Consider the following 144,179-nt stretch of genomic DNA (forward strand, 5'->3'; position numbering starts at 1 on the left):
TCTCGCGCCTCTCTATCAGAATCCAGAGTTTTGAGAAGATTGGAGAAACTTGATTTTTCGCCCGAAAATGAAAAAAAAAACGTAAGGGGTAACACTGTCGTTTTTTTTTCGGGTGGAAATTTTGAGTTTCGATATCTCAGCTCTGGAAGGGTCTAGAGCCTCCATTTTTGCGCTCAGGTCAAAGTCTCGCGGCCCTCTATCATAATCCAGAGTTTTGAGAAGATTGGAGAAACTTGATTTTATTCGCCCGAAAACGAAAAAAAAACGTAAAGGGTAACACTGTCGTTTTTTTTTCGGGTCGAAATTTTGAGTTTCGATATCTCAGCTCTGGAAGGGTCTAGAGCCTCCATTTTTGCGCTCAGGTCAAAGTCTCGCGGCCCTCTATCATAATCCAGAGTTTTGAGAAGATTGGAGAAACTTGATTTTTCGCCCGAAAACGAAAAAAAACGTAAGGGGTAACACTGTCGTTTTTTTTTCGGGTCGAAATTTTGAGTTTCCATATCTCAGCTCTGGAAGGGTCTAGAGCCTCCATTTTTGCGCTCAGGTCAAAGTCTCGCGGCCCTCTATCATAATCCAGCGTTTTGAGAAGATTGGAGAAACTTGATTTTTCGCCCGAAAACGAAAAAAAACGTAAGGGGTAACACTGTCGTTTTTTTTTCGGGTCGAATTTTTGAGTTTCGATATCTCAGCTCTGGAAGGGTCTAGAGCCTCCATTTTTGCGCTCAGGTCAAAGTCTCGCGGCCCTCTATCATAATCCAGAGTTTTGAGAAGATTGGAGAAACTTGATTTTTCGCCCGAAAACGAAAAAAAACGTAAGGGGTAACACTGTCGGTTTTTTTTCGGGTGGAAATTTTGAGTTTCGATATCTCAGCTCTGGAAGGGTCTAGAGCCTCCATTTTTGCGCTCAGGTCAAAGTCTCGCGGCCCTCTATCATAATCCAGAGTTTTGAGAAGATTGGAGAAACTTGATTTTTCGCCGGAAAACGAAAAAAAACGTAAGGGGTAACACTGTCGTTTTTTTTTTCGGGTCGAAATTTTGAGTTTCGATATCTCAGCTCTGGAAGGGTCTAGAGCCTCCATTTTTGCGCTCAGGTCAAAGTCTCGCGGCCCTCTATCATAATCCAGAGTTTTGAGAAGATTGGAGAAACTTGATTTTTCGCCCGAAAACCAAAAAAAACGTAAGGGGTAACACTGTCGTTTTTTTTTTCAGGTCGAAATTTTGAGTTTCGATATCTCAGCTCTGGAAGGGTCTAGAGCCTCCATTTTTGCGCTCAGGTCAAAGTCTCGCGGCCCTCTATCATAATCCAGAGTTTTGAGACGATTGGAGAAACTTGATTTTTCGCCCGAAAACGAAAAAAAAACGTAAGGGGTAACACTGTCGGGTTTTTTTCGGGTGGAAATTTTGAGTTTCGATATCTCAGCTCTGGAAGGGTCTAGAGCCTCCATTTTTGCACTCAGGTCAAAGTCTCGCGGCCCTCTATCATAATCCAGAGTTTTGAGAAGATTGGAGAAACTTGATTTTTCGCCCGAAAACGAAAAAAAACGTAAGGGGTAAGTAACACTGTCGTTTTTTTTTTCGGGTCGAAATTTTGAGTCGAAATTTTGAGTTTCGATATCTCAGCTCTGGAAGGGTCTAGAGCCTCGATTTTTGCGCTCAGGTCAAAGTCTCGCGGCCCTCTATCATAATCCAGAGTTTTGAGACGATTGGAGAAACTTGATTTTTCGCCCGAAAACGAAAAAAAAACGTAAGGGGTAACACTGTCGGTTTTTTTTCGGGTCGAACTTTTGAGTTTCGATATCTCAGCTCTGGAAGGGTCTAGAGCCTCCATTTTTGAGCTCAGGTCAAAGTCTCACGGCCCTCTATCATAATCCAGAGTTTTGAGAAGATTGGAGAAACTTGATTTTTCGCCCGAAAACGAAAAAAAACGAAAGGGGTAACACTGTCGTTTTTTTTTTCGGGTCGAAAATTTGAGTTTCGATATCTCAGCTCTGGAAGGGTCTAGAGCCTCCATTTTTGCGCTCAGGTCAAAGTCTCGCGGCCCTCTATCATAATCCAGAGTTTTGAGAAGATTGGAGAAACTTGATTTTTCGCCCGAAAACGAAAAAAAACGTAAGGGGTAACACTGTCGGTTTTTTTTCGGGTGGAAATTTTGAGTTTCGATATCTCAGCTCTGGAAGGGTCTAGAGCCTCCATTTTTGCGCTCAGGTCAAAGTCTTGCGGCCCTCTATCATAATCCAGAGTTTTGAGAAGATTGGAGAAACTTGATTTTTCGCCGGAAAACGAAAAAAAACGTAAGGGGTAACACTGTCGTTTTTTTTTCGGGTCGAAATTTTGAGTTTCGATATCTCAGCTCTGGAAGGGTCTAGAGCCTCCATTTTTGCGCTCAGGTCAAAGTCTCGCGGCCCTCTATCATAATCCAGAGTTTTGAGAAGATTGGAGAAACTTGATTTTTCGCCCGAAAATGAAAAAAAAACGTAAGGGGTAACACTGTCGTTTTTTTTTCGGGTCGAAATTTTGAATTTCGATATCTCAGCTCTGGAAGGGTCTAGAGCCTCCATTTTTGCACTCAGGTCAAAGTCTCGCGCCCCTCTATCAGAATCCAGAGTTTTGAGAAGATTGGAGAAATTGATATTTTTCGCCCAAAAATGAAAAAAAAAAACCAAAGGGGTAACACTGTCGTTTTTTTTTCGGGTCGAAATTTTGAATTTCGATATCTCAGCTCTTGAAGGGTCTAGAGCCTCCATTTTTGCACTCAGGTCAAAGTCTCGCGGCCCTCTATCATAATCCAGAGTTTTGAGAAGATTGGAGAAACTTGATTTTTCGCCCGAAAACGAAAAAAAACGTAAGGGGTAACACTGTCGTTTTTTTTTCGGGTCGAAATTTTGAATTTCGATATCTCAGCGCTGGAAGGGTCTAGAGCCTCCATTTTTGCACTCAGGTCAAAGTCTCGCGCCCCTCTATCAGAATCCAGAGTTTTGAGAAGATTGGAGAAACTTCATTTTTCGCCCGAAAATGAAAAAAAACGAAAGGGGTAACACTGTCGTTTTTTTTTTCGGGTCGAAATTTTGAATTTCGATATCTCAGCGCTGGAAGGGTCTAGAGCCTCCATTTTTGCACTCAGGTCAAAGTCTCACGCCCCTCTATCAGAATCCAGAGTTCTGAGAAGATTGGAGAAATTTCATTTTTCGCCCAAAAATGAAAAAAAACGAAAGGGGTAATACTGTCGTTTTTTTTTCGGGTCGAAATTTTGAATTTCGATATCTCAGCTCTGGAAGGGTCTAGAGCCTCCATTTTTGCACTCAGGTCAAAGTCTCGCGCCCCTCTATCAGAATCCAGAGTTTTGAGAAGATTGGAGAAACTTCATTTTTCGCCCAAAAATGAAAAAAAACGAAAGGGGTAACACTGTCGTTTTTTTTTCGGGTCGAAATTTTGAATTTCGATATCTCAGCTCTGGAAGGGTCTAGAGCCTCCATTTTTGCACTCAGGTCAAAGTCTCGCGCCCCTCTATCAGAATCCAGAGTTTTGAGAAGATTGGAGAAATTGATATTTTTCGCCCAAAAATGAAAAAAAAAACCGAAAGGGGTAACACTGTCGTTTTTTTTTCGGGTCGAAATTTTGAATTTCGATATCTCAGCTCTGGAAGGGTCTAGAGCCTCCATTTTTGCACTCAGGTCAAAGTCTCGCGCCCCTCTATCAGAATCCAGAGTTTTGAGAAGATTGGAGAAACTTCATTTTTCGCCCAAAAATGAAAAAAACGAAAGGGGTAACACTGTCGTTTTTTTTTCGGGTCGAAATTTTGAATTTCGATATCTCAGCTCTGGAAGGGTCTAGAGCCTCCATTTTTGCACTCAGGTCAAAGTCTCGCGCCCCTCTATCAGAATCCAGAGTTTTGAGAAGATTGGAGAAACTTCATTTTTCGCCCAAAAATGAAAAAAAACGAAAGGGGTAACACTGTCGTTTTTTTTTCGGGTCGAAATTTTGAATTTCGATATCTCAGCTCTGGAAGGGTCTAGAGCCTCCATTTTTGCACTCAGGTCAAAGTCTCGCGCCCCTCTATCAGAATCCAGAGTTTTGAGAAGATTGGAGAAATTGATATTTTTCGCCCAAAAATGAAAAAAAAAAACGAAAGGGGTAACACTGTCGTTTTTTTTTCGGGTCGAAATTTTGAATTTCGATATCTCAGCTCTTGAAGGGTCTAGAGCCTCCATTTTTGCACTCAGGTCAAAGTCTCGCGGCCCTCTATCATAATCCAGAGTTTTGAGAAGATTGGAGAAACTTGATTTTTCGCCCGAAAACGAAAAAAAACGTAAGGGGTAACACTGTCGTTTTTTTTTCGGGTCGAAATTTTGAGTTTCGATATCTCAGCTCTGGAAGGGTCTAGAGCCTCCATTTTTGCGCTCAGGTCAAAGTCTCGCGGCCCTCTATCATAATCCAGAGTTTTGAGAAAATTGGAGAAACTTGATTTTTCGCCCGAAAACGAAAAAAAAAAACGTAAGGGGTAACACTGTCGTTTTTTTTTCGGGTCGAAATTTTGAGTTTCGATATCTCAGCTCTGGAAGGGTCTAGAGCCTCCATTTTTGCGCTCAGGTCAAAGTCTCGCGGCCCTCTATCATAATCCAGAGTTTTGAGAAGATTGGAGAAACTTGATTTTATTCGCCCGAAAACGAAAAAAAAACGTAAGGGGTAACACTGTTGTTTTTTTTTCGGGTCGAAATTTTGAGTTTCGATATCTCAGCTCTGGAAGGGTCTAGAGCCTCCATTTTTGCGCTCAGGTCAAAGTCTCGCGGCCCTCTATCATAATCCAGAGTTTTGAGAAGATTGGAGAAACTTGATTTTTCGCCCGAAAACGAAAAAAAAAACGTAAGGGGTAACACTGACGTTTTTTTTTCGGGTCGAAATTTTGAGTTTCGATATCTCAGCTCTGGAAGGGTCTAGAGCCTCCATTTTTGCGCTCAGGTCAAAGTCTCGCGCCTCTCTATCAGAATCCAGAGTTTTGAGAAGATTGGAGAAACTTGATTTTTCGCCCGAAAATGAAAAAAAAAACGTAAGGGGTAACACTGTCGTTTTTTTTTCGGGTGGAAATTTTGAGTTTCGATATCTCAGCTCTGGAAGGGTCTAGAGCCTCCATTTTTGCGCTCAGGTCAAAGTCTCGCGGCCCTCTATCATAATCCAGAGTTTTGAGAAGATTGGAGAAACTTGATTTTATTCGCCCGAAAACGAAAAAAAAACGTAAAGGGTAACACTGTCGTTTTTTTTTCGGGTCGAAATTTTGAGTTTCGATATCTCAGCTCTGGAAGGGTCTAGAGCCTCCATTTTTGCGCTCAGGTCAAAGTCTCGCGGCCCTCTATCATAATCCAGAGTTTTGAGAAGATTGGAGAAACTTGATTTTTCGCCCGAAAACGAAAAAAAACGTAAGGGGTAACACTGTCGTTTTTTTTTCGGGTCGAAATTTTGAGTTTCCATATCTCAGCTCTGGAAGGGTCTAGAGCCTCCATTTTTGCGCTCAGGTCAAAGTCTCGCGGCCCTCTATCATAATCCAGCGTTTTGAGAAGATTGGAGAAACTTGATTTTTCGCCCGAAAACGAAAAAAAACGTAAGGGGTAACACTGTCGTTTTTTTTTCGGGTCGAATTTTTGAGTTTCGATATCTCAGCTCTGGAAGGGTCTAGAGCCTCCATTTTTGCGCTCAGGTCAAAGTCTCGCGGCCCTCTATCATAATCCAGAGTTTTGAGAAGATTGGAGAAACTTGATTTTTCGCCCGAAAACGAAAAAAAACGTAAGGGGTAACACTGTCGGTTTTTTTTCGGGTGGAAATTTTGAGTTTCGATATCTCAGCTCTGGAAGGGTCTAGAGCCTCCATTTTTGCGCTCAGGTCAAAGTCTCGCGGCCCTCTATCATAATCCAGAGTTTTGAGAAGATTGGAGAAACTTGATTTTTCGCCGGAAAACGAAAAAAAACGTAAGGGGTAACACTGTCGTTTTTTTTTTCGGGTCGAAATTTTGAGTTTCGATATCTCAGCTCTGGAAGGGTCTAGAGCCTCCATTTTTGCGCTCAGGTCAAAGTCTCGCGGCCCTCTATCATAATCCAGAGTTTTGAGAAGATTGGAGAAACTTGATTTTTCGCCCGAAAACCAAAAAAAACGTAAGGGGTAACACTGTCGTTTTTTTTTTCAGGTCGAAATTTTGAGTTTCGATATCTCAGCTCTGGAAGGGTCTAGAGCCTCCATTTTTGCGCTCAGGTCAAAGTCTCGCGGCCCTCTATCATAATCCAGAGTTTTGAGACGATTGGAGAAACTTGATTTTTCGCCCGAAAACGAAAAAAAAACGTAAGGGGTAACACTGTCGGGTTTTTTTCGGGTGGAAATTTTGAGTTTCGATATCTCAGCTCTGGAAGGGTCTAGAGCCTCCATTTTTGCACTCAGGTCAAAGTCTCGCGGCCCTCTATCATAATCCAGAGTTTTGAGAAGATTGGAGAAACTTGATTTTTCGCCCGAAAACGAAAAAAAACGTAAGGGGTAAGTAACACTGTCGTTTTTTTTTTCGGGTCGAAATTTTGAGTCGAAATTTTGAGTTTCGATATCTCAGCTCTGGAAGGGTCTAGAGCCTCGATTTTTGCGCTCAGGTCAAAGTCTCGCGGCCCTCTATCATAATCCAGAGTTTTGAGACGATTGGAGAAACTTGATTTTTCGCCCGAAAACGAAAAAAAAACGTAAGGGGTAACACTGTCGGTTTTTTTTCGGGTCGAACTTTTGAGTTTCGATATCTCAGCTCTGGAAGGGTCTAGAGCCTCCATTTTTGAGCTCAGGTCAAAGTCTCACGGCCCTCTATCATAATCCAGAGTTTTGAGAAGATTGGAGAAACTTGATTTTTCGCCCGAAAACGAAAAAAAACGAAAGGGGTAACACTGTCGTTTTTTTTTTCGGGTCGAAAATTTGAGTTTCGATATCTCAGCTCTGGAAGGGTCTAGAGCCTCCATTTTTGCGCTCAGGTCAAAGTCTCGCGGCCCTCTATCATAATCCAGAGTTTTGAGAAGATTGGAGAAACTTGATTTTTCGCCCGAAAACGAAAAAAAACGTAAGGGGTAACACTGTCGTTTTTTTTTCGGGTCGAAATTTTGAGTTTCGATATCTCAGCTCTGGAAGGGTCTAGAGCCTCCATTTTTGCGCTCAGGTCAAAGTCTCGCGGCCCTCTATCATAATCCAGAGTTTTGAGAAGATTGGAGAAACTTGATTTTTCGCCCGAAAACGAAAAAAACGTAAGGGGTAACACTGTCGTTTTTTTTCGGGTGGAAATTTTGAGTTTCGATATCTCAGCTCTGGAAGGGTCTAGAGCCTCCATTTTTGCGCTCAGGTCAAAGTCTCGCGGCCCTCTATCATAATCCAGAGTTTTGAGAAGATTGGAGAAACTTGATTTTTCGCCCGAAAACGAAAAAAAACGAAAGGGGTAACACTGTCGAAAGGGGTAACACTGTCGTTTTTTTGGGGGGGGGTCGAAATTTTGAATTTCGATATCTCAGCTCTGGAAGGGTCTAGAGCCTCCATTTTTGCACTCAGGTCAAAGTCTCGTGGCCCTCTATCAGAATCCAGAGTTTTGAGAAGATTGGAGAAACTTAATTTTTCGCCCGAAAACGAAAAAAAACGAAAGGGGTAACACTGTCGTTTTTTTGGGGGGGGGGGGTCGAAATTTTGAATTTCGATATCTCCGCTCTGGAAGGGTCTAGAGCCTCCATTTTTGCACTCAGGTCAAAGTCTCGTGGCCCTCTATCAGAATCCAGAGTTTTGAGAAGATTGGAGAAACTTAATTTTTCGCCCGAAAACGAAAAAAACGAAAGGGGTAACACTGTCGTTTTTTTTTCGGGTCGAAATTTTGAATTTCGATATCTCAGCTCTGGAAGGGTCTAGAGCCTCCATTTTTGCGCTCAGGTCAAAGTCTCGTGGCCCTCTATCAGAATCCAGAGTTTTGAGAAGATTGGAGAAACTTAATTTTTCGCCCGAAAATGAAAAAAAACGAAAGGGGTAACACTGTCGTTTTTTTTTTTGGGTCGAAATTTTGAATTTCGTTATCTCAGCTCTGGAAGGGTCTAGAGCCTCCATTTTTGCACTCAGGTCAAAGTCTCGTGGCCCTCTATCAGAATCCAGAGATTTGAGAAGATTGGAGAAACTTAATTTTTCGCCTGAAAAAGAAAAAAAACGAAAGGGGTAACATTGTCGTTTTTTTTTTTGGGGTCGAAATTTTGAATTTCGATATCTCAGCTCTGGAAGGGTCTAGAGCCTCCATTTTTGCACTCAGGTCAAAGTCTCGTGGCCCTCTATCAGAATCCAGAGTTTTGAGAAGATTGGAGAAACTTAATTTTTCGCACGAAAACGAAAAAAACGAAAGGGGTAACACTGTCGTTTTTTTTTCTGGTCGAAATTTTGAGTTTCGATATCTCAGCTCTGGAAGGGTCTAGAGCCTCCATTTTTGCATTCAGGTCTAAGTCTCATGGCCCTCTATCAGAACCCAGAGTTTTGAGAAGATTGGAGATACTTAATTTTTCACTCGAAAAAAAAAACGTAAGGGGTAACACTGTCGGTTTTTTTTCTGGTCGAAATTTTGAGTTTCGATATCTCAGCTCTGGAAGGGTCTAGAGCCTCCATTTTTGCACTCAGGACTAAGTCTCATGGCCCTCTTTCAGAATCCAGAGTTTTGAGAAGATTGGAGATACTTAATTTTTCACCCGAAAAAAAAAAACGTAAGGGGTAACACTGTCGTTTTTTTTTTCTGGTCGAAATTTGAGTTTCGATATCTCAGCTCTGTAAGGGTCTAGAGCCTCCATTGTTGCACTCAGGTCTAAGTCTCATGGCCCTCTATCAGAATCCAGAGTTTTAAGAAGATTGGAGAAACTTAATTTTTCGCCCGAAAACGAAAATAACGAAAGGGCTAACACTGTCTTTTTTTTTTTCGGGTCGAAATTTTGAATTTCGATATCTCAGCTCTGGAAGAGTCTAGAGCCTCCATTTTTGCACTCAGGTCAAAGTCTCGTGGCCCTCTATCAGAATCCAGTTTTTTTTTTTGATTCAAAATTTCAACTAGCTTTATTGGTTAACATTACATTAAACTGTCAGGTGTTGGTTTTGACATTGGCTGTCATGAAGCCATTCTAACTTTTTAATTACAAATTCAATTAGTACCACTGTAGTTGAGGTCACGAAAAATATTCATGACAGTTATAATGGTCTCCTGACAGCCAATATCAAAACCAACCACATGACAGATTAACTTCATTTAATGTAAAGTTGTCATGACAAAGACACTGACAGGTTATGATGTTATGGTTTATATCAAGATGTCATATTTGCATATAAAATGTAATTATTGAGCGAAAGACACATAATGACAGTTTTCATAAACCCTATTTCATATGTCCTGGATATGAAGGTGTGATGTCAGTCGTATGGACACCCCTTCAATTAAAGTGTTACCCACGTTTTCAAGTCAAGTACTGACTATGACCAATTTACCTTCATTTAAATGAGATTTTCTGATAAAGAAACTGCTTAAGGAAAAATAAGCACTTTTTGACAATGGTGTTTATACACATGGCAAGTAATTTCATCCAAAACAAAGAAGCAAACATCATACAATGGTGGAGACTCAATCCAGAACCATTTTTGTTAAAGACAAAAGCATGGCATCCTAGCTGTGGTAAAGTGTGTAAAACACATTAACAATGAGATCGGGAGTTTTTTACATCACACAGAGCCAGAAGACGGGCGATTCTGCGGTACTGTGACTTTAATTACATCATCAATCGAGACTCAAGTACCAAACATGTGGAGTACAAAATATCAACAAGGTGAGCGAGAGCTTTTCTAATGCCATGGACTGGAGAATACACTGCGAATAACATCATAAAATAATCAGAACCCAACAGACGGTCAAATACGGCAGCGCACAAGGTAAAACGCAATCTGGAAACAAAGAGTTGAAGGAAAAGAGTGTGTGTGTGAGAGAGAGGATGATGATGTGGCTGTGCGGCCCACGAGAAGAGCTCCAGTCTATTTGACCAGTGGTCTGGTCTTATCATCGTCTCCACACTGATGCGCTTTATACTTTTTCACTTCTGCCATGTATTTAGTCCAGGCGTCTCCTTTCCCAGCCTCCGCCTGCGGTAAACACACACACACACACAGATCAGTGAACACATGAACCTATCACACACACACCATTCATACACTACCACTTAAATGTTTGGGGTATGGAAAGAATGAAAAATAACAGAAAAATTATATTTGGTACTCAGATGCCATGTCTGCAATTTATAGCAAAAAAATCTAGCATTATTTCCATCTCAAACCTATGGAAGCTTGTTTCCGCCACAGAATGAAAAAAAAAAATTAACTTCGACTTTATCTCACAATTTTGACACTTTTTTCCCCTCACAATTGCAAGTTTACATCTTGAAATTCTGACATCTTTTCTCAGAATCGCGAGATAGAAAGTCAGAATTGCAGAATAAAGTCTAAATTCAGTCTTTTTTTCTAGCAATTGCGAACTTTCTCATAATTGCAACTTTATATATATATATATATATCTCGCAATTGTGAGATAAAAAGTCGCAATTATTTTTTAACAATTTTTATTCAGTGGCCAACATGACATCATGACTTTTGCGTAAACATACACGCCACTTTCGAGTCAAGTGGCGTGTTATCTCTACGCATTTTGAGCTATCCGCGTGTATGCGTACACCATTAACGTCCGCGTCATTCCGCGCGTCTGTACACGCAGTCAAATCTCCAGTCAAAAATGCCATTAACCCCAGTGACGGTTAAGGCCTGTTCACACCGGGACGAATTTCGCGCGCGTTATTCGTCGACGTTTAACGCCTCGTGGAGCATAAAGAGCTATAAGATAATATTTATATTAGTATTTCTGTAATAATAGTATAGTATAGGGTGACCAACAGTCCTGTTTTCACGCGACATGTGTAAAACGGTCACTTTGTGCTTTATAGAAATCTGAGTTGAGATGAGAACTGCACATAGTGTGCATAATGTCAGTTAGATTTTGACAAGTGAGGAGAGGAAATAACCGCTCTGCCGACTCTGTATTCTTTCTTTTATTTTATTTTTCTATTGTGACCAGATGTTTGTTTGTGTTTTTTTTCTCGCTCGATCCCCATGTATGAGGAGGACGAGTGTGACGTTTGAGTGGTTTTATTAAACGTGGGGAAATACGACAACTCTCGTCTCTTGTGCATCTGTTCACCGACAACTGCTATGTTTTTATCTCTGGGCAACTTTGCGTTACACATGTCCTGTTTCCACGTCCTGTCCTGACTGTTTTTAAGTGATTAAAATGTCCTGGTTTTCAAACAAAAACTGCTGGGAAAGATCAGTTCTACAGCAAAATATAGATGGGCAAACAAGGAGGACGAGGAAGAAAAACAAGATAAAGAGGATGAAAACTAAAGATATAAATAGATTTTGTTAGTTCGTTTTTGTAAGTTTGTGAGAGCTATTTTTTGTTACATTTGGAGGCATTTCTTTTAGTTATTTATTATTTATATATTTATTTTTCTAATACAGAAGACATTATTTCTATCATTATTTCATCATCTGTCATAATAAAACATTGAGACATGAATATGATCACCCTAGTATATTCTATCATTATTTCTGTTTTACATTAAGCGCCATCTAATGTCAGGGAATGAATTTGCATGTTCACTCGGCTCATCATCAGCGAAAAACACTTGGGTGTGAACACAAAAAACGCGTTGAAAAACGCTGACGAATAACGCGCGCTGATATTCGGTGTGTACGGGCCTTTAAGTTTAGGGATGGGGTTGAGGTAAGTCATATCTTTTTCATTCCTAGGATGCTAGGGGAACAGTCATAAATGCCATTAACTCCAGTGACGGTTAGGTTTAGGGATGGGGTTGAGGTAAGTCATATATTTATATATACAGTAATAACGTTAAGTTAACGGCGTTCATAAACACGCTGAAAAGCGATTATGCGTCTTGATAGCACGCCAAAAATGGAAATACGAATTGGCGTGTCATACACACGCTACTTCATGAGATCAGTCTGCAGTGGCAGAAACAAGCTTCGATACAAACGAAAAGAAGTTATTACATCAATAACCAGACATCAATAACACACATTTGCGATATGATCGTTGTTGTATGAGAAACGCAGCCACAGAGAAAGTGGAAAATTCTGTTTTAACCTTAAAACCGTATTCTCGACAAATGTGGGCAAAATAGTTTTGATTTATTTTTTAAAAAAAATATTTCCCTTGATCTGAGCGGTACAAGACTTGGCTACTTTTCCTAAGTTTGCCTCCTGAACACACACATTTTTTTTACTCAATTCTACAATGTTAAGTGGGTGAAAAAAACCTCCTTAATCTTGTATTTGGGTCAAAAATTGACACCCATAGAAATGAATGGGAAAAACTGTAATTTAGAGCATTCTAAAATAAGCAACAGCAAAGTCACTTCATCTTTAGGTTTTAGCTCTAAGAACTTATTGGAATGATATTTTAATGTAGTTAAATTTTAAAAAATAAAACTACATAGTAATTCATTTACATAGAAATAATTTACATAGATAATATGGTACTTTTTGAAGCAAATAAATTCAAAAATACCCCCAAAATAAAAAAAATACCATAAATGGATAGACAAAACTTTATCGAAGACAGTGATATAACATTTATAATAAATAAAAATTAGGATCACACCTGCGTCCTCTGTGCCCACATTTGTCCACAATTACAGGATTAAGGGCTATAAAGTGAACACGGTTTTAGAGTTAAAAAGCTATTGTGTTATTGACACAACTGTTGCTAGATAAACATGTAGGAATTAAATCATGTGCTTTACAAACATTTCAATCAAATAAAGCAACAGACTGAAAAAGTGATACACGAGAGATAAGTGATATTTCAAAGCATGCTTAGCAAGTCTATGAGATGAAAATTATGAGGAAAAAAGCCCAAATTATAACAGAAAAGTCTAAATTATAACATTGAAAAGCTAAAATTACAACATGAATTGCCGAGATGAAGTTGAAATTATGACGTACTTTATTGAAACTATGAGTCTAAATTGACCAAAAAAAGTTAAATGACGACAAATATTTTCAAATTATGACAAAAAAACTAAATTGCCATTAAAGTCTTAATTGACATAATTGATTATGATGAGTCATAATTATAATATAAAAAGCCAACATTTTGCCATTAAAGTAAAAAACGTCCCAAAAGAATCTAATTATGACGTAAAAAAAAAAAATAAATAACTATATTATGCCATGCTACATTTGCATTAGTCAAAATTGACGATCAAACCTGAGTCTATATTATGACATAACTTCTTTTTTTACAGCAAAATTTGGGCTTTTTAAATTTAATTATTAACCAAATTATGACAGTCTACATAGTCAAAACTGAGTGTCATAATTTAGTCTACATTTACATAAAATTAATTGACAAGTCAAAATCGTGAGTTTAAAATACGATGTTAAAATTGAAAATTCAAATGACAAAAAGTAAAACATTTTAGTTAAAATTATGACAGTCAATGAAAGTTAAAATTATGATAGATTAAAATTATGCCTAAATCAAAATTATGACAGGCTAAATGAAGACAAAAAGTCAAAATATTGGTACAACAATGTCTTAATTAGGAGTTTAACAAAAAGTCAAAATTATGACAGCAAAATAGCGGACATAAATGCACAAGCGATTTTGTCAATGTCTCGATTTTTGTGCACCCTCAGATTCCAGATTTTTAAATAGTCGTATCTCTGGCCAAATATTGTCCTATCCTAACAAACTACATCAATGGAAAGCTTATTTATTCAGCTTTCAGATTATGTCTACAACTCAGTTTAAAAAATGTGACCCACGTTTGATATTGGTTCGGTTGAAGACCCTATATTTGGTGAGTCATTAATGACATCATCTTCATTTTTGGGTGAACTAACCCTTTAAAGGAGAACTCCGGTGCAAAATGGACCTTTGGTCCAATAACACATTGGTACCAAGTCGATCTCTGAGATTGGTTTTCATGATAATTTAATGTAAAGAGTTTTATCTCTAAAAACTGTTTAGCGTATAACACTAGTATATGGGGCATAGAGTAATGAAAATATAAAAATCGCTAGTTTATACCACTAACAAGGCTCAAAATAGCCCCACACTAACACAGTAACATAATGAGGGTCCTCACATGCAAAACGAAGCATTGTGAACTTTGTAAGTGTACAGACCGTTTAATAAGAAGATACTTTATGAAGACAGTTCACTTCGCGCCATCTTGAAAAACAGTCCTGATAAGTCAAACCACAAACGCCGTGCCAAGTCAGCTGAACTGTGTGAACGGCGTTCGTGTTTCGACTCCGAATTCGGCTCTAATTGTCCCAAAAATTATACTATAGCAAAATCTTGAGTAGTTATTGTCTGATAAAATACTAAACTGTCCGTGGAGGTTGAGTCGGCCCCCGCCGGCGGCTCATTGGCTGCAGCATCTTTTCCGTTTCTATTTTTTCATTCATTCGTTTCGTTGACATGGCTGGTGTACCGGAACAACAACACACTGTTTTTTTAGTGGCAGACAAGATCTGTCCCTTAACATAACATCTTCAGAGTATCAGGCCGTGAGTGCAGAGACGCTCTGAGTGAGTGGTATTTACGAGAGTAACGTTAAATACAAGTACTCTAGGGGGCGCTGTTTGACAAAAACGGAATTCCTGCATAGTGTGCCTTTAACTTATCTATCCATTATGCAGCCCATAGTAATGAGACCTGGTAAAGGTTAAGCTGGGGGATTGGTAGTTGGAGAGTTGATTTCATTCATATTTTCATGTTCTCATTTTAACTTGTTTATTGTGAAGAAAAATAAAATATATTAATAATTTTAAAAAACGTTTAAAAAAAAAATCACAAGTTATTCGCTGCGTCACATGACCATAAAGAAAAAATTATTTCCTTGAAATGACCACGGAATGTCGCCTTTCGCTAACGGCCTTGTGGAAGAGCCCTTCGTGAAGAGACCAGTTCTTCATTTTCATTTCGAAACACTTCTACACAGAGATGTATAAAGTACTAGAAACCCGGACTTGAGTAAAAGTACAAGTGCTCTATCAAAAAAGTGACTTGAGTAGAAGTTGAAGTGCTCTTTAAGCACCACACTTAAGTAGAAGTACAAAAGTATTCAACATTTTTTGTACTTAAGTATTGCAAGTTGTTTATTTTAAAATTCACTACTTAAGTACTAAAAGTAAAAGTACAAGTATTGTGTCATGTAATTATTAAAGAAAGCAGTCAATAGTTTGAACTAGCAATCAAATAAGGTGCTTTGGCAGGATACAAATTTGCTTTGGCGGCCGCCAAAAAAAATGTCATTGCAGGACAACCCCTGCATTAGTTGTCAATGTGTGTGTCAATCAATACAATTACCCTATACAACTGGCGTGTGATTTAGGCAGCATGAAAGCAAACTTGCAACGAATGATTCATAAAATTTTAACGTATAATTGTAGCGAGTAACTAGCAGAACATTAAAAAAAATATCTAAGTAAAAGTATTAAATTCATCGAAAATATCTACTGAAGTAAAAGTAGAAGTATGAGAAAAAAAAACAATACTCTAGTAAAGTACAGATACAGCATTTTAGTACTTAAGTAGTTCTATTTCGTTACTATACATCTCTGCTTCTACAAATAGCGCCCTCTTCCCGAAGGGCCCTTCAACGGAGCAACAATGCCGTTTGGGATTTGCCCTTAATGTCAATGTCACAAGGTCATAAATTTGACCTTTTAATCACAATTACAACATAGTATATTGTAATTAAGTTTGACTTAAGCATTTTATTTATCGGGAAGAAATTCTATACACAACTTTCGCAAACCAGTGAAAAACTTTTTCACACTTCAGAATCTCGCCGTAAGTAGTTGTTCATCCGGGGACTTTGAGTACTCCGTATTCAGACACACTGCTCTGTTGGCGGCGTACTGTTTTACACACACTTTTAAGTAGGAAAGTTTTCAAAAGTTTATTGCTGCGTTCACGCGATGTGGTAATTACGAGATGACGACAGCACTTGACGTTCTATGGCAAAATACAGCAGTCACGTCACGTGGTACAAGTCGGAGCTGTCACCAAATTCCCAGTTTACACTTCGCAATTTACGAGTTCAACAAAGAACGCTATTTACAAGTCGTAATCTATTGCGTGTACGCACCTTATGATAGATACTGAATGAACCTCTTACATAGCTTCATAAAGAAAAGGTTTGTACTAAAAAAACAATGATTTCATAGGATATTTAGTCTCTTCTCACCTCTGAGTCCAGTTTCTGTTTCTTGGCCACCATCCCTGTCTTGAGGGCCAGACGCGCGCCTCCCCTCCGCTTGCCCACCTGGGTTAATAAGGGAACAGACTCAGAGCGTTACACGGGCTTTAGGAAGCGACCAGGACCCGAACAGAGCCAGAATCTACTGCTGTATGAGTGTGTGTGAATGTGTGTGTGTGTGTGTGTGTTACACTAAAGTAAAGCGCTTCCACTGCCTCTCTTACAATGCTGCTCACGCTACAAGGCTTCTTGTCCTGAGCCGCTTGCCCTGGCGGATCAGAACTCTTCGTCTTCTCCTCCTCCTCAGTCTCTCTCTTCCTCTTCTCCTCCTCCTCCATCTTCTTCTTGAACATCTCCATGAAGCTGCCGTCGTTAGCGAAGGCGTTGGCCGCTTTGGGCGCCCCGTGGGCCGGGCTGCTGCCGCCGGACTCCCCGCTGCTGCTGCTGGAGGACTGATGATGATGGTGGCGGTGAAGATGTCGGCGATGATGTTTGTCTGATTTATGCTGCCTTTTCTCCATCGTTTTAATGTTTAATAAAACAATAAACAATCTTTTACATTCACGCCTGTGATTTCACAGGGCCGTTTTGATGTCTGCACTCAAGTAAAGACGAACACTGTTGCTTAATAAAGAAAGAATCGTAATTTAAACGCCGCAAACGCAACAACGTGAAATAAAAATAATAATATGTGTGTTTATCTTATATTGTGATCATTAAGTATCGCGGCATCTCCCGATAAGCAATAACACCTTTGACGACAAACGCAAATAGTGCGATTTATCGAGCCGCGACTCCTTGTGTGATTATAATCGCAGATTGGGCGGATGTGGGATGAATTAGCAGGATTTCGGGGTTTAATCCTGATGTTTTTCCGCACAGTTTTGTTTTACTTCAGAGTCGCTCCGCCATGATGCATTTCATCTGCAGTCAGTGTTCGCTCGTGAGAATGACGCACTGCCGCCCCTGCAGGCCGGAAGAGGAACTGCAATGACTTATTTTCTTCTTCTTCTAGGGTTTTTTTTTCCCACTTATTTATTTTTCCATTAAATGTATAATACAATACTACTTGTAACAGTTACAGGGGGCAGCAATAGAGATGTTAATTTTATATATATATATATATATACAAAAAATTACATATTCTTAGTTGTTACATTAGCAGACAATTATGGCACGAGGTAATCACTGAAGTGCGTAAATATTTGTCACTGTGGGATAATTATAGTGAAACTATACATGAAGTTTGACATAGTTTGAACCGTTTATTCTGTTTCTGCCCACGAGAGGGCGTTGTTGGGGTGTTGATTAAATGCATGTGTGTGTGTAGTAGCAGTAGTAGTAGTATTTACTAATTTAATAAACTATAGAATACGATAATTCATATAGACTTTTTTTTTTTTTTGAAAAATAATACAAAGACAAGTAAAAAAAAAAGTCAAAACTAATTACAACTGCAGGATGGCCCATCCAGAGGCACTGAGAGGTTCTGGGGAAAGGCACACACAAATTGTGAATTGAGTAATTACCAGGCAATTTCTGTTTAATAAGCAAAGTTAAGGGGGCAGATAATTTAGCTTTGTAAATCAACAAATACCAGTGCATTTTTCTGCTAATATTCAACGAAGGCCAACTAAACATTTTGTATAGATCACAATGTTGTGTTGCAAATCGACAGTCAGTTATGAATCTCAGAGCACCGGTACAAAGCATCCAGACTCACACTGTAAATGATTTCTGTTGTTTTCACAGGATTATACTGTTTTTCTCAACAGTTTCTTACTGTATAATTTTAACATTCTGACATTTTAATATAATATGATAGGCTACTCTTCAATGTAGCCATTTGGGATGTTACTGTAAATTCCAATACATTAGTACGAAATGACCGCGAAAAATAAGAGATGGTCCTCACTGCGGAACATGAAATCCATGGGGAGGAGTCGGATCCAGATCCAACTCCTCCCACCTTACATACACCTAAACCTAACCAACTCCGCCCCCTGATCCCTAAACCCACCCCTAATCCCTAAACCCAACCCTAATCTTACCCATCTCCACCCCTTGGATCGTGATCCGACTCCTCCCCGTGGATCTCATGTTCTGCATTGAGGTGCTACTGAAAAATAACCACAACAAGCTGCCATTTTATGAAGAACTCTTCAGTTCCCTTCCCTCTGTAAGAACACGCAGGCCGTGCATCGCGTCGCTGTCGGTCGGCAACGTTTTCGCCATACATCTGGTTAGTAATTCATATTTTTATGCAAACCATATGAGTTAACAGATTACCGTTAGAAAGAAGTGGCCGCGGAATGTTCGATAACGTCTGTATAAGTCAGACGCGGATTTCTTTTATGTTGATAGCCTTACTTGATTAAATGTGATTTTATTAACATATATTTCATATGTAACCTCTTATACGGTCAAAATGGTCTAATCATTTTGTTATTTACCACGTTAAGTCGGTGGAAGCGCCTGCACGTTCATTATTTTATGACTTACAGGGGTTAGGAATTGCTAATCGATAATGTATCCTATTCCTGAAATCGGACATCCAAGGTTAGGATTCGGATTTATTGTTATAAAATTAAAGTGCCGATTCCTCTTATTGATTTTTTCACGCTTATTTTCGTGTAAATCCTGACCTGGCGTTCTGCCATTATAACGTTACCTCAGTGATAAAGTTGGACCGCGGAAAGCGCCCAAGGTGTATTTTTGTCCAAAATACAAAGCTATGTGTGACATTTACAGTATTTGTTGTGGTCTTTGTTAATCTTTGGTTATCATTAACGACACATACACGAGGGAGTTAGCCTGGTGTTGAACACTTTACTAGCGAACTTAGAATCAACAACAACAAAAAAAACCCGGGTCATACCAACTACACAAACTGCCTGGGGGTGTTCCGGTAGGAACCATTCACTGCATATACTACAGTATTGTCGGCTATAATATCATTTTTTTTTTATTTTTTTTTTTTTACTATGTGTAAACTGACATGTACTCATTTGAAGGGAACGATGCCTTGTCAATCTTTTTTTAAGTCATGTAACTAGTATCACACAAGCAAGATTTAGCCTACGTTTTCACGTGATCGTAAATGAATTGATTTTAAACAACAGTCCAACAAACAAGATTTTAGTATTAAGTGAATTACACTTTAGACATCATTTTGTCTGTTTTTGCTGTTTAGCCAAAACAACAACAAAAACGTACTATATTTTAACTGTCTTGTCTGTTCTCCTTTTCCACAGGTGTGAGCTGTGCATGTTAAGAAGACCCCTATCCATCTTGACGACCGATGAATTGTAAATCTAATCTAATTTAATTATTCTATTTATCTAACTACTACTACTATACCTTGGTCCAGTACTGACCCACTGAGAATATTTTAAACGGATTTATATCCATCTGTGAATTTTGTCTATCTGCAAGTTGTTTAGAATTGTTGTGTGAAAATAAACGTTACAGTACAGTTTAAGGTTTAATTGCATAAAAGCTTGGATAGAAAACTTCCTGCATGCAAAAGTTAGAACATAAGTCTGCATATAAATAATTATTGATACCGTAATGCAAGTTTTTCATGGCACATGTGCATGATGAGGTTGTTTTGTGTTTATTTTTTATTTTTTTAAAGGACACTGGATAACTTGTCATTTTGTTATACTCATCTGGATTGGTGGTTTACTCGTCAAAGCTTTTATAGTTTATTAGTTTATATGTGTCTCCCAGCCCTGCAAATCTTGTCCCTTAGATAGAAAGCAGCCAAAAACCCTTTAAAATCAGCAACTGTGACCAGTTAGACAGTCTATCTCAAACCAATAGACAATCTTAGACTAGTTTAAGCTGTTTTACCCCAGCAGGGAGTGGGTGGATGAGTTGTTATGAACTATCTTTCTAATAGATTGATCAGATAGCACCCCTTTAATCTTTTCTATTTTACCTGTTCATGATAATTTTTGCATGTATTTATGCATAATTGTTCATGATTGTCATGCATGATTTTTATTGTATTATATTACATTTTTATTATTAATGTATTTAATTGTATTCATGTATTTAAATGTATATTATGTAAATGTACTAATGTGTTTGAAAATACACAATAAACCTTGTGCAGTTAAAGCTTCAATTGTTCTTTTTTCTATTTCCCATTAACAGTTAAAATAATATTTCTACGGATTTTCTACAGGTTACACAGTAGCACTATAAAATAAATACAATAACATTTCATACTATACAGTATTATTAAAAATTAACAGTGTAATTCTGTACTTTAATATGGTAAGAAATTACAGTAAAATAATGTTATTTAATTTGCAGTATGCTTAACAGTACTGTAGTTAGTGTTACGGTAATTTTACTGTTAAATGAAATACAGCAAGTACTGGATAATTGTTGCCAGTAAGTTACTGTTAATTTGACAAGAAATTTTTTACAGTGCAGAGAAACAAGAATATTAGAGGGCGCGTTGATACACACATCCCCATAGTCAAAAACTGGTAAAAAGTGGCACACACTTTCTGCCTCGCATTAAAAGAAAAGCATGACTTGTTTTTAAAATAAAATATTTTCTTGAGTTTGAACCATGAAATGTAATGCGTTATGGATAATAATACAGTAAGCTATTTGTACTCTGATTCTGTAATCAGACTACCCTGAGAAACCTGAAGAGAGATTGAATTTCAGTAGAAATTTTAGAGTTAGAAAAGAACATACTTTTAGTTTTAGTTTTTTCTCGTTTAAAACCAGGTTCAAGGCACAAAACCTATTTTGAATTATATCGAAAGCAGATTGTAAGAAAGCCACAAATTGTTGCTTAGAGGAAGCGGAACAATTATATAATAGTATCATCTGCTTAAAAATAAAACATTGTATTATCAATATTAAAATACAGACAATTTATATATATATATACCGAATAATAGCGGCCCTAGCACAGATCGTGGGACTCCCTTAACCTCCAATGGATCTGACTGAATAACTTCCACCTGAACACATTGGATTCTTCCATTTAAATAAGAAGTGAACCATAGTTACCACTCGTCGAAGATGAAGATGCGGCAGAGACGAAACTGAAAGTAAACTAAACTCAGAATGTGCGTGAATGCGCTCTACGTGCACTACAACTTAATATACATTAAAGGGCTACTACCTATTACCATATAAGTATAAGGAATTTAGTACACAGCCTATAACACAATACTTTTGAACATTTGAACCTCTGAGCTGAGGGGTGGAGCAAAGGAAATTAAGAAACAGAGAATACACATACAGGAGAAAGGAGAATACACATAGGCTAGGCCTAATATATAGACATTTCTGGGATGTTATGTCACAACATGGTTAAAGTGGGCCGGAACGGTCAGGAACTGCGTTCCGGCACCTCAGATAAATTAATAAATAAATAGATTCATTAATCTCAACGAATCTCGCTGGTCCCGATATGGGCCGACCGACCGACCAATCTCCAGATAGAAACTGGGGAACTGATCTGCCACGGAGGTGAGAACAAGGTCCGGTGTTCTGCCAATTTTTGCTGCCTTGTCGAAAAATGCTACCATAGCGCGAATTGATCACATGAATGCCGATTAAAGTCGTATGAAATACAATTATAATACAATTCTAAGTTATGAGTAGCTACTTTATACTGTAGACTACTGTTTTTATTTTTAAAACGGTATGAAAAGTAAAAATTATCATAAAATATTCATCTTTGACTTGTCAAAGCACCTTTCCTCATAGTAACTGAAACTTTCAGTTATTCCTTTTCAGCTGGCTGACCATACAAATATTCATATGATAGTAAGCATTTTTTAAAGGGAAATTATACATTATAACAGGAAAATGTACCTTTTATAAAAAAAAAAAAGAGTCTGCACATGCGCATAACCGGTAAGTAGTGATAAGTAAAGTGATCAAATAAGTGATCATTTTAATGGTACTGGTCCAAATAACTAATTCCACAAGATAGGTGGTTATAAACGGCAGATATAAAGACAAAAGTTTAATCACAACATTAAATGCTCACTTTGTGATTTTGTCATCATCAACAAGGAGCTGATGACAACCGATCTTACTTTTCTTGGCTTTTTCTGTCACAACAATGGTGTTATACAAACACACAGTTACAACAGCTAAAGAAAAGTTAAAGTAAGAAGAATTGGGACCAAGAGCCCAACTAAAGCAAACACTGATCACCACAATGGTGACTTAAAATGAAACATATCAACATCTAAACCTCATCTAAACAATGTAAGGAAATGACATTGATATAAACATGAGTTTTAATTGAATGCTGATACATTTGAACTAGTTTTTAACCTTGTACGAAGGTTCGACGTCTATATTGGACGTGCAGAACACGTAAAAAACGTCATAAAAACTTTAATTCTGGCTCCTCAGTGGACGTCTTTTCAACATCCGACTTTTGGACATCATTGTTAGTCTATCTAATGTTGGTCCACCAATAGATTTGAAATATTTTTGTAGTTTTGGCCAGATTACTAGTTTTGAATGAGTGATCTGAAAGGTTTTCAGACCGGAATGAACGGGTCCAGATCGGATCCGGATAGGGTCTGCCGCGGATCTAGTCTGGATCCGCAATCCTTAACTGTTCCGGATCCGTTGCGCTGTGCAAGTGGACTCCGTTCCGAACCTTGTTCTCACCTCCGCGGCAGATCCGTTCCGGAGTCAGTTGCTATCTGGGCCTCCCCTCTGAACGCGAGCGATTGCAAATGCGTGAAATGCATGGAGGGAGGATTATCACTGATCCAGGACATCAGTAAATTCTTTCTGGCAGCCAAAGTTAACAGACCAAAAAGCCATCTTTTATGTTTGCTAGAAATTAGCTCACAGCCCACATAACAACATTGTGCAAGCCAGAACTGGACCACAACCAGGCCATAGCAATGCCACATGTCAGCCAAGAGCAAAGAAATAAACCAGAAATGGACCTTATATGAGCCACAAAATCTGTGTATATTAAATATGGAGTCATCTCAGCCATAATAAGCCTGTTAGCAAGCAGAATCACTGAAGGAAAGAAGAGAACAGAAAAAGAGATGAACAGAAACACGGAAACTGACTTGAAACCACATCCTTAACTCAACTGAAAAGAAAGAAGACATTACATTTCAGCAGAGGAGGATTAAACAACTCCACAAACAGCATTACCAGCTTCACTTATTACTAACCAGACTGACTTTATTTCTGTCAGACTCTGTCTGGGGGCCAAAATGTATTGAGAATTAATAAGCGTTTAACTCTGTTTCTCTGTAACAGGGTTTATTTGCAGTCACCATAACAGAGATTAGTGTTTCCACTACTATATTTATTGTTTATTTTTGCTGATGTGACAGTGTGTTTGTAAAACATATTTGCAGTAGAAAAGGAAGATACTGAGATCAGGTGATTGTTTTGAAATCTTCATAAAATAACCTCACGATTACGAACCCGGTGTTTTTGCAGTATTACAAGAAAATCTGCTAAAAGATTCTAACAAACATAAGCACAAAAACTTAATTTGATGGCACACACAAATATCAGTGTATGAATCTCAATAATGGTGACAATCAAAAGTATCTGGCTGCAATGCATGCTGAGTACCAACATAGTACAAAACTCCCAGCATGCATTGCAGTGTGAATAAACTATGCACTGAATTGTCCTATTATTTTGTTTAATATTGTGTAAATATTTTGTAAATATGTGTTTTTGTTTTTTTTGCTGTTGTTGTTTTCGTTGTAACATTTAGTATATTTTTTGTAATGTTCAGAGTTTATTTGATTATCTGAATATTTTGTTGATTGTCACCATTGTTGAGATTCATACGCTAATTGTTGATATCTGTGTGTCACCATAGATTAACTATTTTACTCATGTTTGTTAAAATCCTCTAAATGACTGATACAGTAACACAGGGTTAATAATGTGAACGTATTAACGGAACAACGTAAATAATTGTGATATTCAAATGACATCAGTGTATCAGTCTATTTCATGATGATTATAAAACCATCAACAGGAAACTGTCATCACTGGATTTCATTTCACTTAAACTTTCTTTGCTGCTGAAAAGGTGTTTAACACACACACTGTCAGAAGCACAAAAAGACAGTATTATTACAAACATAATTATTATGTTTTTTTTGTTGTTTTTTTTGGTGTGTTTTTTTGTTGAGTCAAAAAGTTACATACAGCACCTTTACGCTGTTATGATTAAATTGTTTTGAAATGCATTCATATTTATTTAGAGATTAAATATCATTGTTGCTGGGTAAATAGCTCTGCTTTTATTCTATAACACAGGGAACACTTGAAGAAGCTCCAGTGGGAGTATGAAGGAGACACACTCAACTACATTAAGACAGTGGGGGACTTCTGTGACAAACTACACGAATGGACCCTTGAGAGAGAGAAAGAGCTGAAGATGATGGGAGACATCAAGGACAAAGTCAGTCACAAGTTTGACTATCTAATGTGCTCAAATAATAAGGCCAAGGCATTGAGGGAGTGCCTAAATAATAGAGTAAAATCATGGGTTAAAATATCAGTATGCTTAATATATAAAATCATAATTTATTGGGCATTTTAGTTGGGAGTTGGCTGTCCCAAACCCTAACCCCTAAATTTCAACTTGTGAAAATGATATTGAAATGTTTTTGTTGTTTTTAATGTTCCATTGTTGTTTTGATTTCTTTTAAAAAGTACATTTAAATTTATATATTTTTAAATGAAACTTTATGTACAAAAATGTGTCCTGCATTTTCACTATACCGAAACAGTGTGTGTTTTAGTCCACTGGCTTATACATTTTTGATCAGGAAATATTCATGTGTGCCTCTCTCTAGCCTCTCTTTCATTATAGATCGGTACCATAATTTTGAGGGAAATGTTAAAAAGTCTAAAAATCTGTGTGTAACTGAAACGTCAAACATCTTTTTTTCCTGCTATTAAGAAAACGTTTTGGGGTGTTATTCCATAAAATTTAGTTTTTGTGTGTGTACTGTTTAACCACGTGCTGGTTATCATAGGGTCAAACGTATCTTAAATTGTCACTACTGAAACAGTTATGACTGAAACATCATCATTGTTTTGGTAGTGACAAAGGGAACACATAATCATTTATTTGGGGGAAATAAACAAAATATGTGTACAGTTATATCATTAGTATGCAAGTTAAAATTCTGTGATGTGGTTTCTACCAAAAAAATGTCTAAAATAAAGTATATTGAATTATCAACAAAGATTTTATTACAGTGTTTGGTTCAATGTATATTCAAACAAATGAATCCTTAACTTTAAAATCAGTATGATTAATTTAATGCTTTTTACAAAGAAAGATTGGATTCAAAATACAACAAATCTTATAAATTACACTTGAAACATTGTTCAAATTTTATTTTATTTATTTAACTATGAAAACTTAAAATTGTTTTAAAAATATAAGAGAAATATATTTACAAGGTAGATGTAAACAAAATATGAATAGGCCTTCTTACTAATTATTTGTTCTCGTGTTTCGGTAGTGACACATTTGGGGAGAGGAAAAATGTTCCAAAACTTTCTGAAAATACAATATAGTAATTAACTGAATAATTACTAGAAATGTGTACCTTGGATATTATACAATTTGCATGCATATAAAATTTGTGGAAAAAGGCATTTTCTTCAAGATGTTTCCAACTCTGACTTTGAACCAATTCTGTAGAAAGCCACTGAAAAGGAGCTGGAGAAGAAACTGGGTCCTGTCCTGGAGAACACACTGCAAGGGCTGAAGAAACTTTACGTCTTCCTGGATGCAGTGGAGAAGCTCGCAGTCACTTCACTGTTTGTCTTCACTGGACAGAGCTTCATGTCTGAGGACGAGAGTCCTGAAAGTGTGCGATCAGTCATCATGGCTGCAAGAATGACCTCTCCTCTCCTCATCAACTTTAAACGAAATGCAGAAACCTTCTTCTTTCCTTCACTCAGTAACTTGGCCGTCCTGTCCTTTCAACTAGACAAATACATACAAATCACAAAACAGATTTGTGAGAGAATGGAGGAAAGGTTAGTGCTGACATTCATGCAATGTTCATTTTTAAAGGATGCTATTTTGATCATATACACGTTATTACACACAGATTATCAAAATAATCTCAGTGGCATTTACTAAATCAATTAAATTGAAGGCTTAGCCCCATAATTTAATCAATCATTAAATTTTTTTCTAAATTTATTTTTCCCCCTCAAAAATCCAAGAGTGATTTGTGGTGTAAAGATATTCACAGGTAAGTATTATAAATATTAGGGTAAGACTGGGTTAATTTAAAGGTACAATTTGCACGAATTTTGCAGTAAAATATCCAAAAACCACTAGGCCAATGTTATATATTTTGTTTAGTTGATTACTTACAATATCCCAAATGTTTCCAACTATTTGTAAATCGTGAGAAAATTGCGATTTTTAACCAAGGAAACAGAACGTGTGAGCAGGGGTCGCCAGTCAATGATGTCATATCCACGTTACCCACAGTTTCCACCAGGTTTGACCTCGTACTACAATAGTAACTGTTAGAGCCACTTTTCTTTATATAGATGTGAAATAAATATTGTATGCATTAAGCAATCAATAAATAGTTAGGAGTAAATAATTTGATATGTGTAATATAATATTTTTTGTATTAACGATGATGTCATTTCCGGCAGTGACGGTTAGTTTTTTGTGAAGCAATGTTGGAGCGACACAGTTTTTTGACCGTGTAACATTTTCCAGTTAATTTTGTTATTAAACTTGATCGAAAAGAAGTTTCTGGACTTTGATATGTTATTCGAGTTCAAATCACGCTCACCCAAACATGAAGATGGATTGCTATCACAGTAACCATGGCGACAGACGTTGACAATTGGGTCGGTTATGCCCGTTATGCCTAGTAGGAAGCTAATGCTGTTGTTGTTTTGTTTTAAACATTATGGACCATGTCAAGCAGACTTTGAGACAAAAAGAGGACTAAAACGAAGATCAACATCTTTCGAGATGCCGAGAGCTGCACGTCCGCGACTAACTTCGACTTGACAGAGTCGCGTGTGTTGCATGTTACTTTATTAGACAGGTGAGCAAATGTAAAGCATGGTGAACAAACTAATCAATGTTATTTAGTTCAACATTATGAAAAGTTAGAATATGATCTGTATGTTATTCTAGCTTAGTCTCATACAGCCAACACACAACCTAACTAACAACATTCAACACACTTAAATAAGCAAGAGAAGCAGAGCTGCATTACCTGAAGTTTCATTCGTCTAATAAACTGACCTGTGTGAGTAATTCAGTGTGTAGTTCGGTAGAATGAAATGTCCTTATTCCTTTATAGACAAGTTTCCCGGGCACTTCCGGTTTACTTCCTGTTTCTGCCAAGAACATCCGGCGCAGGCTGAGTAGTGGTGTAAACACGGCTTTGGAATGGCAACATTCGACCGAAAATCTTGTTTAAAAATGGTGTTTTGACCATTCCGAATCCGAGTAAGGTAACATTATGGGCGGACAACATGTCGATATGGCCCAGCATCACAACATCTAAGATCTTTTCTTATTTTATTGATTCCATGGCGGTGGACGGGAATGCATTTAATAACCTGAACGGCTCAGAGGCGTTTCAGTACCTCCATTCCGTCAAAGTGGGCTGTGTACTTTTACACTTGGACAGTTTAATTTACCTAAAGGCCGATGTTCAATCAAGCCAGTCCGTTAACAATTCAGCGCCTAACGCCTGGGTTTTGGTTACCAAGACGGGAGATGTGTACCTGTATCGCCGATTCGCCGGATCTGGACGTTCCTGTACCCATGCAGCCGTTGTGCTTTGGAAGGTACGTTAGCCCATTATATGCTTGTATTAAGATGTTTGTATGTATCAGTGTGTTTATCTATAACAGAACACGAAGAGTAAAAAGTTATCCTCTAGCCTGCCTGCACGAAAAGCATGCTTTAACCCTTAAGTCGACTGACGCTCTAGATCGCGCACCCCTTACATATCTATTAATAGCTTCAGAATGCATAAAGGTATTAACTTACTTTTTTTCTATGAAAAAGCTGACATTCATATGCGTAATAATGAGTAGACTGTGTTGACTTCCGCGAATGATATTTGATTGCAAATTTATAGCATTTTACCGCAAAACAGAGAAATGTTACTTTAATGATATATAATGCGGTTGGTGTGTGAACCAATCACAAACCAAAATAAAACAAACACTAGGAACGATTCTTTTAAACAGACCAACAAAAAAAAAAAAGAAAACTGTGTAATCCGCCTATGAAATGGGCAAATTTGCAACAAACCCTTTCTGGCTTTTGTTTATTTTATTTATTTTTATCAAACTGATTTATTTTATTATCTATATTATTTGCTTTTACTCATTTTTATATTACTCACTTATCACTTTATTAAATGTTATCTATTTATTTAATATTTAATTGTATTAAACATACAATTGATGTTAAACATTTGTAAAACATTGATGTTGATGGCTGCAGGCCCAGATCATTAATTGATTTGAAAAGTAACAAAAACGCTCTACCTTCATCATACCCTTGTTATTTTGATTTACAAAATGTTGTTTCTAAAAGAAGTCAATTGTGCTGTGATGCTCAACCCATTATTTTAAAAACCATTAACCATTATTTGAAAACCATTTTATTTTATCTGTCTGCAGGTAGAAAATGCTGTCAAGGGAAGACTGATGTGCAGAATTGCTGAATGCCGGGACAAAAAGCAATACTGGGCAGCAAAAAAATCAGAGATGTGTCTATCCGAAGACACAGCAGAAATAATCTACTCAAATTGTCCATTTGTTATGGAAAAGGATTAATAAAAATTTATTTATTTCTTCTCAAAAAACAAATTGTTTGTCATGTGTCAATATTTACAATGCAAGAAAAAGAATAGCACTCACACACGTTTTTCTTAGTTAAAACTCTGTTTTGGCTTATCAATAATCATAACACCAGAAAGGGTACAATAACAATACATTTAAAGTGAGCAATCACCTTACTTGCTACACCTTTAGACACTTTAAAGTGCTTTGCCACATCCCCTACAAGGTTCAGTTTCACTATGGGAACAGGAATACTTGTTGCGAAAACGAATGGCAACATCGTTTTCACTAAAGTAAAAAAATATTATAGACGCAGTCCTGTGTACAGCCGTGAGGCATCATCATCCAGGAGCATATCAGCCACAGTCTGACCCAGAGCCTGCGTCGATTTGTTCATATGGTCCAACTTTGCCGCATAGCTGTGGTCAGTTTTTGTTAGGTCCTCCCATTGTGTTGCAGCATCTTTAAACTTCGGCTCGATGCACACTTCTAAAAGACAAACAGCATAAACTATAAATGTCACGTATATACCCCACTGACACAGGACAGAGACACATATCAACAGTCGAACTTATGCTGCAAACTTTTGCTAACCATAAAATATCAAGATACACTTACCATCCGATTGCGTGTCACTTGTGTTTCTGTTCTGTTTTGCTGGGGAGGTTTGCTCGTATATCCCAACTAAAGAACCAATGAAGTGATAAGAACAAACAAACAGTCTTTTGAGCGGATTCTTCACCTTCAAAGCCGCTAGCCACTTCCGAGATAATGATTAAACATTTGTTTTTGGTTTCTCATACAACATATACGGGGGAGCACATCCACATTGGCGTCTTGTATGGTTGATTCATTCTCCTTCCGACCAAACATTCAGCAATCGCCACGAGTTGTTACAACCACGAACAGCACAATATGTCCCAAAGCCGTGTCGACGTGTAACACCATCCATAGTTTACTTTTTCTGCACGCTAACCAAAAAAAACAAGACGCTAACTCGCTAAGCGGAAGTGCTTGGCAGATACAACCGGAAGTCGTTGGCAGAGTGAAAGGCTAATGGCGGCCCGCCTATTTCACTCAGGAAACTTGTCTATATCCGCGGGGACTCGCATTGCATGTGGCGCTGGTATACGTCTAGCGTCTAGCCTGCTTCACACCACGGTCATGATAAAAACATTAATATATTCACTCATCCATAAAAGATCCATCAGCTTGACGACATGATCCATAATTCCGCTTAATGCAGAATATACGTCATCAATATACGCCTTTGTTATTGTAAGAGGTTAGCGACCCCTGGTGGCGAAACAATCTTGCATATTGTACCTTTAACATCTTCATTATTCATCATAACCTAAAGGCCAACCTAACTTAATAGTTCAATCTGAATTCAACATTTATTTGCTTTTATAACAATCTATGAAATACCTCTGTTAATCCTGCTGAAACTCTCTACAGATGCATGAAGGCTCGGCCTGTAGCGAAGTTCAGTTTGAACTTAAGCGAGGACTCCATGCAAAAAATGCTTGATCATTTGAAGCTGTTATCCGAAATCAGGTGAGACCAATATTTATGATCTGATGTTTTCCACTCATGCATCATGAAAGGTGGCTGTAAAGTATATTTCTATTTTTGTCTAGGATGGACCAGCACACAAGGCTGGCTTTAATATTTCAGGAATCGAAGGCTGAGGAATTCATTGGTTTATTCAGCGAGTGTCGCTCTAGACTGGAGAAGCATCTGTCAGATCTGGAAGAGACTGCAGTTCAGCTGGACAGGATGAAGATGGGGGCCAGTATCTCCTCTGTGGCTGGCAGTTCGGTTGGGATAGTTGGGGGTGGTTTGTCCATTGCTGGTCTTGCTCTGGCCCCTTTCACTGCAGGAACGTCACTGGGTCTCAGTTTAGCAGGTCTCGGTCTGGGGGTTACCACTGGGGCCAATAGTTTGGTCACAGGCGTCACTGAAATAGGAGTCAACCACTGGCATGGGAAAAAAGCCCAGGATATTTTCAAACAATATATGGAGGATGTGGAGAAGATTCTGAGCTGTCTGGATCAGGCCAGTAAACAGGAGCATGTAAAGGGGCCGGCTGGGTTTAATATCATTACAGCTGGGAAACTGGCACTTCCTGCTGTGTCATTGGGCAAACGTATTAATGGTCTGGTAGATGGAGCTTCAGCTGTTAAAGTACTCCAAACTGAAGAGGTGATTGCGGCTGCAACTAAGGCCGGGCTCCAGGAGGCACAAGGTGCTCGTAACATTCCCAAACTGGCTGCAGACCTTCCCGACATTGGGAAGCTGGCAAAAGGGACGCCGCTAGCTCTTTCAAAGTCTGCCAGAGCCGGATTCATCACCGCAAATGCCCTCTTTATTGGCTTAGATATCTTTTTTATTTGCAAAGAGAGTATAAATCTGGCCAAAGGGAGCAAGAGCGAGGCCTCTCAGCTCATCCGCTCACGAGCAGCTCTGTTGAGATCTGAGCTGGAGGACTGGAAGAAGATCCATGATTCCTTATGCAAAGGGATAACAAGGGTCAAGAAGAGTCAGGAAGTGTTGGAGCAACCTTTCCTTCCTTTAAATGGGTATTCGGTGACTCCAGCCACTTATTTACTGATTTTCACTTTTCTCGTCGCATGTTTTCTCTGTTTTCTTATTCTTATGTTAGTTATAGTTTAATCTACCCCCAAAAGGAACTGTGATAAAGTTTCTCTTATAATTGTGCAGACAAAGCTCACGTTGTAGTCTTTTCTAATGTAGACAAGATACATTATTGGTTACAATCAATGTTTTACATGTTATTATAGAACAATTATAAATCATAACGGAGTCGACCAAAGTATAAACAATTTTATTGACACAGAAACGCTGTACTTTAGCTCTCGCCATTCCGTAAACGCACGACCAAAATTTATTCTTGTGCTGTCCCTCACTCGGTCAACAGCTTTATTCCTCTCCCTCACCTCCTCCTCCGCCGAGTACTGTCTCCTTTTTCTTTACACTGGGGCTTGTAAAGCATTATCAATCATTGCGTGTTGGTTCTTTTAGCAAGTATAGAGCTGGTAAGTCCCGCCCACCCGTAAAACTCCGAGTGGACCTCTAGATTAAAAAAGCGTCAATGCAAATGAATGAGAGAAAACAATTATTTTCTGATCCCGTTTGAATTGTGCCATGAATGTGACATATGTTGTCTGTGAATTTTTTATATAATTTCTCATGTAACGAGTTTGACAGTATATTGTATGGTTCTTTGGCTAGCATTTTTCCCTCCACAAATGCTAAGAGCTAAGATGAGCCGTAATTTAGACTCTAATTCTGTCCTGGAACACTAATCAGTTTATCAACTTAACTACTACTTCTTTTTTCAAGCTTTCTGCTTTGCTAATTGATAAAACAGGAATATAAAATAAAAATATCTTACTAATGTTTTATTACTTACTTATGTTTTTTCATTTGCTTATGTTTTATCACCTAATCATTTGGATGTTAAATAGCATTTAATCAAATGTAATCACATTTTAAAAAATCATTACTATAATTTAAATGTTTATTATCATGTGACATGTTTAATACTTTACTTGTATTAATCTTGATGCCTCAAATAGCTGATTGACTTAGTGTTAACTTTTGTACTTGTTTAGATGAGGGCAAAAGTCTTTAAGTTCCCGATAGATCGATGACCAATGCTTGAATGCCTCAGAATAAAGTGGTAAAGTGGTATATTAGCAGAACATCTCGCAGAAGGGATTTGTGCAGCAGTTCTGTCTTGTGTATCGTGTTTATATTAACAACTTTCTGACACATTGGGGTACAAGACAATATGTGTACGGCCCTTTCCATGGTGTGAAACCACAAAAGAAATAAATGTCTTTGTCTTTTGAGTCTTCTCGAATGAGATGGGAAAGAGAGAATATTTTCTGAACGGGTCAGTCTTTCCACAACTTGACTTATCAAAGAGAGATCTCTCAAACAACCTGACTTATCTTGTTAAGTAATTGTTAAGTAATTGACTTGTTAAGTTTTAAAAAACATATTAAAAGAATGTCTAACTCTATTAAATATAATATTTCTATTTTTAAAAATATTAGGAATAGTTTGGCAATTGAGGCAGCTTTCATGTATTTCAATGCCATGATTTCTTCGCATCACTTATTGTTTGTCCTGTTGGTCTCAGGCCAACGAGACCACAATTAAACCACTCAGATCAGTCTATAATCAGGCGTTAAAGGTGCTTGACAGAAAAGCCCAGCGCTATCATCATTGCAATATTTTACGTAAATACAAAGTACTAAGTTTTGATTCCCTAATTTTATTTACAAATTTAAGAACTGTTTTTAAAATTGTTAATAACCTTGATCCCTCAATGAAAAAATTCATAAAACTTTATTCGGAACAAACAAACCGAACATCTCGATCAACGGTTCACAATAATTTGGCTATCCCGAAAAGATCCTCCGCCTTTGCACAGACAGCTTATACATTTAAAGTCATAAAACAATGGAATCAACTCCCCAACAGTATAGATGTGAACCATTTTTCTCAAAACTTAAAGAAATACATTCTTGAGAACCAGCTGTGTCAGCATCCGTGCATTTAATGTATATATTATGGGTAGAGATGGTCTTTTGAATATGTTCTCTCATCTTGTACATCTGATTGTTTTTATGTGACCTTCATAGACTAATATTTTGTTTAGCTTATGATAGTTGTTTTGTAATGTAATGTTTTATAAATTGTGTGCACCTGCCCGTGGGCTGCGGATGAAAATTAGCTTCGGCTAACTCTGGCACAAAACATCTCTTCGTAAGACAAATGTATTTTATGCATTGTCCCTGATAAATAAATAAAGGGAAAAAAATCTTTAGGCAAGAATATTATACTCAGAGTGTGTTAATTATAAATTACTTACTTGATTTGAAGTGATTTTAATTGTTAATCTTTTGATCCTGATTATGGATAAATTACTTTCATTCTTCATATTATTGGATTGTCTGTTTGATTGTTATAAGAAGTAACATTTGACTTGATCATCTGACTGGATCTCCACCATGCTTCACTAATAATTCATGTTAGCAAAATAAAAGCATTAATTAAATCTGCTTGATTCATTGCACATGGCAAAAGAATGTTTGGAGAGTTGAAAATCATTAAAGGGTGGAAGTCTAAGCTGAAAACTGTATTCTATATACACATGTGTACATCACTGTCAAATCTAATATTCTGATTTAAAAAAAATACTTACACTTGTGTGTGTCTTATGTGTCATGGTTCAATCGGCCGTGTATGGTTCAAAAGCTGAATATTTTCATAATTTTTTTAAAGTTATATTTCAATTGTGAAAGTGTTATTTGTGTTAAGGCTTTCATCTTCATATCTGGCATTATAAACTCCAATATTGTGGAATTATTTGGACCAATAGCATTAAAAAGTTCACTTATTTGAAGGTGGATTAAAACAAACATGTTTACACAAAATTGAGATACAACGACATAAAGATTATGCATATGATTTACAACAATGGTGACAATAAAAAAAGCTTCATGGTATAATGCATGATGGGTAACTTTCATAGTTCAAAACTCCTTGATTCCCAAGCTTTTTTGTTTTGTTTGTCACCATTGCTGGGAATCATATGCAAATTCTTGATGTTTGTGTGTGACTACATCAGTGTTGTGCAAGTTACTTCCAAACTGTAATACATTAGGTATTACTTGTTACTGTTATTTAAAAGTAATTCATTACCTTACAATATTACTGTCCCAGAATTGTAATGCGTTACATTACTCATGTATTACTTTTGAGTTACTTTCACCAAAATACCCAAGTAGAACTTAACTTTTGGGCTGTAACGATACGCAATATGAAACCGATATCGCGATTCGCCACACGACTCAGATCCACGAACCTACAGAATCGCGACACACCTCTTCCAACTCCAGCGTTATTCTCCTTACCGTCCAGATCCAATGCTGCCTTATCTTTAAATTAGGCTATTAGTATTATTTGAAGTTAACATTATAAAATACGTAGACCTACACCACAAAACTAGTTGAGGATAAATTATTTAAAATTGGGGAAGTCCAGCATTATGGACATGATGACATTTGCAGTCAAAACTTGAAATAAAAATTCTCAGAATATACATGTATTGAAACGTATATAGGCTACTTCCTTAAAGGACTCCAGACATTAGACAAATATCAGTCTATGTTTTATTTTTAATATTAGGGAAAAGACACACTTTCATGCGTGACAAAAAAATAGGAGGCAAAATCGATTTTTTGTAATTCTGTTAATTACACTGCGCAAATCGAATGAGGAAGGGTTGTCTCTCCAGTCTCCATAGAACTTAAAATATTAATTTTATTTTAGTTTTCGTGTTTATGAGGAAAAAACAATGTTATAGACACGACCGCTCTGAACTGGCACTAAAAGACTGCTTTAAAACTTTCACATAGTCTGTTGCCTTTAAGAAGTAAAAGCAGACAATACACTGTAATACAACTGTAATACAAGCCTCACTGAACATGTAACGAGTAAAATATTACTGAAAATTGATTAGTAATGCCTTACACTACTGCGTTACAGCAAAAAGTAATATGTTACTGTAATGTATTACTTTTGTAATGCGTTACTCCCAACACTGGACTACATAATACACTTGTTCAAAAATTGTGTACACATGTTTTTTATTCACCTTCATATAAGTGATTATTTTAAAGCCAATGCCCCAAATAATGCAGTTCCACAAGATTGATGGTTATAAATGCCAGATACAAAGACAAAACCCAACACAACATTAAATGCTCAATTTGTGTTGATTTTGTCAAAACCAATAAGGAACTGATGACAGCCGATTTTACTTTTTCTTGACTTTCTCTGCCACAACCATGGTGTTATACAAACACACAGTTAAAAAAACGTAAGAAAAGCTAAAGTAAGAAGAGCTGGGACCAAGAGGCCAACTAAAGCAAACACTGATCACCACAATGGTGATTTAAAATGAAACAACTATCAACATATAAACCTCATCTAAACAATGTAAGGAAATTACATTGAAATAAACATGAGTTTTAATTTAATGCATCCTGAGAGTGTTTATTTGGTCCAGAAACAGTTTAAATTGTCTAAATGAGACCATAAATGATGTTGAAAACATGCCCACATTTGAACTAGTTTTTAAACTTGTTCGAAGGTTCGATGAAAGTCTATATCGGAGGTGCAGAACACGTCAAAAAAGATGTCATAAAAACTTTCATTCTGGCTCCTCAGTGGACGTCTTTTCAACATCCGACTTTTGTGACAAAGACGCTGAAAATACGTCTTTTGGACATCATTTTGCTCAAGAACATATTAAATTTCTTACACAGATGTCACTGGCTGTATGGGTTTGGGTATCTTGTTTTGTTGGGACATTGATAAGAGAAATATCTTACAGTAGGCTATGACAGGAAAAGTCTTCCTGAGGCACGTCCTGGTGAGTTTTGTTGTGTGCAAAAAAAGTCCTGTAAATTAATAGTAAAATACTGGCAGCAGAGTACTTTACTGTAACTGTACTGTACTTTAACCGTTTGGTTCCCATTGAAATCCATTATATGGAGAAAATCTTGCAAATATTTTCATCAAAAACTTTAATTTCTTTTCGACCGAAGAAAGAAAGACACGGACATCTTGGATGACATGTGAGTGATGTGATGAGGGGTGAGTAAATTATCAGCAGAAGCATATATATACAGTATATATATATATATATATATATATACAGTATATATATATATATATATATATATATATATATGCTGAATAATAGCGGCCCTAGCACAGATCCTTGTGGGACTCCCTTAACAACCTCCAATGGATCTGACTGAATACTTTCCACCTGAACACATCTGGTTCTTCCCTTTAAATAAGAAGTGAACGAAAGAAAGATAGCATTTTCTGATAGTCCTATACTGATCAAAGCCGTGCAACCGGAATCCACTTCAGTCGAGGGATGAAAGAAATGATCGATACCCATTTGAGGATAATTGAGCTCCCAGACGAGAGGCTTTACGTTTATTTATTTTACAGGGGCAATGCACATTAATAAACATAAATGTGCCAGAATTAGCCAAAAAGGTTTTTTCATCCGTAGACCCTTTGACAGAATGTTAAAATGTCACCCTAAAAACAGAGAAAAACTTTTGCTGATAATTTACTCACCCCCATGTCATCCAAGATGCCCATGTCTTTCTTTCTTCAGTCGAAAAGAAATTAAGGTTTTTGATGAAAACATTCCAGGATTTTTCTCCATATAATGGACTTCAATGGGAACCAAACGGTTCAAGGTCCAAAAGACACTTTCAGTGCAAACTGTTCAAAGGGCTTTAAACGATTCCAGATGATGAATAAGGTTCTTATCAAGCGAAACGATCGCTCATTTAAAAAAAAATAACAGTTTATGTTAATACATTTAATAAATAATAAATTAAAACAAATAAAATAAATGTAATACATTTAAAAATGTTAATAAATTAACAGTTTATAAGCTCAAATGGTCGCCTTGCTCTGTTCTGTGATGCGCGTTTGTGACTCTCCTGTTCGAACTCGTTCATCAAAATGAACAAATCTTTTTTCGAGTCATTTGGTTCATTCAACAAAGGAAATTAACGAATTTACTCAAAAAGATTAGTTCATTTTGTTGAAAGAGTTCGAACAGGAGATTCACAAATGTGCATTTGTGCTTATAAAACTTAAACTTTGTTATTTATTTTTGAAATGGCCGATCGTTTCGCTTGATAAGACCCTTATTCATTGTCTGGAATTGTTTAAAGCCCTTTGAACATTTTGCAGTTTGTCAATTACCCTTATTTACAACTTTACTTATTACATTCTGCAGTGACTTTAGGTACCTAAACCAGAGTTAGCAGAAATTGAATTGTGTGGTGCCTCCAACAGAGCAGAATTCCCTTCATTCCCCAAAGGTCCTAAAATACACCATCTTGTCTGACGACGCCGAACATGACTGACTGAATGGGAACCAGTCCCATCACAGTCTCTAGTTTTTCCCTATGAAGCTTTTGGGAGCCTAGAACAATGGTACTGTTGTACAATTATGGTACTAATAATATCCTTTATGGGTAGAGAAGGTATAAAGGTGAACCTATGAGGTTACTCCTAAAATGAGAAAGGTATATGTTTAGCATTTTTTGACAGTGTAAACAAAACATAATTAAGGCCTTTTAAATGTTACAAAAAACATGGTTTTCAAACAGAGATGGGAGTAAGTCACAGATGTTCAAGTCTCAAGTACCTTAAAAAGCAGAATCAACAAAGAAGAAAAATCACATTTTAGTCACCATTATGGGGACTGGTATTTGCTTTAGTTGGCCTCTTGATCCTTAAACTATTAACGTTAGATTAGTTTGGCTGCTACTGTATATTTCAGTTATAATTGCCAGTTGAACAAAGAGAAACGTTCATCAGATAGTGTTGTTTATGTTTTAACATAATCATCTTTTGACATGAATCACTGAACGAATTTGGAGTTTAGTCTCTGACCTAAATGCATATTGGTCATTACAGCATCAAAGAGATTCTGCAGCAAAAGATCAATAGTATTCAATATAATCCAAATGATTTCTTAAAAGTTGGTCTAATAAAAAAAGAACAAATCTTTGTTTAAGGCACACACAGACCTCGAGGTTCAGTGTATGAATCTCAACAATGGTGACAAAATAATATTCAATTAGGAAAAAGAAATTACTAAGACAATTAAGATCATAATTTATTTATACTGCAATGCACTATGGGAGCCATGAATGAGTTTTGATTGGTGGCACCCAGAATGCACTGCAACATGCTTCATTTGTTGAGAATCACAGGCTGATTCTTGATGTCTGTGTTTAAAAAAAAAGTCTTTTGATCAGAACAACTTTTAAGAAATCTTTTAGATAAAATTGAAAATACTGAAAATGGTATACTGCAGAATCACAAGTGTAACCCCTCCACCCGGGTCCCACTCAAACCGCTCCGAGCGGGCCTCGAAACCGGGTCTCCGGCATGAGAGTCGGGCGCTCTAACAAGGAGGCTAAAGACTGCAGCCTCTAGCGTCTGTCGCTAGAGCGCCTATTGAGATCAGGGGAGTGAGGTTTACCCACACAGCAACTACTAGCTGGCCTCCGTTACACAGGCTGCTGTATTTATCTAGGTAAACATGCCTCTCTAAATGGGTTCAGTGATTCAGGTCAAATGATTATTATGTAAAAACATAACCATCACCCCCTGATCAGCTTTTCCTGTGTTATAACAATTTATACAGCCAAACTAAATCTAACGTTAATAGTTTAAGGACCAAGAGCCCAACTAAAGCAAATACTGCAAAGCAAATTAAAAAGCAAATTAGATTTTTCTCCTTTGTTGATTCTGCTTGTTAACATCAGGTGTCTTCAATAATGTTCAATCACTACTCAATCAATCACTTAATTAGCTCATTAACTTTAACCCTATTGAGTGTTAATTTAACACTAATTTTAACACTTTAACACTCTTGAGTCTGGGGCCAAATGCACTCTTAGGAAAGTTAATTTAACATCAGAGTTTTTGCTATGTGAGTTCATGGGTGGAATAAAAATATGGCAGGACTTTTACTTTCTGACCCCTGGGCTTTCCACCTCTGCTTGATGGTAGGGACTTGAGACTTGAACATCTGTGACTTACTCCCATCTCTGCTTTCAAAAATAAGTGGGTATAATTACCCATTTTCTTATTACAAATAATTGAAAAAATCAGTTTTGTTTAGAGGCATGTGTGTTCCAGTGCATGCTTCTAACAGTAAATTTGATTAGTATCTGTTTTTGGCCTTGTATTTGGCACACCCCTATAACACAAAATTCTGTTTAAACTTGAACCTCTGAGCTGAGGGGTGGGGCAAAGCAAATGAAAGAAACAGAAAAACAAAACTTAAACCTCTGCCTGGAGCAAAGACAAAAGATTTCCCTCTTACTTTCTCCACTCAGTTTGACAAGTTTCAGTTTACCATCTGCAGACTACCGTGAAATAGGCTACGATGGACACCAGGTGGGTCCTTTTTTTATTTTTTATTTAAAGAATAGTTCAAATATTTTTTGCCATATTTTTTAGGCTGTAATTACACAAAGTGTAACGTCCAAAAAGCCATGTCAGAATGTGATTAAACAGAGAAAAAAAAAATCAACAAATTGAATTTCTAATGTGAATTAAGAACTTTATTACATTAAATAATTGAGCAGACACTTTTATCCAAACTGACTTCCAAATGAGTAGAGCAAGCAATCAAACAAACAATAGGGCATCAAAAAGCAAACCTGCTGTGTAGAGTCCCGTTAATAACACAGTACACGACCGGTAGCAGGGTTTTTTTTTTTTTTTTTTTTTTGATGGAATAGGAAGTGTTAGTTTTAACAAAAGAAGTGCCAGAATTCCATAACCACTAGAACTGCCACACTGTAAAACCTAACAGTTATATATGCTAAATTAAATTGAGTTCACTGCATTCAACACTGTAAAACATAAAATTAATATTTACTCAATTAAATTGAGTTAACTGCACTCAAATAATACCGAAACTTGAAGTGGCTGAAATGACTAAAACAGAACTCAAACTGAATGAGTTAGAACATTTCTAGATCCCAGAATGATAATTGATTGTATAGTTACGTGATCAATTAATTGATGATTGAGCATTAGTGATGAACACCTGCTGTTAACAAGCAGAATCACTAAAGGACAGAGGAACACAAGAAATACAAGGTTTAAGGTCACCATGATGGAGATCAGCATCTGCTTTAGTTTAACATTAATACAAGGTTTTCTTTGGCTGCTGTAATTGTGTTTATGAAACATTTATTAACGTACAAAATTTAAGAAAGAGTATGATTGGTGAAGATGGTCAAGGTTTGATGATGACAACCATCACTTAAAGACTTAAATCACTTTTCTCATTCAGAGTCAAATTTTGGACTAAAATGGTAACATATTATTAGTTTTGTTTGAAAATGAGAATATACAGCATAAGGACAAGCAATGATAGTATGAAATATTTTTCAGAAAAATGTTACTCATTACTACGACCAACACAGATATCAAGAATCAGCATATGAATCTCAACAATGGTGATAAAAACGAGCAATACCGCAATGCATATTGAGTATTACCATAATACAAAACTTATCCATGCATTGCAGCATGAATAGTTTTTTAATGGTCAACATTGTTGAGATCCACATACTGATTCTTGGTGTCTATGTGAGTCAGCTTGATGACAGAGGTTTTTAAAATCTGATTGTAACAACAATGAGCATTACAGCCGAATCACAGTTCTTATATAATGAATATTAAAAGTTATATATGTCATCTGTTTAAACAGAGATTATTCTCTAGAAAAGATCAGAGAATCAAGACACCAAATGATAATTCATTATTTCATAAATCATCATCAAAACACAACCACATGCTCAAATTTTCTTTTGGCTTTTGTGCCATATCAAATGTGTTTAAATTTGGGACCCTCTATGTCCTAAAGTTGGCCTATTCTTTTGCTACACAATGAAAAGTGTTCTTTTTCTTCACAAAAAGAGTACATACTTTAAGGGCGTTGTAGCATAAGTAGGGGAATTGGGATGCAGGTTCTGTCTTGTTTCATGTTTAGCGGTTCCCTGTTATGTTTATTCGTTTTCCCAGGGTTTTCCTATTAGCCATGCTCTCTTGTTGTTTATCTTGCTTACCTCTATCTTGTTAAGTCTGTGTGTTTAGTTTATTCTTTGTTCACTCCTTAATGTTTGTTTGCTGGTAGTTCTGTTCCCGAGCCTTGTTTCCTGAGTCTGAGTTAACGTTTGAGTTTATGTAATAAAAGAAATGCTGCAAATGGATCCTACCCAGAGAGGAACAACTGGTGCTATAAAATAAAATAATTTCAGCGTACTCACAACTATTTTTTACAAACTTAATTGAATTGAGGCAATCGGTTTCTTCAAATGAAATGAGTTAGCTTAACTTGTCTAAACACTGATCTAAAATTAAAAGAAACAATTTCATAAAACTCAAAACAATGAAACAGTTCAGTTTACTTAAAATATATCCATGAACTTGAAAGAAAAAGAAAGTGATAAATACTCATAAAAGTTCATTTGACTGAACTAATTAGTTTAATTTGAGTTTGTCTTACTAAAATCAATTAATTATTTTAAGCATTAGGGTTTTGATCGCTATCCAATCTCTATATCTTTAATGATAAAAACCCAATTGAGAGATTAATGCATTTATTGTATTAGGATATCTTTTAAAAACAAAACAACACAAAACTGGTTTAATAATACATTTATAAATAATAATATCATTACATTCACAACAGATATAGGCTATATTTTCATATCCATTCAGCATAACTCTAACTAAACTCAACTAAAAAGTTTCTGTAGTCAAAGGTCTCTCTCTCTAATTTTTTGCGTTGTTTATATGAAAAACATTTTAAATGAAAATACAGACACTTGTAGGAAAAGTGAGGTACCAGCAGGATTTGTTTTTTCAACAAAGTTAATGCAGATATAAAATTCAATATGGTCCAAATGACCATCATGGCCATTCTATTATAACCCGTTTCTGAAGTCTTTTTTATTTTTTTTAACTTTAACAAATTACAAAATAATAGCTGTGGTAGGGGGGCGTGGTTTTCGCGGCGTCTGTGGTGAGAGACGAGTCAATGAGCTGCGCGGAGAGTAAGTGGGTCAAGTGCAAATGATGAACAGCTGTGTCTATTTGCAGTGATTGGAGCGGGGAGACCGTAAAGGCCGCAGACTGGGAGAGAGGAGAGAGAGAGAGAAACTGACTGGAACTCGTGCCCGTGCTGTGAGGTTGACCTGGAACCGGATGGTTATCAACGTGGAAAGAGTTTTTGTGAATGACTTGTGCTGTAGCTGCGCTACGGTGAATGCGCTGTGTGCGCGCCTTTTTTTTGTTTGTACGATTCTGAGTAATAAAACAGTACGAGTTCCAGTTTCGCCGATCCTGTCTCCTTCTTCACCCCTAACTGAACTGTATTACACTGGTGCCGAAACCCGGGACGATCACATGGTGGCGTGCTCGGGGGTCGGCGAACCCCTCCCATCTGCCTCTCTCTCCCACTCTTTTTTCTCCCCCTCCCCAGTCTCTCTCTCGTCCCCCTCTGGAAAAACTATTCCTTCTCCCAGGTCTCGGGGTGGGCCGGCGCCCAGGCTCGCGCCGCGATGGAGATCCGGCGGCCAGAGGGACTCCCCGTCGGCCGGGAGGATGACGGAAGGGGGGGCACCGGGCGGGGGATTCCCCTCCCCGGCTCCGGTCGTTGCGCTCTCCCCACACCAATCCCTTGCCCCACTTCCCGCCGCTGGGACAGCGGGAAAGCCCGGGCCGGCCTGTTGGCGCTGTGGGGATCCGGGACACTTTATTGATCGCTGTCCGGTGATGGAGGTGGGGACGCTGGTCCGGGTCCCCGACGCGCCAAGGGCCGCCCCCGATCAAGCTGGCTTGTACCAGATACCCGTGAGTATCAAGGGGGGTACTTATCAGGCTTTGGTGGATTCCGGATGTAACCAAACCTCGATTCATCAAAGCCTGATTCGATCTGGGGCATTGGATAACAGCCGCATGGTTAAGGTACGGTGTGTGCACGGGGTCGTGGTGAGTTATCCCTTAATGCCGGTAAAAATTTTATTCCGGGGTCAAAAGCATAGTGTGGAGGTGGCAGTTAACCCGCACCTCCGGCATCCGCTAATTTTGGGTACGGATTGGCCGGGCTTTACGAATTTGTTGAAATTTTTATGTGCGGGTGCCGCTCGGGGAAAAAAACAGCGGGGGAAGACAGCGTTGGTGCAGGTGGGAGACACTGTACCGGGACCTCTGGGCACTGCGGCGGGGGAACAGAGCGCGTCAGAGGGAAATATTCTCTCTGAGCGCGATGATTTTCCCTTGGAGCAGTCCCAGGATGAGACGCTCAAACATGCGTTTGATAAGGTCCAGTCCATCGACGGACGGCGGCTCCACCCGCACCAACCGCTCTCTTACCCCTATTTTTGCATAATTAAAGATAGGTTGTATCGGGTGGCCCGAGACGCCCAGACAAATGAGGATACAACCCAGTTATTGGTACCAAAGAGCCGTCGGGAAATGCTTTTCCAGGCGGCTCACTGTAATCCGATGGCCGGTCATTTAGGGCAAACGGCGACACTAAACCGTCTCATGGCCCGATTCTTTTGGCCGGGCATTCACGAGAACGTGCGCAGGTGGTGCGCGTCTTGTCGCGAATGTCAGTTGGTTAATCCACCGGCCACTCCAAAAGCACCCTTGTGCCCCCTTCCACTGATGCAGGTCCCCTTCGAGCGAATTGGCATGGACCTCATCGGGCCATTAGAACGGTCAGCACGAGGGCATCGTTTTGCGTTAGTCTTAGTGGACTACGCAACACGATACCCGGAGGCAGTTCCGCTTCGCAATATCTCAGCTAAGAGTGTCGCAAGCGCGCTGTTTTCTTTAATCTCCCGGGTGGGGGTCCCGAAAGAGATCCTCACCGATCAGGGCACGGCGTTTATGTCAAAGACAATACGCGAACTTTACGAGTTGTTAGGCATTAAATCGATTCGCACCAGCGTCTATCACCCACAAACGGATGGTCTGGTCGAACGGTTTAATCGGACGTTAAAAGCCATGATTCGTAAGTTCGTTCACGAAGACGCCAAAAATTGGGATAAGTGGCTAGAACCCCTGTTGTTTGCTGTACGCGAGGTCCCCCAAGCCTCCACGGGGTTTTCCCCTTTCGAGCTTCTTTTCGGTCGTCAACCCCGTGGGGTGTTGGATGTACTGAAGGAGACTTGGGAGGACGGACCATCCGCTAGCAAAAACGAAATTCAGTATGTCCTGGACCTGAGAACGAAACTTCACACTTTGGGGCGGCTATCTTTGGAGAATTTGTTACAGGCCCAGGACAGACAGAGGCAGCAATATAATAGGGGGGCTAGACTTCGTCAATTTGCACCGGGAGATAAGGTCCTGGTATTACTTCCCACGTCCAGTTCGAAATTACTCGCAAAGTGGCAAGGGCCCTTTGAGGTCACACGGCGGGTTGGGGATCTCAACTATGAGGTAGTGCGAACAGATAGGGGCGGGGGACGTCAGGTTTACCACCTCAACCTGCTTAAAAAATGGGTTGAGGCTGAGGCAGTGATGCTGGCGACGGTGGTAGGTGGAGAGGAGGACCTCGGGCCAGAAGCGAATATCAAACACCATTCCTTCGCTCTGGCTCCCTCTGGCGACCACCTCTCACCCTCGCAGCTCACTGACATTAAGAATTTACAAACAGAGTTTGCGGATGTGTTCTCGCCCCTACCTGGCCGAACGAATCTCATTCAGCACCACGTTGAGACTGATCCGGGGGCCGTAGTACGTTGCCGCCCGTATCGTTTACCGGAACACAAAAAAAAAGTGGTTCAAGACGAATTAGAGACAATGCTGGACCTGGGGGTAATAGAGGAATCCAACAGTGACTGGGCAAGCCCGATAGTTTTAGTCCCGAAACCTGACGGCTCGGTTCGGTTCTGTGTGGATTATAGAAAGGTGAACGCGGTGTCTAAGTTTGATGCTTATCCAATGCCGAGGATTGACGAATTGCTTGATCGGCTTGGTTCCGCTCGATTTTATTCGACACTGGATTTAACAAAGGGATATTGGCAGATCCCCTTATCTCCAATGTCCAAAGAAAAAACAGCTTTTACCACGCCGTTTGGATTACACCAATTTGTCACGCTTCCGTTCGGGTTGTTCGGGGCACCGGCGACTTTTCAGCGTTTGATGGACAGAATTCTCCGGCCGCATGCTGCATATGCCGCTGCTTACTTGGATGACATCATCATCTATAGTAATGATTGGCAGCGTCATATGCAGTATTTGCGTGCTGTCCTGAAAACGCTGAGAAGAGCTGGGCTCACGGCCAACCCGAAGAAGTGTGCAATTGGGCGGGTGGAAGTAAAGTATCTGGGGTTCCACTTGGGACATGGACAGGTGCGTCCCCAAATTGATAAGACAGCTGCAGTTGCAACCTGTCCAAGTCCGAAGACCAAAAAGGAGGTTAGGCAGTTCCTGGGGCTGGCGGGATATTATAGACGGTTTGTACCTAACTATTCGGACCTCGCTAGCCCGCTGACTGACCTAACTAAAAAGGGTGCTCCAGATACGATTCAGTGGACGGAGCAGTGCCAGCGGGCTTTTACCCAGATAAAGGCTGCTCTGTGCGGCGGCCCGCTTTTGCATGCTCCTGACTTTTCTCTCCCTTTCATCCTACAGACGGACGCGTCGGACAGGGGTTTGGGCGCGGTCCTGTCCCAGGAGGTGGGGGGGAGGAACGGCCGGTGCTGTACATCAGTCGGAAGCTTTCGAAGAGAGAGACGATGTACAGCACCATTGAGAAGGAGTGTTTGGCCATACGGTGGGCTGTCCTCACCCTCCGCTACTACCTCCTGGGCCGGGAGTTCACCCTGTGTTCGGACCACGCGCCCCTCCAATGGCTCCACCGCATGAAAGATACCAACGCGCGGATCACCCGGTGGTATTTGGCGTTACAACCTTTTAAGTTTCAGGTGGTCCACAGGCCGGGGACGCAGATGGCGGTGGCCGACTTCCTCTCCAGGAGGGGGGGGGGAGGCTGCAGGCCGGACGGTTCCCCGGCCTGAGTCGGGCGGTGGGGGTATGTGGTAGGGGGGCGTGGTTTTCGCGGCGTCTGTGGTGAGAGACGAGTCAATGAGCTGCGCGGAGAGTAAGTGGGTCAAGTGCAAATGATGAACAGCTGTCTATTTGCAGTGATTGGAGCGGGGAGACCGTAAAGGCCGCAGACTGGGAGAGAGGAGAGAGAGAGAGAAACTGACTGGAACTCGTGCCCGTGCTGTGAGGTTGACCTGGAACCGGATGGTTATCAACGTGGAAAGAGTTTTTGTGAATGACTTGTGCTGTAGCTGCGCTACGGTGAATGCGCTGTGTGCGCGCCTTTTTTTTGTTTGTACGATTCTGAGTAATAAAACAGTACGAGTTCCAGTTTCGCCGATCCTGTCTCCTTCTTCACCCCTAACTGAACTGTATTACAATAGCAAACACAGATTATCTGACACACAACTACACTCTCAGAAAAAAGGTACAAAAGCTGTCACTGGGGCTGTACCTTTTCAAAAGGTAAACTTTTATACCCAAAGGCTGCATATTGGTACCTTAGTGGTACATATTATCACCTAAAATAGACATATTACCACCTAAAATGGATATATTAACACCTAAAATAGATACCACCTAAAAAAGGAAATTTTAGCTCATAAAATTGACATATTACCACCTAAAATGTATATATTAGCACCTAAAATAGACATACTACCACCTAAACAGGACATTAGCTCATGAAATTGACATATTAGCACGTAAAATGTACATATTAACACTTAAAATGTACATATTAGTACTTAACATATTACCACCTAAAATGGACATATCAGCTCATGAAATTGACATATCCTGAAATGTACATATTAGCACCTAAAATATACATATTAACACTTAAAATGTACATATTAGTACCCAAAATGTACATATTACTTATCAAATTACATATGTACTTATTAGCTCATGAAATGGACAAAAGTGTATACCTTTTGAAAAGGTACAGCCCCAGTGACAACTTCTGTACCTTTTTTTCTGAGAGTGTAAGGGGATATTCAAACAGAAATATACATAAGATGACAGCAACAAAAATAAAATTAGTCTCTACCATACCACATGATGGAGGCATTGATGCTTTCTTCCAAGTGTCAGTCCTGGAGTGGATAACATATGTCAAAAGTTCCAGGGGAATAATTACTCTAATGATTGAATGCCAACCTTTAGAGGAAGGCTTATCAAGCTTCAATATCAATTCAACATAAATGTGAATCAAACATTGACTGTTTTCAAACAGTGTCTGAAGCAGTGTTAAAGTTAACGAGCTCATAAGTGATTAATTTAGTGATGATTGGCCATAATTGAAGACACTTGATGTTAACGAGCAGAATCTGAAGGCGAAAATTACATTTTAAGCCACCATTATGATGATCAGTGTTTGCTTAAACTATAAATTATCATTTTTTTGTTTGGCTGATATAATAGAGATATAATGAACATTGAGAAAGGTGATCTGATGGTGGTGGTTGTGTTTGATATATTCATAACTTAAGATACATTGTTGAGATACACTGATTATAGATGTCTGAGTGTGCCTAAAAGAAAGCTTTATTTTATCAGAAAAACATTTAGGAAATACTTTGGATTTAATTAAAAAATTATATCAAGAGCACTATCATGTCATATTTATCAATACATTTCTAAGATAGAGACTAAATTAGTTCAGTTGTTCCATTCAAATAATGGTTTTGTCAAAACAACCAACACCATTGGTGTGCAAAGGTGTGCAATCATTTTCAGGGAAACGCACGGCTAAAGTAGTTTCAGACAGGTTTGACCGCATTACAGTTCCACATCACTGCGCGTAGTTAACAGTAATAAAGGAAAATAGGATACAATTCATAACAAGAAAAAACATGCAGCCCCATGCATATACATACAGTTTAATTTTAATAAATAAAGTATGTAGTATTTCTATAATAGGCTAAATAGAAAATTAACTTGAATAGGCTATAAATAAATGAATACTGCTGACAGGTTTTCGCAGTTATTCCAGATGATATAACAAATAAATAATTATTGAAAGGCCTACTTGTTAAAAGGGCTTTGTGTGTTTCACTTATTGGGTTATCTACTGTCAATTATAGAAAACAAGAATGAACGAATTAATTAAAACGAATTTAATTAGGAAAATAAATAATATTATTGATGCACATGCTTTTCTGTCTCATTATTTCAACATCTCTCTTCCTCTCTCTAATAACTGCATAAAGCCGGGACAGGCTTAGGCCTACTAAGGCCAGTTATGAATGTAATTTGAGACTTATGACTAATCATGCCCAAACTCGTGTTCAGCACGTTCAGTTTGTGCTCACAGTCCAAGACCTGCTACAGTCGATGGAAACAGTCGGTCTTCGAATATTTCAGCGAATCGTAAGTGTGTGTCCCCATGATTATTCATTAGGGGATTAGATGCGCAAGTAATTAGAGCGTTTTAATGACAAAAACTTGACAAACGTCTTATATGCATCATCTGAACAATGTTTTACATTTACATTTATGCATTTGGCAGATGCTTTTATCCAAAGTGACTTACATTGCATTGCTACACATTTACATTCTCATCAGTTCTTGCTTTCCCTGGGAATCGAACCCATGACCTTGGCGTTGCAAGCGCCAACGCTCTACTATTTGAGCTAAAGGATCGTTTTTAGGTGTGGTAACTGTAGTATAAGTGGAATAATAACTTCAGGCCATTGAATTATTAGAAAAAATAATGCTCACCCGAGGTGTAACTGTCACTCTACTTTGTGTGCATTATTTTTCTAATAATTCAATGGCCTGGCATCAATTATTCCTTACTAATGCTTTGTTCATCTGTCTGTTTTCCACAGCAAGCAATCATATTGTAAAGTTAAAAACTTTGGGGTCGAGAGCCAAACTAAAGCAAACACTGATCTCCATAATGGTGACTTAAAAATTACGATTTTCTCCTTCAGTGATTCTGCTTGTTAACATCAGGTGTCTTCAATAATGACCAATCATCACTGTGTGTGTGTGGTGTTTGGGATGATGCAGATTCAAATTATCCACCATTACTTTTCCGTTGCTTAGTCCCGCCCACAAGTGCAGGATTTAAGGATAAGAAATAACTGTGGGTTTTTTTTGACAGTGTATCTATGTTTTTTTCATGACAGTATTTTTCTGTTTTTAAACAGACATTTTCTGGCACCCCTGCTGCCATAATTTTTTTATTTTATTTATTTTTTTTATTTTTTTTTACAGAGTACGTAAATTGCTCTTTTTTGATTTTATAACGCAGGAAACAATTACAGGAGCTCCAGTCGAAGTATGTAGTGGACACACTCAAATACATTCAGACAGTGAGGCACTTCTATGACAAACAAGACGAATGGACCCTTGAGAGAGAGAAAGAGCTGAAGATGATGCGAGACATCAAGGACCGAGCAGACAAAGCCAGTCAAAATTATGACGTTCAAAAGCGCTTAAATAATAATAAGAAAGCCAAGGCATTGTGGGAGTGCCTGAAGAATAGTGTAAAATCTGGGTCCATTTATAAGGACCTGGAGAAGAAACTGGGTGCTGTCCTGAAGAACACACTTCAGGGGCTGAAGGAACTTGACGTCTTCCTGGATGCAGTGGAGATGCTCGCGGTCACCTCACCGTTTGTCTTCACTGGACAGAGCTTCATGTCTGAGGACGAGAGTCCTGAAAGTGTGCGATCAGTCATCATGGCTGCAAGCATGACCTCTCCTCTCCTCATCAACTTTAAACGAAATGCAGAAACCTTCTTCCTTCCTTCACTCAGTGACTTGGACGTCATGTCCTTTCAACTACACAAATACATACAAATCACAAAACAGATTTGTGAGAGAATGGAGGAAAGGTTAGTGCTGACATTCATGCAATGTTCATTTTTAAAGGATAGTATTTAGATTAATTACACATGTTAATACACGCAGATTATCAAAATATTGATTATCAAAAGTACTATATATGTTATGGTAAGACAGGGGTTCATTTAACATCTTCATTATTCACCATAACCTAAAGGCATAACTACACTTTAAAAAATAAACCGTAAATTTTACGGTAAAAAACAGGCAGCTGTGGTTGCCAGAACTTTACCGTTAAAAATACGGTAGGAAGGTTAATGGTTTTACAGACTTAACTTACAATTTACAGTAATAAACCGTAATTTATTTTCTGATAAAATGTTGATTTACCAACTTATTGATGTATTGATATCTGTTTTAGACCATTGTAATAGTGATGGCCGATTCGTGAACGAATCGTTCTTTTGAACCGGTTCTTTTTAGTGAACCGGTCGAACCAGTACACTAAATCGGACTGAATCGTTCGAAACAGTTCGCGTCTTGCGTCAGTGCTAAACCACAAGTTACTAAAGTTACTCACTTTCAGACATGCCTGACAGTCCCTCCGAATCGAAATAAACCAATATCCAGAAGTATATTTTATTCCAGTAACTCAAAAAGTTTACTGAACGGAGACATATGTTGGTGCTGAGAGAAGTGATGAGCACGAGCAGCTGATACTGCGCATGCGTGTACTACCGAACGTACAGGTACAGCGGTCGGATACCCAGTACAGAACCGAGAACTGTTTCTTTCGGACACGTTCGACATACTGAGAACTGATGAGTTGATGAGCTGAGCATGCGTGCATTTTTTTTCTGAGGGACGAAATGTACGTTTCCATGTCTTTAGTTGAACATCAGTAAGTGTAACAAAATAAAACATTTTGGAAACATGTTTATCACATAATTACTGTATCACTGTATTATTTTAACGATTGGAAACCATGATTGGATTCTAAAACTGTCAAACTAAACATTTATTATTGTACTAATATTTTCAGGAACAGCTCATTTCTAAGTAACAATATAAATCTTTGATGTAAACTCTTGCAAAGGTTTTAATGGTGCACTGCTTAGTAAATGTTTATAATATGTTAACATAACGAATTAAACATATATGTTTAATTCGTTATGTTAACACATAAACATGATGTATACTGTATAGGCTACAGAAGGCTATATTGGAGACAGACATGCATCGATTTTTTAGTTTTGTCGACTGTATATTCAGGTTTCAGCTCAGCACACACAGGCCTATGCTATGGTTCTCGAGTCGAGAACTGGTTGTTGCAGTTCTTGAATCACTAGTACAGAACCAGGAACTGTTTCTTTCGGACACGTTCGATACGGAGAACCGATGAGCTGGAGATACTGCGCATGCGTGATAGCACCGTCTCTGAACAGAACTTTCTTTCGGCCGGCTGATCCTGTGCTGATACACGAGCACGCAGTAGTACGGCTGAACCCAGGACTTAAATGAGAGGGCGAATCGGCGAAATGTAAGTTTATTTAATAACAAATAAAATGATGAAGACCATTTATGCATTTTATATATTTAAAACATGTAAAATATCCACGTTAGCACATCGCCTATGCTGCAACAGGGTTAGTTTTCAAAATGTAAATGTAAGAAACTTATCCAAGATGATTATGACGATGTGTACTATTATTTAACTGAAGTTATGATTAAAAATGCCTTTAATTTGAAGTATGACGATGTGTACTATTATTTAACTGAAGTTATGATTAAAAATACCTTTAATTTGAAGTATTTTTATCCGCCGGGATGATAGAATTGACGTCATTACGTGATGACGTAATAGAACTGGTGAACCGTTTTTTGAACCGGTTCATTAAAACGAACTGTCCGAAAGAACCGGTTCGCGGAAAAGAACCGGACCAACAATCATCACAGCAGTGATGAGTCACATGATCAATAAAAGCCCATCACAAGTGAATACTTCTATAAAGCAATACTTATTTAAAGAAACTGCACAATGTCATTCACACAAACATTAAGCACCATCATGGTAAAACAAATGCAATACACATTAATTTAACAACATTAAATGTAACATATAACCCTAATGTACATAAATGATTAGAAAAAAACTATAAAACTATGAGGAACCATAGTTATTTCAACAAAAATACATAAAATGTGAAGTGTCACACAGGGAATTGCGGGAATGTCAATTTACGGTTTTTCACTGTAAATTATACAATGATTTGTTCTTTTTCACTTTCAAAAACTGTAAATTTAACGGTATTTAACTGTAAAATTATATCACAGTTATTTACCGTGTATAGTATGGAAACTTTCTGTTTACCAATTGACAGTTTTGCACTGTAGCATTTTTACAGTATTTTTCCGTTAAAATCACGGTTATTTTTTACAGTGTAAGTGGAATTGTTCAATCTGAGTTCAAATTCTATTTGCTTTTATGATAATGCTGAAACTCTCTACAGATGTAAGAAGGCTCAGCCTGTCATGGAGTTCAGCTGGAACTTTAGCGAGGACTTCATGCAAAAAATGCTTGATCATTTGAAGCAGTTGTGCGAAATCAGGTGAGACCTACAGTATATTTATGATCTCATGTATCTTGAAAGGTGGCTGTACAGTATATCTTTTCTATTTTTGTCTAGGATGGACCAGCACACAAGGCTGGCTTTCATTTTTCAGGAATCAAAGGCTGAGGAATTCATTGGTTTATTCAGTGAGTGTCGCTCCAGACTGGAGAAGCATCTGTCAGATCTGGAAGAGACTGCAGTTCAGCTGGACAGGATGAAGATGGGGGCAGTATCTCCTCTGTGACTGGCAGTTCGGTTGGGATAGTTGGGAGTGCTTTGTCCATTGCTGGTCTTGCTCTGGCCCCCGTCACTGCAGGAACGTCACTGGGTCTCACTATAGCAGGTCTCAGTCTGGGGGTAACCAGCGGGGTCAATAGTTTGGTCACAGGCGCCACTGAACTTGGAGTCAACCTAAGGCATGGGAAAAAAACCCAGGATATTTTCAACCAATATATGGAGGATGTGGAGAAGATTCTGAGCTGTCTGGAGCAGGCCAGTAAACAAGAGCTTGTAAAGGGGCAGGGATGGTTTTATATCATTACAGCTGGGAAAATGACACTTTGTGCTCTGTCAGTGAGAAAAAAAATTAAATCTTTGGCAAAAGGAGCATCAGCTGTTACAGTACTCAAAACTGAGAAGGTGATTGCAGCTGCCACCAAGGCCGGGCTCCAGGGGACAAAAGGTGCTCGTAACGTTCCCAAACTGGCTGCAGACCTTCCCGACATTGGGCAGGTGGCAAAAGGGACACCGCTAGCTTTTTCAAAGTCTGCCAGAGTTGGATTAATCACAGCAAATGCCCTCTTTATTGGCTTAGATGTCTTGTTTATTTGCAAAGAGAGCATAAGTCTGGCCAAAGGGAGCAAGAGCGAGGCCTCTCAGCTCATCCGCTCACGAGCAGCTCTGTTGAGATCTGAGCTGGAGGACTGGAAGAAGATCCATGATTCCTTATGCATAGGGATAGAGAGGGTCAGGAAGAGTCAGGAAGTGTTGGAGCAACCTTTCCTTCACCAAGAGTCAGAGCCACATCATCAGCAATGGCAGTTTTATCCAGTTCAATATTCCTCTGCCAGTTCATGGTGGCGATAAGGAGCTTGGCCTGATGCTTGTGGAAGCACGGCTCAGAGATCCCCTGGATTTTGAAGACATCCAAGAACTCAAAGAAAAAAATACATCTTCATATAATAACCTGAGGGGTGATGCCCAAATATGACGGCGCTGAGATGAGCAGTCATTTAGACCAACAGTTAGACTTGCTGTCTTGAAACATTACTCAGTTTATCACCTTCTTTTTTCAAGCTCTCTGGTTTGCTAATTGATAAAACAGGAAAATAAAATAAAAATATTTGACAAATGTTTTATTATTTACTAATGTTTTACCATTTGCTTGTTTTATCATTTAATCAGTTGAATGTTAAATAGCATTTAATCAAACGTAATCACATTTTAAGAAATCATTTCTATAATTTTTATGTTTATTATCATGTGACATGTTTGTTTAATTCTTTACTTTTATTAATCTTTATGTCAAGTAGCTGATTGACAAGTGTGAACTTTTGTACTTGGGGAAGAAGATGAGGGAAAAAGTCTTTCAGTTCCCGACGACGAATGCTTGAATGTCTCAGAATAAAGTGGTAAACCAATGTTATGCAACAACTTGACTTATCTTTAGGCAAGAATATTATACTCAAGACTGAGTGTGTTAATTATACATAACTTACTTAGATTAGAAGTGATTTTAATTGTTAATTCTATCTTTTGATCCTGATTATGGATACATTACTTTCATTATTCATATTATTTGATTGTCTGTTTGATTGTTATAATAAATAACATTTGATTTCATCATCTGACTGGATCTCCTCCATGCATCACTGATAATTACTTTTAGAACAATAGGCATTAATTAGATCTGCTTGATTCATTGCACATGGCAAAATAATATTTTGAGAGTTGAAAATCATTACATGGTGGAAGTCTAAGCTGAAAACTGTATCCTATATACACATGTGTACATCACTGTCAAATCTAATATAACTGATTAAAAAAATGTGATGAGTGATATAAAAATAAATACATGAATAAATATGCAAAATCATTCTAGATAAAAGCTCGGTGAGCAACCAATGAGAGCTCTTTGTCATTTGCGCCATGGATGTCGACGAGCATGCTCAATGACAGAAGAGACGAGCTTGATTGAGAAAAGCAGATGCAATCTGATTGTTGTGATCCATTTTATAAATCTTAGATTGAAAATCTTTGAAAAAGGAGGTTTGATTAATTTGATGCATTCTGAATAAGAAGCCGACTAAATAGAGGAATACATTCTACCTGTTCATCGACGCCATTTTATGATCACGCACACCTGTAGTTGCGCCTGTGGAAGAGCAAAAGAAAAATCGATCACAAAGAGCAGCAGTCACCTTGTACAGCATAATATTTTTAACATTTACAATGTATTCAAAATAATTTCTTAAAAGCTTTTCTTATACAATTTTTTACTTCTCTACAATTTTAAGACAGACATCAATAATTAGCCTGTAAATCTCAACAATGGTGACAATTATAAAGCATGTGGCAGTGCATTCTGGGTGCCACCAATCAAAACATATTCATGGCTCCCATCATGCATTGCTGCATGAATAAATAATGAGCTTATGTTCAGAGGTGATCTGATTGTCACCATTGCTGAGATTAGTATGTTAATTCTTGATGTCTGTGTATGTCTATATAAAATATTTCTGGGATTTGACGATATAAATGACGATCACAAAGAGTTCAGCGTCGCCATTGTTGGTCACGTGTCTGTATTAGAGAGAAAGACATTGGTTAAAACACACCTGTTTTTACATTTGAAAAACAATTGAAAAGTAGCGCAGTTCGGAAGGAAAAACGGCCTTTGTGAACGGCCACTAATTGTACTTAAAAAGCATTTAATTTAACTAAACAGGCGGAGTGACTATGGAATGATCATGACTTCAAAATATGTCCATATAAAAGTCTGAGGGACTTTAAATACACACACCTCTTTAACTGATGCAAAATGAACTCAAACAAAAACTGATCATTTTTGTACCAATGATCTCGTTTATTGTAGTGCAAAGAGAACAGTGACAGTGAGATTAAAGTGATTTATTTATGTACCGACCCCATCAGTCCAACACCAACAGCATGACCGAACAATGAAAACACTGTGATAAAACACAAACACAACATCATCTCTGACTGAACATTCAGAGCAACAAAAAACAGTGGAAAACTGCAGAACAAACACACATCTAGAGATCGTACCTCTGAAATGAGGAGCAAACCTCAGTGTTTGGACTGATAAGGGTGAGATCAGTAGTGTTTCTGAACGTACAGTAGTGAAGATCAATAAATACAAGCTACAGGATCCGTCCTTCAGCAGCAGACTTTGGTGAAGTTAAAAAACAACCATTATAAAAATGGCAAAGCAGCATCAGTTTTCACATGCAAATGACAACGTGTGCGGGTAGAAAATCCTCCAGCAGTTCATCTCAGATTAGTGTCGTTTCTAGCTCCACATTCACATTTAATCAGACACATAATCAAACTATGATTAAATGAGAATTATTTATATAAAAAGCACTTCATTTGTTCAATGCATTCAAGGCATCCCAGCATTGAGTTTGGTGGTTTGTGACGAGTTGTCACACAGATGATTGACAGCTGTCAGAGGATGGATGATTGAAGGCACTGAGTGTGTTTTAAGTGCATTCACACATGCACCGTCACCCTGATGAACACAGAAAGCTACCGTACAACATTAATAAAACCCTCAAAACATCATTAAAAGAATCAAAACTTTGACCTACTTCAACAAACCGATGCATTTCATCTGCAGTCAGTGTTCGCTCATGAGAGTGACGCACCGCCGCCCCTGCAGGCCGGAAGAGGAACTGCAATGACTTATTTTCTTCTTCTTCTAGGGTTTTTTAGCTGTTACAGCAGCGTCTTTCACTTATTTATATATATATATATATATATATATATATATATATTTGTTTAGACCCCATATACTTATATAATAAGTATATGGGATCAAAACATGAAAATATTTAGCTTCATTAAAGGCTTGTGGTCATATTTGGTATCTAAAGGATTGAAATCACGCCCTAGAAATAAATTTGATAAGATTTTATATGCTATATATTAACAGTTATTGAAACGTAAATGCAATTTAAAGTCTACTTTTCACTCTAAAAAATGCTGGGTTATTTCAACCCAAATTTGTGTCAAATATGGACAAACCCAAATTTGGGTTAAAAATTAAAAAAAAAAAATGTACAGTTGAAAGTGAAAGTTGAAGTTGGGATCCAAATTTTAAATTACATTTTAACCCAACATTTGGGTTTGTCCATATTTTACCCAATTCAGGGTTAAAACAACCCAGCATTGTTAAGAGTGTTTTATCTTACCTTTATCTTTACGGCAAACACAGAGTCATGGAATACATATCTAACATGATTTACCAATTGTATCAATTTACTTACGTAATAGGCCTACTAAATTGTGGGTGATGTTCAATAATTATAAAACATCGCAATTTCCATGAAATTACATTTCTTAGTTGTTACTTTAGCAGACAATTATGGCACGCTAATCGCTGAAGTGCGCAAATGTTTGTCATTGTGGGATTATTATAGTGAAACTATACATAAAGTTTTACAATGTTTGAACCGTGAATGCTGTTTCTGCCGACGAGAGGGCGTTTTTGGGGTGTGGATTAAATGCAAGGCTATGCAAGGCAACAGTTTTTTTACAATCGCTATGACAATTTTTGCAATACTTTTAACATATTTCCTAAACTCTTAACGCAACAACACACCTACAACACACAATTGGCAAAACGGTTAATTTCATGCTCAAAAATCACACTCTGTAAAAAAAAACTCCAACACTAATTTTCAAAAAACAATAGCCTAATACACTAACACAATACACTAAGTCTACCAAAACACTAACAAATGTTCTCTTCCAACAGGGACATATAGTCAATCACAGCACGATGTCATTAAAACACTAACATGAGATGGTATTACAGAAACTGTATTATTTTATATTTGTCAGGTCTGCCCTTACAAAAGACAGTATATTGTATTGTTTATACAACAGATTGTTTTGCACTGCAGTTTATTGTAAAGCTTCTCTACAGTTTTGTTTTGTTTGGGTTTGGCAAATGTGTGCATTTTGTTTCCTACACTCTAAACAATGCTTGGTTGTTTGATCCCAAATTTGGGTAAAATATGGACAAACCCAAAGATTGGGTTAAAAATTTTAACCCAACTTCAACTTTCACATTCAACTGTAATATTTTGAATTGCATTTTTAACCCAACATTTGGTTTTGTCCATATATGACCCACATTTAGGTTGAAACAACCCAGCATTGTTTAGAGTGTATGTAGAAATTCACTTACTGTAAAAAAAAAAAAAAAATGCAGAATAGAATGTACGGTTTATGAAAAAAAAAGAAGACAGACTTGGATGATAGTCAAAAACCTCCCATCTCCAGGATAAGAAAGGGAAAGGGAAGTAATGGGCAAGGAAAAGGGGACATCATCCTCTGATGGGATCAAACCAGCCAATGCTGGAATTGTGAAATGCCACATTACCATCTTTGCAGTATTCAATCACCTGTTTCTCAGTAACAATAGAATAAAATACAGGGGATATATTTGTGTTTTAATTTACAATATAAACAGCTGGTTACCTTGACTTCAGCTTGTAAGGTTTAGAACATGGTGTTATCAGTTCTGACATACAGTGTTAAAGCATTGGTAAATTTGACAGTAAACATCCATTATTTTGGTCTTGATTGAGCTTGTGTGTAAAAGAAGTTTCAAGAATTTTAAATTTGTGTTAATTTATGCATTTTGTGTTAAAGCAACAAGAAATGTGTTAGTGGTATAGCTTGCTCAGCCAGATGTAGTGCTAACTGTGTTAAGAGTTTTGTAAAATTGTTAAAAAAAAAAATAATCTCTCATAGCAATCGTAAAAAACTGTAAAAGTATGTTGGAACTAACATAAAGAAAGGTTGCTAAAAATATGCTTAACTAATAAAGAAATGAGCTCTTATTGTCAAGTGATATACACAAAGTTTCTCATTATTATGAACAGAAACAGACGGACATTTTTACCAACCCTGACTGTAAAACGACATCTACTGTAAATCCAAAACCATGACACAAATACATCAATCAGATCTGATTATTTAAAATTATTAAAAATATGCTGATAAAACACTGAACAATTAACACAAAAATATTTAAGAGTAACAGACCCCTAATTTACTGTAAATATGTTTAATGTTTGTTTACACACACTGATGGATGAGTGGTTTACTGTAGTAAAAGTGAATATGTCACACACAGGGTTATTGTACCTAACAACTAAAGCTGAAACAAATTAAAAACTAAAACTAAAAAACAAATTAAACTTTGAAAGACGACAAAAAGATAAAGATGACAAAAGTACACAGAACAAAATTAGGAAATAAACTGATCACGATTTCACGATTAAAGCCAATTAAAAATACTGGTAATGCTTTAAAAAAAGGTTAAAAAAAATAACCTTACTACATTGAAAATATATTTTTAAAAATTCTAAAGAATTTCTTAGTTCATGTTAATTTGAATTAACAATTAGCAATGTTAAAGATTAACATTTATTACTCGTTGTTAGTTAATTCATATTTTTGTAACACTTACCAATAAGCTCCCATACATCAATGTTAAGTGTAACCAAAATATGAATAAAAGCTAGTATTTAAATAATAGTAAACATGACTGGACACAAGCTGTTGTGACTGATCTGAAATATTCTTACCATGTTTTAGCAGGCAGAGATGATGAGATTCTCCTCCTAGTCGTAGTGTGAGTGTGAGAGTGTGTGTGAGAGAGAGGACACGAATCATTTGATCTGAATCACTGAATTCATATAGAGCCTAATTTCTGAGTTAGGTTTACTTTATTAATTACAGCAGCAGTAACCATGTACAGCATAATATGTTTAACATTTACAATGTATTCGAAATAATTTCTTAAAAGTTTATCTTATACAATTTTTTTGAAGACACACAGACACCAATAATTATGGCTACATAAAATATTTTTGGGATTTATTTATTTATTTATTTTTTGATGGTTTGGATTTCATTGGAAAGGCTAAAAACTCTATGCTCTAAAATGAACGTGCTAAAATCCTTAAGGTAAATTTATCTAAGAATTTATGCTCTTGATGAGTTCAGCGATTCAGGTCAATTAATTATTATGTTAAAACACAGCCAACACCATCAGATCACCTTTCCTATTTGTTCATCTGGCTGTTATAACTCATGTACTGCAGCCAAACAAAATCTAAAGTTAATGATTTTAAGGGTCAAGAGCCCAACTAAAGCAAACACTGATCTCCATAATGGTGACTTTAAAAATTCTGTTTTTCTCCTTCAGTGATTCTGCTTGTTATCATCAGGTGTCTTCGATAAAGCTCAATCATCACTCAATTAATCACTTAATTATCTCATTAAGTTTAACACTGCTTTAGTGTTCATTTAACACTCTGTTCAGAGTTAATTTAACACTGGGGATTTTGCTGTTTACTGGCTTAAGCAGGGCGACACGCCTGGCACTGCAGGATTAGAGTCCCTCTCGGTGTAGTGTGTTATGATGGTAGCCTTTGTTACTTTGGTCCCAGTTCTCTGCAGGTCAATCATCAGGTCCCTCCGTGTAGTTCTGGGATTTTTGCTCACCGTTCTCATGATCATTTTGACCCCACGGGATGAGATCTTGCGTGGAGCCCCAGATGGAGGGAGATTATCAGTGGTCTTGTATGTCTTCCATTTTCTTACAATTGCTCCCACAGTTGATTTTTTCACACCAAGCTGCTTTCCTATTGTAGATTCACTCTTCCCAGCCTGATGCAGGTCTACAAATTTCTTCCTGGTGGCCTTCGACAGCTCTTTGGTCTTGGCCACGGTTGAGTTTGGAGTGTGACTGTTTGAGGCTGTGGACAGGTGTCTTTTATACAGACAAGGGGTTCAAACAGGTGCCAATAATACAGGAAAGAGTGGAGGACAGAAGAGCTTCTTAAAGAAGAAGTTACAGGTCTGTGAGAGCCAGAAATCTTGCTGGTTTGTGGGTGACCAAATACTTATTTTCCACCATAATTAACAAATAAATTCTTTAAAAATCCTACAATGTGATTTCCTGGATTTCTTTTTCTCATTTTGTCTCTCATAGTTGAATTGTATAACGAAAATTACAGACCTCTCTCATTATTCTATAGGAGAACTTGCACAATCAGTGGCTGACTAAAAACTTTTTGGCCCCACAGTAGGGTATATTTGTTTACCGGGCCAGCCCACATTGGCCAGTGGCGTACCGGGGAAAAGTCCCGGTGCTCCAGATGGCCAGTCCGCCCCAGCTAGAATGTATGAATGCCCAATATATATGAACGCGTTCATGAACTATCGTGGCTAGTGTCATCCAACACCCCCACCTGTTAGAGAATGTCACCCACTGGAAACCCCCCCAAGCCCCCCAAGCCCCCCCCCCTCCCCTCCCTGTTAAATTTCATTAATATCACGTGGTTTAAAGGAATAGGAGTAGGGCACAGGTCACTTCTGATTGGCTGTAGAGTTGCTTAAATTCAGTTTAAGACAGACTTGTACTGTAGCAGAATAACACATGCAGTTTTGGCTTATACTGTTGTATGATATTCAGCAGAGAACCGTTTGCTGTTTGGAGTCCAGATTCACTTCAGGTTAGTCAAATTCGACTTCATCACAATTAGAGTGTTAGCCAGTTAAAAATGACTAATGAATGAAATCATTAATAAACATGATCCACAACGTCCTGAAGTGACATTAGAAGTCTCTTTGTAAAATATAAATTTGACGCATGACTATTTTAATGAAAATGTAGTCATCTGAATGCTAGGGTTTTATTTTTACAGTTTTTCTCAATTGCTTTGGCTCAGTTCTCAAATGTTTTTTTTATTTCCCAAAACATTAAGTTCAGATCTCTGAACAATTCGCTTCTTTTTCACATCAGATTGGAATTTCTTATTGATTTGAGCAAATTGCAAATGCTTTGGCACATGTGTGCAAAGAGTACATACAACTGTCTGCAGTTTGGACAACAAATAATTGTATATGGCTTGTTGATCAAAACTGATGACTCGATTCTCACTTACACTGTCAAACACTTCAGAACTTCTCAGACATTTTTTATTGTGTAAGCCATCACATTCAAAACGATCTATTCAATTATCATAATTAGTATACATGAATGTATATTCTAAAATATATCTGACATTGACATTGTTTGTAATGTTTGCTAAATTGGCACATGACTTCTAATTGCATTCGCAATCTAATTGCAAATTACCTCTAATATGAATCAACCATTTAACCATTTAACCAATCAACTTTATATTGATATATATATATATATATATATATATATATAGAGAGAGAGAGAGAGAGAGAGAGAGAGAGAGAGAGAGAGAGAGAGAGAGAGAGAGTATATATATATATATATAGAGAGAGAATATATATATAGAATGGCAACGCATTCTCACCCCAAGGCGTCACCTTTGACCATGCTTCAATATTTGACGTTTTAGGCGCCCTTTAGCGTCACTTACATGACGCGATCCTACGGCGTCATCTAACTGACGCTAAAGGAAAGCGTCAGTTAGAGGACGCGGTTAGGTTTAGGTGTGGGGTGGGGGTAGGGTACACGCGATCCTAGGGCGTCATCTTACTGACGCTAAAGGGCGCCTAAAGCGTCAGATATTGAAGCATGTCCAAATGCTTCCCAAGGCGTCAGTTAGGTGACGCCTTGGGAGTGAGAATGGGCTGAGAATGGAGGACACTCACAACCCTGAACTGCAGCAACATGCTCATGGAAGAGCAATTGGAAGGCGTGTAAGAATACGTGGTGGTGGTAGAGGAAGAAATAATCGAGGAAGAGGTGGAAATAGTCAGAGTCTCTGATGAAATCAGAGCCACACTTGTGGATCATGTCATAAATCTGACCATTGCAGGGGATGGGTGCGGCATTCAAGGAGATTTTTTCCACGGTGTGTGGCAATGGTAACATCAGATGTGATGTTGATGAAAATCTTTGGCCTGACCAACGTGAGCGACAAGATGTCCACCAAGAATAATGTGTTTTGTTTTTTTTGTTTTTTTTTTCATGAATGTTATTTGTTGTTTGTGTATTTTGTGGTAATACACAAATATGAAATGTAAAGTGAAATCTTGTTACTGTTGTCAGTTACTTTACATGTACAGTAAATACACTTATATTGTGTACACATGAAGTACAAAAATAAACACTGTAAAAATACAAATGTTCATAGAATATTTTTTTTCTACATACTATTGACTTTTCTCAACAAATATGAGATTTGTTTACAGTAAACCCTTAATTTTCATGGTTGACTGTTGTGGTGAACAAACAACTAAACATTTTGACCAGTGTGGCTCACACAATGACAAAAATACTTTAGATTTTGATGGCCTTGGCCAAATTATTGACAAAATAACTAGGTTTTGAAGCATGAATTAAATGTTTTGGGTGAGTAACTACATTTTGCAGACATGCTATAAAGTTTTGAAGTTCCTGCAAACAGTTGTGACACTTGCACTCACAGTTAAGAGAGTGTTAAAGGAGAACTCCGGCGAACAATGAGCCTTTGGTCTAATAAAACATCGGTACCTAGTCAATCGTTCTCTGAGATTTGTTTTCATGATAATCGAATGTAAAGAGTTTTATCTCTAAAAACTGATTAGCGTGTAATGGGGGCATTGACTAAGTAAAAAGAAATCGCTAGTTTATACCACTAACAAGGCTCAAAATAGCCCCACACTAACACAGTAACATAATGAGGCTCCATGCATGCAAAACGAAGCATTGAGAACTTTGTAAGTGTACAGACCGTTTAATAAGAAGATACTTTATGAAGACAGTTCACTTCGTGTATACAGACAGGAGCCATCTTAAAAAATAGTCTCGATAAGTCGATCCCCGAATGCCGTTCATACAGTTCAGAAGTTCGTTGAACTTCATACAGTTCAGATCACTCAGCACGACGTTCGTGGTTTGACATATCGAGACTATTTTTTAAGATGGCTCCCGTCTGTATACACAAAGTGAACTGTCTTCATAAAGTATCTTCTTATTAAACGGTCTGTACACTTACAAAGTTCTCAATGCTTCGTTTTGCATGTATGGAGCCTCATTATGTTACTGTGTAAGTGTGGGGCTATTTTGAGCCTTATTAGTGGTATAAACTAGCGATTTCTTTTTACTTAGTCAATGCCTCCATTACTAGCATTATACACTAAACAGTTTTTAGAGATAAAACTCTTTACATTCGATTATCAAGAAAACAAAACCCAGAGAACGATTGACTATGTACCAATGTTTTATTAGACCAAAGGTTCATTGTTGGCCGGAGTTCTCCTTTAAGACTGTTTCAAAAAATGTGCCAAAGCAATTGAGAAAAACTGTAATGCAATATATAACTAGGCCTATATGTGTATTAATTACACATTTGTGAGAAGTGACAAACACATCTTTTTTAGGTTCTGTTTTATATTGAACATGTTCAATATATGAAGAGTTCAGATGCAAAAGCCTCTAAGTGCCATTTGAAATTTTCTTCTAAAATGATATTTTTTATCAAGCTTGTATATTTAAGTTCAGTAATTTCACTTACATGGCAATGAAGATTACCTATTAATTGTTATTTAAGTGAAATTACTGAACTTAAATATACAAGCTTGATAAAAATGACCATTCTAGAAAATTTCAAATGGTTCACTTGGCTTAAAAGACGTCTTTTCAACGTAAAATGTAATGCATACATTTGGATGTTTAATGATTTTTAAAAGATAGAAATATGATGCTAATAGAAAAATGATATAGATAGATAGATAGATAGATAGATAGATAGATAGATAGATAGATAGATAGATAGATAGATAGATAGATAGATATACAGATATATATATATAGATAGATAGATAGATAGATAGATAGATAGATAGATAGATAGATAGATAGACAGATAGACAGATAGATAGATAGATAGATAGATAGACAGATAGACAGACAGATAGATAGATAGATAGATAGATAGATAGATAGATAGATAGATAGATAGATAGATAGATAGATAGATAGATAGACAGATAGACAGATAGACAGACACAGAAGATTATGATTCAAATGTAAATAGATAGATTGAATGTAATTCAAATGTAAAATTCTTAAAATTACAGAATAAAATTACTGTCCAAAATCCATGAAAATCCTGAAATTTGGCAATGATAATTAATATATTACAGGTATTTATGCTAAGCCTTTGCTAGCTTTTGTCCATTCAAACCACTATTCATCGGCATGCATTGATTAATCCCATGGCATGTAGCAAAAAAAAAAAACAAAAACAAAAAAAAAACGTGACGAAATCAAATGCTGGTGCGACCAACTGAGAAAGTTGGTAGCATCAGTTTAAGTAAGTAAAGGTTTATTTCTATAGCACATTTAAAACAGCTCGCGCTGACCAAAGTGTTGTACATAGCGCAATAGCCACAAGGTAAAAAATAAAATAAAAATACAGTAACAAATCAAAGAATTAAGCAAGATCCATAAAGAAAGACAGACACTTTACAAACAGAGCAAATTAAAACAATTTAAGAAGCCGGGAATGTAAAAGGGTGAGTTTTAAGCCTGGATTTAAAAATCTCAATTGAAGGGGCACTTCTGATGTTAACTGGCAGTTGGTTCCAGGGCTGAGGGCCAGCAACAGAAAAGGCTCTATCACCTTTTTGCTTGAGCCAGGAACGTGGGACCTGGAGGAGGCCTTGACTGGAGGATCGTAGGGACCTCGGAGCTACGTGAGGATGAATGATATCCTTTATGTAGCTGGGGGCCAGGGAGTGAAGAGATTTAAAAACCATTAGCAGTATTTTGAATTGTATCCTAGACTGGACTGGAAGCCAGTGCAAGGAGGCTAGGACTGGTGTAATGTGCTCACGTTTTTTTTTTTTTGTGTTTTTGAGTAGCCTAGCCGCTGCATTTTGAACCATCTGAAGCCTTGCCACCAGAGTTAGGGGGAGACCAAAGTAAAGAGAGTTACAATAGTCCTGGCGGGAGGTTATGAAGGCATGGATGACTTTTTCCAGATCATTATATGACAGAACAGACTTGAGTTTGGAAATTATTCTTAATTGATAGAAACTGGTCTTTACAACAGATGATATTTGTTTTTCCAGATTAAGATGGGAGTCAAAAATAACACCCAAGTTACGTGCATGGGATTTAACATAGGGTGCAAGGGGACCAAGGTCAGCAGGGATGGCAGATTTGGATTTTGGGGGGCCAAAGACAATAATTTCAGTTTTGTTGTCGTTTAACTGAAGAAAATTGTTGTGTATAATGTCATGGGGACTCGGGGAGCTTTTTAGCTTTGTAATTACTTCTTTAAGAGATTGCAGGGAGACGGAATTAAAAGTAGTCCAGGAGACCGAAGGAATATTTAGCAATGTCATTTCACCCTTGGTCACATGTATTTGAGCTGTGAGGTTGGTCATTTTTGTTTCAAAATAATTTAAAAAATCCTCACACAAGGCATTGGTCACATTGTTAAAAATCGATACAGAAGGATTGAGTACTGAGTCTATGACCGAAAAGAGAACTCTAGGAGTTTATACACGTGATCATCGCAAATATTTTTTTATTACACTATTTTGCTTTAAGATAATGATTTTACTTTTAACCTTTTTTGGCATAGTTTACTGTAGGAAGTATAATTTCATATGACTTGAATTGAATTTTACTTTATTGACATTGTCATTTCCGGATAGCCTACTTTTCAGTATTTCTATAAGTTAAAAATAAACAAGTTCTGATTTGCAAATGGGCTTACTGCACTAATATATATACTGTATATATGTTCCATCTTTAAACTTATTCTCAACGTGCATGCAGTGAAAATAAAGCAGTTGAATCAATGAAATGATAGTAAAGTTAGTCCACGGCCACACCACCCACGGTGCAAATTACAAGACGAAAATTAGAAAATCAGTTCGATTTCATTTATTCAAATGTTTGTTTCTGAAGTCACAATTTAGCACAAGGAAAATTGAAAAAAAAGAGAAAACGGCAACTATCCATTGACAATGTAACTGGAAAAAACAAGAAAAATGAATGTCTGGTTTCCATTTTTCATTTTTGAATTTGCATTGTATGGTCCGAAAATTTAATTGTGAATCGTTACACGGACCTTGTACACACATGACATTGCATAAGTTTTCAGTGTATTTCATCAAGATAACTAGCCAAGTTAACTAGCCTAAGTGTCTTGTAATCATCAAGCAGAATCACTGAAGCAGAATCACTGAAGAAGAAAACTCAAATTCTAGTCACCATTATGCGGATCAGTGTTTGGTTTAGTTGGGAAGTTGACCTTTACATGTGTAACTTTAGCTTTTGTTTGTCTGCCATACATAAGTTATGATCGCCAGCTGAACAAAGAGAAAAAGTGATGTGATGGTGTTGGTTATGTTCTAACATAATTGTTATTTCACAATCATATGACCGGATTCATTGAAATCAAGCTGTCCTAATCTCTGATTAGAATGTAGTAAATACATTTATTTGTCCCCGTGAGGAAATTTGTTTGCATAGCAATAAAGTAGGCATTTCAACATACATCATACGACATGCACCATACACAAAAAACAGAAACCTTTAAAGGGTCACTTCACCCATTTGCATTAAGCTTTGTATCTTTAGAAACCCAGTCATATTTTTGAACGGTCATGGTTTATTCCCTTATTTTCCCCTGAGATGGGAGAAATAAGGATTTAAGTGTTTTACTTCCTGCTTATCGTGACGTAAAAATTGTCATTTTGCGTCACTATAAGCAGGAAGTCATATTTCATTAAACTCTTTAGAACTACATATATTAGCTCATTATTATTCCAGGGTGTTGGACCCACTCACCCTACAAGCCTATCACAGATCAGTGGGTGGGACTTCACTTGCAGAAACTGAAATTAATATCAGCCATCTTGTTTGGAAGCTAAGCTAACAAGCGCTGTGGAGATCGTAAGTTATGACAATGACGGAAGAAACTAAACATGATATGGAAGAAGAGGATTTTGAAATTCTGCTGCTCGAATCCGATGTTCGTGGCTATCTTTACGAGTCGCAGTATAGTTTAGAGCAGCTGAGGCTGATGGAGGAGCCGGTCGAGGACCCCGCACTGACTCTGGCGCTGGGCAGTTTGCTGTTGCCTGTGCTCTCGCTGTGTGCTACGGCCTACAGACACAGAGTCCGTCTGCTGCAGAGAATTTCAACGATTGCAATTTCTCCTGGAGGAAATCTCTGAATCAGACGAGCACACGGACGTTTGTGTTGTAATAGTTTCGCCTGACTAAACATCCAGGTATCATGCAGTAATTCACCAAACAGAAATAAATACAAACGAGGGGTAATTCATTCATTCATTCAAGCACTTTATTTGTCCCCAGGGGGAAATTTGAAGGCACATTACAGTAGCTTACATAAGCACACTGCACAACCAACACTACATAGAACATATCATTAAAAAACTAAAACCTGAAGAAATCATTAACTTCTATTAAAGTTCAAGTTCATAAGCTGGACGGCCCTCGGGATGAAGGTTACTTTCCTCCTCTGTGTCCGACAAAGCGGACAACGGAGTCTGCTTCCCGAGGGTAGCCATTCAAACTCCGAAAACAGAATGTGAGAGGGGTCATTAATAATCCTACGTGCCACCTTTACAGTCTGTTGGTCACATAAGGCAGTAAGAGTACGAACAGGCTGGTCAATGATCTTTGAACAGACCTTAACCACGCTCGACAGACGGTTCCTGTTTAGGAGAGTGATGGAATGAAACCAGCTGATAAATGAAAAAGTTATTACATTTTCAATGAAAGAATAATAAAATGTCTTAAGAATAACTTTGTTAACCCCGAATGACTTCAACTTCCTAAGTAGATATAAGTAGGTAGGTAGGTAATTCACTTAAAGTTTGCCAATGTAACGTTAACAGGGTTTGTTGTTGGGGAAAGAAGGAGGCAGGAACCGGCGAACATTTAAGCATTTTAATAGTAAAATGAACACATACAAAACGAAAGTATAAGCCAGCATCCCCTCATTTGCCGCTGCTGTAACGTTACACACAACAGAAACAAAACACAGCATAAAATCAGGCCCGTTTCTCTCTCGATCTGCCGTCGTCGCTCCCCGTTTAATGCTTTCGTTTCTCCGTGAGAGACGCGGAACCGGCGCTCGCTTCACAGGTGTCTTTCATTATCACCAAATAGTCTCTGTTTAGTCTGTTATCACTCACGCCACCAGCCTCGCACGGCACGCCGTCCTCTTATGTGCCTCGCCCTCGATCGTCCTGCTCGCCACAGCCAACTAGACATTTTGTGTGAAATGAATTACAAACTCTGATGAAAGCTAATGTTAGCCTTGTAGACGGAAGAGTGTTGTGGAAGAGTGAATTCTCTGTTTGCGCGGTTCCAGATCAGAGGGTGTGGCTTGCGGAGCTGTACAAAGCGGGGCATTCTGGGACATGTAGCTTTTTCATATATAGGCGCCCCTTGGTTATTTTCTGTCTTTTCTCGATCAAGAGGGCACCAAATTAAAAAATTCTTTTACATTTCGACTACATATATGATCCACTTTCAATAAAGATTCAGATTCATGAAATGCTCCTTTAAATATACAAAGACACATACTAATACACTTAAACCATATTTCCCCATACCCTGCACTTTTTACTACCTCTTTGATTAAGCATTACCAGACCAGCTGAGTATCCTACCTATTTAACTTAAATATTTAAAAGCTAAATTGCTTGAGGCACAAATAAAGACTATGATCTATTTTTAGTGAATAGAGGGAGGCAATACCGTCGCCCAGAAGGCAGTAGTTCGAATGAAGAGGCCAGGGGGTGCCTCTTGTCTCCCACAATGGTTTTTGCCTTGTTCATTACTCTTTCCCTGTAAATGCATTCCACACTTGGTAACTTGATCCCTAATAGTTTACTGGCCGTTGTTACTGTTTTCCTTACTGACTTCTGCCTCAGTAGCATTACCAAACCAGCAGATGATTCAGAAGGCCACAGAAGGCCAACAAACTTTCAATAAAAGAAGAATAAAACATCTGAAGCATTTTGTTGTGAACAAAAAGATGACAATTTCTAGGGTTTCAAACAGACAAACAAAACAAATGCCTAACGTGAAAGCAGTGAGGCAGCCACAGAGCAGCACCAACCCGATATTGGTCATTGCAGTCCAATATTATTGGTCATTATATTGGTCATTACAGAATCAAAATGATTTAACAGCGTAAAATCCCAATTTTTCAATGTAATCCAAAAGATTTCTTTAAAAGTGTTCTGATCTAAAGTCATTGAAAGTGGAATTTTGTTTGGACACACAGATATCAATAATCAGCCTGTTATTCTCAACAATGGTGACAATAATAAAGCATATTGCAGTGCATTCTGGGTGCCACCAATCAAAACTCATTCATAGCTCCCATCATACATTGCGGTGTGAATAAATTATGATCTGAATTGTCTCATGAATCTCCTTTTCCTAATCGAATATTCTTTTTGTCACCATTGTGGAGATTCATACACTGAATCTATATGTCTGTGTGTGCCTGAGAAAATGATTTTATTTTTATTTGTTTTTATCAGAACAAGAAATCATTAACTTTATATTGAACAACCTAGAATATATACGGTTGAATCACTTTGATTCTGTAATGACCAATATACATTCTGATCAGAGATAAGAACAACTTGAGTTTATTGAATCAGGTCATATGATTGTGAAATAATGATTATGTTAGAACATAACCAACACCATCAGTTCACTTTTTCACTTTGTTCATCTGACTGTCATAACTCATGTATGGCAGCCAAACAAAATCTGAAGTTAAACATGTAAAGGTCAACTGCCCAACTAAACCAAACACTGATCCGCATAATGGTGACTAGAATTTGAGTTTTCTTCTTCAGTGATTCTGCTTGTTATCATCAGGTGTCTTCAGTAATGCTCAGTCATCACTCAATCGATAACTTAATTAGCACATTAACTTTAACACTCTTCAGTTTTTATTTAACACTCAAATTTTAACACTTTAACACTAGAGTCTTTAACACTCTTGAGTTTTTGCTGGGTAAAATTCAGGAAACTGGACATGTTCTTGGAATGTTAGAAATCAACAATACTATCATGTCGAATTTTTAATTTAAAAATTCGACATTAAATTAAATTACGTTTAATGAACGTTTGAGGAACATTATACCTTTTAAAACACGTTCCTCTAACGTCAAGAAAACTGAACATTTTTCATGTTCCTAGAACCAACACTGAATATTTAGAGAATGTTCTTATAACAAAATTCTGCAAAAACAGCAAAAACAAATGATTTCCCTCTTACTTTCTCCACTCAGTTTGACAAGTTTCATCACCGGAGTTAACCATCGGCAGACTACTGTGAAATAGGCAACGATGGCCACCAGGTGGGTACTTTTTTATTTGTTATCTAAAGAATAGTTCAAATATTTTTCCCCCCACATATTTTTTAGGCTGTAATTACAGAAAGCTACGTCCAAAAAGGGTCAGTGTAGGTCCGTGTATCTTTTGGTCATTTGATTTCCTGTTTGTAATGGAATAACGAGTAATGAAAAACAGCTCGTTTATTTGTTTTTTGTTTAGTTTTGTAGGGTTCGATATTTTTATTTTCATTTCATTTTATTTTCTGAGTTATACCTGCCAGATGAACAAAGAAAAAAAGGGATCTAATGATGTTGGTTATATTATGACAATCATCATTTGAACTTTATGTTTGTGGCTCATGCTATTGGTTATGGCATAAATGTGATTCTGCATAAATATCGAGAATTTCATGTATAATATAAAGGATTTCTTTAAATTTGTTAAAAAACAATCATTCAGTTAGGCACACACAGAGGTCAAGATTCACTCAATGCATCTCAACAATGGTGACGATCAGAATATTAGATTAGGGAAAGTAAATTACATAGACAATTCAGATCATAATTTATTCATACCACAATGCATGATGGGAGCCATTAATGAGTTGTGATTGGTGGCAGCCACTGCGACATGCATTATTATTGTCACCATTGTTGAGATTCACAGGCTGATTATTGATGTCTGCATTTCTAAAAAAATAATTTGAAAGTGATGTTATCAGAAGTTTATTAGATATTTTGGATTATGAGAAAAATACTGATAATCATATACTGTGTAGAATCATAAATATGTTGTTAGCAAGTTAAACCTCAATAATCATCTCAATAATTTGTTTTTTTGCAGATCACAGCTTGATTATGCCAAAACATAACCAACACTATCAGATAAAACTTTCTTTGTCCATTTGATTGTTATAAATCAATTACAGCAGACAAACAAAATTTAAAGTGAAAGTATAAGTGTCAAGAGCCAAACTAAAGCAAACACTGATCGCCATAACGGTGACTTACAATTTTAGATTTCTGCTTCAGTGATTCTGCTTGTTATCATCAGGTGTCTTCAATAATGCTCAATCATCACTAAATCAATCACTTAATTATCTCATTAACTTTAATACTCTAGAGTGTTAATTTAACATTCATATCTGCATCATATCTTCCATCTGAAAGCAGGTGAAGGTGATTTACTACTAATCAAGAACCAGCTTTACTGATGAGATGCGCACAACAATGTCATGCGATATTTCGCCCAGCACTAATTCCCAGCCCCCTGACCGGTGCCGGTCCATGAACCCGTTAGTACCGGGCCAGAGAAAGTCTAAGGGTGCTTCAATATCCCTTCTCGTCTCCTCGAACCTCCGTCCTCCATCCTATGACCCGGAAACCGATCGAGCTCAGCCATCTTGAAGGACATCTCAATTCTTGACATCTCATCTCTTCTTGTTTCTAAAGTGTAGTTGCTTATTTTGGTTTGTCCCCAGCTCGTCACCAAGCATATTTTCTGTTATTTAAACATAGGGGTTTATCTTGCCTATTCCCTCTCTCCCTTTCCCCATACAGAGTTTTTTCCCACCCACATCCTGCTTCTAATTGGCTCTGACCTAGATGGCAACGAGTACTAGGCAATCAGAGGCAGAGCAGGGCAATCGTTTTTTTTTTTTTTTTTTTTTTTGGTTAGGAAAACGTCAGTGAGTGACGTTTAAATGAAAATACCTGCGAGTCGCGACTGATAGTGACTGGACTGTAGGAGAGTTTTTATACATAAATTGTTTTTTAGATATTATAGATTATAGTTTAATATATCGTTTAACTCTTTAAAGGGTACATATTATCATGATTTTAAATCATTCATTTTTACATATAAATCGTACATTTGTGGTCTATGTAAAGCATAACTGCAATGCTTGGATCTGAATTCCTCATTATTATAGCTCCACAGGCCCCTATTCTACCCCTTTTTCTGATGTGCGTCTGTCAGCGATTCGTTTTGGAGCAGTCTCTTTAAATAAAAAGGAGATGTGTCACTCCCCGCCCGCTCTCCAGCTCGCTGAGTTCACGGTCGGTTTAACGCCACCCGTTCGGCCATTTTTGTAGTTTGATTAGACATATACGATTATATACTATAGCTTCAAAGAACATTTTTATTCACACGTTAACAAAATGTCAAAAACGGAACAACGGTCCATCAAGCCTCACATGTTCGAGCCAGAGCGAGCAAGTGGAAAAAGACGACGACGAACCTGCAAAACAATCTCTTCATATGGATGTAGTGGTATGTAAATGTATTGTAAGTTAAAGTAGATTATTTCTCTTGTTAAAACAAGCACACTGACAAGATAAATGACTACGGTTTAATCTTACCGCTAAAAATCTGTATTGATAAAATGATATGTTTAGAAAAGCATCAGAAAAGCAGCTAAATGACCATTGATGAAACTCAAGAACAATAATACTGCAGACGTGTAACGTTACTTCAAAACAAAAACAAAGAAAGACAAAGGTACTGCTAAACCATGACCACTATGTGTTCTAAGAAAGTAAAGTACTTTATTTTTATTAACGATATTTACAGCTTATCGAAATGCTCTGTTCGTCGTCTCCAAAGATAGAAGGAATTTACCTCTCATTCAGACGAAGTCGATCGGCAAACCCTTCTTTACACTGGCGGAGGTTGTTGAAGTGGGAATCCTTGAAGTGCTTCGGGTCACTACATCCAACAACCGAACATTTTGACTTGCCCTCTCGTAACTTCTGCATCATTGAGCTTGGACTACAAAATCGGAGAGAGAAATAATAATGGCGGATTACTCGAAGTGTTAACTGTCCCTCCCCCTTTTTTTTCACATAGAAAAACACTATTCGAACTTAAATGGTTGTAGACTTGTAATTCAAGAATACTTTGGAGTATAGACCTATTTGGTCTTGTTTTAAAGAACACATTTGCCAAATTATTGTTGAAATGAAGTATTATGAAATTATCAAAGTGAAACAGAAAAAAAGTTATAAGTTTGAGTTTATGAAAATTAACAATGTAAAAATATAGTTATTTATATTTTATATAAAATATAAACAATTATTTTACTCTAAAACTGCAAATAAATGTAAGCCAAAAATCTGAAGAAGTTGTGTTCCAAATTTTGGGTCAAAAATTAGCTTTCAGTAAGATTTTATTTGGGCACAGTACCAACACTAGATGGACAGCCAAGCTTCATTACAGAAGAAAATAAACTGTACTGTTTACCAATCTGTTCACATGAATGTAAATTGACAATCTGTGCCCAGTTCAAAACTATCCGTCCCCACGGATTGTAAAATCGCGCAGTTTCTTTATTCTGGCAACACTGCTAGTAATTCAAATGTTGTATTCGAAAGAAGATGGAAAGAAATGTCAATGACGTCATATACATCGTACGACAAGACATCTGCTTTACGGCAATCCTTCAGTCACTGGTGCTTCCGTAACACAGTCTCATCCCAAGACGTCATACAACTGACGCTTTGGACCATACGTCAACATCCGACGTTTTAGGGTACCCTTTAACGTCAGTTAGATGACAATCCTGGGGCGTCATACAACTGATGCTTTACCTTTAACGTCAGTTAGATGACGCGGGTAGGTTTAGGTCTGGGGTAGGGTTAGGATTAGATAGCGTCATCTAACCGACGTTAAAGGGTACCCTAAAACGGCGGATGTTGACCTATGGTCAAAAGCGTCAGTTGTATGACATCTTGGGATGTGACTGCGCTGGCTTCCGTGCATAGACAGATGAGAGAAGCCGCAAAATTTTAAAATACTACTGTTATTGTGTCACGAAATGTGGTTTTAATAGTTTTTCAGTCAACAATGTAGTTGTTTAAAGCTCAAATCTGTGGTTTATTTATAAAGATAGCGCCTATTTAAAAATTTGATATGACGTTTTCGGAGTTGTGATATCCAAGCCTTTACCGGGGTCTCAGCGCTCTGCACACCGCCTGGAACAGCCTTTCCTCGGTTAGTGCTTCTGACGTTTGCGCTGGCTCTGATGTATCTAGTCTAGTGGTTAAATGAGATATAATTTGTCTTGTGTATATCTAACGGGCGATCTTTGGTCTTATTAATCGTATCATTTGTTCCCTGGCTGTGTCTGAATTGTTTACTTTATTTCTTGTCTTGTTTAACTCTTCTTATACCTTTTAGGCTACTTATACTGTTATAATGTCTCTCACTGATCAATAAAACTGAAAAATAGACTTTTCATTACTAATTTATTTGCTGTATACTGTTTGTTTATGTTATTGACTAAACTATTTACTACTTCTCACCTATCTTACATTTACTATTTGCACTGCACTGTAGTGGTACCATATTGTATTATCATAGATAAAGGAACACTATCGCAGCAAAGCTCCAAAGCAGCCAATAGGGCGTATTTATTATGTCAACGCTTTTGCATTCTGCACTTTCTTTTCTCTCAGGGCATCGACAACACCGCTGACACAAGTAAATGCATGTGTGAGAGTTCAGTCCACCTTAAAGGTGCCCTAGCCTAGAATGTGAAATTGAATTTATTTTCGCATAGTTAAATAACTAGAGTTCAGTATATGGACATGACATACAGTGAGTCTCAAACACCATTGTTTTCTGCATCTTGCATAAATCTTGTTTTTGAAAAACACCCCTGAAAAATAGGTGGTTTCTTTGTTTCCACAGTATTTTCAATTTTAATATTTTTCGGTCAAACCGTTGTTGTCAATCAATCATACACAGCTAAGGGGGTCCCTCCCCCGGTTCACCTCAAAGAGCATGCACAGATCAGTCCAAATTAAACATGATTTAATGACTTGTAAATGTAAGTACACATTGATGGCCTAAGACACGAAACGAGCGGTTTGTGTGAGAAAACGAACAGTATTTATATCGTTTTTACCTCGTGTAGCACAGCCAAGTGATCTGACGGCACGGGCGCTTCAGTCTGCTCATGCGCCGGAAGTGATCGGTTGCGCGTCTACGTCACTCACATAGATATATCGAAATCGTCTTTACGATTTCCTGTATATCTAAATATGTTTAGTGAAAGGTAAAACTTCCGAAATCTCTGTGTAAAAAAGAGTGACGTAGACGCGCAAGTGATCACTTCCGCCGCATGCGCAGACCGAAGCGCCCGTTCCGTCAGATCAGTTGGACATGGCTGTGGCAAAAATGAACTACTCCTTTAATCACATATGTTTTCAGATAGGAAATATCATTACAGCGTAAATTGCTCTGTTTTGATTATATTATGCAGGAAGGAATTACAGGAGCTCTTGTCAGAGTATAAAGTGGACACACTCGAATACATTCAGACAGTGAGGCACTTCTGTGACGAAAAACAAAAATGGACTCTTGAGAGAGAGAATGAGCTAAAGATCATGACAGACATCAAGGACAAAGCATACCAAGTCAGTCATAAGTTTGACTATCTGAAGCAATCAAATAATAAAGCCAAGGGATTGTGGGAGTGCCTGGAGAAAACTGTAAAATCTGGGTCCATTACCAAGGAGCTGGAGATGGAACTGGATGCTGTCCTGGAGAACACACTTCAGGGGCTGAAGAAACTTGACGTCTTCCTGGATGCAGTGGAGATGCTCGCGGTCACCTCACCGTTTGTCTTCTCTGGACAGAGCTTCTGGCCTAAGGACAAGAGTCTTGGAAGTGTGGGATCAGTCATCAAAGCTGCAAGAACGACCTCTCCTCTCCTCATCAACTTTAAGCGAAATGCAGAAACCTTCTTCCTTCCTTCACTTAGTAACTTGGAGGTCATGTCCTTGCAATTAGACAAATACATACAAATCACAAAACAGATTTGTGAGAGAATGGAGGAAAGGTTAGTGCTGCAATTCATGCAATGTTCATTTTTAAAGGATGCTATTTTGATTATATACACGTTATTACACAGATTATCAAAATAATCTAATTTATTTAGAATTTACTAAATCAATTAAATCGAAGACTTAGCTCCACAATTTGATCAATAATTAAATTAAATGTATTTTTTCCCCTTACAGTTCTATGAGGGATTTGGAGTCTGAAGATACTCATAGGTAAGTATTATCAATATTAGGGTAAGATTGGAATTAATTTAACATCTTATTCATCATAACCCACCAAGTAAAATTATGTCCAAAAGACGTATTTTCAACATCTTTCAACGTCCACAGAGTAGTCAGAAATAAAGTCATGATGTCTTTTTTGAGGTGTTCTGCACGTCTCATATAGACATTCATGGACCCTTCGAACAAGATTAAACACCCGCCCCTGTCATTGATGGGTTGGAACACTGTTTATTTTGGTTTTGAGTGGTGGTTGTACCCCAATGTTTTTGTGTGCAGATTTCAGAGGCTATAGGCTGCCAACAGAGACACATTTTTTAACGGCCTGCTTATGGGGCGGGCAGCTAGCGGATCGTTAGGAAAGATTAGATGAATGTGATCATTTATTTTTGGGCCTGAAATCACTGACACAGCCTTTAACGTGAGTAAAAAAAATTGTTTGCATCATAGTCTGCCTAATTATTGAAAATGTTAGTGTGTTTTCGAGATTATCTTTGATTATAATAAACATATATAGGCCTACGGTGTAGCCTAGATTAAAGAGTAATCTCATTTATTGATTTATTTGCCACCTTAGTGGGTCATATGACTGGCATACCAAAAAAGTGGGTCGCAGTAGGCAAAAGGTTGAGAAACTCTAACTTAGAGCACAGAGTAAGTCATTGTATATATATATATATATATATATATATATATATATATATATACAGTATATATATATATATATATACACTAGTTGTCCCTTTGGCTACGGCAGTTCATTAGAACGAATGCGTCAATAGAGCCGCCATCTTGGAACAGGGGAGCCCCTCCACTTTAATGCATCAGCGTCAATGTAGTAGACACAGGTCTAACGCAAATAAAATCACCATAAATCATCACAAATTTTTTTGGTTCATTCTAATGAAAGGAATATACCTGGAATGTAGCTGATTCCACACAATTAAAAAAAAAATGTTTTAAAACATTCTTCCTAGTTCAGATTTCATCCGTGTGAACATCATACACAGCACAAAACTAGAAGTAAAGGCAGAGATAGCAGCGTTTAATAGCTACTACCTACAACATCATGCTTAGAACCCCTAGGTGACGTCTAGTGTATACGTCTATGGTAAGTCATTATCTCCTGTTTTAATGTTACAACAAATTCACAACTTGTTTGACAAAACCAATGACAACCTGACTGTTGTTTAGAGAACGTTTCCCAGATAATCAGGATCAGTTTTTCACGAGTGTCTGTAACTTAGCCAAAAGTTTTACACTCATGGTACGGCAGTAAAGTTTCCTGATTATTACGCAGGAATGACAGTTTAGTTCCTAGTCATATCAAAATCGCAACTTTACATTTTCCGTCGGTCTTAGTGCACGATGTAACTATGAAGAGTCAAGTTTTAAATAGGAAAAATATCGAAACACTTGGTCTTTTTTTATGCTAATGGTCTTGTCCACTTCAATGATGTATGCTAAGCTATGCTAAAAGTGGTACCACCAGAATCGGAGATCGGCTGAATGGATTCAGAAACGGTAAAACGGCAGTTTTAGGCAGTAGACACACTGGCTGCGTGGAGTCTCAGCAGCGTGGTGTGTCCGTTTTTATTTTGGCTCCCATGTTAACAGGTTAGAGCCTGCACACTGCCTGCATAACACACGTGTCTCAGGCGCGCCATGAGCCACGCGGAAAACGCATGCATGCTAGAAATAGAACCGACGCCCATTTTTCACGCGACACACAAGTATGTTGGAAGCGTTTGCAGGCAAAAAACAACAGGAAACAATGTTTATATGTACAAATTTTGTACACGAATACATTTAATTAAATTACATTTTGATGTTTGAAAGCCAAGGTTTTGACATAAATTCAGATATCAATGCAATTTAAACAAATAATAATAATAATAATAATAATAATAGATTTTAAAATATTGCCATAATTTTAAACAATCGAGTCCTGGCGTCCACTACAGAGATCATAGCATAACAGCAGCAGCAGCGCCACGTCAGACACGTTTCTGGTGTGCAAAGACACAGAAAACGCGACACAGCTGACATGCAACAGAAACACAACACTCATGCCACCCAGCCAGTGTGTCTCCGGCCTAACTCTGGGGGAGTTGTAAAATGAGCCTATTTCCAAAAAAAGTGGAGTGTTCCTTTAATTCTCACTAAGATCTTCTTTTATGTCTGTGATTACGGGCAGCACAAATGTAAAGTCTTTCCTTCAGATCTACACTCACCGGCCACTTTATTAGATACACCTGTCCAACTGCTCGTTAACACTTAATTTCTAAGCAGCCAATCACATGGCGGCAACTCAGTGCATTTAGGCATGTAGACATGGTCAAGACAATCTCCTGCAGTTCAAACCGAGCATCAGTATGGGGAAGAAAGGTGATTTGAGTGACTTTGAACGTGGCATGATTGTTGGTGCCAGAAGGGCTGGTCTGAGTATTTCAGAAACTGCTAATCTACTGGGATTTTCACGCACAACCATCTCTAGGGTTTACAGAGAATGGTCCGAAAAAGAAAAAACATCCAGTGAGCGGCAGTTCTGTGGGCGGAAATGCCTTGTTGATGCCAGAGGTCAGAGGAGAATGGCCAGACTGGTTCGAGCTGATAGAAGGGCAACAGTGACTCAAATAACCACCCGTTACAACCAAGGTGGGCAGAAGAGCATCTCTGAACGCACAGTACGTCGAACTTTGAGGCAAATGGGCTACAGCAGCAGAAGACCACACCGGGTGCCACTCCTTTCAGCTAAGAACAGGAAACTGAGGCTACAATTTGCACAAGCTCATCGAAATTGTACAATAGAAGATTGGAAAAACGTTGCCTGGTCTGATGAGTCTCGATTTCTGCTGCGACATTCGGATGGTAGGGTCAGAATTTGGCGTCTACAACATGAAAGCATGGATCCATCCTGCCTTGTATCAACGGTTCAGGCTGGTGGTGGTGGTGTCATGGTGTGGGGAATATTTTCTTGGCACTCTTTGGGCCCCTTGGTACCAATTGAGCATCGTTGCAACGCCACAGCCTACCTGAGTATTGTTGCTGACCATGTCCATCCCTTTATGACCACAATGTACCCAACTTCTGATGGCTACTTTCAGCAGGATAATGCGCCATGTCATAAAGCTGGAATCATCTCAGACTGGTTTCTTGAACATGACAATAAGTTCGCTGTACTCAAATGGCCTCCACAGTCACCAGATCTCAATCCAATAGAGCATCTTTGGGATGTGGTGGAACGGGAGATTCGCATCATGGATGTGCAGCCGACAAATCTGCGGCAACTGTGTGATGCCATCATGTCAATATGGACCAAACTCCCTGAGGAATGCTTCCAGCACCTTGTTGAATCTATGCCACGAAGAATTGAGGCAGTTCTGAAGGCAAAAGGGGGTCCAACCCGTTACTAGCATGGGGTACCTAATAAAGTGGCCGGTGAGTATAGTTTCTCTCATGATCCAAAGATGTGTGATTTACACACGTGTTTTATGTTCATAATATTTGGAGTTGCTTTGCAATTACAAAAGGACATTACTTTGAAATAAACTTGAGTTTTAATTTAATGCATACTGAGAGTGTTCATTTTCAGAAACAGTATAAATTATATCTAAACAAGATCTTAAATTATATTGAAATTATGTCCACAATGGCCACATTGGAACTTGTTTTTACCTTGTATGAAGGGTCCATGAATGTCATGCAGAAAACATAAAAAATACTTCATAAAAACTTTCATTCTGACTTTTGTGACAAGGACGTTGAAAATACGTCTTTTGCACATCATTTTGCTCAATGGGAACCTACAGGCCAAACCAAGTGGAATCAGTCAATCTGAATTCAAAGTAGACCTGAAAATAAATATTGACAGGTCTTTGTTAATCCTGCTGAAACTCTCTACAGACGTGAGAAAGCTAAGCCTGTACTGAAGTTCAGCTTGAACTTGCGCAAGTTCAGCAAAATGCTTGATCATTTGAAGCAGTTGTGCCAAATCAGGTGAGACCAATATTTATGATCTGATGTTTTCCACTCATGCATCATGAAAGGTGGCTGTAAATATTATCTTTTCTATTATTGTCTAGGATGGACCAGCACACAATGCTGGCTTTAATTTTTCAGGAAAATGCTCTGCGCTTCATTGATTTATTCAGTGAGTGTCGCTCCAGACTGGAGAATCATCTGTCAGATCTGGAAGAGAGTGCAGATCAGCTGGATAAAATGAAGAAGGGGGCCAGTATCTCCAATGTGGCTGGCCGTTCGGTTGGGATAGTAGGGAAAGCTTTGTCCATTACAGGAGCGTCACTGGGTGGGTCTCAGTCTATAGAAGGTCTCGGTCTGGGGGTTGCCAGAGGGGCCAATAGTTTGGTCAAAGACGCCACTGAAGATGGAATCAACCTAAGGCATGGGGAAAAAGCCCAGAATATTTTCAAACAATATATGGAGGATGTGGAAAAGATTCTGAGCTGTCTGGATCAGGCCAGTAGACTAGAGCATGTAGAGGGCCCTGCTGGGTTTAATATCATTAGAGCATTGTGCAAAGATATTGAATCTCTGGCAGATGGAGGTTTAGCTGGCAAAATATTAAAATTTGAGGAGACGATCACGACTGCAATGGTAAACCTTGAGAAACAAGGTGCTCGTAACATTCCCGAAGAGGTGGCAAATGGTAGCCAGCCAGCTCTTTCAGAGTCCGCTAGAGCTGGATTGATCACCGCAAATGCCGTCTTTATTGGTGTAGATGTCTTATTTATTTGCAAAGAGAGTATAAATCTGGCCAAAGGCAGCAAGAGTGAAACCTCTCAGCTCATCCGCTCACGAGCAGCTCTGTTGAGATCTGAGCTGGAGGACTGGAAGAAGATCCATAATTCCTTACGCAAAGGGATAACAAGGGTCAAGAAGAGTCAGGAAGTGTTGGAGCAACCTTTCCTTTCTTAAAGGGTTAGTTCACCCAAAAATGAAAATTCTGTCAGTATTTACTCACCCTCATGTTGTTCCAACCCCGTAAGACCTTCGTTCATCTTCGGAACACAAATTAAGATATTTAAGATATTAAGATCGCTCCTGCATACAGTCCATAGGCTTCTTGAGGGACTGGCTCTTGCTGTCCTCGAAAAGTCATTAAAGACATCGTTAAAATAGTCCAAGTGACTACAGGGGCTCAATCTTAAGTTTATCAAACGACGAGAACACTTTTGTGCGCAAAAAACAACGAAAATAACGACTTTATTTCAACTATTCACTTCCTTCTCCATAAGCCTATAGTCCGTTAACGTAGTGTGATTGCGTAAAGCTACGTCACAAGTAGGCTCACTATTGGCCGACGCTGGTCATGTGTGTGTGATGCGTGTGACGTACAATAACAGAAGCTTACGCTATTAAACTAGTAACCTGACTCGCGCAGAGGGAGAAATAAACGAATAGTTGAAATAAAGTCGTTATTTTTGTTGTTTTTTTGCGCACAAAAGTGTTCTCGTCGTTTGATAAACTTAAGATTGAGCCCCTGTAGTCACTTGGACTATTTTAACGATGTCTTTAATGACTTTTCGAGGACAGCAAGAGCAAGTCCCTCAAGAAGCCTATGGACTGTATGCAGGAGCGATCTTAATATCTTAAATATCTTAATTTGTGTTGCGAAGATGAACGAAGGTCTTACGGGGTTGGAACAACATGAGGGTGAGTAAATACTGACAGAATTTTCATTTTTGGGTGAACTAACCCTTTAAAGAGCTGAGATGAGCAGTCATTTATAACTACTGTTACAACAGTAACATTACTCAGTTTATCAACTTAACACCTACTTTTTCAAGCTTTCTGGTTTGCAAATTGATAAAACAGGTAAATAAAATTTAAATATCTTACTAATGTTTTATTATTTACTTATGTTTTATTATTTGCTTATGTTTCATTTCATTTCATCATTTAATCATTTGGATGTGAAATAGCATTTAATAAAATGTAATCACATTTTAAGAAATCATTATTATACTTTTGATGTTTACTATCATGTGACATGCATGTTTAATACTTTGCTTTTATTAATCTTGATGCCTCAAACGAAGCTGATTGACAAGTGTGAACTTTTGTACTTGTTTAGATGAGGGCGAAAGTTCCTGATAGACCGACGACAAATGTCAAGTCAAGTCACATTTATTTATATAGCGCTTTTCACAATACAGATTGTATCAAAGCAGCTTCACACTGATAACATGAAAGTAGCACAACACAGATCAATAATATTGCTAAACACTAAATAACCCCAACTGAGCAAGCTCAAAGCAAGCCAAAAGCAAGGCGACAGTGGGAAGTAACCAAAACTCCATCAGATTGGATGGAGAAAAAACCTTGGGAGAACCCAGGCTCAGTCGGGGGCCAGTTCTCCTCTGGCTTACATTCATATTGTTTATATATAAATATTAAATATAAATATTGTTTATGTATAAACGGCGCCATAACATATCGCAGGCGTTGAGTCGTCTTCACAGGCGAATGCTTGAATGCCACAGAATAAAGTGGTAAACCAATGTTATATTAGCAGAACATCTCGCAGAAGGGATTTGAGCAGCAGTTCTGTCTTTTGTATCGTGTTTAGATTAACAACTTTCTGACACACTTGGGGTACAAGACAATATGTGTACGGCCCTTTCCATGGTGTGAAACCACAAAAGAAAGATGTCTGGTCTTTTTGTGAGTCTTTTTGAATGAGATCTCTCAAACAACTTGACTTATCTTTAGGCAAAAATATTATTAGAGTGTGTTCAATATAAATTACTTACTGGGATTAGAAGTGATTTTAATTTGTTAATTCTATCTTTCGATCCTGATTATGGATAAATTACTTTCAAACTTCATATTATTTGATTGTCTGTTTGACCGTTATAAGAATTAACATTTGACTTGATCATCTGACTGGATCTCTTCCATGCATCACTAATAATTAATTTGAGTACAATAAGCATTAATTAGATCTGCTTGATTCATTGCACATGGCAAAATAAAGTTTCCAGAGTTGAAAATCATTACATGGTGGAAGTCTATGCTGAAAACTGTATCCTATATACGTGTGTACATCACTGTCAAATCTAATATAACTGATTAAAAAAATACTTGCACTTGTGTGTGTGTCTTATGTGTCATGGTTCAATTGACCTTAAATGGTTCAAAAGCCGAATATGTTCATATTTTGAAAAAGTTCTGCCTACATTTTAATTGTGGTGAAAGTGTTATTTGCTCTTAGGGTTTGAGAGTCTCAAGTGCGTCAGTTAAATACTGACAAATCAAATGATATTGTAACAGGTTAAATAAAGGTAATTTAATTTATACACAATTTAGTGATCTGTCCCTTTAATAAAAGTTGATAAGAGATGGAAAAAAATGAGTAATACAAAAATAAATACATGATTAATTATGCAAATTCATTCTAGACAAAAGCTCGGTGAGCAACCAATGAGATCTCTTTGTCATTTGCGCCATGGGTGTCGACGAGCATGCTCAATGACAGAAGAGACGAGCTTGATTGAGAAAAGCAGATGCAATCTGATTGTTGTGATCCATTTTATAAATCTTAGATTGAAAATCTTTGAAAAAGGAGGTTTGATTAATTTGATGCATTCTGAATAAGAAGCCGACTGAATAGAGGAATACATTCTACCTGTTCATCGACGCCATTTTATGATCACGCACGCCTGTAGTTGCGCCTGTGGAAGAGCAAAAGAAAAATCGATCACAAAGAGCAGCAGTCACCTTGTACAGCATAATATTTTTAACATTTACAATGTATTGAAAATAATTTCTTAAAAGCTTTTCTTATACAATTTTTTACTTCTCTACAATTTTAAGACAGACATCAATAATTAGCCTGTGAATCTCAACAATGGTGACAATTATAAAGCATGTTGCAGTGCATTCTGGGTGTCACCAATCAAAATGTATTCATGGCTCCCATCATGCATTGCTGCATGAATAAATAATGATCTTATGTTCAGAGGTGATCTGATTGTCACCATTGCTGAGATTAGTATGTTAATTCTTGATGTCTGTGTATGTCTATATAAAATATTTCTGGGATTTGACGACATAAATGACGATCACAAAGAGTTCACCGTCGCCATTGTTGGTCACGTGTCTGTATTAGAGAGAAAGACATTGGTTAAAAGACACCTGTTTTTACATTTGAAAAACAATGGAAAAGTAGCACAGTTCAGAAGGAAAAACATGTTCTTTGTGAACGGCCACTAATTGCACTTAAAAAGCATTTAATTTAACTAAACAGGCTGTGTGACTATGGAATGATCATGACCTCAAAATATGTGTGAGGGACTTTAAATACACACACCTCTTTAACTGATATAACAATGAACTCACACAAAAACTGATTATTTTTGTACCAATGATCTTATTTATTGTAGTGCAAAGAGAACAGTGACAGTGAGATTAAAGTGATTTATTTATGTACCGACCCCATCAGTCCAACACCAACAGCATGACTGAACAATGAAAACACTGTGATAAAACACAAACACAACATCATCTCTCTGACTGAACATTCAGAGCAACAACAGTGGAAAACTGCAGAACAAACACACATCTAGAGATCGTACCTCTGAAATGAGGAGCAAACCTCAGTGTTTGGACTGATAAGGGTGAGATCAGTAGTGTTTCTGAATGTACAGTAGTGAAGATCAATAAATACAAGCTACAGGATCCGTCCTTCAGCAGCAGACTTTGGTGAAGTTAAAAAACAACCATTATAAAAATGGCAAAGCAGCATCAGTTTTCACATGCAAATGACAACGTGTGCGGGTAGAAAATCCTCCAGCAGTTCATCTCAGATTAGTGTCGTTTCCCGCTCCACATTCACATTTAATCAGACACATAATCAAACTATGATTAAATGAGAATTATTCATATAAAAAGCACTTCATTTGTTCAATGCATTCAAGGCATCCCAGCATTGAGTTTGGTGGTTTGTGACGAGTTGTCACACAGATGATTGACAGCTGTCAGAGGATGGATGATTGAAGGCACTGAGTGTGTTTTAAGTGCATTCACACATGCACCGTCACCCTGATGAACACAGAAAGCTACCGTACAACATTAATAAAACCCTCAAAACATCATTAAAAGAATCAAAACTTTGATCTACTTCAACAAACCGTTCGTTCCTGCAGCCCAATGAACACTAAAATAAGACACAACTACACACTGACGCTCGGGTCAGCTAAAAATAAACAAAACTTGATCTAAAAGATGATAAAATAATCATAATCAACGTTCTCAGCAGGACGATCACAAAGTGCTGAAAGAGAAGTCAGGATTAGGCCACTGCTGTGTGTGTGTGTGTGTGTTTATCTGGGCTGCAGACGGGCCAGGCCTCTGCGTGCGTGTGTCGACTGTCTCTGCTGGGCCAGGAAGGACTGAGCCGAACCCGAGCCGGATCGCTCCCCGGCGACCTTCTGGTGAAGAGCCATTCCCTGAGGATCACACAGACGGAGAGCGGCCGGTTAATGACAGGAACAGAGGGATGTGGATCTCCACAAAATAGAAACGCAATTCACACTTTTTGTTTCGCGCATTTCCCACTTTGTTTTGCACAATTCACACTTTTTTCACGCAATTCCCACTTTATTTTGCGCAATTCCCACTTTTTTTCACGCAATTCCCACTTTGTTTTGCGCAATTCCCACTTTATTTTGCGCAATTCCCACTTTTTTTCACGCAATTCCCACTTTGTTTTGCGCAATTCCCACTTTGTTTCGCACAATTCACACTTTGTTTCGCACAATTCACACTTTGTTTTGCACAATTCACACTTTGTTTCGCGCATTTCCCACTTTATTTTGCGCAATTCCCACTTTTTTTCACGCAATTCCCACTTTGTTTTGCGCAATTCCCACTTTGTTTCGCACAATTCACACTTTGTTTCGCACAATTCACACTTTGTTTTGCACAATTCACACTTTTTTCACGCAATTCCCACTTTGTTTCGCGCATTTCCCACTTTATTTTGCGCAATTCCCACTTTTTTTCACGCAATTCACACTTTGTTTTGCGCAACTCCCACTTTGTTTCGCGCAATTCACACTTTGTTTTGCACAATTCCCACTTTGTTTCGCGCAATTCCCACTTTGTTTCATGCAATTCACACTTTGTTTCGCGCAATTCCCACTTTGTTTCATGCAATTCCCACTTTGTTTCGCGCAATTCACACTTTGTTTCGCGCAATTCACACTTTGTTTTGCACAATTCCCACTTTGTTTCGCGCAATTCCCACTTTGTTTCATGCAATTCACACTTTGTTTCGCGCAATTCCCACTTTGTTTCATGCAATTCCCACTTTGTTTCGCGCAATTCACACTTTGTTTCGCGCAATTCACACTTTGTTTCCCACTTTATTTTGATCAAATCACACTGATTTGCGCAATTCCCACTTTGTTTCGCGCAATTCCCACTTTGTTTCGCGTAATTCCCACTTTGTTTCGCGCAATTCCCACTTTGTTTCGCGCAATTCACACTTTGTTTCATGCAATTCCCACTTTGTTTCGCGCAATTCACACTTTGTTTCGTGCATTTCCCACTTTATTTTGCGCAATTCCCACTTTGTTTCCCACTTTGTTTTGCGCAATTCACACGGATTTGCGCAATTCACACCGTTTCGCGCAATTCCCACTTTGTTTCCCACTTTATTTAGTGGGAATTGCGCGAAACAAAGTGTGAATTGCGCAAATCAGTGCAAACCAATTCCCACTTTGTTTCACGCAATTCCCACTTTGCTTCCCACTTTGTTTTGCTCAATTCCCTCTTTTTTTTACGCAATTCCCTTTTTGTTTCGCGCAATTCCCTCTTTGTCACACACAATTCCCAGTTTGTTTTCCGCATTTCCCACTTTGTTATTATAGTTAACAAAAACGGAAACTTATCAAAAACTAAAACTTAATTAGACCTTAATAGACTTTTTAAATTAATGATTAAATTAAACTGTAAATATACAAATAAAGCCAATAAACAAATACTGGTAACTCTTTACAACAAGGTTTATCATAAGTACTACATTGAAAAATTCTAAAGCATTTCTTATTTAATGTTAATTAGAACTAAAAATTAGCAATTGTAAATGTTAAGACAAATAAATACTGTAAGAAATATATTGCTCAGTGTTAGTTAATGTATATTTTGGTAACACTTACCAATAAGGTCCCATATTACAATGTAGTATTGTAATGTAATTTTAAATGTAACCAAATATATTAATAAAAGCTATACTAGTATTTAAATAATAGTAAACACGACAGGACACGAGCCGTTGTGATGGATCTGGAATATTCTCACCATGTTGTACCAGGCCGAGATGATGAGCTTCTCCTCCTGATCGTGTCTGGAGCGACTCTTCTCAAAATCATGCTGAACACACACCAGAACAAGACGATCATTACCATAGTAAAACAGAGTCACAGACCAATAGTGTGTGAGAGTGTGTGTAAAAGTGAGTGAGTGTGTGTGTGACCTCCATATGTTGTATCCTCCTGTCTTTCTCTGTCAGCTGGTTCTTCAGGGCCTGAACTTCAACAGGAACCGTGTTACTCTTCTTCTTCGGGTCTAGAGTCTTAATCACCTGAAACACACACACGACATTTACATCGTAATGTGTGTATAAATATATATATATATATCAGCATCCTGAGTAAAGATGAGGTCAACTGACCGTGCGAGCTTTGTCCACGTATCTCTTGTATCTCTCCTCCATTCGTCTCATGTCTTCATCCTTCTTCTTCAGGATCTCCTGCAGCTCATCGACCTTCTTCGCCACTGACACACACACACACACACGTTTCCATAAGAACAGTCCTCAAAAACACTCCTTCCTGTTCAAAACCACTGCTCGTCTCGTCGTTATATTTTAATGAACTGATGCAAGCGATTCAAACACACTCCTGTCTGGACTCTCACGAACGAATCATCTGTTCATTAACTGATTTGTTCAAATGAATCAATGAACTGCTTCAAATCAAAAGCATTCCCAGAAGTCCCTGCACTGCATTTGACATATTCTTAGAGTGAACTATGCATACAAATGTATCTCTGCTTGCAGATATGTATAACATATACAGTCAAACCAAAAATTATTCAGACACCAGATATATTTATATATGTTTTAACTAGTGTGTTCAGGACACTATAGTTCATTTATGTAAGGGAGGAGAGCAAAATAAAGTAAACTGTGACACATTATACACAGTAAAATGTATAAAACATTTCGGACCAAAAATCAGAAAACGAGACAAAATCTTCTCGTCATTTTTAATTACCGTTTTCTGAACTATAGTGCATAAACTGTGATAGTGTGAGAAATGTTGAAGGTGTCTGAATACATTTTGGACTGTATATCTTAGTCGTGTACGAGAGTGTCTGTGAGCTGATAATCAGAATGACCTTTGACCTTTGTGTTAACTCACTGTTACTGTCCGCAGGCGGCTCTAGATCATCGATGACCTCTCGCTTCTTCTGCAGGTCAGAGTGAGCCTCGTGGAGCTTCTCTCTGCAGAAAACACACACACATTAAAACACACATTTGATGAGCAGCGCTGCTTCACAAAGATCAGAGACACTCACAGATGCTCCTCCAGCTTCTTCTTTAATAGCGACGACTGTCGGGAAAAAAAAAAAAACACGTGAGACAGCGGCAGATGATAGTGTGTGTCCATCACAGCACATTTACAACAGTAACAATCAGTGTCCAATCAGAGAGCAGACGGGCAGTACTTACGATGACCTGAGGCGGCGGATGATTGGTCGATTAGGAGAAGTGGGCGGATAAAAACAGACGAGCAGGCGTTAATTTCAGCACCGCAAACAAAACACGTTACAGATTCCACACATGAATCAAGCAAACAGAGACCGTGAGGCTTTTTATTACGGGAAACACTGTGAGATGATCAGGTGAGTGATATTACATAAATCACAAGCAGATGGAGATCACTCAGTCAGTGCTGTCTGAGGAGATAGGCCCCCGAATCCTCCGTTCAACGCACATTTAAAGGGGTCGTCGGATGCAAAATGACCCCTTGATGGTGTTTGCATATAATTGTCTTTGCACACAACCTCTGTTATTAATCCTCAAAAAGCCTAAACACTCAATCAAGCAGTTTAGATTTGAGCATTATGACATAATTCGCCCACGACCGCTGACGAACTGTCCCGTATTAGCATATTTCTAGGGCTGGACCCGGATATTCGAATATTAATTCGGTGGGTTGGTATTCGATTTGAAAATGTGAGATTTGAATATTCAGGATTGTTTATTTTTCATTTTTTGCACACCTGGCACCCCCTCTAAAGGGTTCTCATTCGCACTTGAATATGTTTTACTCTATAAAATCTGGTGAAATATAATACTTTACATATAACTTCGTTATAGCTACTTAATAAATATATTTGCTTCTTGGACTACTGAAAGTGTTCCTGTAACGGGAGTATTCTCTGTCTAGAGTGTGTATGGAGTGTGTATGTTTTGGGTTAAGCTGCTTTGCTTTGATACTGTGGAAAATAGAATAGAAACAAAATGTATTTTCCTTTTTACTCATAATTATCAATCTAAATTAATCTACTGCGAAATATTCGAGACTTTGAGATTTTACTGGGACGGCACGTGGCGCAGTTAAAGAAATATGAAATAAAGGGGAAAAAAAACTAAATTTAAATAAATAAAAAACGAAATTGATAAAAACGAAATATAAATATAAAAGAACTAAATTTAAATGAAACGAAATTTAAAGAAAAACTAAAAATAAATGAACGCTTTATTTAAATTTCGTTTTCCTTTAAAGAAAAACAAAATTTAAATAAATAAAAACGAAATTTAAATGAATAAAAACGAAATTTAAATATAGAAAAACGAAATTTAAAGAAAAACTAAAAATAAATAAAAATGAAATTTAAATAAAAACTAAAAATAAATGAACGTTTAATTTAAATTTCATTTTTCTTTAAATTTCGTTTATTTATTTAAATTCAGTTTTTATTTAAATAAAGCGTTCATTTATTTTTAGTTTTTCTTTATTTAAATTTTGTTGTCATATATTTAAATTTGAGCAGTTACTCATTATCATTTAAAGAGACATGCACCGAAACAGGTCGCTGTGAACAGAGCTGTCTTTGAGGAGGTAAAAGTGTGTCCTTTTAAACAACCATTGAGGAATTTTAACCAAACAACTTTACACAAACACCCTAAAGAATCACACCAGCTTGTGGAAAATGGGAATCCGACGACCCCTTTAACATCCGTGAAAAGATGTTGAAGGAAACTGAGTATTTGATAGGAGACAATGGAGGACTTTCATTGGGATTTGACTGGAGGCAGATCGTCCATCAGACAGCAGCCACATTGTGTGTGTGTGTGTGTGTGTGTGTGTGTGTGTGTGGATTTGAACAACTTAATTTAAGTGATTTTAGCTTGAACACAATCATGATGTGAGGAATGAGTTCAGGTATGGACTGTGTGTGTGTGTGTGTGTGTGTGTGTGTGTGTGTGTGTGTGTGTTACTGACGTCCTCAGTTTTGCTGTCCTGCTCCTGTAAAGCTCTCTGCAGCTCCTCGATCTGAGAAACCAGCTCTGAGATCTGCTGCTGACTCAACCTGACACACACAGACACACCATATGATGATGATGTACACTAACACTCAAGTTCATATTTATTCTTAAGGATCATGCCTGTCACGATTATCAACATATCGCACGTCACAAGTCCCATATTTGTGAAAAAATCAGTTTGATATCAGATAAAAGCAATATATTTGGTGTTGCATCCAGCCGCCAGTGCTGTTCAATGCATCCAATCAGCGCCATTAATCCCATGAAGTGAAACATGCACTTCAACATTACTCAGGGGACAACTGAGCCTTGAGCGGCTCATGTGATGTTAAAATCATTTCGACACCTTGTTTAATTCATAAACAATCAGCGTTTTTAAGCGTATGGTTTAATGATGACTCATAAAGACTAGCATGCTCGATCCTGATCTCTCACACACACACACACCTGTTTTGAGTCTCCAGTGTGTTCTGGCAGCGCTGTGACTCCTCCAGCTGAGTCTGCAGCTCCTCCAGTCGGTGTCTATACGACTCCTCCTGAACACACAGCATCTTATTCTCCTGCTGCAGACGCACAACCGTATCCCTGACACACACACACACACACAGAGACACACACCTTCATATGCATGAGGAGGAAACAATCAGCAAACAAGCTGCACACTGGATTTAGAGTTTAATGAAAAATATCTTCATGTTCAAACTTCCCCAACAGACACTGATTGAACATGTTCTGTCAGGTGAAAACTTAATTATTATAATCATGTAATTTATAAATCAGTGGCATTTGTCTGGATATAAATATGGATCCAAAAAGGAACATTTTAGACTGAATATTAGTGATGAAACCGATGAAAGTTTTCATTTAGCTGGAAAAAATCCCATTTCATATATATATATATATATATATATATATATGTATACAAGTATGAAAACCCTCATATATTTATATAGTATAATTATTAAAATCATAGCATTTAACTAAATAATTTAGCTCAAAAATATAACAGTTAAAATTCAACAGTTATTAGTTAACAATACAATAAATTAGTTAAAAGTAAACTTTAAATGAAATGTATATAAAAAAATATTTTTAAAATAATAACTATTTTTAGCCAAAGCAACATTTCTCATTGCCCTTTAATTTTATTTGATAAAGTAAAACTAAAATTGAAATAAATTCATAAAAACTTGAAACAAACTAACTTGAAAGTGAAAATATAAAAATTAATTATAATAAATTATAATATACTACAATAGTAGCTTAATGATATTAAGGTAAATAATGTTTTATATATTTAAAATATAAAATTATTAATATACAATTTTCTACTTAAATTTTAAAAAAAATATATATATATGTGGCATTTCTTGCAAAAAATGATTAGTAAATAAGTTTTATTTTAACGTTAGCACAACAGTGTTTCTGATGTGTTAAAAGTGGCTAGCGCTCACCTGAACTCTGTTGGCATGATTTCTGACGCCAAGCTGCCAAACGCTCCTGAATCTCCACTCAGAGAATCTACACACACACACACAGGCAGGGACAGAGCTGATTGGATGACAGAGTGAGAGAGGGGGCGGGGATTCTGCTGGTACATGTTATCAGGTTATGATGGAGTATGTGTGTGAGTGAATGTGTGTAAGAGAGAGAGAGTGTGTGTGTGTGTGTGTGACCTGTTAAACACTGCTGCTGCACTTGAGCACATCTCAGCTCTTCAGTCGTGTCTCTCAGCGTGTCTCGCTCACATATCAGCTTCTACATCACACAGAAACACACAGCGCTACTGTAAGAGTCATTTTCACACACACACACACACACACAGAGTGAATCTAATCAGATGCGAGCGATCAGTCCTGTACCTCTCTCTCCTTCAGAAGGGTCTCGTATTTTTCGTTGAGGTTCTTGTACTCGAACTGCCACTTCTCTGCTTTCATGGCCTCGGCCGAGTGTTTGGCGCTCATCTCGTGAGCCTGACGAAAGCAAACACACTCATTCCTTCATCTGTCCAGCTGTTTCCTGAACTCTAGTACATATCAGCATGTTCAAGAGATTACAGCGGCTGTTGCATTTCTATCGTACAGAAGCGACCAAATATTAAAGACCAAGTAGACATTTGAATTAAATGTTGTTTGGCCAAAATTACACAATGATTTGATCATGTCGGCGTAGTGCAACAAAAAACCATCACTAGGCCTTTGGCGCCCTCTGTAGGCATTCATCATAATATGTTATGTACATAAGTTATGATTATATTATTTATTTTACATGGTTTATTTCAACAAAACCCATTTGATTACTTACATCGACACTTTATTTGAACTAATTATTATTGCTTGTTATTATATATTTGTATTTTAAGTCAAGTCACCATTATATAGCGCTTTAACAATATAGATTGTTTCAAAGCAGCTTTAATTTAACAATAGGAAATTACAGTAACAGAAATTGTTTTGGCTTCACAGCAACTCTAGAATAGTTATTGTCCAGCTAAGGTTAGTTGATTTATTCACTTGCGTTGCACTTTTAAAGGCTGTTGTTCAATTGGTGCTTTTTTTTTAAATACCACAATCCAAGTACTCGATTAATCGATGGAATAATACACAACGGTGTATGAATATGTATCTTTCAGTACCATGGTATATATTTAAATTATCTCTTTCCTATGGTAGTACGAGTTTATGCATGTTTATTTTCCACACTTTCATAGCATTTATTTACTTTGCATAGTTGCAGTTGTAATAATTTTTTTTTTAACATTTTTATGTGCGCGTTCGTTAAGTCCATGAGACCTTAGGGTGACAAGTTTACAGTTTCTGTCCAGGTTAGGCTTACAAGCTATTCTATTCACCGATCAATTTCCCTCTGATTTTAGGGGTAAGTTATGGGTAGGACTATATTTTCGATGGAATAATCGGTTGGATACTCGATTCCTAAAATAATCAACAGCTGCAGCCCCACCAGTGTCCATGTGAGAGCGTGTTCGGCCCGTCTGCTCACCTGTCTCTTGTAGGAGTCGAGCTGCGAGCGGATGGTGTTGGCCCTGCGCTGCTCCTCCTCCAGCTCGCAGGTGCGCTGCATGTACACGTGGTTCCTCTCCTCCAGGAGGCGCACCTGTCGCCGCAGATCCCCCAGGTCCTCCAGCTTGCGCTTGTACGTGTCCACCATCGCCTCCAGGCGGCTCACGCGGTCAGACGAGTGCCTGAAGCACAAACACGAGCCATCAACGGCTGAAGGAAGAATCACTCGACAATCCAGCGTCAGGCAAGTGTGTTTTGCAAGTTTCAGCCCGACGCAATTATCATTTTCACGTCCTGCACCACGTTGGTTAAATAGCAAATGCATTTGTGCCGTTGGGCATCAGCTGGCCTGAAAACAAGGTGTGTTCAGGCGCATTGCTATTTTGAGGCAATAGACTGGATTAGACTGTGTTTTGGGCTTACTACTAATTACTAACACACTCTTTAAATACCAAAAAAAAAAAAAAAAAAAAACCATAATTGACTTCAGACTAGGTTTCAATTGGTCAATAGCGTAATACTGTTTTTGGTATTTAAAGAGCACATTAATAATAAATTTTGTCCTGCTGACGCTCTGCTCGCTTTAATCTCGTGCATGAGCAGATCCGTTTCCTCGCTAGATAAAAGTTCAGTTTTTACGCTTGTAAATTCCTCCATGCAAATAGCGAATCAGCCAACTGGCTTTTAAAAGGAATGGGCAGTAGCAACTCATTGCAGTACACAAGATCCAGGGGGCGGAGTCGGATCCAGATCTGAGGGGTGGAGTTGGGTAGGTTTAGGTATATGTAAGGTGGGAGGAGTTGGATCTGGATCCGACTCCTCCCCGTGGATTTCATGTTCTGCAGTGAGGACCATCTCGGAATGGGAGATGAGACTCTGATTGGTTTATTGCACATTACGCTCAAAACACACCCACTTCCATCGTTAAACTAGAAAAGGTGGATTCGGACTCGCCCTGAGTGCACTTGCTTTAGCCTATGTGCTTAGATGGTTAAAATAGGGCCCTTCGTGTCTCCGCCTCTGACCTGAGGATGTCCATCTCGTCTTTGAGGGACTGGGCCTCCTGAGCGAGGCTGGTGAGCTCCTCGTTCCTCAGCTGCAGATCCGTCACCTCTCGCTCCAGAACGTCTGCTCGCACGCGCTGGTCATCTCGACTGCTCTCCAGCCTGAACACACACACAACCACACATACGAGTCAGCTTCTTGGCCTGGGCACAAATCATATGTAATAATTATGATGAATAATGTCATTTTACATTTAAATTAAATCATTTAGCAGACGCTTTTATCCAAAGCGACTTACAAGTCCTTCTCAGTTTAGTCTAACGCAGTATATATAAAACATTTTTTTATAGATATAGAAAAGAAAGTGTTAGTATTAATGGATCACATGTTTTTACATTTAACATATCATATCGCTGATGCTTATATGATAAAGGCTGAAAGAGCAAAAGGACTCAGCAGTCTCTGCATTCACACTGGATCTGGATTTGAAAGTGGACTGCGATCTCATTTCGCTCCGTTCTAGTGGTGATAAAACGAGCCCTATGAATTAATATAATTTTCACATTCACACAATGTTAAAAATATCCTATTTTTTTACACAGCACGGTAAAAAAGCCATATAGAAATCTATGATTCAAATTAAAGAATTAATATCATAATATTAATAATAATATTTATAATTATTATAATTTCTGATTAATTTTAATTCCATAACACGTAATACCTTATTATTAATATATTATTAAATAAACAATGCTGTAATTTTTTAGTTAATTTGTTATTATATAGAAATGTAATATTTTAATTGTATGACGTAATTAATGATTAACTATGAAAACATTTATATATAATAAACAATGGAAACAACATACCATATGACTACTAAAATATTTCATATAATATAGTTTATAGTTAATTGTTCAATATATTACATAGAAATATAATATTGTATTTGTATGAATGGATATTGCATAAATATAGAATAATAGTATAATTTATTTATTTTGATAAACAGTTTATAATTTACAAATATAAAATTAAATTAAAAAATAATTAAAATACTGTATGATTATTATATAAATATTATACTGTATGATTATTATATAAATATTATAAAATAAATATTATAAAATATCAGTCAATTATTACTTGCAAAAACAATATTAATAGTAGTGATAAAAATAATAATTGATTAATGACGTTTTGTGTAACAAATGTTTTTTTCTACATGTTTTTTTTTTCAAATTATATAAATAAAATAAAAATAACTGATATGGAATAATGACAATAATTATGATTAATTATAATTAATGCCATGTTATTTGTCTACATGATTAATCTAGCACGAACAAATAATTTTAAATTATAAATAATAACAATTAACATGAACATTAATTGTGATTAACTATGAATGATTAATGATATAATGATTTTAATAATGCCACATTATTTGTCTACATAACTAATCTTGCACAATAGAATAATTTCAAACTTGAAATTTGTATTTTCACATGAAAAGTTATGTTCTGTAAGCTTCTCATAGTTCGGACCGTAACTCTGAGTCAGATGTGGAGGATCAGTGTGAAGTGAGCCCTGTGGCGGAGCTACTGAGCCCCGTGGCGGAGCTGCGCGAGGGGCCTCACACCTGTAGTTCTCCTCCTGCAGCTGCTCCATCTGACTCTGCAGCAGCAGAAGCTTCTTGTTGGTGATGGTGGAGGAGACGTCGGTGGGCTTGCAGTGGGTCAGACGCTCCCGCAGAGACTGGACCTCCAGCTGCAGAGAGGTCTTCTCCTCCGTCAGAATCGATAGCTGAAACACACACACACACACACACCTCAGTTTTTACCTCAGACACGGTTTCTTGAGCACATTTACCAGAGTTTAGTTCAGGTCACCTGTTGCTGGAGCTCTCGGCAGCGCTGGGACGTGTCGTCGGTCTCTTCACTCAGAAAATAATACTTCCTGGACTGTGGAATCGGGAAACAGCAGAGGAGAGTGAGATAACGAGGAAAACACAAGCCTTTTCGATCCCTAACACACACACACTCACCTGACTGTCGAAGTCCCCGTACGACTCTGGAGTTGCTGGCTGCACAGACTCTTTGGTGAGCAGCTGAAAGACACACACAGTATCGAGTCACACTCGACGGTCACATGTTACTGTTTAGATATACAAATGTTCTCTTCTCCCAGAAGGCCGAGTTTCACAGAGATAAATGAAGAGACTGTATTCATCATCACTGTGGAATGAGGAAAACCAGCCTGAGGGACGACGTTTCAGAAAAAACACACACACAGTGATGCCACTTTCTGCATTATACGAGACATCCATCAGAAATTATTACTTAATTGGCTTCTGGGTATATCAGTTCATAGAAATACAATTTTATTTTTGATATCATATAGTTATAAAATTATAGTATTAAATTGATGTATTATTACATTAATAAATGTTACAATATTCTATTATTTCTATATTATATCAAATTTGAAATAAATCATATTCTATATCATATTATAAATCAAATTGATCGTAATCATAAATAATTACTATTTCATTGGCTATATCCATATTCAAACATATATTATTATATTATATTTAATACTATATAATCATATTATAAGATAGCGTTTTTAATATTTTAATAATATTTCTATATTATGTTATAAACCAAATTAATCGCAATGTATAAATAATTTTATTGGCTTCTGGCAATATAAATTCATGCAAATACAATATTATATTTCAATATCATAAATAGTAGTTTATAATTATTGTATTATATTTATGTAATATTACATTAATAATGTAAATGTTAAAATATTTGCTGACATGAATATTATTTCTATACTATCATAAATTAGCTTCATTCCAATTGATCATAAATAATTACTTAATTGGCTATATTTATAAATACATAGCCAAATTCATAAAAATACATTCTTATATTCTATTTAATACTATATAAATAACCATATTATTGCATTATATTTATTTAATATATTAAAAATATGATATGAAAACTATTTCTATTTTATGTTACAAAGCAATTTAACAATTATTATTGTATTGACTTCTGGCTATATCATTTCAAACAAATACAATATTATATTTCTATATAATATAATACTATATTAAATATAATAATATTAGAAAATTATGTTTATGTAATTACATTAATTTGATATAAATATTATTTCTAAATTATTTCATGAATTAAATTAATTGTAATTAATCATAAATAATAATCTATATTATACTAGAAATTAATCAAATAATTACGACTTTATTGGCTTCTAGCTCAATATATTCATACAAATATAATACAGTACATTCTATATAACTCTACAAAATTAACTTATAGTATTAAGTGTATGTAATATATTAATAATATGATCTGAAAACTATTTCTATAATATGTTATTAACTTAATCGTGATTTATGAAAATTATTATTTAATTTGGCTTCTGGCTATATAATTTCATACAACTACAATATGATATAACATTACATAAATAGAATAATATGATATAATAATATTTAAAGTATTTTAATATTAAATTTTCATGTAAAAATGGGTATTTCTTCTTCTGGACAAAACTTTGGCATGAATGAGGGCTCAAATAAAATATCCACACAGATTTCCCTAGACTTAATAAAGAATGAGTTAGTCCTGAGGGCCAACCAGACGAATCGTAAACGTGTATTCGAAACCAGTCCACTTTTAAGGGAATGATTAGAATTAATGATCCAAAATGATTATGAATTAAGAAATAGTTCAGTCTGGGTTAGTGTCGAACATATTTTCACACCAGAAAACCCAATTACGGTCTTTAATGCTACTAGCTAGCTAGCTGAGATACGATAGCATTAACAAAACTCCCTCAGATTCTCAGCTGTCACTGAAGTGTTTAACATGTTTCTGCATTATCAGTAAAATAATGAATAACTGAACAGTGTTATTTTGAGTGGGATGAGTCCCATTGTATCAGTTTTATTGTGAGCACAGAGACCGAATACCTCTTGTATGGCCGTCATCACCACGTGCTGCACCGACTCCTCCAGCGTCATGATCTGCTGAATGTGCTCTGTGAACACAATCACAGCAGAGGGATGACATCTGTCACAATAATAAATGACATTTCACAGCTTCATTTTGTTCAAATCATTCGGAGATTAATACACATACACCTTATGAAGTCATGCATCCGCATTCAACCAGGTAATATAGAATATTGAGATTCAGTAAACAATAACATGAATCCTATTTTAATATGAACCAATATGAACATTTTGGCCGATACCGATAATTCTTTATACACACACAACTTGCCGATACCGATAATTCTTTATACACACACAACTTGCCGATACCGATAATTCTTTATACACACAACTTGCCGATACAGATAATTCTTTATACACACACAACTTGCCGATACCGATAATTCTTTATACACAAAACTTGCCGATACCGATAATCCTTTATACACAAAACTTGCCGATACCGATAATTCTTTAAACACACACAATTTGCCTATACCGATAATTCTTTATACACACACAACTTGCCGATACCGATAATTCTTTATACACAAAACTTGCCGATACCGATAATTCTTTAAACACACACAATTTGCCGATACAGATAATTCTTTACACACACACACAACTCGCCGATACGATAATTCTTTATACACACACAACTCACCGATACCGATAATTCTTTATACACAAAACTTGCCGATACGATAATTCTTTAAACACACACAACTTGCCGATGCCGATAATTCTTTAAACACACACAACTTGCCGATGCCGATAATTCTTTATACAAACACAACTTGCCGATACCGATAATTCTTTATACACACACACACAACTTGTCGATACCGATAATTCTTTATGCACACATAACTTGTCGATACCGATAATTCTTTATACACACACACACAACTTGTCGATACCGATAATTCTTTATACACACACAACTCACCGATACCGATAATTCTTTATACACAAAACTTGCCGATACGATAATTCTTTAAACACACATAACTTGCCGATGCCGATAATTCTTTATACAAACACAACTTGCCGATACCGATAATTCTTTATACACACACACACAACTTGTCGATACCGATAATTCTTTATGCACACATAACTTGTCGATACCGATAATTCTTTATGCACACATAACTTGCCGATACCGATAATTCTTTAAACACACACAACTTGTCGATACCGATAATTCTTTAAACACACACAACTTGCCGATACCGATAATTCTTTATGCACACATAACTTGCCGATACCGATAATTCTTTAAACACACACAACTTGCCGATACCGATAATTCTTTGTACACAACTTGCCGATACCGATAATTCTTTATGCACACATAACTAGCCGATACCAATAATTCTTTAAACACACACAACTTGCCGATACCGATAATTCTTTAAACACACACAACGTGCCGATGCCGATAATTCTTTATACAAACACAACTTGCCGATACTGATAATTCTTTATACACACACACAACTTGTCGATACCGATAATTCTTTATACACACACACACAACTTGTCGATGCCGATAATTCTTTATACACACACAACTTGTCGATACCGATAATTCTTTATACACACAGAACTTGCCGATACCGATAATTCTTTATACACGCACAACTTGCCGATACGATAATTCTTTATACACACAGAACTTGCTAATACCGATAATTCTTTACACGCACAACGTGCCGATGCCGATAATTCTTTATACACACACAACTTGCCGATACCGATAATTCTTTATACACGCACAACATGCCGATGCCGATAATTCTTTATACACACAACTTGCCAATACCGATAATTTTTTATACACGCAGAACTTGCCAATGCCGATAATTCTTTATACACACAACTTGCAGATACCGATAATTCTTTATACACACAACTTGTCGATACCGATAATTCTTTATACACACAGAACTTGCCGATGCCGATAATTCTTTATACACACAACTTGCAGATACCGATAATTCTTTGTACACACACATTTGTGTAGTGTGGGTTTAGGGCTGATCGGCTCTGAATGACAGCATATGCCTCTCAGCGCTCCAGCAACGGACCCAACCCGGAAAAATAGGTGTGGATTTATGCCGATAACGATAGTTCCACCAATCAACTATCGGTACCGATATATCGGTTGACCTCTAAGCGTGCATCACTAGAAATGATTTAAATATATATGTGTGTTCTACTTGGTCTAAGCCTACTTTCCATACTGTTTTTGCAACCTAGTTCAATTGAATATTATAGAAGTTATATTCATACATAATACAAATGAAATTTAAAATGCTTAAAAAAAATCTAATAATAAATCAAAACAACTGCTCAAATGATAAATCAAATGCTCAAATGCAATTTTATTTCCTCATTCATGGAAGCATGAACTGTATCAAATCTATAAGTCAATGCTCAAATCATAAATCAAATGGACAAAGCATAAATCAAATGCTCAAACGGACATCGCAAACAATAAATCAAATGCTCAAATAGCCGGAAACTGCAAATGATAATTCAAATGCAAATGAGGAATGTCAATCAAGTTGTGTGGGCGGAGCTTTGATACGGAAGAGCTCAAGATCGGTGACAATGTTTTTTCAAGGTGTAATTTTACCATCTAATGATCTCTCATTGTGCTCGTCTGTCTCTGAGCCTCTGTTCACGCTGTCTGTGGGCTTTTGCTTTAATCTCCTCTCAGTTTGTGTTCTCAGTGAAGGTCACATGACTGATCACATGACTCTGTGTGAGTGTACCTTGTTTGTGATCGCAGCTGACGGCGCAGCCCAGAACCAGCTGCAGCAACCGGCCCAGTTCATTCACGTCCCCCATCTCACCGATCAGACACACATCTGGGATGTGCTCTTCAGACACTTGCTGACTCAACACCTGACACACACACACGTTACTAGCTAATAACAGTTTTTTTTTAATATAACTCTATTAGAGTTTGAATTGAATACATTGTAAAAAAACATAAAAAGGAAGAACAGTTATTGAGACCCATATGTAAATGTGTGTGTGAGAAAGTGAGTGTGTGTATTTTTGTTGGAGTTTGTGTGTCTGTGTGTGTGTGAGTGTGTATGTGTCTGTGTGATTGTGTGAGTGTGTGTGTAAAACCTCTAGTTTAAAGTCTCAAATGAAAGATGATTTAACACAGACTTGAATCCCACATAAAGACTCACGTCATGATAATACTCCATCATGCTCTGAAGAATCTTCTTGAGGTTGCTGACCTGTTGAGCACACACACACATTCACTAAGACACAGAAACACACTGTATATACTGTCTGAGCAGAGACACAGAGAGTACAACACCTTCAGCCTCCAGTTTGTGCCGCCCTCCTCTTTTATCCTGCTGAGCCACGTTTCATTAAACCAGGACGGGTCTCTGAGCAAAAACAGAAAAACACACACAGATCAGATTTACACCAGCATGAGGAATGACTTAAATATCGTGTTTTAGTCTTTTTTTCTGACTTAACATAGTGTTCTTGAATGGGTGAAAATGACAATTAATTAACATGAAGACATGAGCAGCTGTCATATTTGACATTGTCAGATGCGCATGTGTGTGTGTTGGTGGATTAACAGTGTATCGGACGTCCGGCGCATCTGTCAGATCGGCTTTCAGAGGAATACTTGACGTTCCATCACAAATATTTGCAGAAAGTCACACCCTCACATTTTGTTGAGCACATGTGCGATGGCCACTCCACTGGTCAGCTCATGTTTGCTTGCACAGGACGGCACCTGAAACGTCTGCAGCTGAAACACACACACCGTCAGGACAGAAATTAGACATGGACACAAACACTAGACAGAATTTAAAACTGGTCTTGTTTAGAGTCTATCTCTCATATATATATATATATATATATATACACACACATAAACTTATATATATATATATATATATATATATACACACACACACACACACACACACATATATATATATATATATATATATAAGAATAAAACGAATAAATACATTAAAATAAGGAAAAAATAAAAATAGATGAAAAAAAATGAATAAAATGAAATGTAATAAAATTTATTAAACGATAAAGATTTATTAAAATATACAAAAAAATAATACATGGCACAACACTATAGTAAGTACTAGAAACTGAATATTTTCTAAATAGAATTGTACATATTTATTTAACCTTTTTTAAATAGGGTCTTAATATATTAAAAATATTTAGATGAGTGTTCATCACATCACATGTTTGAAAAACTCTGGAAAACCGGTTGAAGAATCACATTTCTGAAATGTTCATGTCTACTTTTTTGATTTAAGTTACAGGACAGTTTAAAGTAATAATAGCAGGGTCTAAGGAGATATGTGGGTCAAATGAACATATTAAATACTTTGACATTTTTTTTAATTTGACGAGGATATATTGATTTAATCAGAGGTTATCGTAGGTCCAAGGTGTTTTGAACTCTCATAATCTGCTCCAAACTCGTTTTAAGACCTTTGATCAGTTACATAATGAGTTTAACACACACCGTATAAAGCGCTAATAAACCAGCCCGACTGATTTTACGAGTGTATAATAATCCACAGAAAACAGCGATTCATAGAATGAACTTTATAGTCTGAGCAGATTCCACCTGCTGCTAACAGGCTAGCGCGCTACACACAAACAAACTACTTCATTCTCATTTAACACAGACAAACACACTCTAAATACAACAGTAAGTGAAAGGAATGGGTTTATACCTTACCCAGATAAATAATGAATCACTCAGTTGATGTTTATTCAGGCTCATGGTGGCGGTTTGTGCTGTTAAACACACATACACAAACACACTAGCAGCGCTGCTAAATGCGCGCACACGAACTGGTCTGGACGCGTCACTCAAACTTGCGCCGCGAGAACGCAAGTAGGCGCCGTCGCCATAGCAACAGACCGACGCGCGCCCGAGACACGTTAAACGTCTTGATGACAGCGATTCTTATTAAATGTAATTGATTAAATTACATAAATGTACACTTAATGAGTCGCCCAGTTATGTTTTTTTTTTATAAAAGTTAAACACTAAACGGTGTTTAGTAAACATTACCACTCCTGTTGGACAATTCCGCCCATGGTTCCGCCCATATATCATTCCACCGTGTGACCACTAGATGGCGCGAGCTAATAGCCAAAGTGACCAAATTTAGTCTTATTATTATTTATGTATTTTAATTATATGTGGGGAAAATTAGCGTCATCTTAATTAATATTAACCATTTCTATTGCAGTGAATAATAATAATAATAAATCGTCATCATGCTCTCAAATCGTGTCTAGGCTGCAGGTGAGTCTGGCACAAATGTGATATATATATATATATATATATATATATATATATATATATATATATATTGAATATTTCCCTCACATATCCATCCCGTATTAATGTCGAAAAACTATATCTAGGACACATATCAACATATTTCATCGTGACAGTCGAGCATTAAGCTCCCTATTATCAAACACATATCTCCTTTCTCAGATGGTTCAGATCCCTCGCATACTTTCTGCTTTGTGGCCCATCTGCCTCACAAACACACAAACACGTGTGGGTACTACGTCACTTCCTGCTCCTCCCATCCGGAACTGTCAATCATCTGGTTGCCCAACACCTCTCACTGCTGTAACTGTGCAATGTGTAACTTCCTTTCCTCTGTTTTCCTGTGTCTATAGGCTACTATAATATAAGTAATGTATCAAAAATAATCTTTTATTATTATTATTTTGGAGCTGCTCTGATCCAGACAGGAATCCCTTCACGTCGGACACCGGAGGAAACAGGGTCACTAGTTTACACAGTCTCTGGTTCTGGTTAGTCATCCTCCAGGGGTTCATGACTAACACTCTGGCAAAACACTGGAAGGGGATTTTTCACAAGAGCCGGCTATTTTCATCCAGGAACCTTCCTCTTCTCTGCTCTCCGTCCAGATGTGCTTCCTAAAACTGTTTCCGTAAAATAACTGTGACACACACACACTGTTTATTTTCTCCCTCTTGCTCTCTTCTCATTGTCCAGTTTACACATTTTATTTCCAAAGCAACAATACACAAGCATATATTATGACAGTGGGGGGGATATTAATAACATCTAACATAAAAATTTGTTTATATAACATGTATATGTTTATGTAATATATATATATATATATATATATATGAAGAGTTCAGATGCAAAAGCCTCTAAATGCCATTTGAAATTTTCATCTTTAATGATGATTTTTATCAAACTTGTATATTTAAGTTCAGTAATTTCACTTAAATAACAATTAATAGGTAATTATCATTGCCATTTAAGTGAAATCACTGAACTTAAATATACAAGTTTGATAAAAATCATCATTAAAGAAGAAAATTTCAAATGGCATTTAGAGGCTTTTGCACCTGAACTCTTCATATATACAGTATATGTATGTATGTATGTATGTATACTTGTATGTATGTATGTTTATAATATACACAAGTATACATACATATATACATACAATATTTTAAATAATAGCATACTGAATCGTCACAGCCCAAACTCTCCTCAACAACACACGATTTGAAGAGTCGTTCATCCGTGTTTGAAGCACAAACGCTGCAGGATAGACGATAATGAACAATAAAATGAATTAACAGCCCACTTCATTCAGAGGGGTCTCTGCAGACTTCAGATGCTGGTGACGTTTGCAGTCTCTAATTTAAGGTTACACACCCACATCTGACGTCAGAGCAGACTAAACAACAGACTCTTAAATCCACTAAAAACCTCACAGAAACAGCACTGGTCCAGAATGAATGCATGATGGGTTTGTGTGTGTGTGTGTTTAAGACAGGAATGTGGGCAGCTCTGAATGACTGGCAGGAGGATGATCCAGGTGCAGAAACACAGGAAAAACAACACGGGTGTGCTGAACCCAGGAAAGCAGCGGGCAGGGCAGGGCAGGTGTGTGTGTGTGTGTGTGTGAGCCGGGTGAAGCACTTTCAGCTGGGTTTACAAACCCACAAATCCAGACATGAGCTCACGAGGGCAGGGCGACACGACAGGTTTGTGTGTGAGTGAGAGAGAGAGAGAGAGAGAGAGAGAGAGAGAGAGAGAGAGAGAGAGAGAGAGAGAGAGAGAGAGAGTACTAACATTTTAAAAAATGGGATGAAACATCAGTAGAGAAACTACAATTGGAAATTATAGTATATAATATTAATATTTTTACAATAAAAATATTTTAGGGCTTCACCGAAACAAATTCACTGCCGCCTGCAGGGCTGAGTTAGTGTGTTAGGCCTGTGTGTGTGTGTGTGTGTGTGTGTGTGTGTGTGTGAGCCTGCAGGGCTGAGTTAGGCCTGTACCTGCTGAACATCGAGATTCAGTTCTGGCATCACCTCCATCAGTCTGATCCAGAGTCAGTCCAATATCAAGCCCTCCTCGCCAATGAAAGCTCAGCAGAAGCTCATCCTCTACACACACTCGCTCTTCAACTCACTCCCCACTGACCACTGCTATACAGCCCCACAACTATTGCTAAAGAGATCCACACACACCTAAAAGACAGCCATGATAAATCACTAAAAGCACATTTTGACCTCCTAAATAAACTCCAATGTCACTCGACCCTCAATCGAATGACTAAATTGGCCAGTTATCTATGTCCAAACACAGATTAAGTGACCGTGATCTAGAGATAGAGAGGGGAAGATGTGGACAAACATGGACAGAGAGAGAGCAGAGGAGTGTGAGTGGATTAGCCTTTATTGTCTCCTGCTGGAGAAATTCATCTTTGGCATTCGAGACACAGATGCAACACATTATACATAACATTATACATAACACATAACACACAAACCTGATTTACATAAATTCACCAATTATATTAATGTTAAAAATTAACGTCACACCCGACATGATTTACCTAATTAATGTCACACATAACATGATTAACCTAAATTCTAACCCACACACCCCAGTTGATAGTTCAGTATTTTAATAGAGAGCGGTACAAATGTGTGTGTGGACAGAGAGAGAGGAGCGGATCTGTAGACACTGTGATCTACAGCACATTGAGGATGAGGAACACTTTCTGCTCTTCTGTCCCAAATATAACAATATAAAAGAAAGTTTTCTGGCCAGATTTGAAACCTTGATCCCATCATCTGTGAACTGAGTGACACTGAGAAAATGTTCTTGTTACTCAGAGAAGATGATAATACAGCTGCACTAGCGGCTAAATATGTGCTAGCTAGCTGTTCACAACGCCAATTCTAGACTCTAGAGAGACCCAATGTATTTATTTGTTTACTAAGATTTATTCACAATGCATCATATGACATGATTTATACGTATATGTTTTACTTGTCTGTTTTATTTTATATATAACATGTTGATGCGTTGGCAACATTGTGTTACAGTCATGCTAATAAAGCAAATTTGAAATTGAAACTGAGAGAGAGAGAGAGAGAGAGAGAGAGAGAGAGAGAGAGAGTCTGTCAGAATGACGGGTGAAACCCTCATGTGCTCATACACCGACGAGACCCATAAACGAGTGTTTTAACGAGCGCTGTGTGTGTGTGTTGACTCACTCGTGCAGGTGCAGCTAAGAGCTGGAGAAGAAAATAAACATCGTAAATATTCCCTCCACCTTTCATCTGCGGAAACTCCGGGAGAAACCAGCGGTCAAACCGCTTTTAGCCGCCTGAGCTTGATTTACTAATGCTTTCTAAGTCAATTTGAACAACCCCCTGATCTCGGTAATTAACTTTTGCACGCAGGCTTGTTCGTTCATGAGGTGTGTCGCCTAACTGACCAGACGACACAAAAACTCCAAAAAATCATCCAAAACACATTAGCAACTTAGTAAAACAGTTCGCTGTATCCGAAATCGCTGAGATAAGCCTACTACATTTAAATTTGAATGTATTTCGCGATCGTTAAAAAACTACACTGTCAATGAAATTTGGATGTATACATCCGCCATGTTACTGTCACATGACCTACTACGTCGCTTCACTGCCATTCATAAACTGCATAGCAACACCCTAGCAACCACATAACACAGTGGTAACCATCCACATCACCCTTGCACCTTAAAATTTCTTAGCAACTACAAAGCAACATCGTGGCAACCACTCAAAACAGCCTAGCAACCACATAGTGACATTAGAAAACATTCGCCCTGCACCTAAAACACTTGAAACGTCTCAACGGAAAAACTGCTGCGCTGCCAAAATGATACCCAAAGCACCCTAGCAACCACATAGTAACGTTACAAAACAAAACACATTAAATAATTTGCAATTACACAATCTCATCCTGGCAACCACCCAGAACACCCTAACAACTTAGAATATCTTAGCAAACACATAGTAACACATTATAATTACTTTAAATGTCACCCTGGAACTTGCAACTTCATCTTAGTAACTGCAGAGCAACACCCTAGCAACCACAAAATAACATTACAAATTACTTAAAATGCATTGGAATGTTACATTGCCATCCTGGTAACCATCCAAGTCACCCTTCAAACTTACAATATCTTAGCAACTACATAGCAAGCAACATCCTGACAACCACCCAAAGCGACCTAGCAACCACGTAGTAATGTTACAAAACATGTTTTAAAACACATTAAGTAGCTTGCAATTGCAAAATCTCATCCTGGCAACCACCCAGAACACCCCGACAACTTAGAATATCTTAACAAACACATAGTAACACATAATTACTATAAATGTCACTCTGGAACTTGCAACTTCATCTTTGTAACTGCGTAGCAACACCCTAGCAACCACATAGTAATGTTACAAAACATGTTTTAAAACACATTAAGTAGTTTGCAATTACACAATCTCATCCTGGCAACCACCCAGAACACCCTAACAACTTAGACTATCTTAACAAACACATAGTAACACATAATTACTATAAATGTCACTCTGGAATTTGCAACTTCATCTTAGTAAATGCATAGCAACACCCTAGCAACCCCATAATAACATTACAAACCACTTAAAATGCTTTGGAATGTTACATTGTCACCCTGGTAACCATTCAAGTCACCCTTCAAACTTACAATATCTTAGCAACTACATAGCAACATCCTGACAACTACCCAAAGCGACCTAGCAACCACTTAGTAACGTTACAAAACATGTTTTAAAACACATTAAGTAGCTTGCAATTGCACAATCTCATCCTGGCAACCGCCCAGAACACCCTGACAACTTAGAATATCTTAGCAAACACATAGTAACACATTATAATTAGTATAAATGTCACCCTGGAACTTGCAACTTCATCTTAGTAACTGCATAGCAACACCCTAGCAACCACATAATAACATTACAAACTACTTAAAACGCCTTGGAATGTTACATTGTCACCCTGGTACGATTCCAAGTCACCCTTGAAAACTTACAATATCTTAGCAACATCCATGGCAACTACCCAAAGCAACCTAGCAACCACATTGTAATGTTACAAAACATGTCTTAAAACACATTAAGTAGCTTGAAATTGCAAAATATCATCCTGGCAACCACCCAGAACACCCTAAAAACTTAGAATAACTTAGCAAACACATAGTAACAAATTATAATTTGTATAAATATCACCCTGGAACTTAGTGACTGCATAGCAACACCCTAGCAACCACATAATAACATTAAAAACCACTTAAAATGCCTTGGAATGTTACATTGTCACCCTGGTAACCATCCAAGTCACCCTTGAAACTTACAATATCTTAGCAACTACATAGCAACATCCTGGCAACTACCCAAAGCGACCTAGCAACCACATTGTAATGTTACAAAACATGTCTTAAAACACATTAAGTAGCTTGAAATTGCAAAATATCATCCTGGCAACCACCCAGAACACCCTAAAAACTTAGAATAACTTAGCAAACACATAGTAACAAATTATAATTTGTATAAATATCACCCTGGAACTTAGTGACTGCATAGCAACACCCTAGCAACCACATAATAACATTAAAAACCACTTAAAATGCCTTGGAATGTTACATTGTCACCCTGGTAACCATCCAAGTCACCCTTGAAACTTACAATATCTTAACAACTACATAGCAACATCCTGGCAACTACCCAAAGCACCCTAGCAACTTAGAATATCTTACACCCCATAGCAACACCCACGAAAACCACCCAAACCCCCCAGAATATTTAAAGCCATTTAAAGCAATTTTTATGGAAAAATAAAAGAATTTAGCATAAAAATGAATGGTTTTGTAATTATATTGTGGCTTTTAAACTAATTGTAACTCCCAGGTTTAGGCAGGCGCAAACACAACTCCACTGTCTGAGATTTACAGCCTCAGAGGTTGTGGTTAGTTGTTTGTTTTGGGCAAGTGTAAATGTGCCTTGAGATGTGATAACTGATAATGTAAAATATGATTCACCCGAGCGAGTCCCAGAGCGACAGACGGCGAGTGTGTGTGGCGGAGAGGAAGATGAGACAGGTGCGTCAGGAGGACCAGGTGAGCTTCATTCCTCAAACATGATTTATATCGACTCCTGCGCTGGCATCTGCACATCTAAACACACACTTACACAAGAGAGGCCTGCGGTGAGTCACGTGTCGTGATCATCATGGCCAGATGCTCAGAGGTGTTTGTAGGCCGCAGAAACACGACACTGCTGCTATTGTTCAGATGGATGTGAAAACACACACGACACATAATAAACAAGATTCGGACTTTTCAAGACCAGCGTCTGGCGACCAGCGTGTGCAGGACGACGGTTTTATTACATCATCGGAATAATTCAGAATTCAGGAACTCTAGAAACATTCTAGTGAAGATTAGAGGTATGACCTGTTGAACTGAAGACACATAAAACACTGACATGACTAATACATGAATTATGTTTAATAAATAGCCTGAATGGATGAAAGTACAGGATCACAGCAGAACCTGATGAACGTGTGTCCATAAATCACTGCATCCACTCTGCATCCAGTGTAAGGTCAGTGATTAGATCACACTGCAGGTCTGCAAACTAAACCCAGTAAAGCTTGTAGGCGCTCATGTCCACCCATACTGAGGCATCCGCACCCATCCTGACACACACACACACACACTTCAAATCAGCCTCCAAACAGGTTCTGCGCCGCTAATCTCATAATCATCAGGTGCTTTAAGAGCCGCCGCATGGATTTAGTTGGTGCCAGTCTGTGTATTTACCAATGATTGAGATATTATTACAGTTCTTGTCAATATTTTGTCGTTTTGTTTTGTTATTAGTCATTTTAATAAGTACTAGATATAACTACATATAAAATAATTTTTTATATTTTATTTTAGTTATCATTTTTTTTATTTCAAGTCACAAAATTGTTTTTATTATATTCCATTATATATATATATATATATATATATATATATATTATTGTGTTGTTTTGCAATTTGTATTCGTTTTTTTTTTAACAGTAGTTTATTTATACAATAAACAGTAATTTATTTAAACAGTATAGTTTTTATTATTTTTATTTCAGTTTTACTTTTTTATTTTAATTCATCAAGTCCCACGAAATGAAAATGAGAAATGTTGCTTTGGCTAAAATAAAAGAAATTTAAGTTCATTACATTTTATCTTTCAGTTAACGTTTATTTTACTTCATGTAACAAATATGTTTTTATGGCTTTATTTGAAATCATAAGCATCTTAACAAACTACATTTTACAATCATTTAGCTAAATACATTTAAATTATTTAATGTTAATATATATATATATATATATATATATATATATATATATATATATATATATATATAATTCCACTCAGGTTTATTGTTTTTTTTTTCGAGAATAGAATCATATTTTTTAAATAATTAATTTAATTCGTGTGACAGCATAGTAGCATCAAAAAACTAGCGTATTTCACAATAACAAATGTACAAGTGTGTAACAAATTTATCACAATAACAAGTGACTCAAATCAGTGAATCGTTTTCTAAGTCGGTTCATTTACAAGCACCATCTGAACGAACTGATTCAGTTGAATTAACCAGTTTATTGTCTGAAAAATCAGTCATTTTGTCACAGTGACATGAATACCGATACACTGATCAGTCATGGGAGCGTCCCGTTAAAAACCAGAACCACTAATGAAAATAAACCCTTCAAACAGCAGGACTCATTATGCATTCAACACTCTCACATAAGTACAAACTAGAGGATAAAAACACATGAAGAGAAAAAAAAAACAGAACAAAGACACTCACAGCTGTGCGGGTGACTCGGGCTTTGACTGTTATCGCCCACGTGCTCTGCTGTTTTCCAGCTGTGTGTGTGAGTTTGGACACAGAAGTGCTTGTTCTGGAGAAACTGCAGCAGAACTTTGACCTACTTCTGCACACAGAAGCATCAGAAAGAGTCAAAAACACCATAAAACCCGCTGAGAGTCGCACATCTGCATCAGCCGAGAGCAAAACATCACGCCAGATTATTCACAACACTCACACGCGACGAGCTCGCGCATCTGAACAACTGAACCGGCGAGTCTGAATCTTTGAAGTGAATCGGTTCATTCTAAAAAAGCGATTCATCGGTTTTCATCGCTGCCATGCGTTTTGAATTTAGTAGTGCTGCTGTTCGCAATGTTCTCAACTTGGATATCGAAGTTAGTGTGTTTTGTAGCTTTATTGGCTGTATGTAGTGAAAAAAAAATATATTTTTAACCATATGATTCAATTACATGTAGGTTTTTTTTTTTTTTAACTTCATTGTAGTTCATATGATATGTAATCTGATAATAAATGGTTTCAAACTAAAGTAGCTTCACCATCCCATCAAAACCATTACAGCATTAACAGTTTCATTTCAGATGTGTTACCTGATTTTCCAGACAGGACCTGAAAAGAGAAGCTCACCCTAGCAACGGTTGCTTTGGTAAACACTGTACAGTGTTACAAGTGGGGCGTCTCACACCTGTGTGTGTAATTACAGACTGGAGTCGAGACCAGGTGTCACACACACACACCTGTGACTGACAGCTGCAGGTATCTGTTCTGCTGAGTGACCTCTGACCTCAGAGTAAAGGTTCAAACTGAGGTCAGTCTATCTCAGATCTATCTATCTATCTATCTATCTATCTATCTATCTATCTATCTATCTATCTATCTATCCATCTATCTATCTATCTTTCTATCTATCTATCTAGATCTATCTCTTTGGCTTTTAAAGTGCACTCTCAACTCGTTTATGAATGATGCACAACAACCCTTATCATATTGTGTTATTGTTTTATAATACCATAAACCTCCATTCACTGATACCTTTATCTCGATGTGCTGTGAAGATACACCTACACACTCACACACACTGTCTGAACACTGTCAACACTGGTTTCCTTCACACATCTGGTGTTGTACATCACACAGGTACAGACAAGCAGGTCCGCCTGACCACCGGATGACTATTGCCTAGTGGAAAAATAGACTTTATTGTATTTGGAAAATATTCATAATTTAAGTCACCATTATGCTGATCAGTGTTTGCGTTAGTTGGGCTCTTGACCCTTAAATCATTATCTTTAGATTTTGTTTGGCTTACTTAAAAAATAATTGTGGGTATATTTTTAACTGTGTTTAAATGATAATTGCAACAATGCATTGAAAAAGTATACTTTCAAAATACATTATTATACAACAATATATTGTACAAAGTATAGGCATATATAGCTAATATTTGAATATTAATGTGCATTTGTTATTGAAGACAAAGTGTGCCATTTATAGTATTTGGAATATAATATAATGGTATATTGCTTTCGAATACACTCGAAATGAATTTGTAATGCACTTGTAACACAAATTAAGTCAGGGTTCCAGCAGGTTTCAGTAAGTCAAATTTAAGACCTTTTTAAGACATTTTAAGACCATAAACATTGAAATTTAAGACCTACACTATGGCATTACCAAAAATGTAAATTAAAAAAAATATTTGGAAAAAAGTGTTTTATTTTAATGAATTCACTAATTGGAAAGCATTCATTTAATTTACAATGCTAGCACGCGAGCACCGTGTTTGAACCCCTGCACTAGAGCTCCACTTTGTAGGCTACGACTCAATACTTTTTTGCTACTTTGTAATAACTTTCTGCGGCCAGAGTTTTGGCAAATGAACGAGGGTAAAATCTTTTTTAGACCTGACTAAATCAAATTTAAGACCTCAGATGAAAATCTGGCCGTTTTTAAGACTTTTTAGGCCTTAAATTTAAAGTTCAGAATTTTAGACTTTTTAAGACCCTGCGGGAACCCTGTTGTGCACTTTAATATCACTAATCAAGCATGCAATTAGTTCCTACACAGGCCTATACTTAAAGTACGCATTCTTGAAGTTGTCTTGAATTGGCTTAAAGTTATGCTTTACTACAAAGCATAACACGGATGTTGTAATGCTTTTAATTACAACTAAAATACACTTTGAACAAAATGAGTTGTTCCAAAATAGTTCAAGCTAACTATCATTAGCAGACTTGAAGTACACTGAATTTGTCTGGGTGCACGTTTAGTAGCCTATATATTTCTCTTTCACCACGGATATTATGCCGTATTCAGTTGTGTGAGATATCCGTGTCTGTTCTGGGATCAGTTTCCCCAGTGTTTACGTGAGCCTTGAGATTCCATTGGCTGCGGTCCTGCATCATCGCTCAGAAACGCGGGTGAAATCCCCTAAGTTTCCAAGTTATAAAACACTGTCTCCCGCGGGACAAACACTTTCAGGAGTCTGAAAAGCAGAAAGGATTCAATTAAGACCCAGTGAAACGACAGGCTGCCAAACAAACCGACTTCAAACGGAGAGTGCGAGATATTTATGACAGGAGAGGAATGCTAATTAGCTCTGCTAGCATGCTAACAACCTGAGTCACTGAACGGGACACACACACACTGACCAAACCGATTGAACTAAATCAATTTTGACTATAGGCTTACATCTAAGAGTTACAGTACATAGTGAGTATTTTCCAAATAATATTTTAGATTAACATTTTTCACAGTAAACTGGGTCTTAATACATTAAAATATATGCCTTTCAAATTTAAGGGTGAGGAATGAGGATTATCATATATTTGGCGACCATGGCATCTAAAAGACTGAGAACCCCCCTGATCTGAGCAATACACACACACACACACACACACACACACACACACACAGTTAGCGGACCCCCGCAGCGGCAGATCGACCCGTCCCGCACACAAACGCTCAACCCGCGCGTGACCCCGACGCTGTCAAAGGAGCTTTTCTCCCTGTGAAGGAGAGAGGGGGGGAAAAAGGAAAACATTCCGCTTCCCGTAAGGCGGGAAAAGGGAGGGGGTGTTTTGGGAAGCTTGTGAGTCATCAGTTTTTCTGTTTCAAAGTCTCTCTCTCTCCCTCTCTCTCTCTCTCTCTGCCCCGTCATGTTCACAATCAAGCCCGAATCACTTTCTTGTCGGTTCAGTGACTTTCAAAAGCATGTGTTGTTGATGTGTGTATAATGTCTGTGTGTGTGTGTGTGTAATTGTAGGTCTGCACCTGCTCTGTCTACTGTAGTAAAGCCCTTCACACACACACACACACGCTTTTGTTAGCGCTGTAATGCTTCTATATTTAGACGCTTCATAATCTCGGCAGTATCTGATGGGATATGAACATGTCAGGACAGAAAGAGACTCTAAACACATACTGTACATTGACACGGACAGACACATCGCAAGCACACCGTACAGTTTAGGGACACCTTGCATGTTGTGTTAATAATTCAAATAAATAAATAAAAAATGTGTGAACAGGATGATCAGTGTAAATTGGTCTTTGAAACATGTACATTATTGAAAGAAATGTCAGTTTCATAAGCCTGTAAACTTATGAGCACAAATGTAGGCTACTTAATATAATTTCTTTGGCGCTAATGACCTAATAATGCAGCTTACATAGCCTATGTTTTTTTTATAAACCAATAATTTTGCGTTAAAAAAATTAAGCAAATTTCTCGATTTCAATACGGTTGAGTAAATGTTAACTTCACTTTGACATGCATCTGTTGAGAAATGAGAATCATATATACAGGCGTTTTCAGACTTTAAAGGGTTAGTTCACCCAAAAATGAAAATTCTGTCAGTATTTACTCACCCTCATGTTGTTCCAACCCCGTAAGACCTTCGTTCATCTTCGCAACACAAATTAAGATATTTAAGATATTAAGATCGTTCCTGCATACTAGTCCATAGGCTTCTTGAGGGAATGACTCTTGCTGGCCTCGAAAAGTCATTAAATACATTGTTAAAATAGTCCAAGTGACTACAGGGGCTCAATCTTAAGTTTATCAAACGACGAGAACACTTTTGTGCGCAAAAACAAACAAAAATAACGACTTTATTTCAACTATTTACTTCCTTCTCTATGGGCCTGTAGTCAGTTAACGTAGTGTGATTGCGTAAAGTTAAAGACTTTTTGGCCGATTGGCCTCACTATTGGCCGACGCTGGTCATGTGTGTGTGATGCGTGTGACAATAACAGAAGCTTATTAAACTAGTAACCTGACTCACGCAGAGGGAGAAATAAACGAATAGTTGAAATAAAGTCGTTATTTTTGTTGTTGTTTTTTGCGCAGAAAAGTGTTCTCGTCGTTTGATAAACTTAAGATTGAGCCCCTGTAGTCACTTGGACTATTTTAACGATGTCTTTAATGACTTTTCGAGGACAGCAAGTCATTCCCTCAAGAAGCCTATATGGACTGTATGCAGGAGTGATCTTAATATCTTAAATATCTTAATTTGTGTTGCGAAGATGAACGAAGGTCTTACGGGGTTGGAACAACATGAGGGTGAGTAAATACTGACAGAATTTTCATTTTTGGGTGAACTAACCCTATAATGTGCTGTATTTCTACTTGATTTCAATCTTTCCACACGCTCACAATGAGCGATACGCATTCCTGGCCGTCACACGCTCCGTAGGCGCTCCAACACGCCTTATCTGTGTCTCGCTGTGGTTTACTGTGTCCTCGCAGATGTCTGTGGGAACAGACCCTCTTAAATAAAGCATTTACCGAAAACTGAAAGCCACAGGGGCGAGACGAGCCGCTTTTCCTCTGGAGCGAGTCCTATTTCTGGAGCTCACGTCTGCTGAAACCATCAAAGCCTCATTATTTCACTTTTATAAAAAAAAGGGCATATTTGTGGCTTGTGTAGTTGTTGCTGTGTAACAGATTCGGTCAGCGCACAAACCGCAGGACCCACAACCGCCACTTAGAGAGAGGCCGATCACGTGCGCTTCAGGAGGTCAGAGCCACACACTCGGACTGAAGCCGTTGTGCTCGAGTCCCACGGGTCACACACACATGAAAACTGTGATTCATCCGGATCATGCGCTGAACACTTGTGCTCAAAGAACTGCTGTTTGTTTGGATGGATGGATGGATGGATGGATGGAAAAAACTAAAAAACGATGGATTAATGGATGAATAGATGGAAAAAACTAAAAAACAATGGATGGATGGATGGACAAATGAATGGATGGATGGATGGATGGATGGATGGATGGATGGATGGATGGATGAACAAACTAACAAACGATGGATGGATGGATGGATGTATGGATGGAAAAAATGAAGGAAAAAACAAAAAAACGATGGATGGATGGATGAACAAACTAACAAACAATGGATGGATAGATGCATGGATGGAGAGAACGAACAAAGGATGGATGGATGTAACAAAAGAACGAACAAATGAAGGATGGATGGATAGATGGATAGATGGATGGATGAATGGATGGATGGATGGATGGATGGATGGATGGATGGACGAATGAATGTATGGATGGATGGATGGATGGATGGATGAACAAACTAAAAAACGATGGATGGATGTATGGATGGAAAAAATGAAGGAAAAAACAAAAAAAAAACGATGGATGGATGGATGAACAAACTAACAAACAATGGATGGATAGATGCATGGATGGATAGAACGAATAAAGGATGGATGGATGTAACAAAAGAACGAACAAATGAAGGATGGATTGATGAATGGATGGATGAATGGATGAATAGATGGAAAAAACTAAAAAACAATGGATGGATGGATGAACGAATGAACGGATGGATGGATGGATGAACAAACTAACAAACGATGGATGGATGGATGGATGGATGGATGTATGGATGGAAAAAATGAAGGAAAAAACAAAAAAAAACGATGGATGGATGGATGAACAAACTAACAAACAATGGATGGATAGATGCATGGATGGAGAGAACGAACAAAGGATGGATGGATGTAACAAAAGAACGAATATATGAAGAATGGATGGATAGATGGATGGATGAATGGATGGATGAATGGATGGACAAACTAACAAACGATGGATGTATGGATTGATGAATAGATGGAAAAAACTAAAAAACAATGGATGGATGGATGAACGAATGAATGGATGGATGGATGGATGAACAAACTAACAAACGATGGATGGATGGATGGATGTATGGATGGAAAAAATGAAGGAAAAAACAAAAAAAATGATGGATGGATGGATGGATGAACAAACTAACAAACAATGGATGGATAGATGCATGGATGGATAGAACGAACAAAGGATGGATGGATGTAACAAAAGAACAAACAAATGAAGGATGGATGGATGGACAAACTAGCAAACGATGGATGGATGAACAAACTAACAAACGATGGATGGATGGATGGATGGATGGATGGAAAAAATGAAGGAAAAAACAAAAAACGATGGATGATGGATGGATGGATGAACAAACAAAGGATGGATGGATGTAACAAAAGAACAAACAAACAAAGGATGGATGGATAGATGGAACGAATGAACGAAGAAACGAATGAATGAACAAAAGATGGATGGATGGAATGAACATACAAACGAAGGATGGATGGATGGAATGAATGAATGAAGAAACAAACGATCAATGGATGGATGGATGGATGAAACAGACGAACAAAGGATGTAACAAATGAATGAAGAAAGGAACGATGGATGTATAGATCGATCGAATGAGTCAGCAAACAAATGAACGATAGATAGATGATGAATAGATGGATGGATGATAGACAGATAAAAGGATGGATAGATGGATAGATAGAAGAGTTTATTCCTCAGTGTTTTGCCTGTAATCATCTCTGGATTCAGAGTGCGACCGCAGCACATCCTGAGCTAATGACGGAAACCAGCCGCTTTATTGCCATTCCAGTAAAATAAATTCAAAAGCGGCCAAAAGCGGCACACACATTACAGTAATCCGTTCCGTTGACTGCAGGAGGAACAACTTTATTGAAAAACTAAATGTGCAGCTGCAACACGACACACACATACACACTTAAACGCACAAGAATACACACAACACATCCTCTGGTGCGGTGAGGTTTTCCTACAGTGAGTCACGACGAGTGTGCCTTACATTTCCACTCCTGAGAGACACTGGAGAAAGAGATGTTCTTCATTACAGGCGTGCTGCAGCTGCTCTATACAGGCACAAATGTAATTTCTGTGTGTGTGTGTGTGTGTGCCAGTGTGTAATTGACTACAGATTTCTATTGATCCACATGGGGGAGAAGAAAATGATCACACACACACTCAGCTGTCTGCAAAATCAGTCCACATTCATCTGTTTTCACACTTCCATTTTGACTTTTTACTACTTTTCTCTTACTATCTTTTTTCTGTTTTTTACCTTAGAGGTTTGTTGAGAGTGGCATGAAGTCGTTAATCTGAATAAGACGCGTTCCTGGATCAACATCCACCAATCACAATCCAGAACCTGGACTGGTTACTCAGGAACATCTGCTGCTCATAAACATTTCATATATTTGAAACAAGTTTTTTTTAAATGCTAACTTATTATTTTTTTAATGTCATTGGATGGATGGATGGATGGATGGAATGTAGAAACAAAGGATGAAACCTGTAAATTAATAAACAAACTATGGACGATGTAATGGACACGAAAGACGAAAGAATGAATGCAAGAACGAATGATGGATGATGGAGGGAGGGATGGGACGAAAGATGGATGGATGGAATGAATGAACAAAGGAAGGATGAATATAATTTAAAAAAAGAAGGATCGAGGATGGAACAAACAAATGAATGAATGGACAAACAAAGGATGGATGTATGGATGGAACAAACAAACAGAACATGGATGGATGGATGGATGAACAAACAATGATAGATGGAATGAATGAACAAACAAAGGATAGCCTGAATGAATAAATGAATAATGGGTGGAAGGAATGAAGGAAGGAATGATGGATGGATGGAACAAAGAAAGGAGCAATGGATGGAAGGATGGGAAGAAAGAAGGAAGGATGGATGGACAGAATGAACGAATGAATAATGGGTGGATGGAACAAGGAAAAGAGCGATGGATGGAAGCAAGGATGGAACGAAGGAAGGAAGGATGGATGGAAAGATGGATGGATGGGTCGATAGATGGATGGATGGATGGGTGAAAGGATGGATAGATGGATGGGTGGAAGGAAGGAAGGATGGATGGATGGATGGATGGATGGATGGAAGGAATGATGAATGGATGGATGGATGGATGGATAAATGGAAGGAAGGAAGGAAGGAAGGAAGGATGGATGGGTGGAAGGAATGATGGATGGATGGATGGATATATAGATGGATGGGTGGAAGGATGGATGGATTGAGGGATGGGTGGAATGAACAAATGAATGAACGATGAATGGATGGAAGGAAGGATGGATGGAAAAAAGGATGATAGATGGATGGTGGAAGGAAGAAAGGAAGGATGGATGGTGGAACGGACGAATAAATGATGGGTGGATGGAACGAACATATGAATGAGCAAACAAAATGAATATTAGGATGGATGGATGGATGGATGGATGGAAGGATGGGTGGAAGGAACAAATGAATGAACGATGGATGGATGGAAGGAAGGATGGATGGAAAAAAGGATGATAGATGGATGGTGGAAGGAAGAAAGGAAGGATGGATGGTGGAACGGACGAATAAATGATGGGTGGATGGAACGAACATATGAATGAGCAAACAAAATGAATATTAGGATGGATGGATGGATGGAAGGATGGATAGATGGATGGGTGGAAGGAACAAATGAATGAACGATGGATGGATGGAGGGAAGGATGGGTGGATGGAAAGAACATATGAATGAGCAAACAAAATGAACATTAGGATGGATGGATGGATGGATAGAAGAAAGGATGGATAGATGGATGGGTGGAAGGATGGATGGATGGATGGGTGAAACGAACAAATGAATGAACAATGGATGGATGGAACGAAGGATGGGTGGATGGAACGGACGAATTAATGAATGATGGATGGATGGAACGAAGGATGGGTGGACGGATGGGTGGAACAGACGAATGAATGAGAAAACAAAATGAACAATACTATGTATGGATGGATGGATGAATGGATGGATGGATGGATGGATAGATAGATAGACAGACTGATGGATGGATGGATGGACGGACTGATGGATGGATGGATGGATAGACAGACTGATGGATGGATGGATGGATAGACAGACTGATGGATGGATGGATGGATAGACAGACTGATGGATGGATGGATGGATGGATGGACAGACTGATGGATGGATGGATGGATAGACAGACTGATGGATGGATGGATGGATAGACAGACTGATGGATGGATGGATGGATAGACAGACTGATGGATGGATGGATGGATGGATGGATAGACAGACTGATGGATGGATGGATGGATGGATAGACAGACTGATGGATGGATGGATGGATGGATAGACAGACTGATGGATGGATGGATGGATAGACAGACTGATGGATGGATGGATGGATGGATAGACAGACTGATGGATGGATGGATGGATGGATGGATAGACAGACTGATGGATGGATGGATGGATAGACAGACTGATGGATGGATGGATGGATGGATAGACAGACTGATGGATGGATGGATGGATAGACAGACTGATGGATGGATGGATGGATGGATAGACAGACTGATGGATGGATGGATGGATAGACAGACTGATGGATGGATGGATGGATAGACAGACTGATGGATGGATGGATGGATGGACAGACTGATGGATGGATGGATGGATGGATAGACAGACTGATGGATGGATGGATGGATGGATAGACAGACTGATGGATGGATGGATGGATAGACAGACTGATGGATGGATGGATGGATGGACAGACTGATGGATGGATGGATGGATGGATAGACAGACTGATGGATGGATGGATGGATAGACAGACTGATGGATGGATGGATGGATGGATAGACAGACTGATGGATGGATGGATGGATAGACAGATTGATGGATGGATGGATGGATGGACAGACTGATGGATGGATAGATATATGGATGGATGGATATAAAGCAAGCCTCTCGCTCTCTCTCTCTCCGGGGACAGATTGTTGAGCGGACCGCAGCACCGATGCTCTTCATGACTCACGGATCTGAATCACACGAGCTGTGGTCGACTCACCGAGACACAGAAGCCTCAGATAAACAACGCGTTTGACAGATGGAGACACACACCAAAACACCCGCACACACACACACACACACACTCACGCTCCGCCTGAAACAGAGCAACATCAAACCAGCGCAGTGTCATTAATATCCGGCCAGAACTCGGCCGTGATTGACGGATTGTTGAGGCGGGAAGGAGGAGTGTAAGAGGAAAGGAATTCAGATAACAGCCCGTGAAACTTATACACACACTCGTTCAGCGTCGGTCGTGAAAGGAAGAGCCGCTAAACTGATCCTCATTAACATTCCTGATTTAACACACACACACACAAACACACCATCAAATAACTCTAAAATAACACTTCTTCATCACAACTGAGGGCTTTATTTTACATGCTTTATGTACAAAGTGAACTTTAATATTGGAAAACAAAAGGTTAGTTCAAAGTTCATTTTTACATAAAAGACTAGACATTTGTGAAATGCTCTTGTTTAAGTGTTTGTGTGTGTGTGTGTGTGTGTGAGTAAGAACCGAAAGGAAAACCCCAGTTACACACAGTCACTACACACTAGAGCCCGGCCGATAAAGGATTTTGAAGGCCGATACCGATACAAATATTTTGGGGTTTTAAAATCCGATATTTCGATATATCGGCCGATATTTTCTTTTTATTAAATATTGTTGGATTTCACACACGTGTAAAAGAAAAACTAACTTTTCTGCACAAGATACGTTTGATACTTTTTCTCTCTGTCTAAATGTTCACTCCTCACAAGTATAACTTACATTTTACAATGTAGGGATGGTAACTAGAGATATGCTAGTTATAAATACGGTAATCATTACTTTATTTAGGCAGAAAAAGTTCATTGTGGTTTCCATGCTCATTAATGTTAACGTTAGCGGTCTTCCACTGATGATAGTGGCATTAGCTAGCTTTGTGGTTAGCTAGTCTATGATGAGCCATAATTTAGCAATAGATAACATCATACTGCAAATTGTAAAACATACATTTTCAATATAACAGGCCAAGAAGAGATGATTGAAGCGTGTTTCGTCTGTTTTTATTTTATTTTTGAAATATTCATTTATCGGCCATTATAACTGCCGATACCGATATTTTGGAAAATGCCTAATATCGGCCGATATATCGGTTTGGCTCTACTACACACACACTAACCTATTAGTTTGTCCTAATAACACACACTGTTTGTGGCTCTTAGTGTTTATCATCAGTTCTAGTGTGACAGCTGCTATTATGAAGTTCCAAATAAATATAAATTATTCCATAATGGAATAGGATTGTGTTCTATTAGAATACTTTATATTCAGCACACTCTATAATGGCCACTACTGAGCAAAGGTTCGGGTCAGTTACAATCCCAGCATTTTTAGAGATTGTGTGTGTGTGTGAGAGAGTGATGGGTAGGTTATAGTGTGTGTGTGTGTGTGTGTGTGTGTGATGGATGGATGGACTTAGGGTTAGTGTGTGTGTGTGTGGGTTTGTGTGTATGTGTCTATGTGTGTGTGTGTGTGTGAGAGAGAGAGTGATGGGTAGGTTTAGTGTGTATGTGTGTGTGTGTGTGTATTTGTGTGAGAGTGATGGATAGATTTAGGGGGAAGGTATATTTTGTGTGTGATAGGTTGGTTTTTAGGGGATAGGTTAGTGTGTGTGTGTGTGTGTATTTAAAACTAGATGGGGGGGGGGGGTTCCTTCATTTCTTACTCACCACTATGGCATAAATTTAAAACACACTCTCACACACACACACACACACACACACACACATTGTCCTACTGGACCGCCTTAAGAGCAGTTCAGACCAGTGATTAAGAGACCACATAGAATCTCTCTGTGTCAAACACACACACACACGCACACACAAACACACACTATAACCTACCCATCATTCTCTCTCTCTCTCTCTCTCTCTCTCTCACACACACACACACACACACTAACCTATCCCCTAAACCAACCTATCACGCACACAATATACCTTCCCCTTAAACATAACCATCACTCTCACACAACTAAACACACACACACACACACACACACACAGAAACACACATTAGTCTTTCCTAACACACACACACACAGTTTTTGTCAGGATCTGTCCGTCTCTCACTAGTTCTGTTATCTTGACTTTTCAGAAGTTCTAAATGTATGAAAGAATTCATAAACAAGATTATGTTGTATTACATTATATTCAACAAATTCTATAATATTTGCTGCCGTTCAAAAGTACATGAACGCTTTTATTCGTCACAGTGATCAAAAGTGATCAAAGATTTCTATTTCAATAAACGCTGTTCTTCAGAACTCTCTATTGACCAAATAATCCTGAAAAACGTCTGGCGGTTTCCACGAAATGATGCATCAGCGCGACCGTTTCAACACTGATAATAATCACAAGTGTTTCTTGATCATCACATTACCACAAACCTTTGCACAGTAGTGTACTTCTGCAGTGGTTTATTGTGTTTGCACATTAACAAGGATCTGCACGGTTGCTGCATAACTGGGTGAAAAGTGTTAATGTGTGAGCGTTCGGCCCATCAGAGATGGAAAGATGAATGTGTCGAAGCCTCCGGCCAGCTCAACATGAGTAAACACACACTACGACACTACTTCCCCTAACTGAGCCCTGTGTGGAAACATATGTGTGAGATATTTATTTCCATCTTCTCCTCCATATGAATCTTTAAGATGTTTCTCCTGACGATAGTTGGCCAATAAGGAGGCCCAGAAGAGTGATGAGGTCATTTCCTGTGGTTTGGGAGGTGGATTGAGCAACATCGAGCTTCATTGACGTACAATTTGAACTGTGTAACCTCAGGTTCTTCAAATCAGAGTGTGTGTACGTGTCTGGTTGGGTGTCTGTGTGTATAGTGATTGAGTGTGTGTGTGTGTGTGGGTGTTTAGTTTCTAATTCCACTTTTACCTACTGACATTTTTGTTGTCAGTCAGAAATATTATGTTGCTCCAGTCCACTCTGAACAACTCACTGTATTTACAGATGTCAAATGTGATTCTAGAACAGAGAGATAGATAGATAGATAGATAGATAGATAGATAGATAGATAGATAGATAGATAGATAGATAGATAGATAGATAGATAGATAGATAGATAGATAGATAGATAGATAGATAGATAGATAGATAGATAGATAGATAGATAGATAGATAGATAGATAGATAGATCTGTCACACCTTGCGTCATTCCATCTATTCCCAGCTACAGACGCAGGTCCACACACACACACACACACACACACGCACATATGCCCCTTTTCCCTCACTGTTAGAATTTAATTAGATCTCTCCAACTCGACTTCATTCCCTCGATCTATTTTTTTCCTTCATTTGTTCTCCTTTCTTACCTCACAATCTCTCCCACGCTCCGCAGTCTGTTTCCCTGGCAACAGCTGCTTCCTGTTTGTCCGTCTGGTCCGTCTTTCCAGGAGAGAGAGCTGATGATCTGTAGATGCACTAATGGAGGCAATAGAAAGACAAATCATAAAGGAGCTGTAGTTGATTCTCTGAGACATAAAAGCTACAAACCAGTGTGTTTATGATTATGACAATAAATTAAAGTAATATGATAACAAATGACAGTTTGCGATATCAAGCAGCATAAGGGACATTTTTTGTACAGTTAAATGACTGGCAGCGGATCTTCTCCTCTCTGTGTATGAGTGTCAATCATAACAGAGGGGTGTGGCCACTGGATTCAGCTTTCAATCATAACAGAGAGGTGTGGCCACTGGATTCAGCTGTCAATCATAACAGAGGGGTGTGGCCAATGGATTCAGCTGTCAATCATAACAGAGGAGTGTGGCCACTGACTTCAGCTGTCAATCATAACACAGAGGGGTGTGGCCAATGGATTCAGCTGTCAATCATAACAGAGGGGTGTGGCCACTGACTTTAGCTGTCAATCATAACACAGAGGGGTGTGGCCACTGACTTCAGCTGTCAATCATAACAGAGGAGTGTGGCCACTGGATTCAGGTGTCAATCATAATAGAGGGGTGTGGCCACTGGCTTCAGGTGTCAATTATAACAGAGGGGTGTGGTCACTGGCTTTAGCTGTCAATCATAACACAGAGGGGTGTGGCCACTGACTTCAGCTGTCAATCATAACAGAGGAGTGTGGCCACTGACTTCAGCTGTCAATCATAACACAGAGGGGTGTGGCCAATGGATTCAGCTGTCAATCATAACAGAGGGGTGTGGCCACTGACTTTAGCTGTCAATCATAACACAGAGGGGTGTGGCCACTGACTTCAGCTGTCAATCATAACAGAGGAGTGTGGCCACTGGATTCAGGTGTCAATCATAATAGAGGGGTGTGGCCACTGGCTTCAGGTGTCAATTATAACAGAGGGGTGTGGTCACTGGCTTTAGCTGTCAATCATAACACAGAGGGGTGTGGCCACTGACTTCAGCTGTCAATCATAACAGAGGAGTGTGGCCACTGACTTCAGCTGTCAATCATAACACAGAGGGGTGTGGCCAATGGATTCAGCTGTCAATCATAACAGAGGGGTGTGGCCACTGACTTTAGCTGTCAATCATAACACAGAGGGGTGTGGCCACTGACTTCAGCTGTCAATCATAACAGAGGAGTGTGGCCACTGGATTCAGGTGTCAATCATAATAGAGGGGTGTGGCCACTGGCTTCAGGTGTCAATTATAACAGAGGGGTGTGGTCACTGGCTTTAGCTGTCAATCATAACACAGAGGGGTGTGGCCACTGACTTCAGCTGTCAATCATAACAGAGGGGTGTGGCCACTGACTTCAGCTGTCAATCATAACAGAGGGGTGTGGCCACTGGATTCAGCTGTCAATCATAACAGAGGGGTGTGGCCACTAGGCTCAGATTTTCTCAGAAGCATCAGCGATCAGATCAATGTCATTCCAGTGAGATCTGAACAGAGATATAAATCAAACATTCCAACAAACTTCAAACACAGCGGTGAATTAAAGAGCGATGAAGAGGGAAAGTTGTGTGTGTGTGTGTGTGTTGGAACTTGAAGCTTCAAAGCAAACAAAATATGTAAGCTGATTCTTCACAAACCACATCAAATGACAGAAGTGTGTGTGTGTGTGTTACCCACCGCAGCGCTTGCTGCATCTGATGTTTCTTGAGCCAAGCAGTAACTGCAGATGGACTGATGAGCGGAGCGAGTGAGCAGGCGAGTAGTACTGACACACTGTACCCAGGTGGACTATTAAAACACACACACACAGAGTAAGTGATTTTACACACGCACACGGAGGAGTGGAGAGCCGCAGGGCCGCTGCTGTTTCCTCCGCCTGCTTTAGATGGACATCAAACACACGCATGTTGTGTTTCACCTCACAGCCTGCCAGAACAAAAGAACAGTGTGTGAGAAAGGTATACAGAACATGTAAGCAGAGGTCAAAGTGAACACTCATCGAGTACCAAATGAGACTAAACATTGGCAAGTAAATACAACAGCTGGAAAGAAACTTTATAAGAAGCTGTACACATATTCTCAAGAATAATCTTGCATTCACTGATGTGAGTTACAGTAAGTGAGCGACTCAAATCAAAGACAAACAATCCAGCTATAAAGAAATAAATTAGCATGACTTACTGTAAAGAAACACAAACACACTGCAAATATACACTATACACTACAGATAAACATGACCTTGATTACATATCTTTCTTAACTTTACCTCAAATCATCATGTTTTTTAACGATACAGTGTTATTTTAGTATTATTTATATGGCAGATATTATTATGATGAATTAAAATGAACTAAAAACTGAAATTCATTTGAATTTTTGTTTAAGTTTTAGTCAATTTATGTGCTAGTCATTTGTATTAGTTTTTGTTTATACATACACACACACACACACACACATATATATATATATATATATATATATATATATCATGATTATTCGACTTGACCATCAGCACTAATTAAATTAATTAGTGGTGATGATTAAGTCGAATAATCATGATTAATCGCATCTAACATAAAAGTTTGTGCGTGTGTGTGTGTATATATATATATATATATAAGTGTCTGTATGTGTGTGTACATATATTCACACACAATATAATATTCAGAAACTTTTTGTTAGATTTATTAATCAATTTGACAGCACTTATGTATGTATATATATATATATATATATATATATATATATATGAATTTAGTATTTCAACTTATTTTATTTCATTTAATTGCAAGGCAACATTTCTAAGATTGTTTTGTCATTTTTTACACAATTTTGTCGATTTTTTTTATTTTTTAATTTTTATTTTTTATTAGCTTCAACTATTTATTTAAGTTTTCATAAGTTACTTCAAACTTCATGTCAGTTAGATGCCAGGGTAACATTTCTTAGATTTTTAGGTTTAACTTTTTCTCATATTTTCTCTCGATTTGAAATACTTTCACGATTTAGCTAACTACAACAACATTGGTGACAAAAACACGAAATATTCCTCACATTAAGCGACCGATGTCATGTCTTTCAATACAAGATACACTCGTCTTACATACAACGTCACGATCTGCACAGTTGGTCATTAAAGTACAAGGGGAAAAACCAACTAAACTCCTAAACTTTCACAGGAACAAAAATGCAAAAAACAGAGTTTCACTTTACCCAAGTGTGATAAAAACTGCATGCTAGACCCTGAGTATGTGCATGTTAAGTCAATTAAATCAATTGCACAATAAAAATGCAAGGTCTGCCTTCCTTAAAGGGAAAGGGTCCAAACTTTCCTGCCCTCGAAGGCCACTTTTGTGTTTTAACTATCTGGTGTTTTTCTCTTCTGGGTGATTTTGTGTTCCATCATGAAGGCGCATCAAATCCGTCCCTCTTAAACGGCTGAACTGTGTTGCGGTGAGATCAAACTAAGTTGAGGTGGATGTTGTTTCCACTTCTTTTGAAGACATAATACTTTTCTGACTAACTCTAACTCTGCTTCAATGACACAATGTGATGTGGACTTGAACAGGAAGTCAAAAGCCACGTACGTTCGGTCTATCAGTTTAACCATGAAGTCTCACAAACACACGCCTTTGAGATTCATCGAAGAACACAAATGTCTTCAGGAGTCAGACCGTAGGCTGAGTATCGACCGATCTCACTTCCACCGCCACCACAACATCCTGCCCAAAGTCCTGTACGCCAGGAAGCCGCGTCTGCGCTATTAGCGCATCAACGCCGACTGACTCATGTGTACTCAAAGTTTGTCTTTTCCAGGATTCCTGAGGGATGGGTGTTAAGATGAAAGTTAATTGCCTGTTAACTTCACACCACAGCTTGTTCCTTGTTTGATGTTTAGGTCATCTTTTTTGTGATTAGCAAGTCGTTTAAATCGCTCTAACAAGCTTTATTAAAAGTCATCAGCTCCTAATAACATCCCTCAGAGCAGAACAAACGTCGACATTTGACGTGGATCAAAACCTTTCATCAAAGTTTTACATGAATTTTGAACAATACTTGTTCGTGTCTTAGGACAACTTTGATGAACTTTTTTGATCCACTTCAAATGTTAAGTATATACTATATGGACAAGAGTATTTGGACACACCTCTTAAATTACTGAATTCAGGTGTTTAAATGAGACCCATTGCCACAGGTGAATGAAATCTAGCACCTACTCGTTCAGTCTGCATTTACAAATTTTAGTTTTGGCCGTTTGTTTACACGAAAACTGAGTTTTGGGAGCTTAAAAACGTGGACTTTTGAAAACAGAAATCTCTGAAGAAGATGGCGTCAAGCACATGCGTATTATGCTTGTAATTTCATCGCCATCTAATGGCCTGGAGCAGAATACAGCGTTTTAGTCATTTTTGTGGATCTATTTGAATAATGGGGATCGTTTTGACAGTGGTGTCGCCTGTACGCCATGGATGCATGTCTGTGGAAGTCTCCAACACTCTGCTTAGTCCACCGCTTAAGAGTTCAAAAGTACTACAGGCATTAATATCAGCACAAAGCCACAAAAATCACTCCCTGTTTGCCAGGCTGATGGGAGAGTCTGGGTTTGGCGGATACCTTTCCCTGCCCGACTGCATTGTGCAACTGAAGTTTGATAAAGGAGGGATAATGGCTTTGCCAGTTTCTGAGGGTTGGGCTAGTCTCCTTACTTCAAGTGAAGGGAAATCTTTAGCAAACCAGGATATTCTGGACAAGGCTATGCTTGCAGCTTTGTGGGAACCGTTTGGGAAGGTCATCATGAGCCTCAGCGCACAAGATCCATAAAGACATGGATGAGTTTGGTGTGGAAGAACTGGACTGGCCCTCACAGAGCCCTGTCCATCCATCCATCCATCCGCCGATCCATATATCAATCTATCCATACATGCATCCATACACCCATCTATCATCCATCCATCCGCCAATCCATCCATCTATCCATCCATCTGCCAAACCATATATCCATCCATTCATACATCTGCCAATCTATCATACATCCATCTCTCCATCAATCCATATATCCATCCATCCATTCACCCCTCAATATATCCACCCACCTATCCATCCTTCCTTCCTTCCATCCATCCATCTATCTATCAATCATCCATCCACCCACCCATTCATCCACCCATCCATATATCCAGCCATCCACCCATCTATCCATCCTTCCTTCCACATATCTATTCATCCATCCGCCCATCCATCCATTCATCCATACAACCGTCCACCCATCCAATCCATATATCCATCCATCCACCCATTCGACCCATATATACATCCACCCACCTACCCTTCTACCCATCTATCCATCCATCCGCCAATCCATCCATCCATCCATCCATCCACCAAACCATATATCCATCCATTCATACATCTGCCAATCATACATCCATCTCTCCATCAATCCATATATCCATCAATCCATCCATTCGCCCATCAATATATCCACCCACCTATCCATCCATCCTTCCTTCCATCCATCTATCAATCATCCATCCATCCTTTTTCCATCCACCCATCCATCCATCCTTCCTTCTATCCATCCATCCATCCACCCATCCATATATCCAGCCATCTGCCCATCTATCCATCCATCCTTCCTTCCACACATCTATTCATCCATCCGCCCATCCATCCATCCATCCATCCGCCCATCCATCCATCCGCCCATCCATCCATCAATCCATCCATCCATCCACCCATCCAATCCATATATCCATCCATCCACCCATTCGACCCATATATACATCCACCCACCCATCCATACATCCGTCCATCCATATATCCATCCTTCCATCCATCCATCTTTTCATCCATCCGCCCATCCATCCATTTGTCCACCCATCCATTATCCGTCCATCCATCCATCTATCATCCACCCATCCATCCCAAAACTTTGTCAAGTCAACATTAAAAAAGGTTTTCTAGTTAAAAATGAGTCATAATGCATTTCTTTGAACATCAATTCTGCTTTACATTAAAAATCGATTTGAATCAATTTGAATTCTGCATTATTCTTAAACATAACCACACCTTCTTATCAAGATTTCAAGTGCTTCGTTGTACTTCCCCAAAACCATCACTTAGTGTTTACCAGAGTTGAAGCGAGGTGACTTAGCATGCTTGATGAAGATGACTCGTCATCTCTGGCCAGATAACCCATTTAAACACTGAAAGGAGGCGATGGGTGGCGATGGCTGAATTTAACCGTTTGTTCTGTTCAGACCTGGCGCTGCTTCTCAGGGCGTTGCTGAAACATTCGTGTCCCGCAGTTCCTCAATGCCAAATACAACCCAACAGTCACACCTTCATCCAGGAGATCAGAGAGGGAGCGTCTACCACAGACTGAAATGAGTCTTCACTTCTAATATTAGTCACCTCTCATCCACGAGCTGCAGAACAACACAGCAAAGAGAGAGCAATTCAGACTTCCAATGTTGCATGTGTGCAAATGCTACGCTAAAACAACATCTAAGAGTGTTTAGATGCTCTGCCATTTTTACAGCATTGTCTTCGTTGACCAGCAAGTACAATTACGATGACAAATGCTTTGGGATTTTCGACAGCCCAACCAAGTTTTTTTTTAACCAAAAAAGTGACCTTATTATTCAATTACAAAAGCATTCCAGAGAGACTGTTGCATTGTGGGTGTCCATTACGCGCCAGCGGGCATCAGTGGGCGGCCGTGTTTGCAGGTCTCTGGATTAAGGGTGGGGTCAAATGGCAGATCAGAGCCAGCGCTTGGGAACTGGATGTCTGCCCGGACCCAGACTGATGTGGACGCCCATCTGGAGGAGAACATGTCCTCGTGATGCTCCTCGCTTTGGGGAAAAGAGGCTGTGAAATGAATAAATATAAATGCAAACGAGAGCCTGTGCGAAATTTGAGGCCACAGTATTAGCATGCATGTTTATTATACATGCACTTTTGTTCAAATGAAGGTATTGAACAATATGCATGCAAAAATAAATTAGAAAAAAGAATACAAAAATGTTAAAAATGCAAACTTTAAACTTTTAAAGTCTTAAAAAGGTCTCTAGTTGTGTCTATGTACGGCCTTCTGTCAACAAAAGCATAAAGTGTTTGTTTTTATAGTAAACTTGCATTTACGAATGTGAAATTTGGCAACAATTTAAGCAAACTAAATGAATAAAATAACTTTCTCCTCCTTGAATGCTCATTCAGTTGCTAGGATAGATGGTGCACAAGTGTAAAGATCAGTGTTATGAGGTTTTGACTCGAAAGTAGTTTTGAGAACAGACGCTCCCTCCGTCACTAATGAAACCAGCTTATTCACGCTACACAAATGACTATACAAACTGTGTGTGTGTTTGTGTTGTGATCTCACCCCAATATTCATCCATCACTTCTCTCTGCCACACTGAAATACATAGAAGTATCCAAGCATAAAAACCTGCGTGTGTGTCAGAACTACACTTTGCATATTAATACCTAAGAAAACGAACGAGATCATGTTGGACAGAGATTAAAAAGATCTGTGTGTGTGTGTGTGTGAGTCAATACTGTAAGTTCATCTGTGAGCTCTCCTTCCCCTGACGACCTTCTCACTGTCAAAGATGAATCCTCAAAGTCTGAGCGCAGGTCACAGTGATGTGTGATGCATCGATCCACTATTTCTGTTCTCCTGCCGTCTCAAAGAGCTGGCGCGCGTTCAGAGAGACACAGGAATCCGGTAAACCTGTATCTGAGACAAAAGGATCACGTGGAATTCTGGGATTGAACCGCGATTACGGGTCACCGCCGATGAGAAGTGTAAGGTGGGCGGTTTTGACACACGGGTGACTTAAAGAGATGAAACACACACATGAATCTGTCATTTATCATTTACTCCCCTCATGTTGTTCCAAACCGGTTGGACTTGCTGTCTTCTGTGGGACGTTAAAGCAGATGTTCAGCAGAATGCTCGGGTAAAAGTTAAAAGTTATTTAAAATAATATCAAAAATAATCCCTAAAGGCTTGTTCACACCGGGACGAATTTCGCGCGCGATAATCGCGGACGTTTAACGCCTCGTGACTAAACAAAGGGCGCCAATGTCAGTGTGCACACCGACGCGTAAAAGCATCATTGAAAAAAAAAAACGCCTCAGGTTCGTTTTTTTAGTTTGACGCGCCGCGTCAAAAACTATCCGACCAATGAGATTGGCGCTTCGTGTTTGGAGCTTCTGAAGTTACAGTAAAACACAACTTGGGGGCGCTCAAACACAAAACGGTCTTGCCGAGCACACATACGTAACAGCGAAGAAGATATACGCCAAGTAGCGTCTGGTAGCGTCGCCGTCTACACAGCCAGGAAGAAATAAGACGAGGAAAATGCGAGGCAAGATGAATGTAGAGCTGCTGTTCTCGTTGGTGCTAGAACATAAAGAACTATATGACTACAAACATCTTGATAAAAGAAAACTGATATGGAGTGGTATTGCAGAGCAAATTGGCGCCATCTAATGTCAGGGAATGAATTTGCATGTTCACTTGGCTCATAGTCAGCGAAAATCGCTTGGGTGTGAACACAAAAAACGCGTTGGAAAACGCCGGCGAATAACGCGCGCTGATATTCGTCCTGGTGTGTACGGGCCTTAAAAGTTATTTTAAATCATATTAAAAAATAGTCCCTAAAGGCTTGTTCACACTGGGACGAATTTCGTGCACGATAATCGCTGACGTTTAACGCATTGTGACTAAACAAAGGGCGCCAATATGAGTGTGCACAACGGCGCATACAACGCCACGCGTAAAAGCGTCATTTAAAAAAAAAACGCCTCAGGTTTGTTTTTTTACTTTGACGTGCCACGTCAAAAACTATCTGACCAATGAGATTGACGCTTTTGCTCACGTGTTTGGAGCTTCTGAAGTTACAGTAAAACACAACTAGGGGGCGCTCAAACACAAAACTGTCTTGTCGAGCACACATATGCAACGGCGAAGAAGATATACGCCAAGTAGTGTCGCCGTCTACACAGCCAGGAAGAAATAAGACGAGGAAGATGCGAGGCAAGATGAATGTAGAGCTGCTGTTCTCGCTGGTGTTAGAACATAAAGAACTATATGACAAACGCAACAGGGACTACAAACATCTTGATAAAAGAAAACTGATATGGAGTGGTATTGCAGAGCAAATTGGCGCCATCTAATGTCAGGGAATGAATTTTCATGTTCACTCGGCTCATCGTCAGTGAAAATCGCTTGGGTGTGAACACAAAAAAACGTTTTAAAAAAATGCTGGCGAATAACGCTCGCTGATGCTGATAATCGTCCCGGTGTGTACGGTGTGTATAGTTTTTATCGCGGCGCTTCAAACTAAAAAACGAACCCGATGGCGCTTTTACGTGTGGCGTTTTACGCGTCAGGGTGTGCACTCTCACATTGGCGCCCTTTGTTTAGTCACGAGGCGTTAAATGTCCACGATTATCGTGCGCAAAATTCGTCCCGGTCTGAACAGGCCTTAACACACAGGGTTTGAAAGACGTATGCGTCCTAGTTAGCATGCTAATTGGTATGTAATATGATAATCATTGTCTCTCAAATCATAGTAAGTCGAAAACTACCCTTAGTTTTATTCCAAACATGTTATTTGCATTGATTATGGCTCAAAATGGACGATTCTTTTAAATATTTGAATGTTCTCTTTCAGCTGTATAAAAACGGCATAACATTCCCAACGATTATGGAAAGAATAGTTTTCAAACAGGTTTCCCCAAAACACTCCCCCAGACCATATCTGGCTGCCATTGGTCAAGCAAACAGATAGCCCCGCCCCCAAACTCACTCCATTGTTCAAAAATTGTCACTCAAATGACCGATTCAAGCAACCAATGACTCGAAACTGATTAAACGGACACTACCTAAGTGTGTGTGTGTGTGTGTGTGTGTGTGTGTGTGTGTATGTGTAGCTCTGGGCAGAGGTGTTGCTCATGTAAACTGCTTCACGGAGAGCTTGTCTAAACATGCTGAAGAAATGTCAGTCTGGAAAACACACAGTCTTATAATAATGGTTCTTAATGTTCTTTAGGTTCGGCAGGACACTCTTCTCATCAAGAAGCATTTTTGGCTGTTCGGGGTCCTCAAGCTGCGATATAAAACTCTTATGTTTCATTACAGGTTCTTCAGGCCAGTTAGTGTGTTTCTGAGTGCTCAAAGCGTTTATACGTGAAAAACTAGATCTTCTAAACTAACGGTTTTAAAACGAATGTGTTTATAAGTGTGTTGACCTGCTCTCTGGAGCTTCATCATCGTCTCTCTCTCTCTCTCTTGTTATCAGGTCTTCATCATCGCTCATTATCTCGCCCTCTAGATGAACCATGACATCAGACTGTGCATGAAGGTCGTGACCTCTCATTCCCTTCTGACACATTGAGAAGCCTGAGAAGAAACACAGAAAGTTTGTCAAGTATACGAGTTAAATATCACACAACATGATAATGAAATGTTTTGCGTTTACGATTCTCGCACAATTACCCCAATTATTGACACGTGTGGCCCGTTTTGTTTAAGTTCGCTGGCAGTTTGTGATCCTGAACTTGTCTGATGCTTGTTGTTGTCCGTAAATCTCGTTCAGACACCTTCTGACGACACTTACGGGAATGAAGGGATGATGATTCCCGAGTCTGGAATGATCACCTGTCACAGAGATTGAGGAATGATCAATTATCCAGTACAGCCTTCAGGCACTCACACACTCAGACAGAGAGTAACCGCGATCCAAATGTCTGAATCGTTCCATATCCCCTATATAGTGAACTAAGTGCCATTCACCATGTAGAATATAGTAAATGAGTGAAGAGGTGACCGATTTCAGCCACAGATTCAGCGTCTAATGTAGGAGGCGGGGCTTCAGATTCTAGAGATCATTTGATTGGATAGAAAATCTGATGAGAAACTGTCATCAAAATCAATGATCCATATTGGCGGAAGTGAGTGACTGCAAGTTTTAAATGCATATATCTTCTAAATATGAATTTTGTCATTGTTTTGGAGCACACCATCTTATACAACAGTGAGGTAAACAAAACATATTCATACTAATAAAAAACTTTCGATTTTGATTTCATGGGGACTTTAATGAAGTCTTTCCTTTGCCAACATAGACAGCGAATCAGAATCCATCCTCCTGTAATAGAGCGCCGAAGTTATGACGTCACTTTGTAGGACAACTCGGAAGCTAGCGGCATGGGTTCCCTCGATCGAAAAGCAATGCATTTTCCCCCACAGACTTTTGGAAAATCGCAAAAAATAAGATCTGTGTTTAACAAAGAGTTGTGACCCTTACACGTTTTGGCTTTGTTTACCACAGACCTTATTTCAGGTGATTTAGCAAAAAACCCATTCAAAAAAGTGAGTTAGCATTTTAACACTCCCGGTTCCCTCGCTCTAAAGTCTATGGGATTTTTGAATGGGTTTTTGCTAAATCGCCTGAAGTAAGGTCTGTCTGTGGTGAAGCCTCTAAATATTTTCACGTTTTGATCTATGACATAGAACACACAGTTACAACCTGCTTGTGTTTTTTTAAACTTTATATAGGCTTCAAAATGTATAAATGTTGGATTAACTTGTAAATATTATCTTGATAGACAAAACGCGTAAGGGTCACAACTCTTTGTTGACCACAGATCTTATTTTTTGCGATTTACCAAAAGTCAAAGGGGAAAATGCACAGCTTTTCTATCGAGGGAACCCATGCGCTGCTAGCTTTTTTTTATTATTATTTATTTATTTTTTATTGTAAATTACAAAAATTAGTCAGATACATTCAAACACCAAACAGAAATAGAATGGTTAACAAATTTCTATGCGCCGCTAGCTTCCGAGACGAGTTGTCCTAAAAAGTGACGTCATCACGTCGGCACTCTTACGCCGCCTTCACACTGGCAGCTGAAATCAGCTCCGATGCGGCTGCGAAACGACCGGAAGTCATTCATTTCCTATGGAGATTCGCAGACCGCATGCGAATGGGTCCGAAACGGGTCCGACCGAGTGCGGTGCGAAGAAAATCGTGTCCGTTGGTCATCCGCATGCGTTCAAAAATTTGAACTCTTCCGAAAAGCTACGGACGGTTCCTATCCGACAATTCCAGCGGAAGTTGACCGTTGCTATGGTACTGATAAACAAACCCGAATGATAAACTTTTAATAAAATAAATATTGATTTTACAACGAAAAGTTGTGATGTCATTTTCATGACTTTCTAATGTTTATAAGGGCAGTTAATACAATTAAATTGAAGGTAGGCATTGAACTATTGACCACTATATCACATTTTTTAGCCGACCTGTCAACGTCCTGAGCAACTTTCCTCACGCAGCATAACCCTAATCAGAGAGATCATACAGAACTGACAGAATCAAACTTTAATCTCTCCGCCATTTTTGTTCTACCCGCGTCCGACGCTTTTCACTGTGTAGTACGACGTCCGTTGGGAACGTATTGCGTATTACGGAGCTGATTTCAACTGCCAGTGTGAAGGCGGCGTTAGCTTGAGCGTTTAAAGTGACAGAGAAGCACACGCTTTCAAACAGAATAATATAATTCACAAATATAGTTATCTTTATAGCTATTGTTCTTGTTGTGAACGGGCCTATATTAAAGAATAGCTAGTTCAACAGTTATGGCGATAATGGCACAGAGAAACGTTGGAATCATTAATGATAAAAACAGTGACAGCCAATCAGAATCTATCCTGCTGTAACAAGCTCGAGCGCGACAAAACTGCAGCGCACGCTTCAATAAACAAACAGAACGATATTGTTGCTAATATAGCTATCGTTATTGGCGTGAACGGTTTTGCATGGTTAGCTTTTCAGCATACTAACATCAAACCCTACGTACTGGGATTATGCGAGTCTACTCGCGTTTTTATGATGAGCACTATTTTTGAGTGGCACACAAAGTTGCTGCCAAACGTTATAGGGTTTAAAACGAGCAAGAAAGAAAACTAGCTGGTGATATGGACATTACTCATCATTATTATCAGCCTGTTAATTGCTCTGTTTTTGTGTGGTCAACGCTCAAAACAGGTCAGTGTATTTCTGTCCTCACAAACCCTCTTCTGTGCGTGGATCTCTCCGTCTGCGTGCTTGGCCGCGGGCCTGTGTGTGTGTGTGTGTGTGTGTGTGTGTGTTTCTGCTGATGCTAGTTCAGTATCTTCATCTCTCTCCAGCGAGCATCTTGTTTTTCTGCTGACACACACACACACTGAGACCTGCGATTGTCTGCGCTCGCTGACCCCTGATTGGCCCTGACACCAGAGGTGAGCGTGAGTCACCGTCATCATCACGTGACCAACGAGACACACACACACACACACACATAACACAGTGGCTGTTTAAAGGTCAAGTCACTGGCACTTTGAGGAATATGACATTTATCACTGAAACTAAATATTTTAGAGTGGAAAGTACAACAAAAGTACAACGAATCATTAAAAGTTTGGTATGATTACATTTTTGTTTCTGAAAGAAATCAATACTTTTTTTCAGGATAGGCCACTTGAAATTGATCAAAAAAGATTTATAATGTTACAAAATATTTCTGTTTCAAATAAAATATTCATCTAGAATCCTGATACATAAGATACATTTTTCTTTGTTGTTAAACTTAAAATTTAAAGGGTTAGTTCACCCAAAAATGAAAATTAAGTCATTAATTACTCACCCCCATGCTGTACCAACCCCGTAAGACCTTTGTTCATCTTCGGAACACAAATGAAGATATTTTTGATTAAATTTGAGAGCTGTATAACTACCACATTGGCTCCTAAGGGACTGGCTCTTGACGGCCCAGAAAGTCAATGAAGAAAATGTTTAAATATCCCAAGTGACTACCGTGGCTCAACTATATGTTTATCAAGCAACGAGAATACTTTTTGTGCAAAAAAACAAACAAAAATAACGAGTTTATTCGACTATTTCTTTTCTTCCTTGTAGGCCAGAACGAGACTTCCTTATAGATTTCCACGACGCATGCGCGAGATTTGCGATCTGCTTACACCAGCTTACACTACTTCAGATCGCAAATCTCGCGCATGCGTCGTGGAAATCTATAAGGAAGTCTCGTTCTGGCCTACAAGGAAGAAAAGAAATAGTCGAATAAACTCGTTATTTTTGTTTGTTTTTTCGCACAAAAAGTATTCTCGTCGCTTGATAAACATATAGTTGAGCCACGGTAGTCACTTGGGATATTTAAACATTTTCTTCATTGACTTTCTGGGCCGTCAAGAGCCAGTCCCTTAGGAGCCAATGTGGTAGTTATACAGCTCTCAAATTGAATCAAAAATATCTTCATTTGTGTTCCGAAGACGAACGAAGGTCTTACGGGGTTGGTACAGCATGGGGGTGAGTAATTAATGACTTAATTTTCATTTTTGGGTGAACTAACCCTTTAATTGGTTATTATTTGACTGACATTGTTTTGTTGAGTCACTTTTACCCAAAGATAAAAGAAACAATGCGACAAATTCAATCCACATAAAGGAAAAGTATATTTTTTCATAGATTTTTTTATTATCATGAAATTATTTTCATATCAATAAAGCATATTTAAGATATTTATTTTTCATTAAACTCTGCATACTTTTGTTAATTTAGAACAAACAAATGCTTTAATGCACATTATGGTGAAGAGAATTAAAGGGCTGAAAACACGTTTAAAATATAATAATAACTAGATAGAAAAAGGTTGATGATAAACTTTGATCATGGTTTGACGAAACCTAGTCAGGTCAGATCAGACTACTTCAGACCGCATTGGTTTTAAGTATTGTTAACCCAGATAGCAAACTGACATTGAATCAACGTGGAAACATGACATCGAAACAACGTTGATCTGACATTGTTTTGCTCATCGAATTAACGTTGAACCAACGTCAGACGCGTCATTCTTTCAAAACTAACGGAAAATCAACTTGAAATCAACGCGTTGTTTCAACGTTATGAAAGCAACCAATTTTCGATTTTCATTTAGCTTTGAAGAATGCCGCGTCTGACGTTGGTTCAACGTTAATTCGATGAGCAAAATCAACGTTGTTTCAATGTCAGTTTGCTGTCTGGGAACATGTTTCCAACATTTTGCTAGCATGTTTTAGCATGCTGCTAACATGTTTCTAGTATGTTTTAGGACATCGCTAGCATGTTTTAGCATGCTGCTAACATGTTTCTAGTATGTTTTAGCACATCGCTAGCATGTTTTAGCATGCTGCTAACATGTTTCTAGTATGTTTTAGCACATCGCTAGCATGTTTTAGCATGCTGCTAACTTGTTTCTAGTATGTTTTAGCACATCGCTAGCATGTTTTAGCATGCTGAACATGTTTCTAGTATGTTTATCCCAGTTCTAGCATGTTGTAACATGCTGCTAACATGTTTCTAGCATGTTTTGATACATAGATAAATATGAGATCACTCAACAGTCTTTACTTAGACATATTTTTATGTATGGGCCTATTTAGGCTATATATAGGTTATATAACAAAGGGTTCTTTGTTAGTTTTACATAAAATTACAAGAAGTTGAATTTGCATAAAAAGCATGATCCAAAAATCCAACGCGTTATTTAAACGAGTGTATCATTTAGTGAAAGTGGTTGTTCAATTATTTAGAAAAATTAGATCTATTTCATTGTATTTTGAGCAGCATTTTCACTACCTGACAACAAACACACAAACACAAAGCCACACACACACACACACACACACAGTCTCTCTCTCTTACCGTAAATGTGATCAAGCCTCAGGCAGATCTCGCTCACACGGAAGATCAGCTTACTGGCACGTATCCATGTGAACCCAAACACACACGCACGCACGCACGCACACACAAGTGATAGCGATGATGATTATTGTGGAATATAATCAACAGTTACAGGTATAGGATAGGGAAAATGTGTTTTTGTATAAAAACGTTGTGTTTTGACACCTCCTGTTCTTCATCTGAATAAAACAAACCCAGCCAGAGAACCGCATGTACCAGCCACCCCAGGTAAACAACAACATCAACACACTGACCTTGGCCTCATAACACACACACACACACACACACACACACTCTTAGCTTCATGTGTCTGTGTGGGATTTTTCTTGTTATTTCTGCCACTGCTGTGCCAGTGTCCTCTCCTCATGGCACAGTGCCACACACACACACAAACACACACACACACACGGTTAGGTTAGGAACCTTTGATTCAATCTTTCATTTGAAAGCAACATTTCTAGCATCTGTAAAACTATATCTAAATAACGTCATATTCACATCTCATTTACAAATGCGTTACAGTTAGTTAATGAGTTCATGACATCAAGGCTAGATTATTGTAATGATCTACTGGGAGGTTCAGCTTCTTACCAGAACCAGGAAGTATGACCATATTAGCCCGGTTCTGTCAACCCTGCATTGGCTGCCTATTAAACATCGTATAAATTTTAAAATATTGCTGATTACTTATAAAGCACTGAATGGTTTAGCTCCGCAGTACTTGAGCG

General features: G+C 38.1%; 6 protein-coding genes and 2 long non-coding RNA genes across 9 annotated transcripts in view; 4 read left to right on the forward strand and 4 right to left on the reverse strand.

Moving 5' to 3' along the window:
- Positions 1-9,549: 9,549 nt before the first annotated feature.
- On the reverse strand, positions 9,550-17,312 carry trir (telomerase RNA component interacting RNase). The gene is made up of 3 exons (XM_039667281.2): positions 16,571-17,312; positions 16,335-16,412; positions 9,550-10,143 (listed from the first exon to the last, which is right to left on the reverse strand). The coding sequence occupies exons 1-3, from the start codon at positions 16,865-16,867 to the stop codon at positions 10,036-10,038; spliced, it is 483 nt and encodes a 160-aa protein (XP_039523215.2). The 5' UTR covers positions 16,868-17,312; the 3' UTR covers positions 9,550-10,035.
- Positions 17,313-21,792: 4,480 nt separating this feature from the next.
- LOC120476278 (uncharacterized) lies at positions 21,793-34,178 on the forward strand. The gene is made up of 5 exons (XM_089127972.1): positions 21,793-21,851; positions 24,657-24,801; positions 26,059-26,399; positions 30,663-30,761; positions 30,845-34,178. Exons 1-5 carry the CDS (start codon positions 21,793-21,795, stop codon positions 31,878-31,880), a joined length of 1,680 nt encoding a protein of 559 aa, XP_088984098.1. The 3' UTR covers positions 31,881-34,178.
- Positions 27,696-29,227, forward strand: LOC148981944 (uncharacterized). The gene is made up of 2 exons (XR_016155340.1): positions 27,696-28,196; positions 29,043-29,227. It is a non-coding gene; the product is annotated as an uncharacterized LOC148981944 (long non-coding RNA).
- LOC120480031 (uncharacterized) lies at positions 29,171-30,300 on the reverse strand. The gene is made up of 2 exons (XR_005623024.2): positions 29,823-30,300; positions 29,171-29,693 (listed from the first exon to the last, which is right to left on the reverse strand). It is a non-coding gene; the product is annotated as an uncharacterized LOC120480031 (long non-coding RNA).
- A 5,950-nt stretch (positions 34,179-40,128) lies between the features above and the next one.
- LOC120476277 (uncharacterized) lies at positions 40,129-55,391 on the forward strand. Its single transcript, XM_039667279.2, is given in 5 exon segments — positions 40,129-40,259; positions 50,203-50,787; positions 53,248-53,346; positions 53,425-53,573; positions 53,576-55,391. Coding segments are annotated over 5 exon segments (1,704 nt in total). The 5' UTR covers positions 40,129-40,248; the 3' UTR covers positions 54,436-55,391.
- A 6,650-nt stretch (positions 55,392-62,041) lies between these two features.
- On the forward strand, positions 62,042-82,951 carry LOC148981945 (uncharacterized). Its single transcript, XM_089129299.1, has 6 exons — positions 62,042-62,129; positions 71,889-71,957; positions 77,198-77,776; positions 77,958-77,993; positions 81,909-82,001; positions 82,088-82,951. Exons 2-6 carry the CDS (start codon positions 71,947-71,949, stop codon positions 82,938-82,940), a joined length of 1,572 nt encoding a protein of 523 aa, XP_088985425.1. The 5' UTR covers positions 62,042-62,129; positions 71,889-71,946; the 3' UTR covers positions 82,941-82,951.
- A 3,479-nt stretch (positions 82,952-86,430) lies between these two features.
- hook2 (hook microtubule-tethering protein 2) lies at positions 86,431-105,579 on the reverse strand. Its single transcript, XM_039667275.2, has 22 exons — positions 105,428-105,579; positions 104,376-104,458; positions 104,009-104,081; positions 103,875-103,925; positions 103,446-103,578; positions 100,636-100,703; positions 98,665-98,727; positions 98,510-98,581; positions 98,260-98,423; positions 96,635-96,775; positions 95,590-95,791; positions 94,452-94,562; positions 94,266-94,347; positions 94,044-94,110; positions 93,037-93,174; positions 92,546-92,633; positions 90,612-90,646; positions 90,455-90,537; positions 89,704-89,807; positions 89,506-89,613; positions 89,331-89,402; positions 86,431-87,475 (listed from the first exon to the last, which is right to left on the reverse strand). The coding sequence occupies exons 1-22, from the start codon at positions 105,470-105,472 to the stop codon at positions 87,350-87,352; spliced, it is 2,109 nt and encodes a 702-aa protein (XP_039523209.2). The 5' UTR covers positions 105,473-105,579; the 3' UTR covers positions 86,431-87,349.
- Positions 105,580-113,713: 8,134 nt separating this feature from the next.
- LOC148981946 (uncharacterized) overlaps positions 113,714-144,179 on the reverse strand; it is a 33,671-nt gene continuing 3,205 nt past the window's right edge. The window contains exons 2-6 of one of the 2 annotated variants that reach the window (XM_089129308.1): positions 138,168-138,329; positions 137,921-138,071; positions 129,491-129,583; positions 127,594-127,702; positions 113,714-116,450 (exon numbers count right to left, since the gene is read on the reverse strand). In XM_089129308.1, the coding sequence (XP_088985434.1) occupies positions 116,396-116,450; positions 127,594-127,702; positions 129,491-129,583; positions 137,921-137,942 (279 nt within the window). In that variant the 5' untranslated portion in view covers positions 137,943-138,071; positions 138,168-138,329 and the 3' untranslated portion in view covers positions 113,714-116,395. Of the gene's footprint in view, positions 116,451-127,593; positions 127,703-129,334; positions 129,584-137,920; positions 138,072-138,167; positions 138,330-144,179 lie in introns of both variants that reach the window. The other variant, XM_089129307.1, reaches the window with a different exon arrangement.

This window comes from Pimephales promelas, chromosome 3 (assembly GCF_988280905.1).
Source record: "Pimephales promelas chromosome 3, fPimPro1.hap1.1, whole genome shotgun sequence".
Classification (NCBI taxonomy): Eukaryota; Metazoa; Chordata; class Actinopteri; order Cypriniformes; family Leuciscidae; genus Pimephales; species Pimephales promelas.

Bases quoted from the DNA above. Each gene is read 5' to 3' on its own strand.
- trir (XM_039667281.2), bottom strand. From the start codon at position 16,867: ATGGAGAAAAGGCAGCATAAATCAGACAAACATCATCGCCGACATCTT. The intron at 16,413-16,570 runs GTAAGAGAGGCA...TTATTAACCCAG, and splicing joins CTTGTAGCGTGAGCAGCATT to GTGGGCAAGCGGAGGGGAGG. The intron at 10,144-16,334 runs GTGAGAAGAGAC...TGTTTACCGCAG, and splicing joins AACAGAAACTGGACTCAGAG to GCGGAGGCTGGGAAAGGAGA.
- LOC120476278 (XM_089127972.1), top strand. From the start codon at position 21,793: ATGGGCCGACCGACCGACCAATCTCCAGATAGAAACTGGGGAACTGAT. The intron at 24,802-26,058 runs GTCAGTCACAAG...CCAATTCTGTAG, and splicing joins TGGGAGACATCAAGGACAAA to AAAGCCACTGAAAAGGAGCT. The intron at 26,400-30,662 runs GTTAGTGCTGAC...AACTCTCTACAG, and splicing joins TGTGAGAGAATGGAGGAAAG to ATGCATGAAGGCTCGGCCTG.
- LOC148981945 (XM_089129299.1), top strand. The intron at 77,994-81,908 runs GTAAGTATTATC...AACTCTCTACAG, and splicing joins GAGTCTGAAGATACTCATAG to ACGTGAGAAAGCTAAGCCTG. The intron at 82,002-82,087 runs GTGAGACCAATA...ATTATTGTCTAG, and splicing joins AAGCAGTTGTGCCAAATCAG to GATGGACCAGCACACAATGC.
- hook2 (XM_039667275.2), bottom strand. From the start codon at position 105,472: ATGAGCCTGAATAAACATCAACTGAGTGATTCATTATTTATCTGG. The intron at 96,776-98,259 runs GTGTGAGGCCCC...GTGTGTGTTCAG, and splicing joins CTGCAGGAGGAGAACTACAG to GCTGGAGAGCAGTCGAGATG. The intron at 90,538-90,611 runs GTGAGTGTCTCT...TGTTTTCTGCAG, and splicing joins AAGAAGCTGGAGGAGCATCT to AGAGAAGCTCCACGAGGCTC.